Source organism: Coptis chinensis, chromosome 5 (genome assembly GCF_015680905.1).
Source record: "Coptis chinensis isolate HL-2020 chromosome 5, ASM1568090v1, whole genome shotgun sequence".
NCBI classification, from domain to species: Eukaryota; Viridiplantae; Streptophyta; class Magnoliopsida; order Ranunculales; family Ranunculaceae; genus Coptis; species Coptis chinensis.
The window spans coordinates 49717853-49862031 of record NC_141460.1 but is presented as its reverse complement, the minus strand read 5'-3'; the positions used below and the strand labels follow the sequence as shown (position 1 = coordinate 49862031).

At 36.2% G+C, this 144179-nt stretch overlaps 3 protein-coding genes, 8 long non-coding RNA genes and 4 pseudogenes across 24 annotated transcripts; 9 read left to right on the top strand and 6 right to left on the bottom strand.

Moving 5' to 3' along the window:
- Nucleotides 1-9373: 9373 nt before the first annotated feature.
- On the bottom strand, nt 9374-10848 carry LOC147497791 (uncharacterized). The gene is made up of 2 exons (XR_015195248.1): nt 10602-10848; nt 9374-9767 (listed from the first exon to the last, which is right to left on the bottom strand). It is a non-coding gene; the product is annotated as an uncharacterized LOC147497791 (long non-coding RNA).
- A 922-nt stretch (nt 10849-11770) lies between these two features.
- LOC147497790 (hydroxyproline O-galactosyltransferase GALT6-like) lies at nt 11771-15846 on the bottom strand. The gene is made up of 7 exons (XM_086560094.1): nt 14855-15846; nt 14460-14695; nt 14080-14370; nt 13842-13970; nt 13576-13749; nt 12434-12541; nt 11771-12326 (listed from the first exon to the last, which is right to left on the bottom strand). Exons 1-7 carry the CDS (start codon nt 15693-15695, stop codon nt 12117-12119), a joined length of 1989 nt encoding a protein of 662 aa, XP_086416220.1. The 5' UTR covers nt 15696-15846; the 3' UTR covers nt 11771-12116.
- A 23932-nt stretch (nt 15847-39778) lies between these two features.
- On the top strand, nt 39779-39871 carry LOC147497789 (small nucleolar RNA R71; annotated as a pseudogene).
- A 16899-nt stretch (nt 39872-56770) lies between these two features.
- Nucleotides 56771-57829, top strand: LOC147497788 (protein FAR1-RELATED SEQUENCE 5 pseudogene; annotated as a pseudogene).
- Nucleotides 57830-59461: 1632 nt separating this feature from the next.
- Nucleotides 59462-59929, top strand: LOC147497787 (uncharacterized). Its single transcript, XM_086563008.1, has one exon. The coding sequence runs from the start codon at nt 59462-59464 to the stop codon at nt 59927-59929; it is 468 nt and encodes a 155-aa protein (XP_086419134.1).
- Nucleotides 59930-64346: 4417 nt separating this feature from the next.
- LOC147497782 (uncharacterized) lies at nt 64347-84404 on the top strand. 5 transcript variants are annotated; one of them, XR_015195245.1, is made up of 5 exons: nt 66705-67785; nt 67876-67975; nt 82287-82339; nt 82960-83124; nt 83742-84404. It is a non-coding gene; the product is annotated as an uncharacterized LOC147497782 (long non-coding RNA). The 5 variants fall into 5 exon arrangements; XR_015195246.1 differs by lacking the exons at nt 66705-67785; nt 67876-67975 and adding an exon at nt 64347-64735; XR_015195244.1 differs by having other exon boundaries at nt 66705-67975; nt 83749-84404.
- On the top strand, nt 74272-74948 carry LOC147497786 (uncharacterized). The gene is made up of 3 exons (XR_015194174.1): nt 74272-74355; nt 74445-74541; nt 74622-74948. It is a non-coding gene; the product is annotated as an uncharacterized LOC147497786 (long non-coding RNA).
- Nucleotides 75613-77506, top strand: LOC147497785 (uncharacterized). The gene is made up of 5 exons (XM_086560808.1): nt 75613-75809; nt 75968-76196; nt 76269-76370; nt 76510-76794; nt 76871-77506. The coding sequence occupies exons 1-5, from the start codon at nt 75613-75615 to the stop codon at nt 77330-77332; spliced, it is 1275 nt and encodes a 424-aa protein (XP_086416934.1). The 3' UTR covers nt 77333-77506.
- On the top strand, nt 77940-79439 carry LOC147497784 (uncharacterized). Of its 4 annotated transcripts, none has more exons than XR_015195239.1 (4): nt 77940-78028; nt 78102-78168; nt 78899-78979; nt 79069-79439. It is a non-coding gene; the product is annotated as an uncharacterized LOC147497784 (long non-coding RNA). The 4 variants fall into 4 exon arrangements; XR_015195238.1 differs by having other exon boundaries at nt 78894-78979; XR_015195236.1 differs by having other exon boundaries at nt 77945-78168.
- LOC147497783 (uncharacterized) lies at nt 79464-80354 on the top strand. Its single transcript, XR_015195235.1, has 3 exons — nt 79464-79479; nt 79709-79970; nt 80188-80354. It is a non-coding gene; the product is annotated as an uncharacterized LOC147497783 (long non-coding RNA).
- Nucleotides 84405-84408: 4 nt separating the features above from the next.
- On the top strand, nt 84409-86392 carry LOC147497781 (uncharacterized). 3 transcript variants are annotated; one of them, XR_015195242.1, is made up of 4 exons: nt 84409-84485; nt 84615-84818; nt 85913-86014; nt 86149-86392. It is a non-coding gene; the product is annotated as an uncharacterized LOC147497781 (long non-coding RNA). The 3 variants fall into 3 exon arrangements; XR_015195240.1 differs by lacking the exon at nt 84409-84485 and having other exon boundaries at nt 84496-84818; XR_015195241.1 differs by lacking the exon at nt 84409-84485 and having other exon boundaries at nt 84496-84818; nt 86110-86392.
- Nucleotides 86393-99477: 13085 nt separating this feature from the next.
- Nucleotides 99478-101188, bottom strand: LOC147497780 (uncharacterized). Its single transcript, XR_015194147.1, has 3 exons — nt 101081-101188; nt 100907-101003; nt 99478-99542 (listed from the first exon to the last, which is right to left on the bottom strand). It is a non-coding gene; the product is annotated as an uncharacterized LOC147497780 (long non-coding RNA).
- Nucleotides 101189-102484: 1296 nt separating this feature from the next.
- LOC147497779 (adenylate kinase 4-like) lies at nt 102485-104951 on the bottom strand (annotated as a pseudogene).
- A 4017-nt stretch (nt 104952-108968) lies between these two features.
- On the bottom strand, nt 108969-136585 carry LOC147497777 (uncharacterized; annotated as a pseudogene). Its single transcript, XR_015196881.1, has 16 exons — nt 136442-136585; nt 135802-135929; nt 132846-132947; nt 132674-132780; nt 132366-132438; nt 131697-132274; nt 131003-131581; nt 114044-114122; nt 113839-113958; nt 113315-113341; nt 111994-112254; nt 111646-111895; nt 110494-110740; nt 110120-110266; nt 109549-109916; nt 108969-109459 (listed from the first exon to the last, which is right to left on the bottom strand). The product of XR_015196881.1 is annotated as an uncharacterized LOC147497777 (transcript).
- Nucleotides 121467-123511, bottom strand: LOC147497778 (uncharacterized). 4 transcript variants are annotated; one of them, XR_015194145.1, is made up of 6 exons: nt 123455-123486; nt 122970-123044; nt 122823-122898; nt 122028-122135; nt 121744-121909; nt 121467-121619 (listed from the first exon to the last, which is right to left on the bottom strand). It is a non-coding gene; the product is annotated as an uncharacterized LOC147497778 (long non-coding RNA). The 4 variants fall into 4 exon arrangements; XR_015194142.1 differs by lacking the exon at nt 122028-122135; XR_015194144.1 differs by lacking the exons at nt 122028-122135; nt 122970-123044 and having other exon boundaries at nt 123455-123479.
- Nucleotides 136586-144179: the final 7594 nt, after the last annotated feature.

Here is a 144179-nt window from a genome sequence, read left to right as displayed (position 1 = left end):
ATCCGTGTAACCAATACGATACAGGATCTCATTCTTTGAATCTCTGAATTCAAAATCCCAAGCTTCTCTTCCAGTTAACATCTCCAGAACAACAAGTCCAAAAGCCGAAAAATCTTATTTAGGCTCGTACTCAGCATAATGAATCAACTCAGGTGTCATGTACACTAGAGTTCCCCTCAAACTACCCTGCTACTTCTTTTTCCCAACCCTTTTGCCAGCCCAAAATCTGCAAGCTTGGGCACAACACCATCAGAAGTCAGAAGTCTGCACAAGAAGTACATTATCCAACTTTAAATCACAGTGGACATAATTACTCGCGTGAACGTGTTTTAGCCATTTAATAATCCCCTTACTAAAACCTTTGACTTCAACTTTAGGTAATCCAACCCGAGAACAATGTCGTACTCAATCCCCTAATGACCCTAGCGATGCATACTAGAGAAATAAATTATAAAATTGCCTCCCCTTCTCAATACTGACATCATCACCATAGTACCCAATTACATTGGGACTTCCTTGAAGATCTTCGAAGAATAAAGTTCTCTTTCTGAAGGGATCTTGATGATCCTAGTTCAGCAGACATCACTACCATCATGTGATTGCTTTGATTGTTGGTTGCCACATATACGGTACCAAAACTGCCACTGCCTAACTTCTCTCCCCTCCTCAATTCTCCTCTCCAATCCATCTTTCCTCTCAACAATTCAACAAATCCCAACGTCTTCTCTGTTTCAATGATAAGAATTAGATGAAAGAAAACAAACCGACCTTCTATATTAGTTACTTGGCAATCACTCCTTTCTAATTTCAATCTCGCGTGTTTGCTAATCTACTTTTAAATTTCCAACGGGTACACTTGTAAGTTGAAACAATATACACCACGTGTCCATGTGGACCACCACCAAACCAGAGCCCAAAGCCGAATAAAGACCCAAGCCCAAGCTAGAAAAAACAGAAAAAAATTTTGCACCTTCTAAAATATCACTTCATCGCTGTACATTTCAAAATCAAAACCCGACTACTGAAAAGTCTGGAGTTATATCCGAAATTGTTAAACTTTTTATTCTGCATATTCCGATAATTATGTTGGAAAATAGTATGCATTTCGTTAAAATGTCTGACGAAATTGATGATAGTAGAATATTGCAAGTGGGATATTTGAGAATATGTTTGGGCCGCTTTTTTTTTCGATCATCATTTTGTTTGGGCCGACTCTTTTAAAAACTTGTTCAACAATCATAACTATACATACAATTTTTTTTAACAAATCGTGATTCCTGTTTTCGTCGTTAACCCGTTTTAATTTTCTAACAAATTGTTTTAATCAAGTCTTAAACACCTGTTTTAATTTGGGTAATTTTGACTTAACCCCCCACAAATGAGTAGCGGTTTGACTAAACCCCCCATTTTTAAAATCATTTGAGTTTGCCCCCCACTCCGTCAATTTTGTGTGTAACAAACGTTGGTATTTTAGCTATTGACCATTTTACCCTTATGAAATATTGCCCCCCACATTAACACGTTAAACCTAGCTTTGCGAAAACCCCCCAAACGTTGCCATTATTTAATCCCACTGCCGTGAAGCTGTTTGGGAAGACCATCCCATCCCCACAATCTCCACTTGTGCTGGCCGAGGTATTTGATACTTGTGCCTTGTTGTTCATTTACATTTGAACTCACTTCACTTTTTCTTTTACTTGCACAAATAATACTACTTTACCTGGAAATAGCTCAATTTAATCTTACCTGGATTGACCTCATTGTCATATTTGATTTGCTGCTAATGTAGTTCTTTATTTCTTTCAGCATACACATGGAGGAAAAGAAAATCCGGAAGCTAGTGATAAATCTTCTGTTCTTGATAATGCTAAACAAGATCCAAGTCAAGAGATCCAAGGAATGGTAGACCAGCTCAAGACCCGATTATGCGACGGCCAAGTGAAGCTTCTCAAGAAACCGCACAAGATTGTCCCATGTCCTCGTTACAAAGATAGACACAAAGTTACGCTATTACAACAATTACAATGTTAACCAACCTAGGCATTTCTGCAAAAATGTCAAAGATATTGGATTTCTTTGGGGAACAATGAGAAATGTTCCAATTGGTGCTGGTAGGCGGAAGAATAAGCACATGGCATCGCAATGTCGCCACATAATGATGTCGCTGATGGAATCCCAACCACACAGATTGACACCCCGACTCATTTCATCACCGTGTCAACTCTTGTGACGGAAATTCTACTGCTTTTTAAGGACCTCTAGTGTGGGATGGAACTGTCTTTAAAGTTTGGCTCCGATGCACCTCTCTGTGAATCAATGGCATCTATCTTGAATCTTGGGGATCATAAGAGAAAAGTTGAGACGACATCGTTGTAGTTTCGAGGAAATGGAGAGGAGCCTTCATCATGCGTCTTCTTCCGTGGTCGGCGTCTTCTTGTAAAATTGAATTGCCTGAAGATCCAGCTCAAGTGGGGCAATGGGGTATGCGAGGCTGTTCTGATGTGCCTAATGGCAGGAAACCCAACATAAGGGCAAAATGGCCATTATGTAAAATACGAGAGAGAGAGAGTACAAGAATTAAATAATGGCAACGTTTGGGGGGTTTTCGCAAAGCTAGGTTTAACGTGTTAATGTGGGGGGCAATATTTTATAAGGGTAAAATGGTCAATAGCTAAAATACCAACGTCTGTTATACACAAAATTGACGGAGTGGGGGGCAAACTCAAATGATTTTAAAAATGGAGGGTTTAGTCAAACCGCTACTCATTTGTGGGGGGTTAAGTCAAAATTACCCTTTTAATTTCTCAACAAATTGTTTTAATTAAGTTTTAAAAACCCATTTTTTAATTGGGGGAGGGATCTCATTTTAATTCAGAAGTATGATTCCCATTTTTAGTAGGAGACAAATACCCATTTTAATTAGAAGTGTTAGATTTTTATTCTTATTTTTTTCAATATGAGAGAAATTTCCATTATAATAGGAGTAGGATTTCCGTTTTAATTGGAAGTACTAGAATTTCTCTTTTCACTAGGAGAGAAATTCTCGTTTTAATAGGAGTTGATGACGTAGAATTTTAAGAAAGCTAGAAAAATACCCATTGTGGGAGCTTTAATATTAACTAGAAAAGTTGACCCATGCGTCTTTAAAAAAACTTGCTCAATAATCATAACTATACATATAGAAATTTTCTTGTTTTCGTCGCTAATCCGTTTTAATCAAGTCTTAAAAACCCATTTTAATTTCTCAACAAATTGTTTTAATTATGTTTTAAAAACTCATTTTTTAATTGGGGAAGGGATCCCATTTTAATTTAGAAGTGTGATTCTCGTTTTTAATAGGAGAAGGATTCCCATTTTAATTAAAAATGCTAGATTTTTCTTTTTCAATATGAAAGAAATTCTCATTATAATAGGAAAAAGATTTCCGTTTTAATTAGAAGTGCTAGAATTTCTTTTTTCAATAGGAGAGGAATTCCCGTTTTAATAGGAGTTGATGACGTTTTTAATAGGAGAAAAATCCCCGTTTTAATTAAAAGTGCTAGAATTTCTCTTTTCAATGGGAGAGAAATTTTCATTTTAATAGGAGTTGATGACGTGGAATTTTAAGAGAGCTAGAAAAATACCTCTTGTAGGAGCTTTAATATTAACTAGTTTTTGGGCCCGGGATCTTTTAGATTTTTAACATTATAAAAATGCCTTCAACCATTTCTATTACAAAAAATACCTTGATATAAAAGTTGTTATATTACTACTTCATATCGTTTCTCTATTATGTTGAGCAGCGGCGTTACTCTTCGACCGGTGGTTGAAAACTAATAATGTAGCCCCAGAACATAGTTCCATTTCATTAAAAGTAAATCATCAAACTTATAGTAACACCTCTGAGTTGGCTTGATAAAAAATTTGTTGCCTAAGAACTAAAAAGCAGCTTGCTATCATCACTCCAATTTGTCTTTCTTCAACGTTGATCTACTGCCAAAATTGAAAATTCTCATAAGCTTCACGCTCCTTGTATTGAACGTAACTAATTTAATATATATCAAATCACTGTTTCACATCTTTTCACATGGTAACTAAGGTCCGTTTGTTCAATATAAGAAGAATGAATACTTGATAACGAAGATAGGAAAACCACTCAGAGATACTTTTAATGGTTAATCTTCTACACACACTTACAACTATTGAAAAGATCATTAATATGTAAATAACACACCAATAAAAAAGTAGGACTTCTCCATTATATGGTAAATCAGTATCACAGATTGATCACACTATGTCGCAACTTCGCTTTGTAGATTGGCAAGAGATTTCAAAGCCTGACATGGGCATTAGATTTTTTCGGTAACTTCTTTGATAGCATCATCGCCCTTGTACATGTACTGCGTGTGTATAGCTTCCCCAATCACACCGAAATTGGTAGTTGTCTTTATAATAGCTTTAGGGAGATTCAACAGAAGTGTCGTTACCGATGATGTCTAGCGTTAGTGTTAGTAACTGCCCACGTCTTCTCACACACATACCACTGCCTCTAATTACACCACAACACACACTTGATGATATCCTACCCTTGGAAAATACTGTTATATATAATACAACATATAATTAGCAAATCATATTATAGGAAATATGTCTTTTAACGCTGAATCCAATAAGCAGTAAAAGCATCTATCTTAGACAAAATAAATAAAATCTCCAAACAACTTCAACACTACACCCTATGAGCACTAACATCATCTCTCTTAGTTAAACAGATGATAGCTAAATAAATAATGACCAAACAACTCCTCAAGGGGAAGCCATCATGAGTTACTATTGATTTTCCAAATCTGTCATCATATCAGAGAACTTAAAGAAGACACTTGCATATATACTGGAGTTGCAAAAAAAAAGTGTACATTCAAAGCATGGTATGTAAAAGCTCTTGGTTGATGTGTATAGTCCAGTCAGGTTTATCAGAGAGTGATGCTAACCTCTTAGCTACCAACGTACAGGTGAACCTTATTCATCCACTAGTTACGTATCTTGGAGTTCCCCTTATTGCAGCAAGATTGGGGATTAAAGGCTGCCAACCACTCATTCAGAGAGTCACTTCAAGAATTCCTGATTGGAAAACTAGATTTCTATCACATGCTAAGAGAGTTCAACTTGTTCAATCTGTTCTCCTATCTTTCCATGTATATTGGGCATGAGCATTTATACTTTCCAAAAGTATCCTTGATACTATCTCTAATATTTGTGCCCGATTCATTTGGAGTGGAACTGAATTGAAAGGGAAGATGCATCAAGCCAGCTGAGATAAGATGTGTCTCTCTAAGGAAGCAGGTGGCCTGAACCTTAAAAATTTGCACAGATGGAACAAAGCAGCATATTATGGACTTGTGTTCAGCATTGCGGCTAAAGAACGAAGCATTTGGGTACAATGGGTATATGATCAACACCTTTAAGGTAAACATTTCTAGTCCATGGCATGTCATAGAGATTGCTCTTGGGTATGGAGGCAAGTTCTCGCTATCAGACCTATTGCAGCTCAATTCATAAGGAGCAGAATAGCTAATGACTCTAGCACTTTTATCTGGCATGATTTATGGTGCTCAGTAGTACCTTTAAACCAAAATCTACAAGCCAAAGATGCTTGGACAGGTATACTCACATCAAATGCCAAAGTGAGTGATTTGATCACCAATGGCAGTTGGAATGCCCACATTCAGCTTCTTCAAGATTCAGATTTGAAACAACAGATTCATAGTGTTATACACTCGAATCTACTTGAAGACACAGTTATATGGACTCCATCTCATACAAGGCAGTACACTTCCAACTCTGCCTATGCAGCCCTTACTAGGGTATCTCCTACAGTCCGATGGGCATCTTTGGTATGGGGGAGATGGGTACACCTGAGACATGCCTTCTGCACTTGGCAACTGTTCTCGGGGAGTTTACAAACTCATGACAGGTTAGTATATAGAAAGGTCCTACACCACTCAAAATGTTGTTTTTGCCACCACTCAAAAGAAAATTCTAAACACCTAATTTTTAGAATGCCCTTTCTCTAGGGAAGTGATGGATGGGATCAAGATGCTCCTAAGTCTCTACACTACCACTACGAATGCCAATAGAATGGTCAAGCATTTTTAGATTGTGTGAGAGAAAGAAAGACATTGCTGACATCTATCGAGCTTTCATCTGTGCCACGGTTCATGAGATTTGGGCAGAAAGGAACAGGAAAGTATTCCAAACTATTCAACATCTTCAAGCCAAGGATTTGGTTGATGTAATTGTCAGGGAGACTAGAACATATTTGCAGGCAGAAATCAAGGATATTGTAAACACAAGGGAGACTCAACAACTTCTGCAAACACTTCGCCTACAAGTTAAACTGAATGAGAGCATGGTAATCCCTTGTTATTGGATTAAACCTGATGAGGGCATTGCGAAATTGGATGCAGATGGTGCGGTGAACAACAGAGGTGCTGGGTTTGGGGGAATTATTCATGACAGTAATGGTGACATGATTGCGGCATACATAGGGAGTAGCCTGCATAACTCTATCCTATTCCAAGAACTAACTTCCATTCACCAAGGCTTGTCCACTTGTCTTCGTATTGGTATCTCGAAAGTCTTAGTGGCATCAGATTACCTGAGAGCGATTCATGCTATCACTAAGATTGAAGAACCCCCATGGCAGATGTGGATATAATAGTTTCCATCCAGAGAATGTGCATGAATTTTGAGTTTATTAAGTTTAGGCATGTGTTTAGAAAACCTAATAGGGCAGTAGATCGATCTTTTGGCATCATTAGCTGACCCGAGAGAGCATCTTGTAACTGACAATTGTATTACTTTTTATCCCCCATTGATTGCCCTGTTACAAAACATTGTAAGGGAGGATAATGACGAAAAGATGTATCTGAGAAATCATTTTAATGCAGGTTAAGGGTCAGGCCAAAACCCTAGCTTACTGTTCAAAAAAAAAAAGTCTAGCAGAAACCATAAGGGTTTTTAATCATCTAGCTAGGCTAAGATGTCAAGAATGCCTTCTTGTTCTAAAATGAGTGTGAAGGTTCGAGATATTCGCATGGTATACAACTGAGTATAAAGCTGTATAAAGATAGAAGGTTCTATAAAGATTATCTGAAAAACATTTGGATCGGATTGGTGTGCGACTTTTGGGTACTCATGAAGATGGTAGAATCTTAAACTTGGGAGGTTGCCAACCTGGAGTTGTGTACCATGCTTTTGATGTTGGGTCCTATTACTGACGGACTCCATATTGTGTTGGGCACCCCCAAAAAAAATAATTATTACAAGTGTGTCATTGGTCCCAAAAAAATGAATTCGAAAACCTCAAGCTTAAACGACCCGACTAGGTCGTTTATTGTGCAAACCCAACGATGTGGCCACACCGTTTGGATTGAGTCCCCAACGATGTAGCCACACCGTTTGGGATTTGAACTTTGAAAAAATATAAAATTCTATTTTTTGGCGTTTGAGACTTAGTCCAAACGGTGTCGCCACACCGGTCAAGAGGCCAAAAAACAGAACTTTATATTTTTTCAAAGTTCAAATCTCAAACGGTGGCCACATCGTTGGGGACTCAGTCCAAACGGTGTGGCCACATCGTTGGGTTTGCATAATGAACGACCTAGCCGGGTCGTTTAAGCTTGAGGTTTTCAAATTCAATTTTTTAGGACCAATGGCACACTTGTAATTTTTTTTTTTTTTTTTTTTAGACCAATGACACACTTGTAATAATTGTTTTTTAGTTGGAGTCTGCCCAACACAATATGGGGTCTGTCAATAACAAATACCTTGATGTTTGATGTCAAATTGAACAAATGAGGCTTTTCATATATGCCGAACAAATCAGAGTGTTTTTCATATTGCTTACAATAAAAGCAATAAAAATATCGAAGTGTTTTTCATATTTTTTAAAGTGAACAGTTGGGGCTTTTCATATATGCCGAACAAATTGAAGTGTTTTTCATATTCGTTAAGTTTGAGAGAGTTGTACTTCCATTCTCAAATCCAAAAATTCTTTACCTGTGGCTCATTAGTATATTAGGATTTTTGGGTATAGTATTCAAATTGAAATTATACTCTTTTTCGGAAAGTGGAAATACAATCAAACTCTTTAAAGAGGTCTCACTTAAGCATTGTAGAAAGCATAGTAAAAAGCCACTTAAGCGAGAGAAAAGACTATCTCTCATATTAAAGTGTCAGCTAGAAGAGAGAGAAATGCATATAGCAAGGCAGAAATGGATTGCTTTAGACATTTTAATTTAAGTGAAACCACATCCACAGCTCGAGTTAGCGCTATCATAGCAGATTAATAACAATCATTCCTTCGAGAGTCACAGGCAGTTGATTATCTAAAGAGTTTTTTAGTGTTCCGTCCCCAACAACTTTGCCAATTAGTATTCCGTCCCTATTTCTTCCATTATTAGTGTTCCGCCTCCAATTTCAAAGCATGACCAAGTCAGCAGTTGTTGACTCGACTCCGTCCAGTCAGTGCATGTGCAGTTACAAATGAACCCCTCCACAGATAAAATGACCAAAAAACCCATTGACTCTCCCAAGCCAAAATGGATCAAATTTACACATGTCACCATCCTATGCATTTAATCCAATGCCAACAAATATGTTTCCAATATGACCTCTACTACCCCTACCCATGTAAAGTTACGAAACTGCCCTTACTATTGTTTACTTGATTGTGCCATGTGTCATGTTCTTACTAACCCAAATCAACGGCCCAATTCTGTTATATAAGGAATATTAGTATATTACTCGCCAGTGGAGTTCTTCTCATGTTGTTTCTGAAATTCCAGCTTGAGTATGCTCGAGGTAGTCACCGTAAAGCAATAAAGCTCCTGAAGAACTCAAGCATGTTGGCCTCAGTTCCTTCTAGCCTGTGGTGGCGCTACTGTTGTTGTAGCTGCCTCCGGTGGTGCGTGGTGGTGGTGTCGCAGCACCTGCTCCTACGGAATCAAAGAAAGAAGAGAAAGTCGAAGAGGCAGAGGTGTCTGATGATGACATGGACTTCGATCTCTTTGATATGATTGAGGGGTTTGTGACTGCACTTCCTTTTCTTGAACCATGTGGTTGGAACAATGGGTTTTCTACATTTTGGGTGTTTGGTCACAATGATTTGAGTTTTCTCTTCTTAGCAAGAAAAGAATAAATACCCATTGCTTGAAATCTCTTTTTCTTCTTGATGACTCAAGTCTTGAAAATGAGATGTATTATAATTAGAAGAGAGATTTTGATGGAGAAGAAAACAAGCAGAGGGATCCTTAAAAACGTGAATTGGTGAGAGAACATGCCAATTGCAAGTTCTGCTCGAGAACCCATTGCTCCACATTTAATATACATATCAAGAATTGAAGTTTCCAGAAAACCAATTCCAAAATCAAATTTCCTCACAAGACTATGTAATTGCAATCCTGACTCAACACTTCCACACGCCTTCAAAACACAAGATAAAGAAAAAGGATCAAGCTCACAACTAAAATCCCACATCATTAAAAACAAACACATTTAAAGTCTATCCCCACTTTTTCCATTCTAAAAATAACCCGACATCATAGAATTCCAAGTCACACAATCTCTCGCACCCATTTCATCAAACAGTCTAGCTTTCTTCATTCTCACAGAATCAGCTAGCCCACTTATCATAGTATTCCAATTAAACACATTCGGCACTTCAATTTCCTCTGATTGAGTTTATATCAACTAGTATACTGTAAAGCAGTGTGGAGTGAACGGAGCTGTAGAGAGAGAGAGAGTTTGGCGAAGAAAAAAAATAGAGAGATTAATAACAACAGACAGAAACCGACCAAACAACATTTTGAGCCACATAACCTCCTCTCTTTGCTCCCCTCATTAGTGTAATCATCCTATTTATATTTGGACAGGTGTTTGGTTGGAGATGTGTTGTTTATGACATGTTTCTGACCGTTGATGAGGTTTGCCAGGATAATGACACGTGGTAATGGGGACATGAGTAAAGATAGTTTGGTCATTTTAAGAAGGCAAGGGTAATAGGTGTCATTTAGGAAAAATAATTATGTTGATCTGATGATGCCACGTGGTATTGAATTTGGTCTTAAAAGTCAATGGGTTTTTTGGTTATTTTACCTGTGTAGGGGCACATTTGTAACTGTACATGCACTGATTGGATGGAGTCGAGTCAACAACTGCTGCTTGGTCATGTGTGAAATTGGGGACAGAATACTAATAATGGAAGAAATGGAGAGGGAATACTAATTGGCAAAGTTGTTGGGGGACGGAATACTAAAAAAACTCTTATCTAAAACTAATAACCTTCCACCAGCAAATTCTAATTTCAATTAAGGAATTCTATATGTTTCAGCCAATTAAACCATGAAACATATTATGCACAACTATAGACTTGAAAAGGTTATGTAAAATAAACAAATTTGGACTATTAGAGGTTCTAAAATATTAGGATCAGATCATCTAAATATCATTGGCAATTCCGGGCTGAAGTTCACTTACAATGAATGAGTGAAACACAAACGCCATAATAAGATATCGACATCAACACGCTTAGTAAAAAGAAAATAAACAGGTGATCTTACCTTAATTTCATATACATTTTCTCTAATTCCATTCATATGGCGAACTCTTTCTCGGTGGTTCTTCAATATAATCGATTTTGCTCAATAATAACTCCGTTGAGAGATAGTCTTAATGAAGAACAGAGAAAAAAAATTATTCCACCAGTACCTAGTGAATCCCTTGAGAAGTTTTTACGAAGTGCCGAAGGAAAGAAATTGGTATTTTTGGTAAGAGTTTTTTTTCGATGAAATTGTTCTAAAAAAGTATGATCTATGTGGCATAACAAATTCTATTAAGTAGTCCACGTGGCAGAACAAAATAATGGGAAATTGCCACATAGAAAATCCAAGTCCACCTCAGATGTACTTAGCTTTAATATAGTGAGAGGTGACAGTAGATGTGTAATTGTTAGAAGCTTTTTTGTCCAAGTTAATTTCCAAAACTCAAGTGAATTAATCATGAGATGGTATCCTCTTCCCAGAATCCCACTGCACCCACTGCAAAAAGTAGGTCAAGATGGTCTGTTCTTGATTATTATGCGTCTCCTCATATTACAAACAAAAAACCTATGCAAGTGTGTTTTCAGCGAAGGGAAATGTACTTACAAGTTGAGAAGCATCTTTGATTTTACGCCTATAGTTGAGCATTGAAATTCCACGAGTCATCAACCCCACCTTCCCATCTCTGTCTCCATAGAGATTCCATTATACTACTATGTTCAGATTCCATGGAGAATTGCCCCAACATTCTTCCCTGTGGTCCATGACGAAGACAACGTTTATGAATGTATTTATTTTTCCTAAGACTTTTCAGTGCAAGCATAAATAGCTGATAATGTTGATATAGGTGACTTTCCAATTTCCACACGGTTGTCTAGGCTTAGGTACCTTGTCACTCGCCCAATTAAAGCAAAAACTTCATAATGCTCATTCAAACTCCATACCCTACAACATTCAGAACCACCCAATTTATCTTCTAATAATTAGATTTGAAAACATCCTTTTCAGATGTCCTAATTAAAAGACCAGAATCAGTCAAACATAAACTCCAAAAACGTCTTTGTAGCCACAAAATGGGAATTTTCATTAAAGGACTCCTTCCAAAATTATATCAGTAGCAAAACTTAATATGTAGCCAAATTCATGTGTATCAATGACTGGAGTATCCATATTCCTGAGGAAGAAATGACTGAATCTAAATGATATTTCATTTCCATCAGCCTTTTTCTATAAATTACAGGAGTCAGCTGTTGAGAATCTTCTTTACAAATATAAGCCGTAACAAGCCTCCATCTTTTTCGGCCTATGAAAAGGAAAATAATAGAAAAAAGAAAAAATTAAAGAATTTGAAAGGGGAAAAGCAACAACCATGGAACTACCACATAGTTCCTGTACGAAGAATTTACACTACAAGATGCTACCAACTGCAAAACTTGTTTCCCCGTCTCCGTTCTTTCCCAAATTCGACATCAAATGTCACCTCATGTTGCAGCATGCTTCCCCATATCTGTTGTAACCCAAATTCGACATCAAATGTCATCTCATATTGCAGCATTGAGGATCTTCGTGTTGTTTCAATTTATTCCACAAGCAGATCATCTGCCTAGGGGATTGATAATGAGCAGTGTAGTAATTTTCAATGCACCCAAATTGGCAATACTTCAAGTCGTGTACATATTCCACCGGCCTTGTGCTGTTAAACTTCTCCACCCACATCCCCATGCTTACGTCTTCCATCTTGAAGAGCTGCACATGTAATTTGTTTGTCAGAAAAATTAGACCAGATTCATATGATGCAATAAGAACCTAGATGAATACTGAGTAAAACCATTTTTTCCCCATAATAAACTTACTCTTAAATTGTGTTTCTCAAAGTCAGAGACAATGAAATTAGCTATGTCAGATGATACTACATAACCCGGTCCATTTGCATAAGGAGGATAAACTTCTTCCGGCCATTCCTGTAAAATCCAAATCAAAACATAATTGTTTCAGAAACAAAAACTTCATAAGAACACCTTTTAAGGATCTCTGAAGAACAAAACAAACAAAGCATAATTGAGAAATCAAGAGTGATTTGTCGGCAAAAATACACCCTGGGATGGGCCTTGAAGTGTACCTAGAGTACCAACACTCTTAGCTGCAGACTTCCCTTTACCACCAGAATTACACAACGTGTGTGTGGGTGTGTCATATAAAAGTAAACCTACACCAAGTGTGTGAGTGTGTGTAACAGTGGACCAACACAACGAATTCAGAGTGCATTTTCTGTGAGGGCAATCTTCGTCGTGGGAATGTACATAGCCAGTTGTTCTAAGGGAATGTACATTGGGAGTGATTCTAAAAGAGAGTAAATAGGAAGTGGTTCTAAGGAAGTGACATTAAACCGCCAGATCTCAAACCACAATACATATTACTATTTCTACAGTATGAAGATTAACATTTAACAATCCAAAACCATGTGCACCATAGTAAAATTAGTAAGGCAGTCCCAAGGGACTAAGAAAATAAAAATAAAGAGATCTGTGAAGATAAATAAACAGCATAATGAGAATCCCGTAACCGAAACTAGAAAAATGAAAGCAAACATTTAGGTGGAACAAGAAAGTGATTCTAAGCGGAAGCAAATGACGTAGGTTGTTCTTCAATAATTTCCAATAGTATATTGATTAAAGTTCGTTTTCAGCATGATAATAAGAGATTAAGAGGCTTCCAAGCCAAGTCCAGGAATCAATTTTGCACTTGAAATGCAGAAATTATGTACTCAAGCAAAATGATGACTGAAGCTAGAATGCAGGGGAGTATGACCAGAATCAGGAATTCGCCAACAGTCATGTTATACAATAAAAGTTGCTGATAGAAGAAAAACTACCCCATAGATTCACTCAAAACAGTCAAAAGTACTAATAGCTACAAATTAGACATCAATTTTAGTGAGATGTGCTCAGAGAAGTAAAGTGATATGAGGCATTTGCAGAAGAATGCAAGTCTGTACCTCATATGTAACAGCCCATTTACCATGTCGCAAGGGCCTATGGTAGTAATTTATGTTCCCCAAGTACAAACTTCTGTCATTGGGAACCTCCCTTGCTTCCTTTATCACAGCATCCACCCTAACAAATGTGTCATCATCACACTTCATTATGTATTTTGCAGCCACAGTGTGAACCTGTCGTGAACAGAAAGACAAAAGATCAATAACTGCTACAATGTTGTGGAGGAATACGGTCCATTAATTTTGAAACCCATTTTGACACTCACCCCATACTCACAAATGGAAACAGTCTTCAGAACCACAAGGTCATAGCTATCCATGAAAGGTACAATGACGATATCACCAAAAAACTCTGCTTCTTTTTTAAGCTCCACATTTACTTCCTTCCTTCCATTCTAAACAAAAAAAATCCAAATAACTGTAAGTACATCCTTATCGTGATTGTAAAAGACTGTAGAGAAAAAAACACATAAATATATACAGTTAACAAAAGTTAACTCTTACCAGGGCAACAAAGAACCGAGCAACCACATTACCAGATTTGATTAGTTCAGATTGCATCCATGATTTCCTTACCGCCATCCTCTCAGTAAAATGATTACCAGCAGAAAGGACACCAATAAAAAGTTCAACTGGTCCACTAGGAAGGGGTGGAGCCTGCCACATGCTCACCATCTCAAGCTGCTTCTGTGGTTCAAAACTTGGATGTGATGTGGGTAAGGAAGCAGCTAAAACGGAATGAACTTCAACGTCGCCATTCAGAAACAGACCAGTTGCATCCTCAAGAACAAATCCCTGTATACATTATTATCAGACAATCTTGAGAAATTATACAGTTTTGATAGAATTAAGTACGTTGCTTATGACGTCAAATGAAAACTTACAGTGCGATAAGGGAAAGAGGTAATATGCCTCCCATCTACATTCAAATGATAGCCTTCCAACCCGGCACTAAGGGTAAGAACAAACAATTTGTTCTCCACAAAAGGAAATGGCCAGTCAATCGTAACTTTTTTCGTTCTGGCACCAATCAACCTATTTAACCACCATGTCGTCTTTGATTCCTCCGAATGATTGTCATCGTCACGAATCCACTTCTCACACTTTACCAGCCCATCAACTGCAAATATCACAGACAATCGATCAAAGATAGCCACAAACTAGCAGCAATTAAAGTTGTCGCAATATAAAACTCCATGAATTCAAACAAAAAATTCAATTGCAGGCCTAATTCATTCACGTAATACATACATCAAAATATTATAAAAATAAAGCATACCAGTTTCTTCTTCGGCCTTAGATCTCCACCCATCACACCGAAGTCCAGATCCCCACTGCATCCGATAACAAGTATTCTGCTCAATAACAGGCTTTCCACTCCAATCACCTTTCAACCTAGGATTAAAATGCAATATCCTAGGTGGGTCTTCCTTATCAACAGTTTTCAACCCCTGTAATTCCATCATAAACTGCGAAACCATAACAGATTCAGACTCATCTCTCACAAGAGCTATTTTCGGATCATGTTCCTCATGTGGCGAAAACGGTTTCCCCACTACAGTAATATGTGATCCTAATGTCAATCCACATGGTATCACCATAACCTTCCCACTCTTCCTAAACTCCTCCCCAGACAACGAAATCGAATGCGGGCAAGTCTCTATTCGATTAACAACCTCTTTTATCACCTCAATTTTCACTTTCCCCGATTCCAACTCTTCCCAAACCCTCTTCCCACTCTCCCAAGCATCCTTTGCTGATTTTTCTAAAAAACCATCTTCCCCACCACTAGTATTAAAACTAAAAACTAGCCCAGATATCAATACTCGGCTTTTCGGAGTTTTTTGCTGTGAAGGTTGAAATGATTTCTGTGTAACTCTAAATGGAACTTTATTAGGTCTAATTGGTGCATCTTTTTCTTCTAATTCTTCTTCACTTTCAAGCTTAATAGATTTAAATACACCATTAACACTATTACCACCATTAGACACAGTGAGAAAACTAGAACTCAACAGAACTGGAAATTCTATACTCATTAACAAAATATAAAGAATACCTATTGTTACTAACAACTGAATTGATCTTTTTTTAGTTAAAAGATCAAATTTTGCTTTCTTCATTTGTGTTAATTTCAAAAACCTCTGAGATTGAAGTAAAACTCTAACCCTAATTGAAACAGAAAATGCCCTTTTATGTAATTTGGGTGTTTCAGTTTCAGATGAGAGAAAGACTGAAGCCTGAAAGAAAGGGGAGTATATTTCAAAATTAAAATAGAATATTTGTAAAGGCTTTAAAATGGTAGAATATTGTATTTTCTTTTTCTTTTTTTTTAATTAAAAGAAGGTTCTTGGTAAAGTGAAATTAAAGTTTCATGCTTTTGGGGGAACAAATATTTTATGATTGTATTATTAACAGGTCAATCATGAAATGTTCATGTGTGGAATAATATTAAGTAATCTAGATTGTGTGGTGATTAGGTGCTTTGAGAATTATTTATAGATTGTATACTTGTATAGTGAGATGGTTTTTGAAAATCTAGAAAGATTTTAGGCTCTATTTTTATGACAAGTTAACCCAAGGTATTTAATTTGGCGTGTAAGTGTGTTAATTTGTGTGGGCACGCTAGTATTTTCGGTAAAATGTGGTTTGAACTTTGAACTTCGAAAAAGAGATTTCATATTTTTATAGACTTGTGCAAATTATTATATAGTGTAATTCAAAAGACTTTTAATTTGAAAGTCGTAAACTCGTTTTTGGGAGGATAGTTTTTGGAATCAAACAGTTTTAGTTGGTCACACGATGTTTGGTTCATCAATTCCTTAAGACCATACTTGGCAACAATACATAATAAGAGCTTTACCTTAAAAAATGCATAATAAAAATGTACTGCTCAGGACAACCAATATACAAAGAGGGAAGCAGGAATTTAAGTTTCAGGATGAAATATTTCAAAAAAAAAAATCTATAATTTAAATAGCGAAAATCTAGTGTGCGCAGGGTGTACCTATACGCAGGCCTCTCAACCACTCATATAGGTAGGGACTCGTGTGTATTGCAAGGCAAAAATACTGTGAACGGCTAGATGTCCTACGCACACTTACAGCAGGGTGCACCCTAAACATCCTCATTTAAATATTGTTCAATTTTTTAAAAACATTGGAAGTGCAAAAATTTTAGTAGTTTATATAATTCTGGACCAACTTTGCTCACCAAACTATGTTGTCCACCGAAAAAGAAACCCCTCTTTGTTCACCAACATGAATACTGCCTAATTAACACTAACGTATACTTGGAAAAAATTCAAATGGAGAGAGGTAAAACACGAGAGAATGAGAGCACAACCCATAGAACACCTTCTAGAGGTGTCACAGATGAAGAAGAGTCAGAGAAACAAGAAAGTGAGTTCGAGAAGCTTTATGGGAAAGGTTCATTGGAAAGACTCATTCAGAGAAAAATGGTCAGGATACACAATGACCTATTAAACCATCGAGAGGAGGAAGAATATGTCAACCTGACTGATGGCATCACACATGACGGAAACATACCTGGAACACGCGGGCTACACAATGAGAAAGGGGAAAATGGAGCAGTAATCCAAGACATGGCAGTGCAAAACCCAAAACTAAGATCCGAAACATTAGGATCTGACAAGAAGAGCGATATAAGGGCAGACACAGCAAAGTCCAATGATGTGGAAATAGAGCAGCAAGTAGCATCTCGAAGTATAGAGATACAAAATAATAACTCATCAGATGTGTGCAAGACGCAAGATGATACCATCAAAGCCAAGTCAGTGGTTATGATCAAGCCGGTGATCGATCGATCTTGAAAGTGGTAATGTGGAACAGGACAATGGTGCCACTAAGAGTACGTGGGCAGATATAATTGGGAAGAAAGATGTAGGAAGTGCAGCTCTAGCATACGTCCCCCCAACCATTGTGAATGGAAAACCAGTCATTCATGTCACCACCTCGCAGTTTTCAGAGTACAATAAAAAATTTGAAAATTTGATTGTTGGATCATTTGTTGGAAAAAGGTTAAGTTATAACTTTGTGAAGGATGTTGTAACTAGAACGTGGAGGATAAAAAATGTTGTCATGAAACCATATGGGGATGTGATGTTCACGTTCAAGTTTGAGAAGGATGAAGAGAGGCAGGTGGTGTTGGACGTAGGATTGTTCCACATTGCCAGCCAGTTGTTTGTGGTTAGGCCGTGGAGAACCTTTGTTGAAGCAGAAATGAGAGAATTAAAGACCATTCCAATTTGGGTGGTGGTCAAAGGATTGCCAATGGAAATGTGGAACAAAGACGGCTTTAGCCAAGTTGGGAGTGCCGTGGGTACTCTTATGTTCACAGATCGACTAACGGAGAATATGACGAGGACGAACTATGCGAGATTGTGCGTAGAGATTGATACAGACTGCTCATATCCAGAAGGAGTGCCGGTGATTCTTGACCAAAGGAGAGTGTATAAAGTGGATTTTGAGTACAACTGGAAACCTCCCAAATGTAAGGAGTGCAAGATTTTTGGGCACTCGGATCAGCGATGCCCTAATAGGGTGAGAGAGGAAGCAGAAAAAACTCAGAAAGTTTGGATTCAGAGAACGAGTGTTGCAACGAAGGAGGAGGAGGAAAGTATACAGAAGGAAAAAACTCAGCAGAAAGAGAGTGGGCCAAACAAATAACAAGAGGAGGTCCAAGAAGTATGCAATGTCGAGGAAGAAGCTGGGTGGGAGTCACCAAGTAAACGTCACAGATGCAAAGCTCGCATGTTACAAGGGAAGGTACAACCTCATGAGCATTATACACAAAGTGAGGAGGGCACAACAGCACAAGGGGAATTCAAGGAAAAAAACATTGGTAGCAACAACCCAAAAACTTCAGAGCAAGATAAGGGCAGTAGGAGGAAGGATATAGAGACACTTCAGCATACTGAAGCAAAGGATTTGGGAGAGCAGAAAGGGAAAGGCAGCGCTAACAAACACTTGGAGCTTAATGCGATAGTAATGCAAGATAGGGATGCAGCTGTAGAGACAGAGAAGGAAGGGCAAAACAAAGGAAAAAACAGAAATGAAATGAGCACAGCTGGGCAGAATAGAGACAGAGGTGAAACAAGCTTAAGGAAAGAAGGGATAGCCAAGGCTAGTAAGAATACTCAGATTCCGAATTATGGGAAACCTAACATAGTGGTCGCGAAGTACGACCACTCTAATCCTAAAAGAAATATTAGATGATTGGTATAGGATGCTGGAATGTAAGGGGCCTAAACAAAGCTTTTAAGCAGATTGAGGTGAAAGACATGATAAGACGGAAAGAATTAAGTGTGTTTGGAATGATTGAAACGAAAGTGAAGCAAGCAAATATGCAAGATGTCATTAATGGCTGCTGTAATGGATGGATGGTGGAACATAACTATGAGTATAGTGAACTGGGAAGGATATGGCGCTGCTGGAACCCACATAATTGTAACATGACCACTATAGAGAAAGATGAATAGAGTATAACCATGGACGCTGAACTGATGAATGGGAAAACATTTGTAATAACAATGGTTTATGGATCAATTGATAGGAACAAAAGGAGAGAGCTCTGGAGGAGTTTGATTTAGATATCAGGTAATGTACAGAAGCCGTGGATTGTAATTGGGGATTTTAACTTAGTTCTGAATGGGCAAGAAAGAGTAGGAGGAACGGAGACAAGACCGCACCACTTCCAAGATTTGATGCATTGTGTCACAATGGCTGCCCTAGTCGATTTGAAATATTCCGGCAATTTCTTAACATGGAGTAATAAGCAAATAGTAAGGCTATGGAGGAAACTAGACAGAGTCATGGTCAATGTGGAGTGGATAAATGAGTTTGGAGATACAGAAGAGACCTTTAAAAATCCAGGAGCAACATCTGATCATTCATCAATGGTAGTGGAAACGATAAGAACCAAAGGTCAGTGTAAAAAGTCATTTCGATTTTTTAATTATTGGATTGATGAGGAGAGGTTTTTTGAGGTGGTTAAAGAGGCATGGGGGGTTTCAGTGGTAGGAAACCCAATGTACACGTCACAAAGAAGCTGAAGAATGTAAAGAATGCTCTAATCAGCTGGAACAGAGAGAAAGGAAAGGCTTGCACAAGGAAAGTAGAAGCGGAAAGAGAACTAGAAGGAATACAAACTCAGCTACAAAGTCAGCCATTGAACCAGGAACTCATTACACAGGAAAGAGTGATAACAAGAAAGTATGTCAAAGCTGCAATAGAAGAGGAGAATGAATGTAAACAAAAATCAAGGGACCAGGTAGTGACACTTGGAGACAGCAATACAAAGTATTTTTTTAACTCAGTAAAAGTGAGAACGATGACAAACAAGATTACTTGCCTGAGAGATGGGAATGGAAAGGTTCTGAAAGAAATAGAGAGTATAGGGGAAGAATGCGTGGAGTTTTATACTGACCTATACAGTTCGGACCAGATGGAGGAAATGGATTTCAGTATGTTAGAGGAAATTGAGGTAGAGCAGTTGGATCAAAATACTCAAGAGGAGCTGATAAAGGAGGTCACTAGAGATGAAATTATTGAATGTTTATCAGGTATAGACAGTGACAAAGCACCAGGGAGTGATGGGTTCTCTTCCTTATTCTTCAAGGCTACGTGGAGGATTATAGGAAATGAGTTTGTTAAAGCTGTGAAGAACTTTTTCAGGTCGGGTATGATGCTACAGGAGGTGAATACAACATGTATAACCTTGATTCCGAAGATACCAAAGCCTAGTTCATTGGGGGATTACAGGCCCATAGCATGTTGCAATGTGATATACAAATGCATTACAAAGATCATGACACGCAGGATGAAAGTTTTCATGGCTCAAGTAATATCTCTCAATCAGTCAGCATTCATTTCGGGCAGAAGTATTCATGATAATATACTGTTTTCACACGAGCTGCTACACAATTACCACCGGAATCATGGGCCACCTAGATGTGCAGCTAAGATTGATCTAAGGAAGCCTTAACTTATGATACTGTAAGATGGGAGGATGTCAAGTTTGCTTTAATGAGAATTGGAGCCCCCTTACAGTTTGTACAGTGGATTCAGAAAATGTATAGAAACTCCGAGATACAGCATTATGATAAATGGAGCTCCTTTCGGGTATTTCAAGGGAAAGAGAGGAATCAGGCAAGGGGACCCAATGTCACCATATTTATTTGTTCTAGTCATGGAGTTTTTCACTCAAATGCTTAGACGGAAAGTGGAGGAAGGAGAATATAGGCTCCACTATAAATGCAAGAATCCACTTATCACACATCTATCTTTCGCAGATGATTTAATTGCATTCATGAATGGAGACTTGGAAACAGTACGAGCGCTGAAGGAAACTCTGAGCAAGCTGAAAAAGTGTTCGGGATTGCAAGTTAACCTATAGAAGAGCAATATGTTCTACTCGGGTATGGATGCGACAAGATGTACACAAGTCAAGAGCATTATTCAGTTCCAAAGAGGAGAGTTGCCGGTAAGATATCTGGGACTACCTTTAATAACAACGAGGTTAAAGAATACTGATTGTGTGGCCTTGATAGAAAAGGTAAGGACCAAGATACAAGCATGGAAAAGATGCGCACTGTCGTATGCGGGGAGACTTCAATTGTTAAAGGCAATACTGAATAACATGAGCATCTACTGGATGTCCTCTTTTGTGTTGCCACAGCAAACAATAGATACAATAAATCAAATGTGCAAAAACTTCTTGTGGTCGGGGCCGGAATGTGCTACATCCCCTGCACTTATTAGTTAGGAAAGTTTGTGTTTCCCTTTATGAAGAAGGTGGTCTTGGGATTCAAACCTCAAAGATCTCCAATATGGCAAAGCAAATCTAAATCATATTTGGAACCTAGTGAGTGGGAAGGAGACGCTATGGGTAAAATGGGTTAAAATTTGAATTTGATAAAGGCGAAACTTTTGGCGCTTAGCGATACCCAATGATTGTTCATGGGTATGGCGTCATATCTTGAAGAACGGAAGGATCTAAACACATTGCTCAACATCAGATTGGAGATGGAAGGGATACCAAGTTTTGGTTGGATCCATGGCATCCGATGGGCATCTTGAAAAGAGTTTTTCCATTATCTCTTCTTTATGATTCAACTTGTAATCTAAATGCATCGATCGCAAACTTGATAGAAAAATGGCGTTGGAATATACCATGGAACATTCGAGTCCATATGCCGGACATTATTAGCGAAAATGGAAGAAGGGGGTTAAGGTGGGCGCGGGAGAGGATAGAGTAATCTGGAATGCATCGATAAGGGGAGTACACACTCGAGAGACACATATGAGAGTGTAAGAGACACAAAGAGACCGAATACATGGCATAACATCATCCGGTTTCCCAACGAATTCGAGGCATTCGTTTTGACTTGGCTAACTCGAAATGAAGGATTAAAGACTCTAGACAAGATGAAGGAGTGGAATATAGTACAAGACGATACTTGTGTTATCTATGGGAGGGGAAAGAGAGAGCGATTGAGACACCTTTTCTTTGATTGTAGTTACTCAAAGTTTATATGGCAATATGTACTCAAATTTGCAGGTTATCAAAGGGCGAGAGCTGCTTCATGGCAGCTAGAAATTGCATGGGTACAAAAGGTGGCGAAGGGAAAAGGCTATAAGCAAGATGCAGTTCGGTTAATGTTTACTGGCTTCATATACAAAGTGTGGCAGGAGCGAAATCAAAGAATTTTTCAGCAAAAAGAAAATGTGGCAGAGCATGTGGGGAAGGAGATCATAAGGGACATTAAGATCAAACTACAGTCACTCAAAGCTGAAATGGAGGAGGGGCCCGAACGGAACAACTTCATGGAGAGATGGGACATTCAAGTGAAAGCGAAGCAAAGGAAGGTGAAGCGCTGCTGTTGGGAGAGAGCTGGAGAAGGCATATACAACCTGAATACGGATGGCACACTACAAGGAAGTCAAGGAGGATGGGGCAAAGATGTTTGGGATGTGAATGGGGTTGTGGTTGCAGCAAAGACATGGCAAAGCGCACTATGATTCAATAAACTTGATTGAATTGCAAGGGCTTGAACAAGGGCAGAGACTTGGATTGCAAAAAGGATATCAAAGAATGAGGGCGCAAACAGACTCGACTTGTGTAACAGTGTACATGAAGGATAAAGCGCAGTACCCATGGAGGGCACATCACATGATAAAAGAGATACATGACATGATAGAACGGCTAGAAGAATTTTCAATTATGCATGTATTTAGAGAAACAAATAAACTAGCAGATATACTAGCATCTACCTTACCTACTGTTAGTTATATAGAATATAATCTTAGTTCTTTTTCAGAGGATGTAAAAAAGATTATATATGATGATGCCACGGGCAAAGAATATGTAAAAATGTAACTGAGCTATGATTTTATTATGAATAAAATAGGGGTAAGGGACCTCTCAAAAACCCTGCTTGCCGTTAAAAAAAAAAAAAAAAAAAAAAAGTTTAAAAACCAACTCATACATGTGATGAACAAAATATATTACTCTTTTTTATGCTCATTTATACAAATTATTTAATCTTGATCCAGAACATTCTCTCTGCTCACAAGATTACTATAGGCCAAGATAATTCATAATTGCTGGAAATTCTTTCTAATATATAATGTAACAAACTAACCAAGTTTTTTTTTTGTTCACCTTATTCGATATTCCAAAATTGATAATAATTGAAATTAAAACAGGAATGTAACAGACAATTACTAAATTTCCAACTTCAAGTGATATTTTGGATATGGAGTGATGCGTGCTGAGTAGAAAGCATGTAAAATCGTATCGATTACAAATTAATTAGTTCCTGCTAACTTTATCAAATCTGTGCATTAGCTAGAATAATTCATGCCCTTATGGAGTTACTGCACAATTTTTTGGCACGAGGAAAAGCGCGCCTCAATTATTTTCTTTGGTATTGTGGAATGCGGGCAAAGGATTTTAGGTGATTTTGTTCTAATATGAAATCCTTCTCAACTGCACGTTTTGTTCCATAACACAAAGGTCGCTCTCTCTACTACTATAGTTTCCTTGCATGCTTTCATTCGACAAAAATATGCTGGAAGTGGGCCAAAATTTTGCAAGCAAAACTCAACTGTCAACTCCAACAAACCGTTGGCACTAGGTCCATTCAAATATTTGAAAATTCTCTTTGTTTTTATGTAGTAAAGTTTTCTTCTGATTAATTTTGTTTTATTTTAGGATAGAGGCCTCTTTATTTTATGTGGGTTTCGTCCTTTTTAGGGTGTCGGTCTCGTTACTCTCGTGTTTATGTGCCAAGTGGAATGATCAGCTATCTCTAAGGCTGAGTCCAATGGTCAGCCACCCTTCATCCCCATTCCTCAATAGCACAGTGGTATGAGGATAGAGAGTAGGTTTTGGCGAAGCAATGGTTTAAACCATCCTACGCCAGTTCAACTGGCGCGGTTTGAAAATTAAAAAAAAATTCAAAAAAAAAAAACATTCAACTTCAACCAAAAATGTAGAACCGATACGTGAGCAGAAAAATGAAAACCCACATTTTTTAACAAAGCGCCCTGGCCCTTTAACCTAACCGAACCTCTTCCCCATTTAGAAATAGTGGGGGTAACCTAAGAATTATTTGTTCATAATTACGTTGAGGGACACTTTGTCCAGTTCAAATAAATTGCATTTTGCATTCCACGCCTTCAAGCCAATCCCGCGGTTTCGAAGTTTTTACAAACCACACCGATTCAATTCAAGCGGTTTTGGAATTACTCTATAATAGAGAGTAATTTGGAGATGAGGGGCAAAAACCACCGCCACACCCTCCACTTTTGAAGGGATGGGGGGCCATTGCACCCAGCCTAAGCGTCGTGGCCACGTTTCTATATAAGAAATAGTTTGATTTTAGAGATGGCATTTATAAAAGTTAACTTGCATGGGTATGACGTAAAGTGGCGGAATTCAATAGTTTGGACCCAAACACGAAGCAATGTTGATTTTTCTAATAATGTGGGTAGGGTGAAGGGGGATTTAGTCAGGCAATGAATAATTGAGCCTTAAAAGAATGTGACAAAGTTGAGACACAAATATGAGAAGCACCCTCTAAGAATATATATCGGTATATATCGGTTTGGTTAGAGTGCCACTCTAATACTGCTATTCTTATCTCACACTTCTTCTCAACCGTCCGATCTCACCTCAAGATTTGATGATCTAATTCACTCAAAAAATCCGATATTTTAAAATTTCGCGTTATTTCAAAATCCAAAAAACAAAATAAACCAAAAACGCAAATTGGGTGAACTCTCTCTCTCTTGGCTTCTTCTTCTCCACTCCCAACCAAGCTTCTGGATTTTCGTTTAATTAGTTTGGGTTTTGTTTAATGTCGTATTCTTCAATAATATTTGATAAATCTTCATCAGTAACAACTGAATTAAAATCATTGCATTTGTTTTGATAAATTTTTGATAAATATTTGATAAATTTTCGTTTTTAGGATTACTTGATAAAATTATTGCATCTGTTTTGATAAATATTTGATAAATTTTCGTTTTTAGGACAACTTAAACAAAGTGTGAGTTCTTTTGAAAGGAAAAGTTTGCTGAAACAAAGTGTGCTCCTAAACTATTTTCTCAATAATAGACTTCCAAGCAAGCAACTCAACAAATACTAAGAATGATCAAAAGTCTTACTGCTTCTTGCTAAAATGTTTTTTTTAATGCTACTTCCACTTCCTCCTTAACCTGGAAGACCACGCAGTGAACGAATGAGCTAGCAGCAATAGTGTTCCTTGTGTTCATTCTCCAGACCCAAAGCTAAAATGTAGAAACTGATACGTGCAGGTACTTACCACAATGTTGTGCGAAGCCTTAATTTCCTGCAAGATTAAGAATACAATCCAAAAAAACTGACAGAAAAAACTCTGCCAAAATATCAACTGTAACTAAGACCAAAAAACTCTGACATAACTCAGTCAACTGTACATTTCTTGTCTGCACTAAATTAGCTAGACAGATCACTTACGTAGATAGGAAATTACTATAAAAAAAAAATGTAGGTAGCTAATTTTCTCGTTCCTTGCGTTATCAAGTGTACACCCTTACAGAACTCAAAACTTTGACAGAACTCTTAGCTTGCATTAGTATTCTTAATAACATACCACGAAAATGCAATCAATAATCAATCCTTGACACACACCAGCTACATTCATCGTAAGTGTCGAAGTCTTCCCAACAAGTAAAAACACCGCAAGATTTAATACATGGTGAATACTAATGATTTTATCAAGTAGTCCTAAAAACGAAAATTTATCAAAACAGATACAATGATTTTAATTCAATTGTTACTGATGAAGATTTATCAAATATTATTGAAGAATACAACATTAAACAAAACCCAAACTAATTAAACGAAAATCAAACCTTAATCCAGAAGCTTGGTTGGGCGTGGAGAAGAAGAAGCGAGAGAGAGAGAATTCACCCAATTTCGCGTTTTTGGTTTATTTCGTTTTTTGGATTTTGAAATAACACGAAATTTTGAAATATCGGATTTTTTGAATGAATTAGATCATCAGATCTTGAAGTGAGATCGGACGGTTGAGGAGAAGTGTGAGATAAGAGTGACATTATTAGAGTGGCATTCTAGCTAATATATATATATATATATATATATATATATATATATATATATATATATATATATATATATATATATATATTCTGAGGGTGCTTCTCAAATATATATTACACGCGGAGTTGACTAGAAATTAAACCTCTTCCTTCCCGTGTACTTTTAATTTAAGTGTAGAATAAAATTCAATTCATTTTAACAAATTAAAAAGAAGAGAATAATCCCAATTCAACACAAAAAGTTTGGTTCGATGGAGGCACTCAAATTATTGCGAGCCAGGACCTTCAACATAACTATCATGTTTCTACAAAGAAATTGAGATCTTATATTCGGAGAGGAACAAAAATATGATGTAATTGTTGAGCCCCAAGGCGAGTAGGGCGCATCAATTAGGGTTGGCAATGGGTCGGGTAAGAACCAATACCCGAGCCAATAAAAGCGGGTCTGGGACAAATAGTTAGCATATTGGACCGGTTATGGGTCTTGAAAATTAGAACCGAACTCTTATTGGATTGGTTCTGAATTAAGTATGTACCGAACCGTTATGAGTCTGATCCGATTAAAATTTTTAGTCTTATTCTTCCTAAATTTCCTCCACCATATATTTATATTACCTTATGCAACATATATTGCAATATTTAAAGTTCCAAAATAAGATATGCAAAATATATATGTAATATTATGATATTTTTTTACATAATAAAAAGATGGTTTCTATCTAAAGGAAAATCCTCCCTTACAAATTTGGATTTCAAATCATTCATTATGCCTTTTGGATTTGTGTACTGATAAGTGCTCAAAAAGTGCTATTTAACCCTCGATTATGCCTCTTGTTTAGCTATCTTAGTGGACTAATAGTGTTTATAAGTTGTGTTTTAAGATTCTACAGGTGAAAAAGAGAGTTTGTAGAATATTAGAGAAAAATGGGTAAAACAAAGCAATTGAGCATTAAGGATCACATGGGAGGCCCGTGGACAATCATGGAGAAGGCCAAGGAATTGAGCTGTTAAAGATCACGACTTGGACCTATTTGAAAGTCTATTTGGAAGCCCAAGGCCAAAGGATTCATTGTTTGGACCAAAGCCCGCAAAAGAGGATAGAAGGATAGAAAAAAAGAGAAAAATCGGCTTATACGCCCGGGACGATGTATCGAGCGTCCAGACGATTAGATTGAAGTGTCTGGGGCGATAAATCGAAAGTCGGATGCATTGATTAAGTCCGGGAAGCATGAATAATCGCCCGACGCATGAATCGACTTAATTGTAGCCAATTCCTTCTCCGGTTTGAAGAGCGAAGTCGGACTCTGGAAGAAGTTTATTTGTATTAGGAAACAAATGACGGTTTGGAATGCTTCTAGAGCTCATTGTAACCCCTATAAATAGAGGACCTAAGTGCCTCATGTAATTGGCCAATTCACTTATATTCTTGTCTCCAGAACTTGAAAGCAGAGAGATTAATAATAAAAAAGATCGGTTTTAACTAGTGAGTCTTAATAAATTAGTCTTTCTAGTCTTATGTTCTTCAACCTTCTTTTTTCGTTCTTCGTGTTCTTCCTTCTATATGGAAGGCTAATCTTCTCCTTCAAGGGAGGAGATGAAGTCGTGCTTAAGGTTTAATGATTCTTCCGGTTTATGGTGTTCTTCAATCGGGTTAGTTCTTTATGTTTTTAGTTATTAGTTCCATTGCCCACACACCGGGGATGGAAGTATAGATTAAGGTTTTTATTTATTACAATTGAATATCATGCTAGTTTAGGGTTTTATTTATTGCAATTGAATATTTGCTAGTAACATGCTTTTATTTATTGCAATTGAATATAATGCTAGAATAGAGTTTTATTTATTGTAATTGAATATTATACTATTATTCTCTACTTTTTCTAATTGTGTAGTGTTTTTAGAGTAAGGGAAGTATTCCTTGTGTTTGCCTTAGATGGTGATTCATTGAATAGCTGCCCAAGCTCACATAAAAGGAAAGAAGATACTAGTAACATGAACATAGGAACAACCTTAAGTAGAAGTTAATTGTTTAACGATGTTTCACCCAAAAGGCATCGGCACTGACCTCGATTGCCCGATTGTAGTCTACTTGGAGAACAACATGAAGCAAAAAGTCATTGAATCAAAAGCATTGGTGGATTTGAATCTTTTGAATCTATCTCTCATATTCTCTCCTTATTTCCAATTCTTAGCTTTAGTATAAGTTTAGTTAGTTTAGTTTAGTTTAGCATTAGAATCTACAATATCTATAATCATAGTTTTTAATCTCTCAAACCCCTTTTCCAAATTCGTCCTTCACATAACATACACTTAAAAGTGGAACGATACCCTACTCATCCTTTACTTATTGAGGGATAATTAGGTTTTGATACGCTTCTATTTGTTCAACGACCATCATACTTCTACATCATCCATACACATCTACACACACAAAAAGAGGCAGTGTCAAATTGCGCCGCTGCCGTTTTAAGTTGTTTATGTTTAACATTTTCTTTCAAGATTAGAAGTTTGGATCTTGAAGTAATTTTAGCCGCATCATCCATCCTTTTAAGAAAGAAAGAAGCTTGAAGGACATCTTGAAGACAAGATCTACCATCCTGGTTAGTTGAATCTTCATTCTTTTTATTTCATTATTAGCATAGTTGCATCATAGTTTAGTTTTATTGCTTTCTAGTATAATTGCATTTAGGATCTTTTCAACAATTGAAGTTGTAAGCCAACACAGCGAAATATCAAACTCTAGTGTTTCTTGTCTGAATCTTGACAAACGGACTATCGTCTGTGGGACGTGGTACTTAAGCAATCCAAGTGATTCACCATAACCCTAGAAGAGACAGCTTTAGACAACGGGCGAGATACTAGCTACAAAGCCCAACCAAGTTGAAGGAAAGTAGTTTTGCATATTAGTATAATTTAGAATAGTTGCATATTAGTTTAATTGCATTCAAGCATAATAGGATAGTTTTCATCATCTTTGCATAGCAAGAATACTAGACATGATTGATATAATGGCCGCGACGCATGATGGAGGTGTTTTGGACACCAATAATCCCGGGCTATCCCTCCCATGCAAGCCTGATAGAGGAAGAAGCCGAGTGATTTCTATTCACCAATCATTGGAGACCCACCCAAGAAGATCTTGTTTTCGTAAAACGTAAGCTAACCAGTTTGAGCTTAGAGCATCGGTAATCTCTATGCTTCCAAAGTTCAATCGGTTCGATAATGTTCACCTTTATGTTCACATGAACAAATTTCTATCGATCCTCGAACTTTCAAGAACCGTAATATCGGGATGAGAGTATCAAAATCATTCTGCTCCCACTCTCACTCGAAGGGTAAAAGCATCCGAATGGTTAATTGCATAGCCGATCAATTCAATAGACAACCGGGAGAAGTTGAGAACAAAGTTTATGAACAAGTTCTACCCACCCCGTAGGCGGATGCCATGCAGCAAGCCATCAACAATTTCAAAGGGAAGGTGACTGAAGAATATCATCAAAGCTGGGAGAAATTCAATAATCTGCTAGTCTCATGTCCACATCATGGATACGATAAGAGCACACTTGCTCATTTTTTCTATCGAGGACTCTTGATGATGAACAAGCAGATGATACAGTCAATGCACAAAGGCAAGTTTACATCGATGGATGGAGAGGAAGCTTACAACTTTCTCGAGAATTTAGCTGAAGAAACACAATAGTGGACTATGATATTTGTAAAATGAATAGTCTACCTACGAAATGAACGATGAATTCAATCCGTAAGTAAACTAAAACTGATCTTTTATCTCTTTTATCAAAGCTTCTACTCTCGATCGCGAATTGCACTAAGTGGAGTAGGAAGTTAGCTCCACTCCTAGTTCCCTAGCATGGATGTTCTCTAATCTAATTAGTCACCTCTTAAGTCAATGAGAGCTTTAACGGGCGGGAATTATACTCACGATGCAATATGAAATTGATTATTTGAATTTAAACTACTTAATGCTACGGAATACGATTGGTTGAATCTAGATAAAGAAATCGAGGGAATTGAATCCACCTCGAATCCAACTTAACAACCTAAGCGTAGAATGTTGTATCTCAATTCTCACGCTTCTTCTGGGAGAAATTTCGAGTTCTAATCCCTAGTGTTCATGGCATTCCTACCGGATACTAACTAGCATGTGAGGTCGCCCACCCATTCTCATGGCTTAAACACGACCTTCTAGAGTGGAATAGATTCTACAACCAATTCTATACTAACCATCGAGTTTTCATCAAGGCTTCATCAACCCCTCTAATGGAGGTTTTAGCCTTGAGTCATTCTAATCATTTCCATTTAGATTAAAACTAAACATAATATAAAGCATTGAAATTTCTTGAATTAAACAATAATGAAATCTAATTTAATGACTAAAATGAAATAAACACAAGAATTGAAATTAGATCTAGAAATGGAAATGACAAAAATCGAAATTAACTAATAGCTATTTCTTTATTAATACTAATGAAGAACTATGATTCTAATAGTTTAATCTAAACAAGAATTGGATTTGAAATTAAACTTAATTAAAACAATCAAATCTAGATCTAGAAGCTATTCTAATGGCTACTTTCTATTCTAAGCTATGTACCCTAATTCTCTACTAAAAAATCTACCATTAACAATGAGCTAAGCTTTTGTTTTTATACATTCAGATCCAAAAATCGTGCATGGGCTTGGAGCCATGTTTTGGGCCAGAGAATCAGGCCCAAAACCCAATTCTTTCAGTCCAAAAAGGCCTCTTCAGCTAGATTCGGCTTCAACGGACTTTTCGTCCACTTCTGCTCCTCTGATTGGGTCAAGGCTTGGACCATTGCAAAGCTCTTTCCGAGCCGGTCGTTTTGACATGAGGTAGGCCCAATTCTGAGGTCTGAGTCCAAAGATATGGCATTCGAAGTTCTCGACTTTTGCTCCTTTATCTCGCTAAAGTGGCACATTTCTCACATAATGGACTTTGAAGCCCGAAATGCATAAAACACGTAATCGATATTAACTCTTACTTATTATTCACATAATTGGTCTAACAAAGATATGATTATTAAGGGGTTAAAACTACGTTTTGGGCTCTTATCAAACCACCCCCAACAAAGATTTTGCTTGTCCTCAAGCAAAGATGAGAAATTAGAATAAGTGACCAAAATGGAGTTCTAACTACTCGCGTTTATTTGAGTCGCGATTGCATTGACCATATGCAACAAGGCCTTAAACCACTAGGAATTCCCTAGTGGACGAAGTTATAGCCTCGTGAGAGTTTTCCAAATGAAGGTACTCACAAACTTCATCTATACTACAACGACTAAGAAAATAAAACTATTGTTTCCTTATTCATGCTCAACTATCTATACATCTCTATCAATTGAATAAGAATAACCAAGTCAGAAACCTAAGTTAATATATGCATAATAATCTATCATCTACAATAAACATATACACAAATGATAGTAGTACTATAAAAATGTTTAGCGGGTTTGTTTAGAACTTCGGAATAAGCGTCCTTAAGTAGGTTCTCACAATAATAGTCAAGAAACAACACTCTGATTTTTCCACTCAAGTTTTAAGCTTTACTCCGATTAATGCAGTGGGCACACTTTACCTTACAATCTCAATGACACACGAAGTTCGGAGTCGATCAAACACATCCGCCACTTTACTATCACACTAACCTATTCCTAATTGGCTAGAGGTCTTTATTAGGTGTTACGGGATTAGGAGATGGTTTAAGAAGGAAGGAAATGGATATTCAAAAGGACAAGTCCGAGATAATGAGTCTTCATATTACGTAACTAGAGAACCCTTGTTATTTACTTTTTTTTTACACTTTGTTTCCATCCTTAGCCATATTTTTCTTTTTCTTTTCTTTGGCTTTTGACTCCCTTTTATTCTATTTTTGGAGTTTTTATTTTATTTCTATTTTTATTTTTCTTTTCTTTGGATGGAAACTTCTTTTCTTTATTTTCCTCAAGAAGAACTAACTAATTTTTGTTTACATGTGTTTTCTCTTCTTCTTTCTTCATCATTCTATTCTCCGGACTTATTCTAAATTGGGTAGGTTGATTTTTTTTTATTTTGTTTTGTTTTTGTAACAGGGGTAAAGGAATTGTGGTTTATGGAAGGGCTAATGAAAGGCTCGATTAATTACTAAAAAAATATACTTAGGTCAGAATTTCTAGCTATATCGATCCAAAAAGGGCCTAAATTCGCTTAGGACATGGTTTAGTGATCAAGCAAGTGGACGTGTGATTTCTCTATCCGATTTTACTTCTCCCTTTGTGTCATTTCTCAAATATTTCGCTTCATATAAGGCTTTAGGCTATATTCTCACAGGATTTGTAGAATAAGTACTCTAGCCTAGATTTCTCAAAAACTTATGCTAACAATCATAGATACTCATGTAATATATTTATAGATAGATGTAAAGATTATTACCTATATATTAACCTAAGTTTCTAACAATTATTCCGATGCAAATGCCTACGGAGACTTCTAGATTGTTAAGAGCATGGAGAAAGAAACAATACCAATATTCCTAAGTGTATAGCATAACTTATTTATTTATATTTTGAATTTTTGAAATTTTAACTAGAAAACAAATGCATATTATACATATTTATATCCTAGCAGATGTCTTAATTACACGTGTTTCTATGCCCCCCCCCAAAACAAGAAGCATGCTTTGTCCTCAAAGCATTTAAATAAAGAGGGTAGGAAAAATACCATTGAAACGCGTGAAAATTCAGAAACATCTACAAAACAAGGTTAGAACGTACTAATATAGGAAATAAAAACTGACGCAACTCTATAAGAGTTCCACCCATTATGGGGTTAACGGAATTAAATTTCTTGGGACATAAGCGCACACTAATGTAAACTAAAACTTACCTCCACTCCGGCTTGTTATTAGTCATCTTCGTCATCCTCTACTTCTATAAAGAAAAGAGGCTCCTTCGCCGATCTGCCATGCTATGATAATTTGCCGGGCTTCACGCCATTTATCATCTATGGTTGCTAACCTATTAAGTGCCACTTGGTCTGATGGGGGTGTAGGGTGCAACATGGTGAGGTTGTATCCGCCACCCTTGCCAAGTCATTGCAACGGAAAGATCGAATAATACTATTGGTGGGTCGCGACCGTCTATCCTAATCCAATCCGGAAAACGTGTACAAAAACAGGAAAGAAACATAGCATAATATTGAAAATTAGAACAGGCATAAGAAGGTACTTATGCCTCATGGTATGGGCTCGTGCTAAACTAGACATCAAAGTTAAGGAAGGTCATAGAACCGGGCGGCCCCGTGGGCTAAAGCAAGAAAAACGCCGCAAGTGGCGCCATTCACGGAAGAAAAACACCATTCCCTAAAATGTTTAGCATAATCCAAAACATAACAGTTCCTATGTTCATGGACCCAGCTACCAAGAACAACGTTATAGTCCCCTTGGTCCTCAATCTGAAAATGCCCGCCCCATAAGCCTCGTGCAAAACTCATAAGTGTAGACATGCATATTATCGACCCAATAGCACCATGGGTCTTGTATCTCAGCCGGGCATAGCAAGTCCAAGAACAAATGCTAGCAAGAACACGGTAATTTCCATTGGTTCATCGTCAATGTTGATGGAGAACACTTGTTCTCCATCCGGTCTCAAAGAAAATGCAGTTATTATAAAAATAAGATGCAAGTCTTTGGAGAATAAAGTTCACCCGGTCTTACCATAAGAGGTTCCCGACCAGCCAACGATGTGATCACCTCATGAAACCAAGCACCGTAAAGTAGTGCTTTGGAACAAATCTTCAAAGACTGTTCCGGTATTATTATAGGAGATGTCATCTCAAAACTACGCCTGGAACAAATTTGCAAAACAAACGGGCACAACTCGCTGAAAACCGGAATTTTTCTGGTCCAAGGAAGTCGGTGGCGCTTTAACTAGGGCGCGAGTCAGTCACGCTTCTTTGTATTTTGAATTCCAGTGTTTGAGCGCCGAAGTCGCTGCGCTTGACTTGAGGGGCGGGCGCTCGAGCAAAATTTTCTGTCGAAGAAGTGTAGAGTGTAAGGGCGAAGCTCGAAGGTCTTTTTGCCAAAATGGAGACGAAAACGTGGGAATCGCGGGTGTGAAGGGTGCGTGATGGAAGTTAGATGTAGTGTGAGTTGTGAGTGTAGAATGTATGAAGTTTATATAGGTTTTAAGTTGCTAAAAAGCGGATCGAAAGTTGCCAAAAAGTATTTACGGCGGTTTCTCGGAAATCCTAAAATTTCCAAACCCAAAACGGAAACAACTCATTTTCTTGATTCTAATTCAAACCCAAGATCTTTTAGGTTGATTTTATGATTGAATGTACCTATTTAATCTAGATTTCATCCTACAATGATTCTCAATCATAGATATGCCTAAACGGCCATAATTTCACCTTACTCCGCAATAAATTCTAGCACTAGGGTTATATAAAAATAAAGCTTGAATTGATAAAACCACCCCCAAACAAGTTGGGAAGGTGGGATCAATATGAAACAACCACACATACTGAAAATAACCCCTTATATTAAAATTTTCATTCGGAGTACCTTTCACTACAAAATTCAAATTACGAAAATAAAAGTTACTTTACAATAAAAACAACAAAAATAAATAAAACAACAACCACTATCAATCCTCACACTCTCTAAACACCTGCCATCAGCGGTGGCGAGGGGCACACTCTCTAGTGGTGGCTCTTGGGCTCCCCGGGTCAGCAGTGATCGTCGTCGCCGTCGGCGCCATGCCTCGTATGGTTGTGTCCTCGTATGCCCGAGTCGTATGAGGTGGGAAGCGTCTGAAAAGCATATCCACTCTAAACCGGGCGCTGGCTTCCATCTCAGCCCTCGCTGTTCCCATCTCTCATCCTCTCTAGGTGCGGATCTCGAAGTTGTGATGAATAGTCGCTCGTCGAGTCGGGAGGTCTGCACAGATAGTGTTTAGTGAACGATGTCCCTATGAAGCACAACCATGCGTTACGATCGGACATCAACACCTCACGGAAGGCATCCGTGATCAAAGCAAGTCACGCCCTCCTCATCCTCCTCCAAATCATCCTCATCCTCTTCCTCTATCTCATCCTCGTTTTCCTATCCATGGGCAATATCCAATCGTTGTTGGACACACTCTATAGATACGCGGGTTCTGGTGTAGGGGTAATGTAAATCTATCGACCGAGTTGCTTTCATCTTCATGATTTTGGTAATTAACACGGGAAGAGGTGCCAAAGACTTTCCGACCCCCTAATCATGCTCGGCAAAAACTCCAAGATATCTGTAAATCGTGCTACGCTCTGGAGTACCCATAAGATGTGGAGGCAGGGGCAGACCGATGTCAATCACGACCTTGTCCTTCCCTAGGACATTCCGACCAATCCACTGAAAGCCGGTGGTTGGTCCCGAGGGATGTCCGGCGAACACAATGGGAGTTTGTATTGTAGCTCCCATTGATGACAGATCCGCCCATCAAAGGCTCTACCACAAACCGGGGCTCTGTAAAAGTGGCATCTAGATGGATTCTAGGTGGAATGCCTAGAATCTCAGCCAACAGATCCGAAGAGGTCAACTCCTTCCTCTTCTTCCTTACCAACACAAAATCCTACCCCCCAACTCCCCGGTGTTGTAGAACCGTCGGACCAAGTCTTCGTGGTAGAAGGCTTCGGGTCGAAAGTACCATAAACTACTCCAGTCTCTACTAGCCATTTCGTCACCGTAAAAAGCGGTAAATTTTATTTTTCAGCGAAGTGGTCGGCGATGAAAACTTGCTCCGGTAAAATTCGGCGTTGTTGAGCCATTTGAAGTTTGAATACGGTTTGGGGTTTGTAGAAGGTGTAGGAGTAATGAGGAAAGACCTTACTGATAAAAAACGATGGTGGTGGTGATGTAGTGGCGGCGCAGCACCAAATTTTGATTTTTTCGGTGGTTTTTGGTGGTTTGAATTGGTGGTGTTTGTGGTGGGTGGAGTTTGGAGTCGATTTGGGTTGGGATTTGATTTTGGGCGTGGGTTTATTGTATTTTCTTTTTAATTTTTATTTTGTTTTAGGTTTTGGTTTAAGCTTGGGCGTTAATGGCGGAATGGAGGAAGAAGAAACGCATCGCTCGCGGAGTTAAGTTAAAAGAGCGGCCTTGTCCGGTGGGCGCGGGTTGGGCCCAAGCCCAAAATCGAAATTTTTTTTTTTTTTCGATTTTTTTGGAACTTCAAATCAAAATTGCCGCTTCGTTACCGGTCCGATTTTTGCGAATGAGATATGGAAATGATCAGGAGAGAATTTCCTATCCAATGATCCATAAAACACTCTATTCCGAATTCAGATGACATACGAGATAGTGGAAAACGCCTCGAAGTGCGTGCATGACGTAAGTTATGGCGACGAATGAACTCTAAATTAATAGATTATGTCAATCCGAATCGTAATACAATAAAACGGCCTAAGCAACTCTAATGGGACATAAAACATTTTAGTATGCGAAACCACGACACCCCACCCCAAACAAATTTTTACAACGAAGCTTAGAAAATTTGTTTTTAGCAATGGGTCTTTTAAAGTCAGATTCCCGAGACTTCATAGATTACTATGTGTATTTTTTTTTTATTTTTATTATTTTTATTTATTTATTTTTATTTATTTTATTTTTAGAAGGAAAAATAATAAGCAATAAAGACATAATTCACACCATAGAGAAACATGACTAAAAAAATCCGAAAAAATGCAAGAGTGGAAAACGTGAACTATGTGAACCGTGGACTTAGGATCCGGTACTTACAGCCACAAACTCCATAGGGAGGGCCGGTTACCTTAATGGTGCACTCACCAATATATTAAAGTGAAAGGAAGTGCACCAAACACAGAAATTGAGTCGTTTATAGTCGGATACTTTCGAGACTTTATCTAAAACATATGTATGAACATGCAGTTGATCATATATCAACAACGAAAACAGTTGTGGATCATTCCATAAATAAATATCACAGAAAACATATCCAAACACAATCAAGCACCAAGATTTCCTACGACGCGACCTAGTGGAATCCAAACGAGTCGGATAACCCTATTGTGTAACCTATCATGCACCTTCTTTTTAATTTTTGAATGCATGGGTGTTTTAGTAAATAAGTGTGGAAAAGTGAATGGTTGTGGAGAATATGGTGGATATGGATAAGTTGTAGAAAGACAGCACATGTACCTGATGAGGATGTGGTTTTAGCACCGAACTCATTCATTGTGTGTGTAGGGTCCGTCTCAATTCTGAAAATGAAGGTGTCAAATAGTTTGTCCTTCTGGAGAGTATCTGTTTTGCTAGGAGGATTTAAAAAATTATGAAGCCTACGGGAGAAACAAAAGGATTGAGTGCAAACTCGAGATTCCTTTGAAAGGGTGGAAGGAGGGGAATCGAGGTGGATGTTGTGCAAGGTAGATCTTGATAGGGTGAATCGTCACCTACTCGAAGAAACTCATTGAATTCCTCATCTAGATTGGTCATATCCACATTACTATGGTAGTCCTCTACATCTTTGAGAAAGTCATCTATCCCGTCCTCATCAATAATATGTGTATCGACTAGTGTAGGAATGAAAATGTTGGAGTCTGACTTTCCAAAGGAAAGAATTTTGGGAATATGATTATCAGGGAACGTGTTGTTGAAATAATCTCGACCGAAGCTCTCGATCATGCTAACCTCTCCATCCATAGGCGAATCGGGTAATCGTGTGTCCTTGTTTTAAAAACATTGACTTCAATAGCAAGATGGCCAAAAGACATGGACATTGAACCATCACGCGCAATTAATGAGCGCATTGGCGGTTGCCGGGAAAAGGGCGCCCTAAAATGATCGGACAGAGTCGTTAGCGACTTTCGTATCGAGGACTACAAAATCAGCCGGATAGTAGAAATCCTGAACTTTTACCGGCCGACGTTTTCGACTACACCCTTAGGATACTTAATAGACCGATCGACTAATTGCAACGTCATTTTAGTGGGTTGCATCTTGTCTAGACCTATTTGTCTATACAAATAAAATGGGAGTAAGTTAACACTAGCCCCCGTGTCTAATAACGCCGTCGTCAGATAGAAATCTCCTAAGGTGCATTATACGATGGGGCGACGAGGGTCCTTGTACTTAACAATTCCATTATGTTCAGATAAGGTTGGGAATTGTTACGTTAAAAAGCGTCTTTTGGTATATTTGTCTTACGCCTAGTAGTACACAATTCCTTAAGAAACTTAGCATGATGTGGTAGCTTTTAATAGCTTCGAGGAAGGGAAGGTTTATAGTTAGATTCTTAAAACGTCCCTAATCTCCTCATAATTTGTATCCCTAGTTAACATGGCTAATTTTTGTGGAAACGGTGGTTTTACGTATATTTAGCAATGGTATCACTGGATGTTTAACCGTGGCTTTTCGTTTCTTAGGTTGTGTTGTAATTGGTACCTCTACGGTGGTAGGCTCTTCAGTTTCTATTTCGTATCTAGTAAAATAGTAGGTGTAGGGTTATCTTGGTGGGGTAACTATAGGCATAGTTACCTTGTTATCAACCACTCTGCGAGAGCGGGTGGTGATGGCATTTATCTCACCTACATTTTCATATTCATTACTAGTATTATCCGTTACCTCAAAGGCTGTGTTTGTTGTTTTAGGATTAGGTATTGCGTGACCTGGCAACACACCTTTGGTTTGGGCTTTATCTTGAGCCAACTGTTGGGTTAAATTATTAACGGATTGTAGAAGCTGTTGGTTAGATTGAGCCATGGTTTGGAAAAGTTTTGGCTCACTTGTATGAAGGTGTCAAAGGCGATCCGTTGTGTGGGTGTAGTAGTCACGGGTGGTGTGGATGGAATTATTTCCGTGAATTATTTATGGGTGGATTTTGATAATTATTATTGACCGGAACGATACCTCTATTAGCATTATAATTATTATAATTACCTTGACCTTGTGCTTGACCTTGTCGAGGTTGCACTTGGTTGTTATAATTATTAAAATTACCCTGACCCTGTCCTTGTCGTGGTGGAGCTTGGTTAAAGCTGTGCGTGGGCCTAACATATTGATTATTGTACCCTTGAGGTGTGACGTGTTGGTTATTTCGCCAACCGAAGTTGGGATTTTGTCTCCAAGGGGCGTTAGGTTCACTATTAATGGAACAAGCCTGTTCATAGGCTATAGGGGCCGATTGAGAGGGAGCCGGGATGCTTTCGGGACTCCAAATGAAACTACATGTATTAGAATTTATATTCATGGCCGGGGATTGGCTTTTGTTGTACGAAATGGCCTCTACCTTTTTGTGAGGGATTCATTAGAGTTTTAAGCTCGGGGATCTGTTTTTAACCTCAAACATACTTGGTAGCCTTAACTGAAGAAGAAGAACTAAGCGGAGCTGGAGTAATCGTCACTACCCCCAATTATTATTTAAAAATTTAGTTTGGTCCTCTAAAAATTTATAAGCCTCCGAGGCTCCTTTGCTTAAGAAACTACCCCCATTCATTATGTCAAGGACTTCTTTATGGTGGTGTAGAAGTCCTTTGAAAAGGCACGAACTAACGTGTCTTTTGCTAAGTTATGATGTGGACACTCTATAAGGAGATCGGTGAAACGATTCCAAGCCTCAAAATGATTCATGAGGATTTTGTCGAAAAGAAATGAATCTTGGAAAGCATCTCATCCATCTTTAGGGGTGGGTAAAAATGTTCCATAAACAAAATTGAACAAGTTTAGCCCATGAGTCCACGAAATTAGGCGCTGGGCGTTAACCAAGACGCCTTTATCGGCTAAGGTGAAAGGGAATACCCTTAATTTAATTTGTTCCGCACCAACCGTAGGATGGTGGAATGTTGTTAGGACTTGTTCAATCCTACGCGTGTCTGATAAGGTTTTTCATGGTCTAAACCATGAAAAGCGGGTAACAAATTAAAATATTTGGAGGGATTCTCAAATCCCCGTTGGTCTGCTAGAACGATGCAAGATTTGGGGCTATCGCTCAAGGCTTTGTAGAAGTCCGAGAGAGGAGTCTCTCTTTCTTCCCCATTATATCGGTGGTGTGTGTGAAATAGTAGTTAGAGGTGTAGTGGGTGGTATACTAGATAGATTTGATTGTTGATGTTGTTGTGTATTTACGTTAAGTGTTTTTGTTCGACCAGACCTTAATCTCATGCAAGACTAAGTCGAGCTTAACTAAACATGCAACACTCCAAACAATTCGATATACTAGTATAAACCTCTAACGAGAGATCGCGAGGTGTGGAAGAAAGGAATACCGATTAGCGTCCTTGCTTCGCTTTATGAATAGCGTCTTGTTTACGCTTGTTCAGTGTATATAGCAGGTTAGAACACTGAAAAATATGAAAGATCAAAGTTCGAATCAAAATTGTCGAAATCCGAAAAATTTAACCGCACACGGCCAAGGCCCGAAGTAATTTTCAAATTACAGTGTTTTTAGCGCTGGTCGCTCCCACATGGGGCGGGTCAATTTGAGATGTCCATCCTATATAGAGGTCAATTCAAGGAAGGAGCTGCCATCAAGGTAATTTTTACCCGGAATTTTTCAACTTTGAAATGGACAACCACAGTATGAATCAAACAAGGGTGGGTGGGTGAAATGGGATTTAAAAATGACTAATTCTATTATGAAAACAATGCTAAAGTGCAACTAAGATGGCAGCGGCGCCATTTGATATTTGTAAAATGAATAGTCTACCTACGAAATGAACGATGAATTCAATCCGTAAGTAAACTAAAACTGATCTTTTATCTCTTTTATCAAAGCTTCTACTCTCGATGCGAATTGCACTAAGTGGAGTAGGAAGTTCGTTCCACTCCTAGTTCCCTAGCATGGATGTTCTCTAATCTAATTAGTCAGTCTTAAGTCAATGAGAGCTTTACGAAGGGGAATTATACTACGATGCAATATGAAATTGATTATTTGAATTTAAACTACGAATGCTACGGGAATACGATTGGTTGAATCTAGATAAAGAAATCAGAGGGGAATTGAATCCACCTCGAATCCAACTTAACAACCTAGCGTAGAATGTTGTATCTCAATTCTCACGTTCTTACGGCGAGAATTTCGAGTTCTAATCCCTAGTGTTCATGGCATTCCTACCGGATACTAACTAGCATGTGAGGTCGTCCACCCATTCTCATGGCGAAACACGACCTTCTAGAGTGGAATAGATTCTACAACCAATTCTATACTAACCATCGAAGTTTTCATCAAGGCTTCATCAACCCCTCTAATGGAGGTTTTAGCCTTGAGTCATTACTAATCATTTCCATTTAGATTAAAACTAAACATAATATAAAGCATTGAAATTTACTGAATTAAACAATAATGAAATCTAATTTAATGACTAAAATGAAATAAACACAAGAATTGAAATTAGATCTAGAAATGGAAATGACAAAAATCGAAATTAACTAATAGCTATTTCTTTATTAATACTAATGAAGAACTATGATTCTAATAGTTTAATCTAAACAAGAATTGGATTTGAAATTAAACTTAATTAAAACAATCAAATCTAGATCTAGAAGCTATTCTAATGGCTACTTTCTATTCTAAGCTATGTACCCTAATTCTCTACTAAAAAATCTACCATTAACAATGAGCTAAGCTTTTGTTTTTATACATTCAGATCCAAAAATCGTGCATGGGCTTGGAGCCATGTTTTGGGCCAGAGAATCAGGCCCAAAACCCAATTCTTTCAGTCCAAAAAGGCCTCTTCAGCTAGATTCGGCTTCAACAGACTTTTCGTCCACTTCTGCTCCTCTGATTGGGTCAAGGCTTGGACCATTGCAAAGCTCTTTCCAAGCCGGTCGTTTTGACATGAGGTATGCCCAATTCCGAGGTCTGAGTCCAAAGATATGGCATTCGAAGTTCTCACGACTTTTGCTCCTTTATCTCGCTAAAGTGGCATATTTACGCACATAATGGACTTTGAAGCCCGAAATGCATAAAACACGTGTCGGTATTAACTCTTACTTATTATTCACATAATTGGTCTAACAGTATGATTATTAAGGGGTTAAAACTACAGTTTTGGGCTCTTATCAGACTACTAGCAACGAGGATGTCGCTAGCATGGAGGGGGAGCCAACAAAGCAATTTGGCTACAAAGCACATGAACAATCAGATCAAGAACTGAAGTCTACATTGGCCAGCCTGGCCACCAGCATTGAAACTCTGAGTAAGAAATTTAATCAGTTCTCTATGAATCCCTCCAAGTTCAACAAGTCTCAAGCTAAATCTCTCCCAGTCATGCAAGCTAGCCAATACTGCGAAGTCTGTTCGGACACTTCTCATGCAACTCTAGAATGTCCTAGTTACTATCAACATGCATCAGTTGGAGAGTACAATATAAATTCATTTCAGAGGCCCAACCAAGGTGGTAATAACTTTCAAGGTAATTATTGGAGACAGAACGCTGGACCCCCTGATTCTCAAGATCAAAGTTATATTCCACAGACAAGTCAAGTTTCACAGTTGGTCCCTTAACAACAATTATACTCTCAACAAAATTCCAATACAAGTGGAGAGTTATTGCCCGATCCTAGGAGAAATTATGCCGCTTTTCCCCGCCAACCTAGAGAATGCAATTACTTTGCTATCACAGAAAAATCGAGAAGTTTGAAAGTGTTCTAGAGCTTATTGCACGCCTCTGATTTCAATCTCCGGCAATCTCGGGCAAGTCAATGTTCTAGAATGGAGTCTCTAGAGGCTAAGGTCGACCAACTCACTACTGCTTTGTCTGTAAAGACACAAGCCACTCAACCTAGCTTATTGGAACCAATATCCAAGAGTGAAGATGTATGCCATATTGGGACAACTTCTAGTATTGATCACCTCCATGATCATGTCAGCTCAGTTACTACTCTCAGATCAGGATTGAAGATAGACAACAAGGTTGACTTACCTTCTCATGATGACATTGCTACAGAGCAATCGATCAAGATTTCAAATAAAGTTCAAAAGGAAGTGGGGGAAATCCTTTCCACTCCCATTCGTCAAGATGACCAAGACAAGATATGCAAGAATGCCAAAGAGAAAGAAGAGCAAACACATGCTGATGTGTTTGTACCGAAGGCACCTTTTCCTATGTTTTTTGCTCAAAGCAAAAAGGACAAGCAATTTTTAGAGATGAAGGAAGCATTTGAGAAAGATAACATCAATATCCCCTTTCTCAAAGCGATCAAGCAGTTGCCATCATATGCCAAATTCTTGAAGGATGCATGCAACATAAAGAGAAGTACTCATGTTCCAAAGCGAGCGTTTCTAGCTGGACAAACAACATCTATTATCCATCGACCAGCTCCAAATAAGCTCAAAGATCCGGGAAGTCCTACAATATCATGCGGGATAGGAGAAAAATTCACGGGTAATGCTCTCTTAGACCTTGGTGCTAGTGTTAATCTCTTGCCATATCATGTGTTCCAAGCGTTGGGCCTGGAGAACCTAAAGCCTACACAAGTCAAATTGAAGTTATCGACCCCGCTCTACCAAGATTCCCGTGAGGCATAGTTGAGGATGTTCTTGTTCAAGTAGCCGATTTCTACTATCCAGTGGATTTCATTGTGATAGACACCCAGGAAGCCTTTGATAAAATTCCAATTATTCTAGGCCGACCTTTCCTCGCTACCGCAAAAGCTTTGATAAATTGTTACAACGCTGAAATGAAGATCAACTTTGGTAAGATGTCCATGGACATAAATATCTTTCACCTGTTGTATAAGGATTGTGATGAAGCCGAAGGTGGAGAGGTGTACTTCCTTGATAGTATGATACAAGAATTCGTCCCATTCGAAGATACAATTGAAAGTGCTCAATCTACAGAAAACTGTGATGAACCTGAGAACCCCACCACAGAGGCATTGCTAGCCATGTTCTTGGAATCTCTACAGAAAATTCAGAATTTAAGTGAGCAGAATGGAAAATTGACAGAGAGAGTATCATATCTTGAGAAGATAAACTATACATTTTAGGATGAAGAACAGACTTCTGCCCAGAAAAATCAGTTACTAGAAAATCAGCTTAAAGAAATTTTGGAAAAACAACAGAATCTAGAAACTGAAATGAGTCTTCTAAAGCAGAAAGTGAACCATATTGATAAGGAGAATTGCACTGTTGAAGCTTCTTCTACACCATCATTGTCTGAACAAGAGATGTAAACCAGTCTACCGCCCACCTTGAGCGCAGTCAGCCAGACATCCATTATCATTACTGTGGTGGTAAAGGACACATCAGATACTATTATCCTGATAGAAAGAAAGATTTTCATCAATCTTCTACACAGAGGAACCACAAGGCCTATCACACAATCGTCAGACCTAAAATAATTCAAGGTAGAGAAGCAACTTCACCAACAATCTTTCCAGCATATCAAGGAGTATTTTGATGACCCACAAGGTGAGACCTCCTCGTCCTCCAAACATTCGTCAGATTTGGGTGAGAAAATCTGATCTCTTCACTCCAAATTGATAATGCATGATATAAAGTCTTGAGAATCTGACTTTAAAAGACTCACATTACGTCTTGGGGATCTGACGTAAAAAGACCTAAAAATTTGTTTCTTGAACTAATTCTGATATTCTGCATCAATGGTAATATCCTACCTTTTTCTCATCCATTTCATTTACTTCTTTATACATTGAGGTCAATGCATGCATAAGTAGGGGGAGGGTGTACTTGAGAAGTACTTAAGAAATGAATTTCGAAAATTAGTTTTCAAAAACAAAAATATTTTTGTTTCTATATCAGTTGCATGAGAAAAATGAATTTTAATGATGAGTCTGGGATATATATTCTATACTGCTTAGTGTTGAGTTTGATAGATAGTTGATATTATTGATTTCATTACCACTTAGACTATTTATTATGCTCGGACATAGTTCTTGTTGATAGAATTCTTTATTAAGGCACCACCATAATACTTGATCAGTTTTGTATACTTTTGATAGAAGAGAGATTTAAACCCCTAGTAAATTGGAAGTAGAATATTTAGACTTAGCCCGTGAGACTTGAGCTTTATACCCATTCTTTGGAGAGTTCTTACGAAAAATCCGAGTCTTAGTGACTCAACATCTTTCAATTCTTTATGTCGTTGTAATATAGTCTCATTATTTTGTTGATTTGGTTAATCACGAAGTGACATCAACTGGGGAGATAGCCATTAGGTCTTGTAGTCTATTCGAAACAGAGTATCATACTGATAAGCCAAGTAGTGAACCCATTCAGCCTTTATCCCACCTAGTAGGACCATCATGTTAAACCCTTTTACGCCTTTACAATAAGCCATTTTTCTTTCATAAAACCCCTACCCTTTTACCCAACTCCGGACAAAGGAGTATAGCCAAAATCTTTATCATCCATACCCATATGTTTTTGAGAATACGAGGGGCACAAGGAGGAAGAAAGACCACAAAAGGAAGATTACAAGGAAATATCGAGAGATACAATGAAGACCATCATTCTTGTTCAAAGTGAAAGAAGCTAGTGGAAAACAAGCATATCCAATTACTAATCAAGGATATACCTTTGAAGTCTTAAAAAAAAAAAAAAAAAAAAAGTTGAACAGAATGGATGGAAAAGCTAAGACAAAGGAAGAATTTTCTCTGCAATACAGAATTTGAAGAAATCTTCCAAAAGAAAGAAGCAAAACCCTTAGTGTTTTTCGTAAACAACCTTAGAATCCTTTTTACCTTTCCTTCATAAACCAATACCCAAGCCAAGTTACAACCCATGACTTATCACTACAAGATGGTACCTAAGTCTAGAATAGGTGAGAGGATGCTAAAGTGAAGGACCCGACACTTCATATGTGATTGACATTCTTTCCATGAGACTACTTTTATTCAGAAGTCTGTTTTTCAAGGTAGTCTGTGGGATGTTCGTATGCATTATTCTTTTCCCCACATACATGAGGTAAAATAGTAGACCATCTTCTGAGAGATTCTTTTCTGAGAGTATGACTGGTGAGAATTGAAAGTCGAGATTATCTACCTATGGTAAATTAGGGATTCCGTTTCTTGGATAGGAGAGTATAGAAAATTGACTAAGTACACACATAAGCCTTGATTGAGAATTTTTGTCAATTTTTACTATCTCTCATCATAATCTATGAGTCTTTGCAGCAATGTAGTTAGCAATGGAGATTGTCTATTGGAGTAAGCACTAAGTGGGTAAGGAATTTCTCTCTATGAAAAATACTATCATTCTTGAACATGCTATTGATTGATTTTGTGGGTATATCACCTGAAAACCCTCACGAGACTATAACTCGTCCTTTTTGGGGAACTTAAAGGTTTAAAGCCTTGTTGCATATGGTAAATGCAATCGCGATGCCTGCGAAAATGAGTTAGGATTTTATTTTTGTTATTAGGATGTGATTTTGATCACTTATCTATTTTTTTTATCTTATTTGCTAAGAGAGCAAAAGCAAAAGTTAGGAGTTGTGATAAGTGCTCAAAAGTGCTATTTAACCCTCGATTATGCCTCTTGTTTAGCCATCTTAGTGGACTAATAGTGTTTATAAGTTGTGTTTTAAGATTCTACAGGTAAAAAAGAGAGTTTTGTAGAATATTAGAGAAAATGGGGTAAAACGAAGCAATTCAGAGCATTAAGGATCACATGGGAGGCCCGTGGACAATCATGGAGAAGGCCAAGGAATTGGAGCTGTTAAAGATGCGACTTGGACCTATTTTAAAGTGTATTTGGAAGCCCAAGGACAAAGGATTCGTTGTTTGGACCAAAGCCCGCAAAAGAGGATAGAAGGATGGAGCAGAAGAGAGAAAATCGGCTTATGCGTCTGGGACGCATGTATCGAGCGTCCAGACGCATTGAGTGCGTTAGGGACGCATAAATCGAGCGTCCAGACGCATTGATTAAGTTTGGGACGCATGAATAATACGTCCAGACACATGAATCGACACTGTAGCCAATTCCTTCTCAGTTTTGAAGACGAAGTCGGACTCTGAAGAAGTCTATTTGTATTAGGAAACAAATGATGGTTTGGAATGCTTCTAGAGCTCATTGTAACCCCTATAAATAGAGGACCTAAGTGCCTCATGTAATTTGGCCAATTCACTTATATTCTTGTCTCCGAACTTAAAGGCAGAGAGATTAATAATAAAAGATCGATTTTAACTAGTCGAGTCTTAATAAATTAGTCTTTCTAGTCTTATGTTCTTCAACTCTTCTTCTTCTTCGTTCTTAGTGTTCTTCCTTCTATATGGAAGGCTAATCTTCTCCTTCAAGGGAGGAGATGAAGCCGGTGCTTAAGGTTTAATGATTCTTCCGGTTTATGGTGTTCTTCAATCAGTTAGTTCTTTATGTTTTTAGTTATTAGTTCCATTTCCCACACCGGGATGGAAGTATATATTAAGGTTTTTATTTATTACAATTGAATATCATGCTAGTTTAGGGTTTTATTTATTGCAATTGAATATTTGCTAGTAACATGCTTTTATTTATTGCAATTGAATATAATACTAGAATAGAGTTTTATTTATTGTAATTGAATATTATACTATTATTCTCTACTTTTCTTCTAATTGTGTAGTGTTTTAGAGTAGGGAAGTATTCCTTGTGTTTGCCTTAGATGGTGATTCATTGAATAGCTACCCAAGCTCACATAAAAGGAAAGAAGATACTAGTAACATGAACATAGGAACAACCTTAAGTAGAGTTAATTGTTTAACGATGTTTCACCCAAAAAGGCATCGACACTCGCTCGATTGCCCGATTGTAGTCTACTTGGAGAACAACATGAAGCAAAAAGTCATTGAATCAAAAGCATTGGTGGATTTGAATCTTTTGAATCTATCTCTCTCATATTCTCTCCTTATTTCCAATTCTTAGTTTTAGTATAAGTTTAGTTAGTTTAGTTTAGTTTAGCATTAGAATCTACAATATCTATAATCATAGTTTTTAATCCCTCAAACCCCCTTTCCAGTCCTGTCCTTCATATAAATATACACTTAAAAGTGGAACGATACCCTACTTATCCTTTACTTATTGAGGGATAATTAGGTTTTGATACACTTCTTTTTGTTCAACGACCATCATCTATCTACATCATCCATATACCACATCTACACACACAAAAAGAGGCTGGTCATGTACCTTGTTTTTGTGTTTAGCAAAAAAAAAATTATTTAGTATTTATATAACGAAAATTAGGATCCAATTATAAAAAAACTCGGTTCACTGGGTTGAAATTGAGCTTATTGGTTTGGAACAGATCGGATCCGGAATCAAAAAAAAGTTTTCAGTTTGGTTTTGGTTCTCTAACTCAAATATCCATTCGGGTCGGGTCGGGTTCTTGGTCTGTATTGTTGAAAAGCGGATCGGTTTTGGATTTGCATATATCCGGACCGATCCAACCCATTGTCAATCCTAACGTCAATGCAATGCAACAAAAACGATCAGGGTAGGCCCTGAACTTTAAGGGGCCCAAGGCGAGTTTCTTAAAATGGGCCTATATTATTGAGAAAAAAATAAGGCTTTGACACAAAGGGTCATGGTCCAATATTTGAGTGGACTGGATTACACATAATTTGATCGGACTGAACAACCTTTATATGTGGCCTAATGGGTATAAGATTATACTTGGGGACCCAAATTTTGACAAACAAGCTAGTTGGGGGCCTTAGGTGGGCTGCCTAGTTGGCTACCCCTCAGAGCCGGCCCTGAAAACGATAAACAAACAAGTGTGGTGGAAATGTACAACCAATAATAGCGGCGTATGAAATCGACAAGCAACCAAACTCCTAACCAAAAGTACATAGTAAATAAATTAAACCAAAGTAATCAACCAATAAGAAAAATATAAAAAGAGACCCAAAATTTTAATATGGTTCAGCAATGCCTACGTCCAACAACAAAAAGAGATTCAATTGCTAATAGAGGGAACAAATTACAAACACTCACCAATACTCAAGAGTCCCTATATGGAATTCCCAAATTATATTCTCTCTCACTAATTTCTCTTCACAACAATTTTGGCTCTCCTCTCCTCTCTTGCTTGCAATTTCCAAATCAAATAGACCTCAAGTTCACAATGGGTTTCCCTAGGAAACTCTTTCCAAAACTACGTGGAGGCTCACAACAAATTAATTCTGACCTAATACAAATAGGAAACTAGTCATCCAAACCATGAGGGTGCTTTCCAAATTAGTTGGTTTCCTAATTAATACATTTATTAATTGCACCACCGCACATTTCAACAATTCTCCACCTCCATGAAGATTTATGCAACAAATTTGAGCCGACCATCCCACAACAACCCAATCCACCAATGAAAGAACCACAAACAACAACCATCAATGTCCTGAAGGACCAACAAAGTTGCACCATATAGTGGCTGCCTACGTACCCTACCAAGGGATCAAGCCATCATAGTTCTTCCATCTTCGATCAACAACAATGCCCATCAATGCCCCGAAGGGCGTGAGTCTCTAAAGGATAACCAACTAATTTCAACAATATGGAGTTCATACTCCCAAATACCATGCATCCTTCTCAGCAACAACAAGTGGCTTCGTAGCTACAGTGTACTCATGAGCTTGAGTATTTTCAACAATAACCGTGGCTTCTTTTCTTTCATTAATTAGCTGCGTACTCATCCAAATTTTTGCCACAAAGAGCGGCATTAGTCTCCACATTTTGAGATATCTCTTCGACATCCTTTCCAAAGCCTCGATCTATCATCCTGGTTTCCACCAACCAAACAAAGTTACAAAACAAGCTCTAGTTGCACCAACCACACTTCAAGTTAGGAAGTCCAAATTGTTTTGTCTTGTGCCCTTTCATTACCATACATGTAGTCAAGCAAGCCTATTAAAAATAGGTAAAGAAATTCATAAAAAAGTGTAAAGAAAATCATAAAAATCGGTTGATTTGCCAGATAGTTCCTATTTATATGGGATTTATTCTTTTTTCGGTTAATTAATAATTACATATCACATAAACTAACCGATATATGTACTAAAATTGTTTCCAAAATTATCTATATATATATAAAAAGAGCATTGCTACGCTAACCTACTTTTTCGACTTACTATAACGACTCACTATGGAGATTAAGGCCTAGATGGGAACTGCACAAAGAGCAACTAAACTCATGCCTCATCTCTAATACTTGGAAAGAGGCTAATTTTGTTGCAGATCAATCAAGTGGCTAAACATGCTACAACATTAGATTCTTTATATCATGTAGTGGTGTATGTTGGTAGACCGAATCGGTTAATTAAAATGTTGGGAATCCCTTTATTCGAAACATTTTAGATTTTGTTAGTGAAAGATAGGGAACTATTTAATCCCAACACCCACATGTAACAACACATATTGCTAAAAAAAATGTGCTTATAGGAAACATGCATACACAAATAGCAATGTGTTTGGATGGCAGAATCAAGATTCATGGGTCTACCTTTAAATGTTTTTAGAACGAGGAGACATGCATGTATTACCATGTTTTTTTAATAGTGTCATGATTTAGGGGCTTAAGAGGAAAGAAACTCGATTCGTAAAAAATACAATGCAAAGATTCACTTAGTTATGTCGATCACTTTACATGTTTATAATACTTTGGTTTTTTTAGTAGGATAAAGTGCTTGATATTTTGATCGAATAGAAGTTGGGTTAGATGTTATTTCATAAACACTAACTTACATACAAAGATGAAAATTGCTTTTACTAACAAATAAACATATAGTAGTAGCCATCTATGATTTTGGGGTTTTCACAACCTAAAATCATCTAATGTCTTCATGAACAATGACAACGTCCTCCTTAATTCCACACAATGACAACATCCTCCTCATGTACAATAGCTATATTTCAGCAATCAATGAGAACATCCATATGTTACAAGATCCAGCTCATGCCAAACATTCATAATTAATTGTTAGTCCATATCTCATGTAGCCATTATAGAGTGTTACCGTTCTCATGAATGACAATGTGATCGCTGCAACAACTCATAGCTCAAATATATGATGTGAGGAGAGCCTGAACTACATTAATGGTTTACTTTTGTCTAACGCCCCACCACTCACCACAGGTTTATACTGTCCCCACTTACACCATGACCTAAATGTCATGCATGTCCAAAGTTTGCCCATACATGGTGGTGAGGTTTTAACTCAAATGACATCGATATCAAATAAAAGAGACGCAATCCAATATATTCAAGATTTAAGACGACTTCCTATCAGATGGGAGACCAGGCTGACCCATGGTACTGCAATCCCACCAACTTTAGGAGAGTCGTCATCAACTTTGTTACCACTTGTAAAGCCCCACCACTCACCACATATCGATATTGTTCTCACTTACGTCACCCCAAAGAGCCATGTCCAATCCAAAGCATGCTCATATATATGGGTGTGAGGTTTTAACTCAAAGGACCTAGACATTAAGACATTAGTAATTGAGAAGAAATCCAATATATCCAGGATCCTACAAGATGATTTCTTATCAAATATGGTAAGTATTATGTTATTCCCTCATACAACCGGACACATAGGGATCTTCACACCAACAAATTGAAGAGCAGCCATTTCCAACTTAACCCTAAAACTATTATATTGTCTGCATTTTTCAGATGCTTACCATTAAATCAAATTCTTAGTTTTAAGAATGAAGTTGATCTTGATGTAATATTAATTAGTTTCATATTTCTATCAACTGAAATCAACGTTTACAATATAGTAGTTTAAGTTAGGCAATTGTCATTAGAGTTTGTAAGCATTAGATTCAGTCATGTTAGCAGAAGGTTGTCTTGTGAATGAATATTTAATACCTCAGCAAGTCCAATGGGGCATGGTCTTTCATATCTCGATGTGGCAACGGGACTTTCTGGACTCCACTATCTAACGAAAAAGGCCATATAGCACCCCAAAAACCAAAAAACCATTCCAATGGGGTTGCTAGAAGGGTCCTACATTTGGCTAGTGTGATATACCCAGCTAAATTTGTGGTATTGTCTAGTAGCTACTAAAAATAAGTTCTGGGAGACGGACGGCATAAAGTGCGTTAAATTGTAACAGACGTCTATCACTATTCACAGCACTATTCATGATTACTGTTCACTTTTACTTTTTATTTTTAAGTAAGTGGAGGGATCCATATACAACATATTTTTTATACAACAACCTTTTATAAGTTAAACTAAGGGCTAATATTTTGTGGGTGTGATCTTAATTACCACTATGGAGATCATATCCCGAAAATTTCATATCAATCCAAAATCTCTAACCCTTTCAAAACTTGATTTGAAACTATGATTTATTTTAATGATCAAGATTTAAAATTTTGCAACCCACTTTTGGCATCTTTAGAAATTTCCAAATGAGCCCATTTTTGTAAGGATGTTTTCCATAGTAAGAAGATGACATCAACAAAAAATCAAGTCATAAGTAAATTTGTAAGGTATGGTAAGATGGAGGTCATTGTATAAAAAGTGTTGTATATTGATCCTGACCCTTTAAGTAAATAGTGACAGACGACAGACTTTCTATCGTCTGTCCACCAATTCCACGAAATACTAAAAAAAGCCTATTGGACTGGTTTTTCATGTTAGGCATGCCAAATTTGGCTAGCAAGCTAAAAAGTCAAAAAATCCTATGTGGCACCATTTTAGCAGCTCTCCATTGGACTTGCTATAATATTAGTTTTAAGATCATTATGATTCCCTTTGAATATATATATATATATATATATATATTAGCTCGGCTCTTAAAATGACCTTAAATAATGACCAAATCTAAAACAACCCATAACTTCACATACAAAATAATTTAAAACCTAATTTTTTGTTCATATGATCTACTAATCATAAAGAACATCTCTACAAAAATTCAACTTGTTTGACAATTTTTAACATTGGCAAAAGATGATTGCAAAAAGTAGACATTTCTAGACCGTTAGATATTTTTTCAAAAGTGGACAACAATTTTTATCTAAGTTAGAAGATATCAAACGAGTTGAATTTTTGTAGAGATGTTCTTTATGGTAAGTAGATCATATGCACAAAAGATTAGGTTTTAAATCATTTTGTAGGTGAAATTGTGGGTTATTTTAGATTTGGTCTTTATTTAAGGTCCTTTCAGGAGCCGGGATATATGTGTGTGTGTGTGTGTGTGTGTGTGTTACACCATTTGTTTAGAAGATCGATAGGGAAGAAAAATGAAGAAATTATTACAAGACACTACTATAGTACAAGAACATATTTTAAGGATCATATGTAGTCACCAGGGAATAAGATCACGCTGAAAGACCTAGTCCCTAACATTTTTTTTTATAAGCTAGAAAATAGTTATAGATCATAGTGATATTATGCGATCTTTATCATATGGTAATGACATATTTAATCAACCTTTACTAATCAAACACAAACACGGACTATTTGACAACCTACAACACTATTCATCATGATTAATTAGTCTCATATATATATATATATATATATATATATATATATATATATTTCTTATTAATTCAGAGAATAAGTGGGACACATAGAATTCTACATTTGAACTTTTGAAATCTATTAATTTACAAAAATTTAACAAAATTATTAATTTAGGACATTGGTCCAAGTCGGGACTAGCAAAATCTATTATAAGTGTGATAATTAATTTATCTTGTACAAATTTAAAGAGGTTAAACTCTAAATAAATGACAAAAACTTAATCCAACTTCCTTAATTGTACGTCCTAGAAATGGTCCTGGTTTTGCTCTACCAAAATATGTTGACTAGCTATCCTTAAAGTATCACTATTATAAATAGGTGACATGGAATACCTGTTTCGCAGCATGAACAAACACTCCCTATCCATGAATAGGTGATGTGGAATACCTGGTTTAGTTGTTATGTGTTTGGTTGGTAAGAAAGTTGAATACCATATAGAACCCGATGGTTTGTAAAAACACAAAATCAGGGATATGTGAATCAAAAGGAATAGGAGATAGGGGTAAGGGACCTCTCAAAAACCCTGCTTGCCTTTCAAAAAAAAAAAAAAAAAAAATGAATAGGAGAGATGCAACAATACTTGTTTCCGTAAGGAGGAGAGAGAATCTAAAAAATAAGAAAATCAAAAAGTTTTTCTTTCTTATAGTCTTCAACTGTAAGTCCCCATTCAATCTCATCTTCCATGCTTTTATCCATAATAAGTTGGGAATTTATCTCTCAAGTCCTTTCATATATTTTTTGAGTTTATGACTATTTAGTACCATGTACTTTCATTTTTTTTTCCTAAATGGTACCTGTACTTTGTTTCTTGCCTATTAGTACCACGAACTCTTAATTTGTTTCAATTTAGTACCTCCGTCTCTTTTCCGACCAATTTGTCTATAACCCAATGTCAAGATGACATCATCGCTTCTTAATTACAAATCACAATATGAAGGCTCTGTTATCTATATCACGAGCTAAATGAATAGTTGTTAACCAATGAAGTTATATTTGCTGCAAGCAATGGAAGATGTATAAAGAAAATAATCAGGCACAATAGTACGCTTTACAGACATTCTTCTTCAAGATACAAAGATTGAATATAAGTTTGTGTACTAAACACAAAGATTTATTGTAATGTAAACTTGTAATAAGAGCCATGAGCTTGCAAAGTTTCCTTGCTATTCATCAACAAGAAGATACAAACATGAACTGATTAATTACGAGTAGCAGCAGTAGAAAGGGATTGTTTAAGACTTCTAAATTCTTCAATCCACTGATCTTCAAGAACACGACGAGACCAATCAGGAGTACTAAGCCTAACATAATAGCAGCGATGGTAGGTCCTCGCAAAGATTTTAACACTTCCAGAATAACTTCTACAACTTCTTCAAACACAAACCGCTTTCTTTCCTTATCTTCCAACCTTATACTCCGTTTTTTTGCTTTCACAACATACTTGACCTTATAGTTTGAATCTCTTGAGCAAAACTTGCAACTTTTCACCAAAGTTATGTTGTTTTTCACCGATAAAAGAGGTACTTGGGTTGAGAAGGATTGAAAATATGGAATCATATTCACAGATCTTGCGTCTTTGAGGAAGGGCATTGGTTGGAAAACTGAGCGGTTGCCATGAACTCCATTGATCAAAGGGCAGAGACAATCTTAGGTGGAAAAATCTAATTTGAGTGAGCAGTGTAAGATTTTTAATTAGGAGAATTATTCAACCGAGTGGTAGCACGCACTTTCAGTTGGGTTTGTTAAAATCAATGGCTACTATCCCTCTGTTTGGGATTTGGATTGGTTGTTGATTAGATGAATTAAATAATAGCCCAATGTCAAATTAAGAAGCGCTGATGTCATCTTGACATTGGGTTATTTAGCATTGTTAGACAAATTGGACGGAAAATAGATGGAGATACTAAATTGAAACAAATTAAGAGTTCGTGGTACTAATAGGCGAGGAACAAAGTACATATACCATTTAGGAAAAATAATGAAAGTACGTGGTACTAAATAGTCATAAACTCTATCTTCTTTTATATGAGGTCTTTATCTCCCCTATCTCTCTCAACTTCGCAAAGATTTTAAGATGGACTGAGAATTGAAACTCCAAATGATATGGGTTTTAATTAAATGAGTTTTAGTTTGGGAACAAAAACAAGTTACAGTATTGAAGCTATTGTTGCTATTAGAAGTAAATTGAAACTGAGATTTTTGTTTGAGTCAAACATGCATGGGGCTACTGATTTTTAAAGCTTGAAATTTTTCATCAAAGTTGAGAAATTTGTCGGCATAAAAGCTATTTTATGTAATTGGGTTGTATTCAACAATGAATTGTGCTTGTAATCACTTAATTTTAGAAGTTGTTTATGTTCTTTGTTATTGTTTAAGAAATATATTGGGGATTTGTTTGAATAATATGATTGATTACATTGTCAACCAATCACTGGTCAAGCAATAATACTTGTGATATCATAGATGACAACCAAACAAATTCCAGCTTAATCATTTTTAAGAAGTACAACCACAAAAGAGGCCTGATCTTCTCCGCCCGGGTGTAAAAGTGGCCCTTTTACACCTTAAAAAAATATAGTGACACCTGTTCACCTGTTTAACACCCATAACAAAGAGGTCTAACGGTGTTAGATAGAAGATACCAAAAAAATCAAAACAAAATCGCTACAAATAAGGAAGAATAAGGCAAGATTCTGTATGTGGAAAATGGGGGGGAGGGAAATCTCCACAATCTCGCCCTCTACTTTAACTCTCTATCCGAAAAAAGAAAAAAAAAAAGGTTTTATTCATACTCCCTCCAAAGAAAAGAAAATCTCTTTAACTAACAATGGAAGATTTGTTATATGAGGGATTGGTTTTTCAATATGAGGAAGAGGCATATGCAAGTTATAATTCCTAGGCTTGTAAAATTGGTTTTAGTATTAGGAAGGACAAAATATATTATAGAGCAGATAGAACAGTGAGGACTGAGGAGGCGGTTCTGTGTATGTTTCAAGGAAGGTGTGTGTAAAAAGGATAAGCGGAATGAAAATGTGAAAAATGATCGTAACGAAACAAGAATTGGTTGCAAAGCTCGCATGGCTGTTTCGAATGTAAAAAACGAATGGGTTGTTACTAAGGTGGTACATGAACATAACCACGAGTTGGCAACCCCATCCAAGACGTATCTATTAAGGTCTCAAAGGCGTGTTAAAGAGCCACAAGGAGCAGAAATTAGTAGTTTAGATGCTGCAGGAATTGCGCCTATTGATGGTTATAAATATATGACGCATCAAACTGGAGGACTAGAAAATGTTGGTTTTGCATACATCGATTATAAAAATTATCTCCGTAAGAAGCGTGAGCAAGAACTTGGCAAGCACGGAGATGGGAATGCAATTATAGAATATTTTAAAAGGAAGAAAGCCGAGAATCCATCTTTCTTTTACGATGAGTTGCGTGATGATGAAAATCAACTATCAAATATGTCCTGGATAGATGCAACGTCAGTGATGGATTATAATTACTTTGGAGATGTTGTTGTTTTTTATACGACTTACAAAACAAACAAGTATGGACGACCATTTGCGCCATTTGTTAGTGTCAATCATCATATGCAGTCTATTATATTTGGGGGTGCGCTTTTGATAAATGAAAGTGCCGAGTCTTTTAAATGGTTGTTTGAAACCTTTTTAAAAGCAATGTCAGGAAAATCACCAAAGACTATTCTTACCGACCAGTGTCCAGCAATGGCGAAGGCTATCCCAATTGTTTTTCCCGAAACACAACATCGTCTTTGTTTGTGGCATATATATCTAAATGCCGGAAAGCACCTCCACCATGTATACAGAGTTCCTGGGTTTCTAAACGACTTCAATAAGTGTGTATACAATTGTGAGACAGAGGATATTTTTTTATCAAGATGGGACAAGATGCTGCATGATTATGATCTTTTGGAAAATAAGTGGTTGGTTGAATTGATCAAAATAAAGAAGAAATGGGCATTAGTGTATGGGCGAGACATTTTTTGTGCAGACATGACCACTACTCAGCGTGGAGAAAGTACCAATAGTCTCTTGAAAAATTATGTGAAGAGAAAGTACAGTTTGACTAAGTTTGTTCATCGTTTTGAGTGTCTACTTCAGTCTCGACGATAGGCAGAAATTGAAGCTGATTTCAATTCATCTCATATGTCCCAAAGGTTATTTGTCTCTACACCCATGCTAAAGCAAGCGTCTGATATGTACGCACATGCTGTTTTTGAAATATTTGAAGTTGAGTATAAGGAACATCTTATGTATAACATCAAGGAATGCAGTGTTAATGGTACAACATACATATATGAAGTTACTAGAGAAGGGTATGTAAGAAAGGTCGCAATTGATATGTCTAACTTTCAGACTTAGTGTAGCTGCAAAAAGTTTGAGTCCCTTGGCCTTATTTGTCATCACATATTGAAGGTATTTTATCATAATAATATACATACGATTCCTAATCATTATATACTACAGAGGTGGACTAAAGCAGTGAAAGTCGGAGTTGTAAGAGACAATGGTAGCAAACCAAATTTGTCAAATTGCAATGCAGTTCAATCTTTGCGGTACAATGAGTTATGTCATTTGGCAATGAAGCTTGTGACAAAGGGCACAGTCAATGAAAATGGATATCTAAAAGCTAAAGATGCACTCCAAAAGGGATTGGAAGAAGTTGAGCAGGTTATACCAACGAAAGAAATATATCCAAGACAATGTTCGAAGTCCAAAAGATCTGGTGTTGCCACAAATGTTGAAGAAAATGATGACGAAGTATTGGTTGTTGCATCCGGATCTGAAAAAGGGAGACCAATGAACGGGACTCGACCGAAAGGCGTATTGGAGCTTAAAATGAAAAAGAAACAAACGAACACAACACAAGTGCCTTCAAAAAAGATAAAGAGAAACAAGAAAGGTTTGTCATAATTCACGTACATTTTTATTTTGCCCATGTGATTGCATATATTGTCTCATTTATTTCTCATCTAACATTTGCCTAACATTTTAACTTGTCTCATCTTATTTTTTTTTAAGAACAAGGTGATATAAATATTGCTCAAGGACTACCTGATTTAAATGAAAGCGTTCATCCTGAAGAGAATACTATTGGAACTAAACACAGTCAAGTATGTTTATCTTTATATCATTTTATTTATTGTTGCTGAAATGTTTTATGTGCCAATACTTATATTTTGGTTTTGTAGCAATGTAGTTTATACCAAATTGGAAGGCAATCACAATCAACCAATATGTGGGGACTACCTTATTTAAATGAATGTGTTCATCCTGAAGATAATACTATTGGAACTCAATACAGTCAGGTATGTTTATCCCGATATCATTTTATTTGTTGTTGGGATATCTCTTTTACGTGCCAATATTTAGATTTTTATTTTGTAGCAATGTAGCTTATATCAATCTCTTTACTAATATAGGCTTTCAAATTTGAGGAATATCAATTACCGCCACGTAGAAGGTTGGACTTCAAAGAATAATGAATCAGACATCGGGTTGAGTGGATCGCCTGACCTTTGACTCATTTAGCTTTCAAGAACTCCTTGACGGAAAATTTGATTTGGAAGACTCTCAAATTGTCAGCAATAATGACGACAAGAAAAGAGAAGAGGCCAAAAGAAAATTGAAGAGAAATAGAAAAAAAAAAAAAAATTGGGTCGAGATAATTCTAAAAAAAATGAAGACCTCGAGCATAAGTGGGAAAATATTTTTTCTTGACTTTTAATCCTTTGATCTGGCGATATGATTAAAGATTTGGCTGAGGTAACCCCGGATGGGCATTGTGGTTATAGATCCATAGCTACACTGTTAGGATATACAGATGATTTAGCATGGCGGACAGTAAGGGGTCTTATGCTGAAAGAGTTGATGCAGTATGCAGATTACTATACAGAGTTGTACGGTAATGATGGGTTTGAAAACCACAAAAGAAACTTAGAGTGTACCAAGTCTTTTACAATGAATGAGAAAGAATGGCTTGATCTCCTGGACATGGGTTCCTTAGTTGCAAGTGCTTTTAATGTTGTTTTTGTCACTATAGTGCCACCAAAATTATGTGTTACGTACTTCCCATTGAGGACAGGTCCAGAAGAAATGTTTCGGATAATCGTTGTTTGCCACATAAATGAAGGAACACATTTTGTGCCAGTTGTGCTAAAGGATAATGCTCCTCTACCTCCGGTTTGCCCAGGTTGGCAGTCTGTTAGATAGCCAGAAGCAACAATGTGGGAAACTATTCTAAAAGGAAAGTTAGACAAGTGGGCTGGATCAGTTCTGACCAATATGCAGAAGCTACAATATGTTTATCTAGATTAGTTTTAGTTGTTGGAAAGAAAAAAAAACATAGTGCTTGCTTTATATTTCATTTATGTAGGAATTCTTGATTTGTAGTTAAATGAGAAAACTTGCGTACTTACATTTTGTTTTTATTTGTTGTTTGTTTAAAATTCAGTAAACTTGTAAACTGAGTGTTTTCACTCTAATTCTTGTGTTCTTGAATTATAACAATGGTACTTTGGACAAATATGACTTGCCGATGATGTTATTATACTGCCTTGGGATGCTACTAGCTAATTAGTGTTTTTTAGCTAAAAGTGGAGGGCAGGACAACTCGAGTATCAAATGCAAACGTACTTTTCCACTTACAATATCTATTTGGTGTTCTTTCCAGCTCATAAGTCTGCAGGCCCTAAAATGGACATTGCTTTGGAAGAAGATGGGCAGTAGATGGGTTTCCTTGCTTCAGATGTCGATGAGTATGATGATGCCATCCTCCAACTTTTGAGGTTGCCGATGAGCGAGAGACTTAAGATGGCAAAGAAATACAAGGAAACATGCCAGCCGGTTTTCTGAGCATCTTCCCAATCGTGTCCTCTTCCAAGTGAAGAGTGGGAAAATTGTAAACATATCAGATCAACGTTTACATGAAGAGTAGACTAATCCAACTTGTTGCAATTTTTCTAGAAGAATGCGGTATCGCAGTATTTCAGATTCTCAAATGCTTTGCAATCCCCTACTTTTAGTATTAAGTGCTCTTATTGGTGGACAATAATCTAAGTTTCTTTATAACTACTGCCCCAGTTCGCACCTGAGAGCTTTTTTCAAGTTAATTCTTACATTCTCAGGGTTTTGTAGCGTTTACCATCTGCGATAAACTTTCGTGAGCTTCATTTTTTTTTGTTTTGTTTTCACCGCTTATGACCCCATCGGTGTTCTTCACCGAATCTTGTGAAGATATCATTTTTTTTTCCGATAATGATATGATTATTATCATTATGTTTGCCTTGTTGAAGAGCACTATATGTACTTGTTCATCTAAATACCTACCAGAAGCGAATTTCTTACAATGAACCTCAAGTCTATAACGGTTAGCGCTCATACATAACTAGAATATCTACAAAAAAAGGACTACTAATTAATGATTTGACATTTTGGAATCCTATCATAATGCACGACTCTATGGAGGAAATCATTTCAAGCTATAGCTTAGCTCATTCACTATCTATGCACATAGCTAATGCTACACGAAAAAAATCCGAGTGGTCTGCAATCCCATATAGCTTTCCAATTGCGATCGAAAATTCCAAGAGCAATGCATGTTTTCATCATTAAAAAAATTACAACACAAATAAGAAGGCAGCCACAGCTACAACTGAAAACCAAATTTGGAATTTCAGAAAGGTTTGCATCATTATTTGACTGCATAGTTCCTAATTTGTCCTCGATTGACATATCGAAAGTTCCATAGACATCCCCCGTTAACCGTTATAGGCATGAGCGGCAGTTGTCCAACTGTGCAAAGCACAAGCTCCAAAGAATTAAATTTCCACTTTAATTCAAACCCCTAACTTACTGAACAACTCTCAAAGAATTAAATTTCCACTTTAATTCTGTCAAGGCTCTCCGTCAGACACATCTCAACACCTATTTTTATTTTATTTTATTTATTTGATGAAAAAAACTTTATTGATAAGAACCATATATATAAGCTATAATCAACTGATATAAAAGTGTTTAAACTAGGAAGGACAAAGATAACTTACCTATACCAGAGTCTGACAGAAAGGCTAAGTGAGGGAGATTTTCATAAACCCAAACCAACAGACATAACCCCCTGTAAAGGACCAACTCCTACTTTACAACAATCGCCGAGATTCACTGCGAGGACCCCAAAGCAACACAGAACCACTAACAATTCAACGCGAGCTATCAAGAAGCACAATCCCTAGCTCCACACCTTGGCTAGTTAGACAATCTTTCTACAAATCATTGAAGGATCTTGGTGGACTTGAACCACCATCTCTTGAGATACATTGGAGACATGGTCCAATTCTCAAGCGCTTTTCCATTTAAGCTAAAGATCCATTACACATAGTTGTTAAATACATAATTGTAACGCTACTGCGGCCTTTACTGTATTTTGTCTCATAGAGGAGAATGCCACTCTTTTACTAGTTGCTAATCACGCACTATATCACAAAGTTGCTCCAAGTTTTAGTAGTCAGGACCCTATATGGGTAACAAGATGCATTAGGCCAGTGAAATAACTATGCAAATTTAAGAAATATGGGGCTTCAGTATTACTATCATGGAAATATAGAACTAAGCACAATAGAGAACTTGTAACTGAGATCAACAAATTAATGACCAAAGTATTTCCAGATGAAACATGGGGGAAGTTCACAGCAAAAATACTAGATGTTAGCCAAGACCTCATTCAGGCAAATGTTTGACTTCTAAACGAACTGCAATCAGAGTACCGTGGGTAAACATGAAGAGAATATCATCTAAAACGGTACCTCTTATAAACCAGCATAATAAAGTATCGAACAGAGGTGTTGTTCCTTGATCCCACACCTTCCTTTTCACATCAAATGAGAATTAGCTCTGTTCAGAGCACAAGCACACAAAAAAGAAACCAATAATTAAAAAGGTACAAGGAACCTCAAGATATTAACAGCCAAAAATAAAATCTTGCCATAGTTTTGGGTTGGTTGAATATCGAAGTGAACATGGTAATATTGAATCTGCTAATTTGCCGATCTTTCCCTTTTCCATCCTTTTCCTCTTCTTCCCTATTAAACCATTTTTGCAACAACTATCACAATTGGTATTCTCCAACTTCATTCTGTTTGATGGTGAGAGGGAGAGAAATTGGTCAAAAAAAATATAATTGGGGGATTGCTCGTTAAAGAGAGGTTTTATTTTCTTTGGAGTATGAATAATTTTTTTTTTTTTTTCCGATAGAGAGTAGTTGAGAGAGCGAGAAGTTGAAGAGTTTTTTCCCCATTTTCCTTATTTGTAGCGATTTTGTTTTGATTTTTTTTTGGTATCTTCTATCTAACACCGTTATACCTCTTTGTTATGGGTGTTAAACAGGTGAACAGGTGTTACTATATTTTTGTAAGGTGTAAAAGGGCCACTTTTACACCTGGGCGGAGAAGATCTGGCCTCACCACAAAAATAGGTCTCCTAAACTATGATCTACAATACATATTTTGCTGTGGCCAAACATCACACCGGGCATGTATTTCAGTTGCAAGCCAGGGTTGATACAATTTCCAAATAGCTGGACACACTATTTTAAGATTGGAAGATCATAATTGGATTCCTAAATATGTATCAGAACTAATTAAATAGTGAGGTATATTGCCAAAAAAGGAAAACTCTGCCATATATGAAAATGTAGAATGCAACATTTCAATTCCGAATTTCATTTCATAAGCACATAGACCTAGTACTCTCAAGGGCAGATATGCACACATTCATACAAGATGCGTCGATAACACATCAACCACGAAGAATGCTCATTGAATCAGATCAATAGTGGTAATCATAAGACGGATTCCGATTTACACCATGTTAAGAAATGAGTTAATAATGCATTTAAAATCAATAAAAATGCTTACCTTTACCAATGAAAAAAAACAAAGCTTTTTAAGTAATTGGTTAAATTTGGTAATGAAAATTAATTTATCTTCCTTAAAAGCTCTCTGGTTATCTCACCAAGCCTTGATTCCGTACTCTTTGAGGGCTATATATAGCCGTATCATACACAGGCTCTAACAAGACAAAGATTGATTTTTCTTCATGCTCAAGTTAATTTTTCAATATATGATTTTAAAAATTTTATTTGTCTCTTACAACAAACTACTCTTTCTCCATGTTCAAGTTAATTTTTCAATTTATGATTTTAAAAATTTTATTTGTCATATTTACTCATTTTAGTTACGTTATTATGATCTATCCTCTCGAAAGTTTGTAAAATCCACCATTGTCCACACTTAGGGGATAAGCGTGGAACTTGTAATGGTTCTAGGTTGGGCCCTTGGAAACCACGATTCATTTTAGCTTTCAAACTGTGGTTTGTTTTGATGTTTCTTGAACCTGCGCACCAAGAGTTTCAGACTTTGTCATGGTGTGCTTGCTCTCACAATTGGCTCAAATTAATGTGATAATGTACAATATTATTTAAAGAGGGCTTCTTCAGTGCGCGAGATGTACCAAAACTCTCGGTGCGCGCGATTCCTGACCACACAATTGAAGGGTAGAACCGGAAACCACCGGGACAAAAAGTTATTAATGAACTAATAAAAAATGATTTCCACCTCCCGCGGATTACTGGAGTTCTAAAAAACAAACACAGAGTTCGCCCCATGGGTCGTGCGATCTTTCTCTCCCGCTAAACCAACCAACAACAATTGAAATATTTGTTCTCGAATCCGATAAGTTAGTTTTTGTTCTCGTTCTATTCTGTTTAATCTGGAAAGAAGAAAAGAAAGAAGGAAGAAGAAAGAAGAAAGAGAAAAGAGAGGAGAGAAGGACTCAAGGTCCAGAAGAGTGAAGAGAGAGTTATAGAGAAAAAGAAAAAGAGAAGAGAAGGAAAAATAGAGTGGGGAGAGAGGTGAATCCCACGGGAAAGAATTAAAAGTAATTGAGGGAGAAGATGAAGGCGATTTTGTCCAAGTTTGGAGCTTGGGAACTCTGTCGATTGAAGATTTGGGAAATTGCTATTAGGTGAGTAATCATTTCTTTCCTAAACCCATATTTTATGTGTATGATTGATTATTCCTAGAAATTTAGAAATTTTGAGTGGTTAGAGAGTTGTTGTTCATTGATTAATGTTATGTGAATTCAATTGCATTCGATTTGTATGTATTAAGTGAACTTGGGTGAATTGGAAATTTAAGTGTATTGAAAGCTATGGATTGATTTTGGGAGGAATCCAACCAATTTGATGTTGCATAATTTAGTTCCGTTGTTTGGGGTCATCTTTGTATGGTATTTACACGTGATTGTTCATTCGATTAGGGGTTTATTGTTCTATGAATAGGTTGCCAGTAAAATACTTCAACAAGCTATTTGTATTAATTTAGAGTTTCTAGCTATGGTTATGGGAGAACTTGTACGTTGGCGAGTGGATTGTTATATACGTGTTTTACATATTCTTAGGATTTAGTAGAAAAAGTACTAGGTGGCATGTTCCTCTACTATATTTCGAGGAGGGCTTCTTCGGTGCGCGAGATGTACCAAAACTCTTGGTGTGCACGATTCCTAGCCACACAATTGAAGGGTAGAACCGGAAACCATCGGGACAAAAAGTTATTAAGGAAGGAAAAAGAAAATGATTTCCACGTTGTTTCCCCTTCCCACGGGCTACTTTTTGAGAGAGTTCGCCCCATGGGTCGTGCGAAATCAGCCCAACTCGAAAAAGAAAAAAGAAAATGATTTCAAACAACAATTGAAATTGAAATATTTAACCAACTCGAATCCGGTAAGTTAGTTTTTGTTCTTGTTCTATTTTGTTTAATCGGGAAAGAAGAAAAGAGAGAAGAAAGAAGAAAGAGAAAAAAAATGAGAGAAGGACTAAAGGTCCAGAAGAGTGGAGAGAAAAAGTAAAAGAGAAGAGAAGAGAAGGAAAAATAGAGTGGGGAGAGAGGTGAATTAAAAGTAATTAATTGAGGGAGAAGATGAAGGCGATTTCGTCCAAGTTTGGAGCTCGGGAAGATTTGGGAAATTGTTATTAGGTGAGTAGCCTTTTCTTTCCTAAACCCATTTTTTTTTTGTGTATGGTTGATTATTCTTAGAAATTTAGAAATTTTGAGTGGTTAGAGAGTTGTTGTTCATTGATTAATGTTATGTGAATTCAATTGCATTCGATTTGTATGTATTAAGTGAACTTGGGTGAAATTTTGAGAAAGCTTAATGCTGGACTGATTTCAAGCTCAATTTGGATTTAGTCTTGAACATGAAAAAATAAGATATGTGAGTATGTTTTTCAACCCAATTGGCCTGATCGCATTCCGAGGCCGGTGGAATTAGTTATGGTGTCTAGAAGTTTGGTTGGCAGAAAACAGTGTGCCAGAAATCAGTTTCTGCGCACTGTGTTCAAGCCCAGTTTTCGCATATTTAGAATTAGATTTAGAATTTTTGTAAAATATAAGAAAATAAGTTCTGTGTGTTAGCTTTTCAACACAAAATGCCTCGTTGCTTTTGGATACCTGTGGAAAGAGTTGTGTCATTCGGAAGATAGCGCATGAAAATTCTAGTTTGCTGAAAATTAGGAATTTCACCAAGTTTGAGCTATTTTTACTTCTAGATGGTATGACATTGGGACTTTGAGTTATGTATGAAAAAGTAAGTTTACATATCCTAGTTTCTAAATAATCAAGTGGTGTATTATTTGGATGAATGTAGGGAAAGTTATAACATCGACAAAGTGGCTAGAAATCCGACTATGGTGTCTTTTTATATGTATGAACCCAGTTTGGGAAATATTCACAGTAATGAACAAAGCATTTTCATAAACTTTTCTTGGGGAATATATGAGATTCCGAATATGAATGTTTATATAAAGTAAGAGCTACGTAAGGTTTGATTCCAATCTTGAAAGATTGGATACGTAGGCAGCCTTAGTTGAAGGTGCAGCCGCTATAATATATATATATATATATAGTTTTTGCAATTAATATATGTGTTTGATGGATGTTGTATCCGTTTATGATTTTGTGTTTTACTTACGGGTTAAGAACCTATATGCCTCTACTTAAACGAGAAACTATCCCGTGAGTCTCGGAAAGTAAGAGGAACTACTTGTCTTGATGCATGTAAGGGGTTAAATAGTATTGTTGCATTCTCTTGAACTATTTAAACTAAACAATAATCATCTGGTATCATATTGATATGTGATTGTGAGCACGTTCGGATTTTTTAGAACTTTAATATTTATTGGTGTTGGTGTGTTACCCATGGGAACTTAGGGGTTCTAAAGATGATATAAGAAATTGAAATGGATGAAGCTTGTGTTGTTTATTAATAAGTGGATATTATGGTATATATCCTAAAGAGCTTTGTACTAGTGTTGGTAGTGACTTTTCATTTCCGTTTTATTTTAAAATGATTGATCGACTCCTGGGGTTTTGGATTTACAATTAGTTTGCTTAAGGGCACAGTATAAGTTGTATATTTTTCTTTTGTAAACTTTTATTTAACTTATAAGAAATATTATATGTTTGTGTGTAGTCCCTAGTTCGCCACGACTCCTGGTTTATTTTGATATTGTATTTATATATTGGGTTTGGCATTAATGAGAATGTCGGATAAAATTTCTTGTTAAGTTCAAGGTGTTAGAAAAATTCTTTGGTTGATCACCAAGGTGGATAGGTATTACCCGTTAGCCCAAGAATGGTTGTTTAAATCCTCGACCTCAAGAGTAGGCGAGAGATATGATATATAGCGCGTAAATGCATAAATCCAACCTTCTCAGCGTTTTGTGTGCCTGACTGCCTGAGTTTATATCCCGACTAAGACGGTTGCCTTTTACTGAGAGTGAGGATTGGTTATGCGAGGAGACATAGATGGATATATGTGTCAGTCTGTATAGGTGACTATTGTGGCCGTGGCTAGGGATATTTGTGTGTTATATTATAATGATTTTAGACTATGTAGTTAAGTTTGAATTATTATATATGTTAGCTAGTTTTACTCGTTTAAAATATGTTTTGTAGAATGGTAAGTATACTAACCTTCTTACAGGGGTGGATGATCGTATAATGATTTTGCAAAAGGTAAATTTATTTTATTTGTTAGTTAACTTTGCTAAAAGGACGCCTCACACTGTATAGAGGAACTAACAGTCCTGATGTAAATTATACAAGGTTTTTAGTAGATTTTAGATGCGCAAGAGAAACTAATGCGTTCCGAGGGAAGGAACTAAATTGTCTCGAGGCGTAAAGGTTACTCACCAATTGCTTAACGGTCAGTTACTTTACTGTTCTGGCATTTGTTGAGACGATTAAGTAGCTGGGTTGAGCAATGAGATGTATATTATTATGATTTTCAGGTTTTGACAGGATTTATGTTTATGAAATGTTGAAAATACATAGGAGACTCTGTCGATTTTTTTTTTAGAATGTGATATTTATTTTTTGTTTTAGTATATTAGGTTATAGTTAGTGGGTATTTTAAGTTCCAGCCTGGACTCGTGCGAGTCAAACCCGCTCACGTCCTGGTTTATTAGATTGTTGAATATTCAGATCGAGCTCTTTTATCTGAATATTCAATTGTCTGAAAAAAAATTAGGGCGTGACAATTATATTACTATTCTAGAACCCACCCACCCACATACACACACATATACATCTCAAGGAGCCATTCAGAAAGAGAGCACTGAGTGGCCAATCTATATGACTTGACTACTAGTGAGAGTTTATACTAACAAACTTGGAGTGTGTTGGGAATCAGCCTCACTACACCATAATAGGATATTTGCAACACGCACCTTTTTTGATTTGCAACGCTTATTTACCGTTAGTAAATTGCCAATGCTGGCAATGTTGTAAAACATTGCTTTATTTGAGTGAATTTCCGGAATTAATTGCTAACGCTTAAAAAGCGTTGGAGAAGTGTTACAAACTTAAAAATTTCGCGAACAGAGGAAAATGAAAAAAATCGAAATATAAAACATAACTTTTTTTTTCTCTCTCTCTCTCTCTCACGCCCCATTATTTTCGCACTCCTCAAAACCTAATTTTCAGATTCAGATTCAATCAAAGAAAAGAAGAAGAAGAAGAAGAAGAAGAAGAAAAAACAAGGTAATAATCTTTCATTTTCTTTCTAGTTTTTTTCATTCCTTTCTTGATTTAACCACCGTTTCATTTTCTGTGTACTAGTTTACGTTTTTTTTTACTATTAATAGAAACTCTCATGAAATCATCTCTTCGAGTTCCAATACTAGTCTTCTTGTGTTTATAAACGGTACTAGTTTGTGATGATGAGTTGTTTTTGGGTTGGGTTTTTCTTTCTACTTTTAGTAAAAAGAAAAATGTACCGTGTCCGGTTCTCTTTGATTTGCTTGTTTGTTTCTCATGTACTATTGTTACTTTTCCATGTTTTCAAATGTAAAAGATGGTTCTCTTGTAGCTCTGAAATGAACGACTGTTTTACCCACTTGCAAAACTTGATTTACTGCCATGGATCTATTTTTAATAATATGTATGTTCTGTTTATGTAATATTATCTGTAAATCATGTGTGTGAAGTGTGTTGTTGTTCATACTTGTAACATGGTTGTTATATGTTTGATTTTGTGACCTTTCTTGTAAATTGATGGTCTGTCTTGTAGCTCGCTTCATTATGAACTTGAGTTGTTACCCATTACCATCATTCATATATATACCGTTGGCTGTTTTATCAATAATCATTTGGGAATGTTCGTTTGTTCGCTTTTGAAATTTGTCTAGTACATTGAGAATGTGGAATGTGGTTTGCATAGTGTCCTCTCACCACAATATTTTCGACCGAAGGGTCATCGATGATTGTGCAAAAGCTGCTTAGATATTGAGCGACTCTTGTTGGTAAAAGCAGAAACAATGCAGATAATAGCAAACCCCTAAGTAAGACGTGATCATCTATAAAGGGTAGGGGGCAAAATGGTGTGCTAGTGGTTGTTTTAGTTAGTTTAGTTAGTGTCTTAGAAATGGATGTTTAGCTAGTGGTTGTTTTAGTTAGTGTCCACAGCCCATATTTTGTCTCAAGTTGCAGCTTTACTTGGTATCTAATTCCTCTTCTTTGATCCGGTGGTTGGTGTAAAATTGAACATGGTGGTTTGCTACTAGTTGTGGCCTTCTGGTTTTGATATGATAATTTCTCTCGTGGTGCTCGAATATGTAGATTAGGTTTGATTTGTTGGCATTTATTCTAGTATGTTATTTAGAATACTAGCAGGAAATCTGTATATGCCTTTGACTTGCTAGGCTTCTCTCCCGATGATCGCTTTCTTAACAGTTTACGCTCACTTTTCTAGAATCTGCCAAGAAGAAAGGATTTGATCAGTCGGTGTTAGCATTACATTGCTTTATTTGAATTACAATGTGGTCTGCTCACTTAAATGAATATTATCTTGATATTTCACTCTATATAAGACCCGAGCAAGTATCACACTTGAACCACAGCGATAAGGCTTTTGCGCACACAATTGAGGGCTGGCGTTGTTCTGACTGTTCAGCCTGCAAATTACAGCTCTTGGAAAAATAGGTGAATTAATTCTCCCGCCAGAAAACTGCGGGGGTGGGAAACCAAGGCCCAAACCAACACCCCGACCCGTTTCATATAACCTTGGGCCGATATTGGGCTGTCACATGAAAGAGATTTGGAGTGAGGGGGTCTTCTTTGCGTGTGGAACAAGAAATGAAGTACACATGTAAACAACTATTACGTGGAAAACAATGAGAAATTATTAGTGCAATTTCTCTTCATCGGAAAAAATAATAATAACAATAGCAGTGCAATTTCATATTGAAAGTTTAGTAAAAAGAGAATTCCATTTGACTTCATAATTTAATCTCGTATTCGTTATTTTCTTTTCCATGTAACTACTTTGAAAGTTTGTCAAAGAAAATTCAATTGACTTTGGAATGTATTATTATTATTCCTTTTTTGATGAAGTGGTTTCTCCATAGATTACAAAAATTCTTTAAAGGACTTTTTGTTCCCATAGGCCAAAGAACTGAGTTGTTAAACACACAGTAGAGGAATGCAGTATTTTCCTTTGAGTCCGGCTACAAAGAATCGTTCTACGGGATCAAATTCCAGCAACCATTACTAGTTGTCGTTGGATTGTTTCGTTCTTAATCTCGCACACACAGATCTTGGTGCACACACACGAATCTTGGATCTAAATCAACGAAGACTTGTAACGGTTCTTTGGGATCGTAAATATTGTGTATGATCGAGGGTGTCAATTGTTTGTCTCAATCAATCTCAATGCAAATTTTTTTTTGTGGACTAGCTAAGATAGAAACTATTTTAGACAAAATTAGAAAAGGTTGAGGTGTTGGTTTATCGAGTCCACGTAATAACGTATGCAAAGACCTCACGCAATTGTGTAGTAACAAAGCAGTCCACGTAATAACAACTCTATATAAGAACCGAGCAAGTATCACAATTTGACGTCGACTGAGTATTGATAGCTGCTGTTGTTTGAAGTTTTCTTATGTTCAGTGGTGAAACAATGATGAAGTATATGTGGTTGCTTAGATAAAGATATGTCGACTGAGGGTTCGACGGCGGTGCCTGCCTAAGGTGGTAGTATAGCCCAATGTTACGGCAGATTAAATCAATTTTTCTTTGTTAATATTCTTTGTTAATTCTATTTATAGCTATTCCTTTAATATCATAGACTTAGCTAGAATTCGAGAATACTAGTGCTGCTTGCTACCTAGGCCAGGCTTCTTGTGGACCGACTTTAGAGCTTACTTTTGATGTAGTTGAAGTCGAAGTTTAGGATTCAACGACTTACACAAATGCCGTAGTACTCGTGTCTATATTCAAGGTTTGATTGTGTATTATGTTGTATCAAATCGATAGATTACACAATGTGCTTGTTCAACCCCCCACGTCTAATTTTGCAGAATGTCTCAGCCAATTCAGAAAAGAGTGGATGAATGAATTGGACAGATTTGGAGATGTGTACAAACAAGGGGTGACTGATTTCATTCAATTTGCGATGAACAACCGCTCGACCCGACCCTTGTCCTTGTCCTTGCAGAATGTCGAAATGGAAAAAGCTTTGTGTTTGATACAATCTCTAGACATTTGATTAAGTACGGGATAGATAAGAATTATCGTGTATGGGTTTTACATGGTGAGAACCCATGTACGGATCCAGTGGTGGAGCCCATGATTGAAGAAGAAAACAATGAGGCCGAAGGGCTTGGGATGGGGAATTTTGTTGATGCTTCTTAGGGAGTGCATGAAGTAGTTGCAGGTGATTTGAATGAGGATGAAGAAAATCATATGGAGGATTTTGAACCACCACCTTTTCTTGAACGTCATTTGGGGAAGAGGTACAACGAATATAAGAAAATGGCTGAACAAAAGCTATACCCTTCATGTGAGGCTCCGTTACTACACTTTTCAGCAGTTGTTGACCTTCATAACTTGAAGAAGAAATATGGTTGGTCAAGAACTAGTGTGTCTGCACTTTTGTCCCTTTTGAGGATATGGTTCCCAGAAGGAATCACTTTGCCATCAAAGTACCCTGTAATGAAAGCAATGCTGAAAGATCTAGGAATGAAAGCCACAAGTATCGATGCATGTGAGAACAATTGTATGTTATACTGGAAAGATGATGCTAAGTTAACGGAATGTCGTCAGTGTAAAGCACCCAGATACAAAGTGAAAGAAGGAAAGATGGGTAAGAAAGAAACAAAAGAGCCAAATAAAGTTTTGAGACATTTTCCCTTGATTCCAAGGCTCAAGAGGTTGTACACTATCCCATGGATAGCGAATGAAATGACATGGCACGACCGAGCTACACCTTCTTGGGATCATATGCGACATCCCATCGACTCAATCCAGTGGAAAACATGTAAAAAGAGTTGGCCTGATTTTGCTCAGGAAGAAGGGTAATGTTTGGCTTGGAATTGCAACTGATGGTTTCAATCCTCGTGGAATACAATCCACTAGCTACAGTTGTTGGCCTGTTTACTTGGTACCTTATAATCTCCCCCCTTCTTTATGTATGAAACCAGAGTTCCAAATGATGTGTTTGCGATACAAGGCGGGCGAAGGCACCGGGTCAAGATATCGACGTTTTCTTCAGCCATTGTATGAGGAGTTGGAACAGTTGTGGAAGGAAGGGTGCCGGGCTTATGACATGCATAAAAACAGCATTTTACCTTGAGAGCTATGCTAATGTGGGGTATTCATGATTTTCCTGCTTTTGGAAACTTAGCGGGTCTGTATAACACATGGTTACAAAGCATGTCCGATTTGTTCGTGATAACACTCAATCGATATATCTTGAGCATGCAAAGAAGATTGTTTACACAAACTATCGCCCCTTTCTTCCGTTGGGTCACCCGTTTCGGTCAGGCAAATACTTGGGACTTAAGACTGAAGAGTTGAACATTGCTCCACTAAGGTTAAGTGGAGAAAAAGTTATGCAGCAGGTGAGTCATATCAAGTATAAGCCGGGTAAAATCCCAACTGGTAGCAAAAGAAGCACATCTGATGTGAATTTGGATGATAGTGTAGATGATGAAGATGTTCAAGTTACAGAGGCTTGGTATAAAAGGTCTATTTTTTGGGATATGCCCTATTGGCCCACTCATAAATCCCGACATGTTGTTGATGTGATGCATACCGAGAAAAATGTTGCGGAACATCTACTAAATTACATCCTAGACAAGAAAGACAAGTCAAAGGATACAATGGGTCTTGCCGAGAAGATATGAGGAAGATCTTGAATTCCATTAATTCGTCGTGGATGCAATCGGACCCATCCGGAAAACCAATAAAACCGAAGGCTCCATTTGTCTTAGCTAAAGACGAAAGTTAAATTTCTGCAAAATTTTGAAGGACTTGAAGCTTCCTTCGGTTTCTCATCAAATCGAGCAACATTGTCACTTTAAATCCACCGGTTTTGCTCAGAATGAAATCTCATGACTATCATGTCATTATGTGTTATTTGCTACCTGTATTGCTTCAACATGCTTTTCCTAAACATCGCGGACTGCGAAGAGCTATTCATCAGATAAGCTTATTCTTCAACTTGTTGTGCTCTAAAGTCTTAGTCCGACAACATATCCAAGAGGCCAAGTACATGGTTGCAGAAGCATTGTGCGTGCTTGAAAAATATTTTCCACCATCGTTTTTGATATCGATCCACCTCATGGTGCATTTGGTGATGAAGCTTTCTTTGTGGAACTGTGCATCAAAGGTGGATGTTTCCATTTGAACGGTATGTAAATTACTTTTACCTTAATATCTTCTCTAGCTTTTTCTATAATTGGATTTTAAAAATTGAAAGTGTATACTTAAATTTCTTATTCTAATAGGGCGATGAAAGAGTGTAAAAATATTCCCAGCAATAAACGATATGTTGAAGGGTCCATTGCAGAGTCATATATTGTTTCTGAGTCAGTTAGGTATGCTATGGAGTATATGCCCAATTCGCGGGATGGAAATCATAAATCGAAGCGTGTGGCCTTTCTGGATGAAGATGGCGAGTATAGTGATGAAGGGGCCTTTGCTTTCGATGGTAAGATCGCGGACCTTAAGTGTGAAACAATGGATTCAAATACGTAGATGGGTCTTGTTTCGACTAGACGTCGAAAAGCTTGATGATTACTACAGGTGTGTTTTTTTTGACACATTTGGTTTCTAAACCCACTCTAGTACTCTACATGAAAATACTCATGCGTAATTGCATGAATGATTTGTAGTGAATACCGCTCCTTACAATCTCGTGGTAGAGGAAAAGGGGTTGCAAAGTCAGAAGTGCAGATACAAACAGATTTCATTGTCTGGTTATATAACAAGGTATTGTTTAATTCATCCATTAGTTAAATAGGAAATCTGAAGTTAGTAATATTAGCTTTCTAACTATCGTCTTTTTACAGTTATTGGCTGCAAATGACACCAAGAGTGACTTATGGCGATTAGTTGAAGGACCATTGCACCAAGCTAAAATGTATAGAAAGTACCGCATCAATGGTTTTGTCTTTTCTACTAGGTCGCATGACGAAACAGTTGCCACACAAGATAGTGGTGTTTGCATGGAGGCAATCACTTCGTTTACGTCAAGTAGGAAAGACAAAAATCCAGTCGATGCATCGACGAAGTGGTATGGGGTTATTGAACAAATATTAGAGCTGGACTATACAGACTTTCAACAAGTAGTCTTTTATTGCAATTGGGTGAGGGTGGAGGACAAGACCAATGGCTGCAAGCTCTGTCGGACTCTAATTTGGTGTTGGTCAATCTTAATAAGATGAAAAGTGTTGATCAGTACTTTGATGAGCCGGTCATTCTCGCTTCCGAAGCTAGTCAAGTGTTTTACTCGAAGGACTTGAAAAATCCTAATTGGTCGGTAGTCATCCATTCATCGAGGTGATTGACGTGTGGAGTTGACTCACTAGATGTACTAACTGTTTTCCAATCTACCCTTGAGGACCAACCTAATTTGAAGCCTTTGATGAAGTGCTTAACCTGATTGTAATTGTTTTAGTTTCCAAACTATGATACAATTTTTTGCTTTAAAGTTTCCAGTCTTAATATGTATGCTTATTGTGTATATTATTATTATTATTCATTTTGTTTGTTATGTATCTCTCTGGGGTTTATTAAATTGGTGGTATGTGTGATAAGGTAATGAAATACTTTTGTTTGGATTGAAATGTTTATATACTTTTATTTATTCTTCTTTCTCACCTTTCATGATTATATTTTTCAGTACCAGACTACTAATAGACTATTTTGCAATATATGTTAGGATTTCATTTGAAATGGTATCAGGTCAACCACAGCCTAGTGCATCTCAACCTTACGGTTCTCCCTCATGCATCACGACCTTCTACTTCGGTTTTTCACGGCATCTCAACCTTCAAAGACATGCAAGAATCAGAAAATGTTAGGAAGTTACCTATATTGATTGATATTGATGGTGTTGTCGTTGGTGATAATGCCTCGGATGGAATACTCGCGTCTTTGGTAGTCTTATTCGAGCTCAGATCCCAGCTTAGTTACACCGATTGGAGGCTTGTACATCCCGACTTCAAGGATAAGGTTTGGAATGCCTTAATGGTAAGGTTTACCTCTGATTTTTTTTGCATACTAGACATTTTGAGTTTTAGCTTCATTCACATTACTATATAACTTGTGTTTTACAGCGTGAATTTGAAGTTACAAATGTCGACCAAGCACTAGCTCGTTAACATGCAGAAAAAAACCTTTGTACTAAGTTTAGATATGGAAAATGGGTCTTGAGAAAAGATATATTGAATAAGTTTGAGACCTTGGAAGAACAAATCGCCGCATGCCCAGATGGCATTGATCCAAATCATTGGGAACAGTTTGTACTATATGAGAACACTCCTGAAGTGATGGCAAGAAAAGCGAAGAATGGTGAGAATATAAAACTGAATGATTCTCGACATACACTTGGGGATCATGATGCCAACATGTTGCATAAAATGGTAGGTGTCTTTCCATAAATTTTTAAATTTTGATCACGATATGCTAACAATTATTTACCAATGTACATGTAGAATAAACAAAATCCTGACAAGATACATGGATGGGTAGACAGTTGGAAAGCAGGACATGAACGTCGTAATGGAACTGTTTTGGAGAGTGCTCGAGCCCGTTATGTGAGTTTGCATTTCACTTGAGTTCCAACTATAATTTTGTTAAGTCTTTGTTATTATAGACAATTTTTTCTCGACTGATTTACCTTAAGTTTGTACTAACTTGCTAGTTTTGAACTACTTTCCATGGAAAACACTATAGGAATTGGTGGAGGCTGCTCAAAAGAAAAGAAAAAATGCAACTTCAAGTGGAGAGGGCAGTGCAAGTCATCTTGATTTTGATAATGACGAATTGACCGAAGTTTTAGGAGCGGACAAAAGGAATAGGACTCGTGGAATCAGCTCTAACCTCTCTAAAAAGCAATTAAAACGTACAAGTATTGTGAAGGTGATGTTAGCACAAGCAAGGTCTTCATCAAATTCTGAATTTAAGGGTGAAATGAGTGAGATGAAGTCCTCCATAGCTAGAGTTGAGGGTGTGTTGATGGTGAGTTTGCCTTAAATATAAAACTTATTGCTTTCATCATATATATAAATCTTAGTTTTGTTTTTCATTTTGTCAGGATATGCTTAAGCTTGTAACCAACAATGGAATGTCGAATAGTCAACCGCCGCGTGGGGATACAACACCCGGAACCGATGTTGGTTCCAACTCAGTTCGCCGTTCGTCTCAACAGAATTTAATGAATATGTTTGAACCTGTGAACCCTCCTGCGAACCCTCCTGCAAACCCTCCAGCGAACCCTCCGGCAAACCCTCCTGCTGAAACGTTGAGTGCACCTCTTAAGGTTATCCTATTAGGTAGAGATGGTGTTCCGGTTGCTAGGGGATATGTTATGACTACCACCGCTAATATTTGCCATGGCAGAGTCGTCCTTGGAGGGGAGAAAAAGATCTACATCCAGGAAGTCTTGGTTCCTAATGCTCCTATTTATGATGGACCTCAATTTGGCTGCTCGGACCTTAGTGATTTTGTTGAAGGGGGGCCTTTGATTTGGCTTGAATCAAGGTTGCAGTATGAGTAATCTATTGTGTGGGATATGCAAACTTTTTTCTATTTTGGTTTTTTGAGTATGTTTTTTGTAAGTAATGGTACGAGCCTTTTGCAAGATGTAAGAATGACATAACAAACTTGTGCACTATAGCTTGTTATGATGGTATGATGGCTAGATGGTTTATAAGAATGTTATATTATGAAAGTTTTTGTTTTTTTGCAAGTTGAAGAGATAACAACCCGTTTTTAACTCCGCCCGGTGCAAAAAAGTAATGAAAGTCTTTACCTTTGCCGGTCCCAAGCCCGGATAAAGGAGGAGGGAGAGTGGTGGACGATTCTGCGGTTATGCTACGTTGGTTGGCGTCCATCGGTAGGACAACAACAATTGTTCTTCGTGGTGGAGCTGATCGGTATCCGAACACCAGTAATTGTGTGATCTAAATAAATCTTGTGTGTTAACGATTACTCATTGATGAACATCCTCTGTTTTCATTTCAGTTTATTGAGGAGGCCGGCGAAGTTTGCATGATCGATTATGATAGAAGTTAAGCAATAAAACCTAAAAGATTGCAATTACGTGGACACAATGGTCCGTCCACTTGTTTTACATTATAATATGTGCATAGTTTACGCTCAGAAATTGACTAGCTAATTTGAGCATTCAAATACTTCAAGCACTGATAGTTACATTTTCTTTCTTTTAGGTATTTCATTAAGCATGGATCAGGTTTGTTTATTTTCTTTTTGTAATGCATCCTCGAAATTTTTGCTCACCTATTTTTGCTCATTTTGTTGTAAAGTGGAAGAATCTCCGGAAACATATGGATGCAATTGACAAAGCATTAGCTGAGAACTCTTAAGCAGTTGGTATGTCATTCCTTGAAGCAGCATTTTGTAAGAAGCGTTAGTGTTTATGTTTTTTTACCCTGCATACGAAATGGCGGTTACTCTACTAACCGATTAGTGTAAGCATCCTTTTGAGTATACATTAAGTGTTTGAACTTCGGCAAAAATATGAAATATGTCGTCCCATTGTGATTAGAATGCTTTCTTTTTTTCGATGTATGAGCAGCCTTTTTACTCTTCTGATCATCTTGAGTTCATCGCAAGTATGTCTTTTAGTGATAAGGCCATTATTGTTTTAATGTTGTATGAGACTATGAGCTGCCTTTTTGTATTCTAGGAATTCAACTTTATTGGGCTATAGTAGGTGTTTAATCCCTGTTTTCCCGGAGCGGGGGTTTGAACTATGCATTATTCTCAAGTAGATTACATTCAAATTCACCTTAGCTGCCCCTACCCACCCTATGGTTAGTTTAGTTAAGTGATAGGCTGCTTTTGTTGCACTAATGAGTATAATAAGTGTACTATCAATTTTATTGGATTTAATAAACCGGCTCTCGCTAAAGCGCCCAAACCCTCCTTATGTGGAGGTTTGTTGGAAAACAGAAAATAAAATTTGGAAGTATAGCTTGCTAAACTGTGTAACTTTGAACTGTTACCATGCTCTCCTGTATGATGTATTTTAATGAATGCTAAATCTAGTGACTTTGACTGACTAAAACAAAAATCTCCCGTGGTTTGTTTTGAAGTATAGCAGATAGGAACACATACATTTCTAAAGTTGAAGTACACATTGCGAGTAGCACTTGCATCCGCAACTGTGGCTGAATTGCAAGTATGTTTGAAAATTCGACAAAAAATAGTGTGGGCTATAAGTCTAGTCATGCATTATAAACTGATTTAAGAGTGTCATTATTGTTCCAGGTTCGAGTCAACGACCCAAAAGCAAACCCCCCTCTATTCTCTTCAGGAGTTATAGGTAAAGACAACTCGATTGCGAGGCACGGGATCCATGGGCTATACTGGTTGTTCAATGCAGATGTACCGAGAGCTCAACTTGTGGAAGGAAAGAATACCGTATTTCTAACTCAACCACAAGCACACACTTCTTGGCAGGAAATAATGTACGACTATATTCGCCTAGAAGGGCCACCGAGTTCCGGTTTAAAAAATATTGCAAATGAATATTTTGAATGGATGAAAAGAAAGTGTCTAATGGAATCCGAACAGCATACTCGGTCTGAGCAAAGTTGTTCGCCGTCAAGACCTTCGAAGTTCAAGATGCAAATGAAGATACATCCCACTCACCGCAGATTCTCGACATGGATATGGAAGGTCGGTTACCTTTATCGCAATTAACACTTTCATTTTCTTTCACGATTGCAATCTTTTTGAAAGAATTTATGAAAGATAGCATTATATGGAATTTAGACATCTAGGATTACTTTTTCTTTTCCGTAACTAAGTCAGTCAGTCTCATTTCCTGCATTTACAACGATACTGTAATATGTCCATTATATTTCATGACTCGAAGCATTTCTCTGTGTGGTTGATTTGTCTATAGATGAGAGTCAGCAGCCCAATGAAGACCTTGCGAAAGCAGCCATGGCATATGATAGTGCGGCAATCCTGCTTGGATGTGCAGGTAAGGACAAGCCAAATTTACCACCGACTGAGTTCAGTGCTCAAGAACCGGCATTTCATAAGTTACATACCGTGGAAGAAATTTGAAATTTTGGGTTTTACTTTCACTACTGCCTTTGGCCAAAGTAGCAGTCCTTTAGGAACGACTCCATCTCACTTTGGAGCTCAGACTTCTCTGTTTGGTGAGTCCCTTTCCCGTGCAATACTTGAATTTTTTAGCTTAAATTTTCCAATAAAATTTTCAGACTTCTCTTCAGCGTTAATAATAGTGTATCGTATAATTTTTCTGCTGTCTGTTTCCTATTAACACCCAAAAAGGGAGTAGGGGCATGGTGGAGAGAAATATGTATGCGAGAAATATATATGCTGTTCTTACATTGGTTCTGGGGTCATGTGCAGGTCGCAAAGGTGCACAGAGGTGGACTGCATGATGTAATAACACCGAGATATCACCATCCATTATTTGCCAAAACAAAAGTTTCACCCGGGATGGATGAGAGCCCCACTTCACCTTCACAAAATGGTATTCTGCTAGTATTGTTCTCTGTGCCTAACACAAGATTGTATACCTGTATACCTCTCTCTCTCTCTCTCTCTCGTGAACGTTTTAGGGATTCTAGAGAGTTCCGAGCTAGAGCAACCTTAAACCAAAACAACGATGACGGCATGATGAGGTTTTCTACACTGAACTATACCTGTTGTTTCATCTATAAAGCAGTTGTAAACCTCATCATTTATACCATTTTCATAGCTATGCACCTTTAAAATGTTTACTTAGTTTCTTTCATTTCTAAATACAACAGTGCTATTTCTTTCATTTCTTTTGCCCCAGTTTGAAGTTCAAAAATATCGGTAATTCAAAGAGGAAAAGCTTAGAAACAAGATTCCAAGGTATGGACATTTTATCTTTAAAGCTAGTTCCTCTAACTAAAAACGTTATTGATTTGGGTGAATACTCGATGGTCAAAGGAGCCCAATCAATGATCGTCATTGTATTTGGCTATACGGTTTTATTCAAGTCATCCAATTCCATTGGCCTACCATGTAGCTATGGTACATTACCAGTGAATTCCACTCACTACAATGCATATGTAGTAATGGATATGTACCCACTACCCACTAAGATGCATGTGTATGTGTACAATAAATTGGTCTAGAGAGTCTCATTTTAAAAAAAAAAACAACTCAAAATTCCTACCAATAATTTTTTTTTGGTTTTAATACCCCCTGCATTGTTGTTTTTTTTATCACCAGAGGAACGACTCCATCTCACTTTGGAGCTCGGACTTCTCTGTTTGGTGAGTCCCTTTCCGTCGCAATACTTGAATTTTTCAGCTTAAATTTTCCAATAAATTTAGTGACTTTAGTTAGTGCACACGCCATTGCCGGCATCAGTTTTACACTTTTACTCAATTTTTGTCTCTGCTAGTAATTATTGAAGGATTCACACAAGTACTATTCTCAAGTGTTTTTACTTGTTCAAATTCATTTATAGGTCTTTATTGAAGGATTACTTACTTGCCAATAATGTGTTTTTTTTTTTTTGTGGGGAAGGATGCATTTGTGCTGTGTAGGGTGTTTAGGAAAAGTGGACCGGGGCCGAAGAATGGGGAGCATTATGGTGCGCCTTTGATTGAGGAAGAGTGGGATGATAATAATGTTGTGTTTCCGAAAAGTGAATTTGATCATGATTGCACTTTGGATGGATTTGATGAATATGTTCAAGCACAACAGGTTTGGATTTTGTTTATTTTTGAATGTGTTTCTGTTTTTCTGCATTTTGTTGTCAAGTGGTATGTCTGTATGAGATCTTATTATTTGGGGTTATTTGGTGGTTCAGGGTATATAGCTTTGTGTATACTGTTGTAGTGATGATGTTGTGATGAATTTGATTTGAACTGTAAGTGGAAATAGGCGTTGTGATAGCAGTTTGATCACAAAACTTTATTACTCCTAGGGAACTGATATTAATGTGTTATACCACCAAATTGGTTTAGCTGGTCTCGCTACAAAAATGAGAATTTTTTTTTTATTAGCAACCCATCAGCAACGGTTCATAACCGTTACAAACGAATTTTAAATTATTTTTTTTTAAATTAACTAACAAATTTGCAACGCTTTATAACCGTTACAAACAAATTTTAAATTATTTTTTTAAAAATTAACTAACAACTTTGCAATGGTTAAAAACCGTTGGTAAAAATTTTAACAAATTACCAACGCTTAAAAAGCGTTTGTGAAATTTCTGTTTGCAACGCTTTTTAAGCGTTGGAAATTTCTGTTTGCAATGCTTTGAATTTTTGTTTGCAACGCTTTTTAAGCGTTGGAAATTTTTATTTGCAACAAATATTTCCAACACTTTACCGACGCCATATTTGCAACGCTTAAAAAGCGTTGCAAAAATTATTAGCAACGCTTTTTTACCGTTGCAAATAGCCTGTTATGGTGTAGTGCCTCCAACTACTGGTTACTTTTTTATGTTGTAATTGATTTGGCAGGTTGCAGGTCCTTATGGGATTCCTCCTACACAGCAAAGCGTGATCTTTTCATTGTTTACCAAACTACTCTATATCTTGTAGAAAGAATCAAGTCATTTTATTTGTTTGATCTTTACACTTACCAAGGGTTATGACATAAGCCATAATATATTTAGAAACTATAATCTAGCAAGAAACCACTCAAGCTAGCAGGTGACATTCTCTCTTTTTTTTTTACTCCTTTCACTACAAGAAAATGGACTTTTTCCCACGGTTACCCGGTATTTTTTCCCACGGTCATAAACCTTTGCATATTCTCCCACAAATTTTGACCGTAGCAAATAGGTTTCTCCTTATTCCGTTACTTCAATATTTTTACCCACGGTTTAAATGTTTACTTGGACCATGGGTGTAGCCTCAAAGAGAAACCGTTAGTACGTTTTTTTAGATCTGGACGAATGTTCCATGCGTTTTGACCGTAGGAATAGGGGCTCCAAAATATTTTAACACAGAACAAAATAATTCCAACACACAGAAATTAAGTTCCCCCACTTAGCTTCGCCCCCACCGCCAGTTACTTTTTCTCCTTCCCTCACAGACAATTGTTTAATTTTTTTTAAAAAAGTAAGGATTTTGATGGCTTTCTTTTCTTCTATATATGTTCTTTTTCTCTAATTGTGTTGTTGACGTGCAGATTTGAAGAGGATATTTGGGCTGATTTGAAATTCGTTTTGCAAGCCTTCTTAAATTCTCGAAACCAAACGTTATGAGATCAGTGTTTCATCAGGTTGTAATCTTCTTGTTTCGTGCTTCACAAGATCGTGTTGCTTCGTTTTTCGATTTTCATCATTCTCGTCAGGTAAGAATTTGGTAAAAATTTATCGTTTATACTTTGAAATTCAAAGTGTATTTCTTTTGATTACGTATCTAAAGTCTATTATTTAAATTTCTCATTTTCAATTCGAAATTTCTGGTGATTTTCTACTATTTTGTCCATGTACAATGCGATGCCTTCTGCTGGAGTCCAACCTGACATTGTGACGCTTAACACCTTGATAAATTGCTACTCTTATATGGGTCGGGTGGATTTTGAGTTTGCTGTTTTGGGGAATATTTTAAAATGTGGATTTCAACTCGATGCTTTTACTTTCAGTTCTCTTCTTAAGGGGATTTCGGGTGGATTGTTTGATCCATCTGCATTAACAAATTTAGTTCAGCCTTCGGGGGAAATCAGTTTCACTGAATGAGCTGAAGTGGCTCAGACCAACCTTTGTATTCCATTTTCTTTATTTGTTTTGATTCCTTTAATCTTTGGGTGCAATTTTATGTCATTTGATGGACTTTTTATTGGATTGTCTTTGAGGTGCCCGATCCGCCATTGATCTCACATCTTATGTTGAAACACCTCTTTTAACTCCCATAGTTTGATGGTGATTTTTTAAGCATTGTTCTTATAAAGGTTGCTTGTTATCCGAGTGAGCAGGAAAGGTTTTTGTTGCTGTTAAAGTAGCTGGAAAGAATGTCATGTCGACAACATCAGTTGTGACGACTGGGCTGGTTTCTTACAAGTAGGTTTCAGTTCACTACATTGATATTCCTTTTAAAACTTTATGTATTACAATTGCAGATATGTCCAAAAGGAGCATCTCACCGAATGTAGTAACCTTCAACATTCTAGTTTATGCTCTTTGCAAAGAGGGTAAGACCAACGAAGCACTTCAAGTTTCAGAATTGATGCTTCAAAGAGGTATAATACCTATTGTCGTTACATTTAATGCTTTGATCCATGGCCTATTTTGCATTTATTAATGCATTGGAGTGGTGTGCTTTCTTCTGAACATCGATCTTATTTTGTTGAGTGGTGTGCTTTATTAATGCATTGGAGTTGTCCTCATGGCTTATTGTTTCCATGCTGCCAGTGGATCTAAAATCTGAGTCTCTCACCTATTTAGCAGATAATTATCCAAGTTGATAATTAATTGAATGAAGAGAAAGGAAAAATGGAAGTCATGATAAAGATTGGATATCATGCTCATTTTTGTATAAGGACTGACCTCCTGTAACTATTGTGTTATCGGCTAATGCTTCAACATCTTTAGCAAAGAACCTCTTCGCCTATGGCCTATTTTTCTATGTTCTCATTTTTTAGCCGACTCTCTCAACTCGGTCAGGCATCTGTTACAAGAGTTAAAGCTTCAAGAAGTAGATCACAAACGAAATGTATAGTGGATTGACAACAACATATATCTATATTTCATTTTACCTCGTTATTTACAGTTGTAGTTAGAGTGTTGATTTATTTCCTTTTATCTTGTTTGTTAAACTTCTTGACATGTTGGGGTTTTCAAGCTTGGAAGCCTTGCATGTAAGTTTGGGCGTGCACTCCTCTTGTTTTCTTGCCAAATCTCCTTGCCATTCCCTAAGTTCGATCTATGGATATTGATGTGGAGTTCTCTCTCAAATTCTTGCTGCTGTAATTCTTAAATTTGCTCATCATCTTGTTGGTTTTGGAGTGGGTTTTCTTGAATAGCTCGTTGGTTGCTCAAGGTTGAGGTAGGTGCTCTACTTCTCGTTTATTTCCATCATATTAAGAGCATGCTAAGGATTTACCTTAAGACTTGATTCATGTGTTTCTTGTGTTAGACTTCACCTCATTTTATTGAGTTCTAGTGTATGTATATATAGTGCTGAATTTCATAAACATGTTTAATCCATGTTCTAACTAGTATGGTTTTTCGACGCATATTGAAGTATGGCTCACAAAGCTTGTTGAGATTGCTGTAAATCCATTTTCATTACTTGTAGTAGTTTAGTTATTAATTGTAAATAAGTATTCAACCATAAAACTTGAACTGCAACAAGTTTTAAGATCTAAAATTGCAAAATTTTAGTAAGAGGTTCGGATTTGGTGATTTTTAGGGTAAAAAGAGCTATACACCATTTATTGTCATAACTTTCTCGTTATGACTATTTGTGGAACCATTTTCACCGTTGTCTATGTGATTTCAAAGCAGCATTTTTAGAACTACTTGAAATGCTTAGAGTTGGTAATTTAGTTCTATCAATTGGCCATCCTTTGTTGTTGGTCGGAGTACATCGAGACTTGGTATGTTGGTTCTGAAAATGTTGAGTTTAAGGTAATAGAGAACAGAAGGTAATAGAGAACAGAAGTTGAATTGGTATACTGGTGATTCCTATGGTATATTAGGTTTTATCTTGTTACGCATATCTTTTGTAGGTTATTGGTTCAACTTTCCTAAAATACACAACTAAGACTGTTTTAAAACTTTAAAACACCCTAGCACTAAATATAAGATTTATGGTAGCTATGAACCTGAGTACCTGCTTTCTTTGTCCTACGAGTTGTCACATGTGTGTTTACTAATTATTTCTTTTTTGTAGTGGACACTAGGTTTTGATGGCCATGAATTTATTGCAGATGACTTTTAAGTGCTTAGATTCTTGTGTATAATTTCTTTCCTGAAGTGTATTAAAGTTGTAAAGAGTAACTCTAATTCTAGTTATTTCAGTCATAAATGCAACCTCATCTAGATTTAAGATTGATTAAAGGAATGAGAGCTTCTTGTTTTCGTATAATGTTTTTGATTTTTTTTTAATCTCTTATTCAGTTAGTTTTCACTTAATAGGATGTTTCTTCACGAGTATGCAACAATGGTGATCTCGACAGATTATACGTCACAACCAACTAACTATACTTCAACAATGGTGATCTCAACAGATTTAACAAGGTATCATAAGTGTTTAGTTATACGATTTCTAACCTGTACCTGTCGTACTTTTACGTTTTCTTTATTTTTTTAATTACAATTATTTCTTTCATAAGGTGATCAAACTTTGATTATTCATGGCTGAATGTTCTTAGGACGAGAATGCCAACATAGAGGAGAATGTTCTTGGCCGGTGAAGTTATTGAGATTTTCATTTTTTTTTCTTTTGTAATTTTTTCATTGCAATATATTACAATGTAGAATACAGAACAAGATGGAATAAGTTGGTTTGGAGGTTCTTTATAATATATTGGTATTGATTATAATTTGGATTTTCGATTACTAAAGTAGAATACTATAAGGACATGCACTGAAGGTAAGGGTATAGTCAATTGGACTGACCTAGCAAGCTTAGCATTAACTTGCATGCATGGATGATTAATTTTTATATACGTAGCATGTTTGTTTTCGAGATCTTGGTTAATTCAATATTTGGTTTTGCGAGTTTTCTTTTATATATCTTTCGGGATAATTAATGAGGTGTAGGATGGTTATGGTGATTGGTGGTTATTTGTAGGTGTAAGACCTTTGCTAGGTGATTCGTGGATTGCAGGTGAAAAGATCTAAGAATTGAAATATCAATTATTATTATTATTATTATTTTAAAATGACTCTGCCACGGTCTAAAGCCGTCGCAAAAAAAGCAGATCCCAGGAACCAAAATTGTAGGAAAAACTAACCTTTTGCCACACGCAAAGACCGTCGCTATTGGTAGGTTTTACCCACGGTCATGGTTGTGGGTAGACTATTTCCGACACACAAAAAGGCCACGGTCCTGCGACAGTCCAAAACAGTGGGAAAAGGTTTTTGACTGTGGAGTAAAACCTATTTTCTTGTAGTGTTTGTTTTAGTTGTTTTTTTTTAATGGGTATGTTTAGATTCAGACTTCCAAACTTTGTGTTGCAGACTGTGTGATGATGTGTGACTTGCATATTGGTGTTATGCTATGCGATATGATGGAGATTCGTGTTGTAGACTTGCATAAACAAACTAGTATTGATAAGGCGTTGGTGGGATATATATCAAGTTTTTAGAGATAGTTCAAGGTTTACTTTCTTGGATAAAGTGTTGGTTGTCCTTGATCGATGTTTAAGATAAAACATACATAACCTAGTATATATTTCAAGGGAGTATGATACGGTCGTTCAATTCCACCAAGGTCTTTGTGGTACTTTCATATAATTCTCCATTTCAAGACAACTACTAGTAAAGTGCAAAACTGGTATCCGTGGTAGTCTTAGAAGATAAGGTCGCATAGTCGTAGGAGAAGCTGAGAAAATCTACTCAGGCGTCTTTAGAAATGTAATCTTGCTGCATACATGCATGAATGTTTTTCCAACGCCAAGTTTGATCCATATGCCATTTGGAATGATATATTTTTACTATGCCAGTTGGAATGACATAGTATGGCTTGTTTCAAGACAACAACACTCTAAATTGTTTGTATATGACGCAAAAATATCAATAATGTAGTACATAATTTTGAATGTCATAATCATTTTATGCTTATTGAAGTAACATGACTTTTTCCTGCCAGATGCCATTTGGAATGCAATATACCTTTATTATGACATTTTGAATGACATAAGTACGATTTGTTTCAACCACACATTAACATTTAGTTTGGTGTTTAATGACTCTAAATTACACTATAATAAACATAGAAGATAAACATAATGTATAACAATGTATTGTAATGTATATTATATGTATGTAATTCTCAATATCAAATTTGATTCATATGTGATGTGCCATTTAGAATGACATACTTTTACTATATCATCTAGAATAACATAGGTATTGACTTGTTTCAACACCACATCGTGTTTGGCCTCAAGTGACTATAAATTACTTGTATACGACACAAACATTTGCATAATGTCGTATGTATGTAATTCTCAATGTCATATAGTTGTCAAAGTTGTATACATAAGACTTTTTATAACACCAAATTTAATTTATATGCCATTCAGAATGACATACCTTTACTATTTCAAATGGAATAAATTGCACTATAATAAACATAATGTATAATATTGTATGTAACATGACATATACCATATGTATGTAATTCTCAATTCATAGCGATATGCCATTTGGAATGACATATACTTTTACTATGTCATCTGGAATGATATAAGTATTGACTTGTTTCAATACCACATCATGTTTGGCCTTAAGTGACTCTAAATTGTTTGTGTATAAGGTCATATGTATGTAATTCTCAATGTCATTTTTTTTTCCATATAGTTGTCAAAGTGATATACATAAGACTTTTTCTAATGCCAAATTTAATCTATATGTCATTCAGAATGACATACATTTACTATTTCAAATAGAATAACATAATAAGTATAATGTATAATATCACACTATAAATTGCAATAACTCTAAATTACATTATAATAAGCATAATGTATAATATTGTATGTAACGTGACATATATCATATGTATATAATTCTTAATGTTAAGTTTGATTCATATGCCATTTGGAATGATATATACTTTTGTTATGTCATCTGGAACAACATAAGAACTGACTTGTTTCAACTTTCAACACCACATCGTGTTTGGCCTCAAGTGAATCTAAATTACTTGTATACGACACAAACATTTGAATAATGTTGTATGTATGTAATTCTCAATATCATATAGTTGTCAAAGTAACATACATAAAACTTTTTCTAACCAATTTAATCTATATGTCATTCAGAATGACATACCTTTACTATTTCAAATGTAATAAATTACATTATAATAAGCATAATGTATAATATTGTATGTAACATAACATATACCATATGTATGTAATTCTCAATGTCAAGTTTGATTCATATGCGATATGCCATTTGGAATTACATATACTTTTACTATGTCATCTGGAATGATATAAGTGTTGACTTATTTCAACACCACATCATGTTTGGCCTTAATTGACTATAAATTGTTTGTGTATGACAGAAAATTTTACATAATGTCATATGTATGTAATTCTCAATGTCATATTTTTTTTTCATATAGTTGTCAAAGTGACATACATAAGACTTTTTCTAACGCCAAATTTAATCTATATGTCATTCAGAATGACATACATTTACTATTTCAAATTGAATAACACAATAAGCATAATGTATAATTACACTATAAATTGCAATGACTCTAAATTACACTATAATAAGCATAATATATAATATTGTATGTAACGTGACATATATCATATGTACGTAATTCTCAATGTCAAGTTTGATTCATATACCATTTGGAATGATATATACTTTTACTATGTCATCTAGAACAACATAAGTACTGACTTGTTTCAACTTTCAACACCACATCGTGTTTGGCCTCAAGTGACTCTAAATTGCTTGTATACGACACAAACATTTGCATAAAGTCGAATGTATGTAATTCTCAATGTCATATAGTTGTCAAAGTTGCATACATAAAACTTTTTATAACGCCAAATTTAATCTATATGTCAATCAGAATGACATACCTTTACTATTTCAAATGGAATAAATTGCACTATAATAAGCATAATGTATAATATTGTATGTAACATGACATATACCATATGTATGTAATTCTCAATCTCAAGTTTGATTCTTATACGATATGCCATTTGGAATGACATATACTTTTACTATGTCATCTGGAATGATATAAGTATTGACTTGTTTCAACACCACATCATGTTTGGCCTTAAGTGACTCTAAATTGTTTGTGTATAACAGAAAATTTTACATAATGTCATAATTCTCAATGTCGTATTATTTTTTTCATATAGTTGTCAAAGTGACATACATAAGACTTTTTCTAACGCTAAATTTAATCTATATGCCATCCAGAATGACATACATTTACTATTTCAAATGGAATAACATAATAAGCATAATGTATAATATTGTATGTAACGTGACATATATCATATGTATGTAATTCTCAATGTCAAGTTTGATTCATATGCCATTTGGAATGATATATACTTTTACTATGTCATCTGGAACAACATAAGTACTGACTTGTTTCAACACCACAACATGTTTGGCCTCAAGTGACTCTAAATTGCTTGTATACGAGACAAACATTTGCATAATGTCGTATGTATGTAATTCTCAATAACATATAGTTGTCAAAATGACATACATAAGACTTTTTCTAACGCCAAATTTAATCTATATGTCATTCAGAATGACATACATTTACTATTTTAAATGGAATAAATTACACTATAATAAACATAATGTATAATATTGTATGTAACATGACATATACCATATGTATGTAATTTTCAATGTCAAGTTTGATTCATATGCGATATGTCATTTGGAATGACATATACTTTTACTATGTCATCTAGAATGATATAAGTATTTACTTGTTTCAACACCACATCATGTTTGGCTTTAAGTGACTCTAAATTTGTATATGACAGAAAATTTTACATAATGTCATATGTATGTAATTCTCAATGTCATATTTTTTGTTCATATAGTTGTCAAAGTGACATACATAAGACTTTTTCTAACGCCAAATTTAATCTACATGCCATTCAGAATGACATACATTTACTATTTTAAATGAAATAACGTAATAAGCATAATGTATAATATTACACTATAATAAACATAATGTATAATATTGTATGTAACGTGATATATCATATGTATGTAATTCTCAATATCAAGTTTGATTCATATGCCATTTGGAATGATATATACTTTTACTATATCATCTGGAACAACAAAAGTACTGACTTGTTTCAACACCACATCATGTTTGTCCTCAAGTTACTCTAAATTGCTTATATACGACACAAACATTTGCATAATGTTGTATGTATGTAATTCCCAATGTCATATAGCTGTCAAAGTGACATACACAAAACTTTTTCTAACGCCAAATTTAATCCATATGCTATTCGGGATGACATACCTTTACTATTTCAAATGGAATAACATAAATACAACTTGTTCCAACACTACATGAAATTTGGTCTATTACTATAAATATCTTGCATGACACAAAAATAGGCATAATGTCATATGTGATTTCTCATTATCATATATATGTCTTACGCTTATTAAAATGACATATACAAAATTTTGTTGAGCCATATATATCATTTAGAAATTTAGAATGACATAAGTCTTGTTTCACGCCAAATCAAATTTGCTCTAATATGACTCTACATTGTTTGTGTTACACAAAAGTAGATATAACTACCTCATTCCCATGACACAAGATACTTGTTTCATACATCCTTACCATTTTCAACCCCATAAAAATTCTAGTTAAATTTTAGATAACCACAAAGCAATGTGTAATGTTAAAACACAGCTACTCATTACTTTTAATTTTACATCATTCAGGTGTCACCAATCTCGCCTATTCTATTACTCTTTGGCTTGCCCTCTCATTGTAGTAATAGGCCTTGTTGATGGGAGGAGCATTTTCTAATAGCGCTAAATCAGCTCTAAAATTGCATTTTCCCCATATATGAACTTACAAAGCACTATTTTTCTAGTTGATTGCCTCCATCTAGGTGCATGTTCCTATAGAACTAAATCTCCATCAAATGATGTATCCTAATTATAGTTCCAAGTCTTCTTTACCGCTTAATTATGGTGTAGAAAATTTCAGTGATTTAGTAGGCTTGGAAGATATTGGAACCTACTAGAAAACCTCTTAGGTCATTGAGTACCTAAAAAACCACCAATACATCACCAAGAAAAAAAAAATAAAAAAATAAACTTCCAAAGATTATAAAACATAAATAATGAACCGAGTGTGTTACCATTATTATCATAATTAAAGGTATTTCACATATTTATACAAATATATACCTGAACAAAAAGTGATGTATCATTAATTTTGAGTATGAAACCATCAAAGAGGATAAAAATGCCTAGGAAATATACCAATAAAAAATCTACCACAAAATACAACATCAAAAAGAACCAATAAGAAAATTTGATATGAAAAACAGTGAATCCAATCCTATTATAAAATATATGAGGTGTTACTTCACTGATATTATAGAAATCCATGTGAACACACTTGCTCATGAAATAAAATCAATGGATTTTGATCCCCGCCATACGACTTTCTTTAACAACACACATTTCACAATATTGTGTGGCAAGCATGATAGAATAGATATTGTTACGCCAATATACTGAACACCATGCAACGTGAAGCTCCATCTCTTTCTGTAGCTCTTCCCTCATTCTTAGGAACTATTGCAGTATGGGTTATAATAGGAAATACAAATTACTACTCATGTGTTTTTTCAATAAACATAAAATGCTAAAAATATAAAAAAGAAAAAAGAAAAGTAATTGGTAGAAAAATAGTTATGGATCCTTATAGAGTTGATTTTCTTAAGTTGTAAGTGGAGTAGATCTCTCTATTCAAGGATATTCAAATAATATTTAGGTGCAAAACATACAATTTTGAATATCACTTTTCTGTTAGTTAGCAAGTGAGTATTTGTCCAAAGGATGAATATGTTCTATTCATTTTGCTCTTAAGCTCATAGCATTAATGCATATAAACAAATAGATATCTCTAAATATAAAAAAAAATGTTGTCTCTAGTAGTGTAGTATACTCCTCTAGCTAGTGACTACAAAGTTAATAACATAGTCAGATTTTTGAAAAGTTTGGTGTTTGGAGGGGTGTTGGTGCACTCAACCTATTTTTGCCACACCCTATAATGTCACGCTCCAAATTTCATAATGATTGAATACCAAAGACACGTGGCATATACAGTCATTACAAAACTCGAGACGTGATACAGACTAACCAAACAAAACCCAAACTATACAAAAACAGAAAAATTCTACAAATATTTTGGCAAAGTCTCCTATGTATTTTCAACATTTTCATAAACTTAAATCCTGTCATAACCTTGAAATCATAACAATATATATATCTCATTGCTTAACCGAGCTATTAAGCATCTCAACAAATACCAAAATAGCTAAGTAACCCTTACACCTAAGAGACAATTTAGTTCCTTCCCTCGGAAGGCATTAGTTTCTCTAACGCGTTTAAAATCTACTAAAAACATGGTATAATTTACATCAGGATTGTTAGTTCCTCTATACATTGTGAGGCGTCCTTTTATCAAAATTAACCAACAAATGAAATAAATTTACCTTGTTCAAAAATCTTTATATGGTGATCCGCCCCTACAGAAAAGTTAGTATGCTTACCATCCTGCAAAACATATTTTTAAACGAATAAAAAATTGCTAGCATTTAAAATATTTCAAATTTAACCACATAGGATTCATTATAACATTCCACAACAATATCAGACCACGATAGTCACATCTACACTGTTGTGACTGACACATATATCCATATGTCTCCTCGCATAACCAGCACCAACTCTCAATAACAAGCAACCATCTCAGTCGGGATATCAACTCAGGCTCACAAAATGCTAAGAGAGTTGGATATATGCGTTCGCGTGCTACATATCATATCTCTCGCCTACTCTTGAGGTCGAAGATTAAAATAACCACTCTTGAGTTAACGGGCTATACCTGTCCACCTTGGTGATCAGTCAAGGAATTTTTCTAACACCTTGAACTTAACAAGAAATTTTCAACAGGCATTCTCATTAATGCCAAGCCCAATAAAAATATATTAAATAAAATCGAGAGTCATGGTGGACTAGGGACTACAAACAAGCATACAAATTATTATCTTTAGGCATATAAAAGTTTACAAAAGAAAAATATTCAACTTATACCATGGCATTAAGCAAACCACCACTAGGAAATTCTCAAGGAACCAAAACAATATCACAGCTGAAAATAAAATGAAACCAAAGTACACTAAGGCAATTACAAGCCTCTTCAGAGTATACCTTACAATACACATTTATCAATACACAATCCAAGCTTCATCAAACTTTTTTAGGTATATCATTCAATACCCATTTATAAATAATAATACAAGCTTAATCTATTTAAATTCTTATACCCTCTTCAGAACCCCTAAGTTCCCGTAGTAGCACCACTACACCACCACCAATAAATATTAGATTTCCACAAAATCCGAACATGACCACCATCACATATAAATACAATACCACAAGACCACTGTTTAGTTTAAACAGTTCAAAGGAAAACAACAATACTATTTAACCCTTACGTACATCAAGATGAATAGTTCCTCTTACTTTCCGAGACTCACGAGATAGTTTCTCGTTTAAGTAAAGGCATATAGTTTCTTGACTCGTATGTAAAACACAAGATCATATACGGATACTACATCCATCGCATGCATATGTCAGTCACAAAAACAAAAACATAATATATATTATAGCAGTTGTATCTTCAACTAAGGTTGCCTACGTATCCAATCTTTTAAGATTAGAATCAAGCCTTACATAGCTCTTACTTTATATAAACATTCATATTCCGAACCTCATATATTCCCTAAGGCATATCTAACACTAGCACAGTAAAAATATTTCCAAGTTCAATCAACATTCGTTATGAATTAATTGTCATATTTCAACAAGAGAACTTATCTAGAGCTCTCTTCAGAACTCTAGGGTACAAAATAGTCTCCACGACATCCAAGCATAAAATTCCTCAAGCAATAAAGCGAATCCGAAAGCAATATGTATAAATCTCATTATATTTACAAATAATAAAACCAGCAGCTTAGATCATCTAAAAATAGTTACAACAAGTTCCAAATACTCCGACAATAATATATATAAAATTTCAACCTTAATGATGCACAATGAACCTATAAGTCAAACTTGCTCAAAAATGAATTTTACTATACTTTTGGGTCACAAAAAACCATCTTAAGAACCATGTCGTTCAAAATAAAAACCACTATCTAAAAGTAGGTTACAAACAGCGTACAAAACACCCAGGAATGATTTAAGAAGCTCTTAGTTCATTTCGATAAATAGTCCTCAAAATAGGTTCGGGCACTTAGAAAAAGGACATTGTACGTTTTCTAGCCAACTTGTCAAAGCAAAAACTTATCCTACATTTATCCAAATGATACACCACTTGATTATTTAGAAACCAGGATATGTACACTTACTTTTTCATATAGAACTCGAAGTTCCAATCTCATTCCTATCTAGGAATAAATATAGCTCACACTTGGTAAAAAATCCTAATTTCAGCAAACTAAAATTCTGACGCAATATCTTCCGAAAAGCACAACTCTTTCCACAGGTATCCAAAAGCAACAAGGCTTTTTGCGTTGAAAAGCTAACATACAGAACTTACTTTATTATATTTAACAAAAAATCTCAATCTCGTTCTAAATATATGAAAACTGGACTCGAACTCAGTGCGCAGAAACTGATTTCTGACGCACTATTTTCTGCCATCCAAACTTCTAGACATCATAACTAATTCCATAGGCCTCAAAATGAGATGAGGCCAATTGGGATGGAAATCAGACTCACAAACTTACTTTTTCATGTTTTCTCGAACACCTAACTCTCATCCCAACTATATAAAAATTGGACTATAATATAGTGCACAGAAACTGTTCCTGAAGCGCAAATTTCTAACGCACAGACTTATGGAGCTCATATCTTTCTCTACACACACCCAAATGATCTTATTTTTGGATATGTGTTTCTTCTACATGTCTTATATCTACCATAAAAATTTCAAGTCGTTTGAATACGGGAAAGTCAGTCAACTAGCTATTTTATATCAGCATGGCAGATTGAGAATAAAATAAATAGTTCACTTCCTAAAACCATAGTATACATGAAATACCAAAAATATTCAAAATCAAAGTATAACCTAAGGATTTCAACAATAAATTTGGTATATTTATCTTAAATCAATCAAAAGGAAGATAGAATAAATAAGAGAGTAGAAATAACTCACTAAAGCATGCATTGGCTACCAAACATTGACACCCAAAGAAATTTTTTAGAACTCCACATGATTCCTTCAATTCTTATTTCTTCTTACCTAATTTGTCTTCAATTTCTTCCTACAATTGAATCCCTCCTACGTCTAATTATGTAAAAGTGTTTCTTTCTTTCCATTTCTTCTCATTATCTCTCTTAAGGTTTTAACACCATGAAAGAGGAAGCTTTCCGCTCACTTTTTGTCTCATCTCTCAGTTTATTCAAAACAAAAAAAATCAAAATTTGCAAAACAGCCCCTTCCAAAATAATATTTGTAGAAAAGTCCTTATCAGGTTAGAATTTCTAGAAAAGACCCCTAAAATCAGTTATTAGAAGAAAGTCTAAACAGGATGGGGTGTTACATATAACAACGCTATACTTGCTCATAATAGCTTCAATCAAACTTTCTTGGCATGATGGGGAAAAAGGTCAATAACATAAAACTGAAAACTAAGAGAATTTTCTTTTGTCTATAATTACTTCTCTCTCTTCTTCTTAGGCAGCAAATTGAAACAAAATTGAATACATTAGGATTAGCATTGAACACCTAGGGTATATCATGAGTGAATAAGAAAGTATATAAACTGTTGGATCGCTAATACTTCCCCTCACTTTCGCCTCTTTTTCCCTGGGTCTCTCTCTCTAGATTTGCCGAAAAGTCCCCTTTCTCTCTCACTGTTCTTTTTATACCCCTGGCCTTCTATCGTAGTCGTCCACCTGTTCCCTCATCCCACACGCCCTCTTCTTCCACGTGTAGGGCTTCTACCGCGTACCTGCGAGTCCGCGGACCGATCTTATGCTCGTGAGTTCTCCGCATATCTTACCTTGGGCCCATTCTTCTGCTAATCCTCTACACCCCGGCTTCCACTACCACAATCTATATTAGGCCAATATTACCCCCAATCCTTTATATCACAGACCCTACCACCACAGATGCCCCTTCTCGACTCCGCGGCCCTATATAGGCCCAGGGTCAAGAATTCTCCTCATTTCTTTGCCTCCGCACCCAGCCTCCCTTTTCTGACTATTCATCGGTATGTGTGTGCTGCAGAGAGTACTCATCACGCGCGTCTTTTCATTACCTTTTCGTATTCTGAGCCTCCACATGTCACATCCGTTGGACCACCTGCCGACTCTTCGGTTTCTTCACCCTAGTGATTTTACCGTTTTATCCTTCCCCTACTTAAAGTCCCGCTCATTTCTTCTTCCTTACTCTCTTCGGCTCGAGCTCGCTCGTTTAACTATATGAGCCGAGCTCGAGCTCAAATTAAAACTCGTGTAACAAATGAGCTTGATGAAGCTCGACTCGTTTAGCTCAAATAGCATATTTGTAGTGTAAAATAACTGAGCGGATCAGGCTTAGCTTGGGCTTAGCTCGTTTAAGCTCGGCTCGAGCTCGCTTGTTTAACTATATGAGCCGAGCTCGAGCTCAATTTAAAGCTCGTATAATTAACAAGCCTAGCTTGAGGATGGTAAAGCTCGGCTCATTTAGCTCGAATTCCACCCTTATTAAAAGGAACACCTCCTGGAGAAGGTTGTGCAGCCCAATGAATTACACCCTGCATTGATGTCAAATAAATGTCTATGTTAACACCATCATAAGTTTGAATATCAACTTAACTCTTTTATCAAGAAACTAAACTCTGACTTTGAATTCTAGAATGGATCGTACTCTACTCGGATCTCAAGAACAGTCTCCTTATCATCGCCATAAATAACTTAAGTGCATCTACATCTTATAGGGAAAGCAAACATTTATACAGGAAAGAAACATTGAATACTAAAAGGTATTTCTTAATTAAGTCTGTGAGACTGTGACCCCGAATACAAGACATCTTATATCTATGTGACCACTATAATTCATATTCAAATCCTATAAATTTATTGGTTTGCTACTGGAAAGTTGTGTTTTATAGTGATTTATAACACTTCTTCAAAGGTAGGACATATATGTGCTTCTAAGGAATTGGATTATCATAATAAACAACACTAGCACATGCATATGTTAACTTCCATGAATGTAGATATGCAATATAAAGTATACTATCAACAACTACATACATCCACTGCAAGTGCTAAAAAATATATATCAAATGAAGAAAAAACATCAAACAAAAATGTAAAAGAGTAAGGTGGTACTAGCACACATCTTAAACAAGTTTTGATAACATTATCACAGTCAGTGATGGATCCAGGGGGAGCGGGGGGACCCTAGAATTTGAAACAAATTATCAATATATAATAGAAGCAATTAAACTAGTGTAAGAAATATTTGAATCAATAAGCTAGGGACTAAAGGTTTTCCCCTAAATTTTTTTGATTGATAACAAAGCCTTGACAAATCAGGGGAGGGGCCCCAGATTTTGAAAAAAAAATATATTTCTATATGGTGGAAGTTGTAAACTAGTGTAAGAAATGTTTGAATCGATAAGGATTTGCCCCCAACCTTTTTCACTTCACAATAAAGCTTGACCAACCAACAAAAATTTTAAGAATTAAGCTTGCAAAATGTATCAAGTGATTACAAAATATATCATAGTACTAGGTGTAGTAAAATTTCCATGCATAGTGGTAAAAGAAAAGCAATAAACCAGGGGGGTGAGTGGACATTTACATGGAACTAAGAATCCCTTCTAGGTTGCCACCCTATAAATAAAGCCTACTTATTATTTGACATTCAACCCAATTCAGTTGGACAGGAATTCTGCCAAGCAAATTGTTATTTCTCAACATGTTGAACAAGTTTAAGGAGAACTAAGCATAATAATGTATTATCATAAAAACAATATTCTAAACTTGCAGATGAAAAATAATGCAGATACTTACATTGTATCAAAGTTTTGTTGTTGCCCTAGTTCAACTGGTATCTTGCCAGAAAGTTTGTTAAACGACATCACTGCAAGAGTCCAACATGAATAATTTCAGTGCAAATTGATGTGTGGGCTGGTTGAAGTTTACTAACATATAGATCATACTTTCTTATAATTTAAATGTCATAATCGAATAATATAGAGATCTTGTTCAAATTAAACAAAAGATGACTTTTGGACTTACATAACTAGGCATAGAGATCTTCTTTGAGTTGAGTTTATACAATTTCTAAGCCCCAACATAACTTGGTGGAACTATTGCAAGAACCATTGCATTACTTTCTTCTAGTTCAGCAGCTACAAGAATGATTTTACTCAAACCCTGCAGAAGATGTACATAATTGTATTTAATAGGTGTTTTTCCACAACTTAATAATGAAACAGATAAAATTTATTAGCAAATCTCATGTTTCTTTAGTAGAAGCTTTGACAGTATTACCTCTTCTACGGGTTTCTCACTCTCTAGAGGAGAAGGTTGTTCTTGATTTTGTGGGTGTGGCTTCTCTCCATGTTGTGGATCATTTTATTGTAATGGGATAAGGCTCACTAAGCCCCTCTCCTCCCCATGTTTCATCTTTAAAATTATAATATGGCAACCCTCATTGGAAAATAAGAGGGAAAAAAGGTCCTTTCAAACCCCCCCTCTACACACTCACTACTGGGAAAAAAGACATGAAAACAATCCTTTCACAATGCCCCACCTGCAATTGGTAGATTGAAATATGGGTCATATTTAATTAAATTATTAAATGTGTTACCATTATAATCATATGTTAAAAACGAAAGTCAAAATGGTTATAATGATAAACCTATATAACTTGCACAGCCAGAAACGAATTATCCCTTGAATGTCATTAAGTAAATTGTTTACGACGTAACTTAGGTTCAATTCCATAAAAAATGATATTACACATAATGCACATAAAAAATAGACTCGCAATACTAACTTTTGTATGTAGGAAATCCAAGTCTAAATCTAACTCCTATGTCAAAATTTGCTCTTACAAAGAACATCGTAATAGTTCCAATTCAATCATTTCTACAAGCTTCTTTCCAAACTGTTGTCTTCCCCAAGCTTGTTACTAGTTGGTATGGTATCAAAACCCAAAAGTTTACACATGAATAAGAAACCTCATTGGTAATATATTAGAACCTTTAATTGTCCATTACAAAGTCCTTTATGAATCAAGTCATCTAACATCTTACCATAGCCAGCACCAAGTTCATATAAAGTATTGTTGGTTCACACAACTCCATAAATAATATTGAACCACATAGACTATATATCTAGATATAAAAGAATCCACAAATATAATATTGAAGGCGGTCAATAGATCATATATACAAACCACTGGATTGATCCCAAGTGATTTATTTGGAAAAAGTAAAAAAAAAAAAATAGTTTCGAATACAACCCAACATCGCCAAATAATCCTAAGATTTCTCCCTGATAAATGTAGGAAACCAGACTCGGACAAATTATTAACCTTGTGTGGCCTAACATCTTAGGCTTAGAATCTTTAAGTCTCATCTTGACCTCATTCATTTTTCAATTATGATAATCACAATTACAACACCTTCGCCTCTCCTCTCATCTCTTTCCTATTTCATATCTCACCAATGCTCAAAAACACGATGGAGCTGGTGGTAGTGATGAATTGCAGTTTAAAATTGGATCTAGTGAAGCCTAACAGAATAACCAAACATGCAGTACCTAAAAGGCCTTGCCTGAGACTGATTTAACTTGGTGATTAAAATCAATCTGGACCGTTCTTTATTTTTTCCTAAACGTTATTCAAAACAAGATGAAAAGAAGCAGCATGCTTCTGAATTAAAAAAAAAAAAATGAGGTCGTGAGAAAGGGATCATGTCAAATGCCATGCACAATTGCACACTATCTAATAGTTCAGTTCAGTGTTAAATTAGTACAATCTTTTACAACGTGATAGGACATTAAAGATAGACCGATAGTCATCCACAATAAAAAAAACTGCAAGTACATAGCTTGTAGATGTCACCTAGAGTCAGTTTTTAAGAACTTAAATCTCTAATGAGTAATTTATACCTAATCAGAAGTGGAGTTGGTAAAGACTCGCATTTGTAACCTTTGACCAATTCCTTGCCTAATGAGCAATGCATTCACTTGTGATTGTCTGCAATACCTGAATGGGACCTTAATCAGTTAAGTTTATTTCTCGATTGGAACAAAATAAATATGTAAATGTCTTTCTATTCATACCATTTTTTTGTCTAACTTCATCTGAAAGGGATGATCCAATACACGACCTCGTATGTGTTGCCACTTAAAAATCAGTGCATGAAGGAGTATTAATTAATAAGATCATCCATTAGCAACCTATAAGAAAAATAGCGTGATCTATGTCCGAGAAGCTATACAAACAACCTCAGAATTATGTGTACCAACACAAATGATATAATAAGCACACATGAAAATCACGAATGTGCAGCAAATAAACACATTAGTCTAAAGAACAAATAAAATAACTTATTGTGGAAGTGCCAAATGGAATTTTAGGAACAATTTAAGATCACAACCTATTATGCTCTCATTCAGTCTCATCTTGTATGGACATAGTCTGATTATATAGTTACATTGGCTCAAATACTAGATATTCTTCTTAAGCATTTTTTCTCCTTGTTCCGAACAAAAGAATTTGAATATACAAATAAGTTCAACAACCATTAAATTAGCCGAGGCGTTTTAGTATGTATATTCTATAATTTATTCACAAACCTTATAATCTGTTGGTAGCAACTACTAAAAGTGCAAGCACCATCGAATTGTTATCAAAACCAAAATAACCAATTAATACGATCTACTATTCACCATTCAGTCAAAGTGCTTACGATGATGACAAGTGAAGCACTACAATTAGTACAAGGGGAAATACTTTGTGTACCACGATTAATAATTTAATGGTGACAAGTGAAGCAACAACAGATAAGAGTTTGACAAAAGAAAAAAAAAACTTGAATAAATAAAAAGAACATTGGTTTTGGTCATGTGTTAAGATAAACTTACATAACCATCACTACCTAGAGTGTCACCAAATGAACTACTTTTAGAAATGAAGAAGTCGGCACACAACAAGCTTACCATATGCCAATCAAGCAATCTGGTCACCCATCAAACGCATGTCACAAGCATAATTAGATATAACACCATTCTCGATCAGTCTTAATTTTCTAGGTAGTTTATGTATATTGGCTTTACATAACTCCAGCAAACCCTTTCCATATAGTGAACGATAACAGAGAAATTCCCATAGCAAGGAGTATGGCAATAATAAAATAATTTAAAATGATTTTCCACCTAACGTTAAAGACCTATAGAGCTTAAACATCCCGAATGAAATTCCCTCGAGATTAAACCAATGCTATGTGCTAACCCCTTTGGGAAAAGAATGCATTTGATGATAAAAACAATATGAGGAAAGCATATGTTTGAGACTCAAAATGGTACCATGTGTCCCAACTCCCAAATGATGGTAAAGTAAACAATGCCACTCTGCCAACCCTAAAAGATACATTAGCAAACACTCTAAAGTTCATGTGTGATGAATTATCAAACCCTAGATCAATAGGTGGTAACAACACTCTTGACACTCCCTAATACGTCATTCCACCCCAACATCAATATTACTAATAATATTAAATAAACATCTTTTTATGCAAGTCACAAAAAAATAATAATAAAAATACGAGTATCTTAAAAAGCCAAAATTGAAAAATCAAAATAGCTTACGTCATCAGCACCTGAAACTTTGGGACATGCATATTTGTGTGATAGGTTCGGCCACTGGAAGGGTGGACCCAACTGCTAGTGATTCTCTCCTCTAAGAAGGAATCAAAAATGACAAAGTTAAGAACCTTGTCAACTTTGGTTCTCGTCAAGCTACACAAAAGGAAGATACAAACAAGAGAAAATTTCAATAAAATGATATTCAAACCAAGAAAGAAAATATGGGGTGCAAAAGAATAAATTTCTAACGATAAATGAAAATATCGTAAACCTTTTCTACTTGAACCACAATTCTCGGTAACCCATCAAGAATGAACCTTTCTGACATGATGCCCTCTTCATCGATTATTCCAACAACCAAGTCATCAGTTACAAGCTCCCCCTATATATAAACAAACTCCACAATCAGGAACGACAACAAATATAAACTTGTCTCATGACCAAAGAACACTTTGTAAAGTGCATACCTTCTCCATGGCTTCTTTCGCCTTAATTCCACAACAGCTCTGAGCATATCACTTGTAGCCAAGTGGCACAAACAACAGTCATCCTTGATAATAGGAGACTGGGTTCCTTTTCCGATTCGGGTGGACCTGCCACTCAACTAATTTTTTCATTAATAGCTAGGTTTATTTATCATAGGTATTTAAATAAATCTTTACAGTCAAAATTATAGTCAAATCAATCAATTAGGAGTATAATATAAATAAAAAAAATCAGACATTATATCTACTGATGGTACGTTCTCCAAATCCACTGCGGTATTTTATTTTCTGTCTCTCTCTGTGAAGAAGGGATTGGAAAAATGAGGAGTTTTTTTTGGGTTGGTGTAATTATAGGTGCAGCCTACCTGCAGACGTTGGTTTCAAAGCTTGGAACTTAAATCTTTAGTCATTTAGTGGTGAGGTGGAGAGAGAAGAGAGTAAACTTTATGGACGGTCTCTAAATATTTTCAGTGGAAAATTGAAATTTGGGCGGCATGCTTAAATTTTTCACCGAGATACACAGGCGGGAAGAAAATAGTTCTACATGGTTTTCAGACCCAGAACCGGTTTTTGAACCCCGATCCCGGTTCAAACCACTAGTTCAACTAAAACTCGTCTGGTTCTTTGTTAAGAAAAGTATTAGACTATGTATTTAAGGTTAACAAAGATTAAAGAAAAGTAATTAATATTTGGGTTGAGTCAACTCGGTTGGATTGAATAAAAATCATCGAGTTGAACTGATTTTTTCTTTTTTTAACTGAGTTTAATGGTTTCTAATTTGAATTGGACCCTTCAAATTGGAGTTGAAACCGGTCTATGTTGAACCAATTCAACATAAAAAAGTAAACTGGGAGCTTTGACTCTGGTTGAGACTTGAACCAGTTGAGTCGTAAAACCATGGGCACAAGCACATATACTGGAACAAAGGCTACTAACCCTACACGTGATTTGGTTCGATTAAGCTTGACGAAGAAAATTTTGAGTTAGCAAAAGATAGGTTCAATCATATTGTTAACTGGGTGTGCTGAGTTGAGAGACTTGATAGCCATATCACAATTGATGTAGATTTCAACATTTCTGCCAACTTAGTCTATTTGAAAACAATATTACTTAACTTCTAGCTGGATGATTAAACATGAGAAAACTTTAGGTTTGCATCAGAATACATGATGTTAAAGCTTAATATGTATAACTAATGACCTTGCGTTGATTTTTGCATGGATGCCTTATTTGAATTTTGATTCCCCGGGCATAAAGTATGTAAAACGCAAGAATTAGCTAAGCCAAGCAATATCTCTAGAGATTACCACAAACGTCAAGTCAAATGTAATAAATCACATTACGCATGTACACGAACCTGGTGGTTGCTATCCTCAACCAAGAATTACACCTAAGCAATCACCTATAAATAGGATAACCATAACTACTTAGATTGATTTGATCGTTATCTATCAAATCATGAGTAGGCAACTTCAATTCTATTATGGAGTGAAATATTGTTGTCATTATACGTGTCGTATTGCCAACTATCTTGTGACTAGCTAGGGGATGAATTTGTAACATTTATAAATACATGTACTTAAAATTTTCGTACCTGAGTGTTTAAAAAATTACTTGGGGCATTCACTTGTTAAATTCAGTTTCATGCAAGGTTTACAATTGGACGAGATTTTTACGAGGAATGAATAATCAGTGAAAGTAAAGAGTTCTTACTGAATGAGATAACCCTAGTTGAAAAGTACCTCGATACAAATTATATTAAAACGAATATTACAACATGACACTTCATTCATTTCAAAATTTCGACATAGCCTCCTTTATATTTTTAACGTTTTTAAGAATGTGAGACCTGCATAATGCATTTTCAACCAAATCCAATCATTTTCCAATCAATCCAACAAAAGCAAGGAAACAATTAGAGTTTACAATACATTACATAAAATAAGATAACATCGCTCTCCCAGAAGACGTTATTACATATACAAACAACACTAAATGCTACACGTAGGGTGCAACATGTTCCAATCTTAATGTACACGGCACGAATAACATATTATGTCAAATCACATATCAAAATCCATTCATAAAACATGATTCAAATAGATACATTTTATTTATTCTTCATTTAAATAATATACAAACGGATTCCCGCGTATTTAACTAATTAACATGTGAAGGTAAAATATCTGCATTAAGCAACTTCATCATTTCTGTATCATCTTACTTAAGGTAGTCCCGGAATTGACATATTAATAAAGAGATGTTAGTGCAATAAAAGATGTAGAAAAGCTTCAGGCTCAAAACTTTAAAAGACATTCATACTAATATTACAGAATATTTGCAAATGCCAATTTTAAATCCAAAAGTGTAGCAAATATATGAAAGCTTAAAATTCTTGATGAGCCCAGGGCCTTCTTAAACACACTAATAAAATTCAAGTTCGATCATACAAACACCAGAACAAAAATAAAAGACAAAACCAGTTATTTCACTAGCAACAAACTCAACCATACTAACACGCAGTTCTGATTTTAACCACTCACATACCGCAGCTTAAATAGTGAGACCAGAGAAGGTCGAGAATGGTAACAAATAAATACTTGAGAACTAAATTCAAAACCCATGAACAGTGTATATTTTAGGTTGTACATGTATATAAAATGTGTCACCGCTTTAATGCTTAGCATTAGTCTTAATACACTACACCATAACAGGCTATTACTAACGGCAAAAAACCATTGTGAATAATTTTCACAATGCTTAAAAAGCGTTGCAAATATGGCAGGGGTAAAGTGTTGAAAATGTTTGCAACGGTTAAAAGACGTTGCAAACCAAATTTTCTAACGGTTATTAACTATTGCAGAGTGACAATTACTACTGTTTAAAAGCATTGCAAACCATATTTTCCAACGGTTATTAACCGTTGTAGAGTGACAATTACTAACGGTTAAAAAACGTTGCGTAGTTTGATTTGCAACGATTATTGATGGATGTTTTAATATTTATTTTTTGCTTTGCAATGGTTTATAATCGATAATGTGTTGATATGGTCAAAAAATTTTTTAATTTTTTTCCTGCCCTAAACCTCCAGCACCTCCTGTTTTCATATAGAAACAAATAAAATTACCAATGTTTTTTCATACCATTTGACAAGTAAAATAAACACAAGTAAACGCCTCTGAAAATATTATATTCATTGAACCATATATATAGCTTCAAAAGAGTTTTGAGGGTTACAAATTCAGATTTACTAAGGATTACAAATTTCTATAATGATTTTCCAAACAATCCCGAACGGGCGGCAAAAGTAGTTCCAGTTTCCAAAAAGTTAAAATATGATCATAAATCGGTAAAAATTGTTCAACTGTTTAATTTATGAATAACTAAGACTATATTGAGATTAAATAAGAAAAAGAAACAAGACTTGCCATAAACTATACCCACCGAGAGAAAGAGCGTAATAAAAATCTTTCCCATCGGTTGTCTCTCTAGCAAAGACGTAATGTCTCTTTTGCCTTGAGCCAATCATCATTCTTAAGCTCCAAAGCACCAATCATCATTCTTATATATTCAACATTTGGAAGCCCAACTCCTAACCAAAAATGACCTAACACTATATGACAACAATATACAAAAAAAGAAAATATAATATAAAAATAAATAAAAATAAAGAAGTAATAATATGTGAGCAAATGAAACTTGAACAAAGGTTCGGGGCACAAATCTTACAAATGGAGATTTTAAAATCCATAACCCTATTTCTGAACATGGGAGGAGCTTTGTAGTGACATGATTCATAAACATCCCTTTGTGCAACACAATAAATCTAGTCTACCAAAATGAAAAAGAGTGTTATTGTGTGCCAAAACATAGTTTGTACTCATAAACTTTGGAGCATCCAACTTAAAACAATTGCCTCTACGAAAGCAGAGCAAAGACCAGCCCCGAACTATATACTATTATGCACGGCCTTCAATGTCCCATGTGGGACTATATTAAACATCTCAATATGCCTCATATGTAGCGTTACTTAGGCCTAACATGTGGACAAACATACTTAGGTGACATGGAGTAATTAGGCCAAATACAAATAGCCCGCTCGGTAGTCCGGTACCATCTTAAACTTTAGAGCGTCCAACTCAAAACCAATTTCTACTGAGTAAAGCATCTAAGGGAGGCCGGAGTTATATACTATTGTGTAAGGCTTTCAATGTTCTCGAAGGGGATTTTTACTTTGCTTGACCAAGTAATGGGAATTTCAGATGCTCCACTAAGTCTTAAGGAAAAATGTGGGAACCACACAACTAATTAGGCTGATTTTTTGTGCATATTATCTCTCCGCCATGGAGATCATCTTCATGAAAAATCAGCTCATTTGAAAAGGTTCAACCTTATCAATAGAGTTTGAAAATGTAAAACATTGAACTCAAAGACAACTTTTGGCGCCGGTTAGAAATGTCTAAATGAGATGATTTGTGGTTAGAATGAAATCCACTAAGAATAAAACATACCCACACAAAAGGTCAGGCGCCAATTCGTCTTCAAGCCCACCTTGTTTCAAAGGACTTGGTGGAGTATCTCAAATTCCTATTAGAATGATGATCACGTCAGATGAAGATCATGGACTCCAAAAATCATATCGTTGGTAAATCTCTAACCTTGTTAAAAGGATTGAGAGTTATTCTCCAAATAACGGATGGCCCAAATATTTAGCAACTTGAATAAATATCCTCCTGTGAATATGATAAGTTCAAAAGTGTCACAAAGACTTAACTTTTGGGATGATAGTCTCTATGACATCAAATCAACGGCAGCAGAAATATAGAAACGGGAGGAGGAGGACAGTGACTTATGGAAGAAGGAAAAGATGAAGAGGTATAAATATAAGTATCTTAAGACAATCTAATTGTCTAACAGAAAGTGGCCATGTTTCCTAATCTAAAAAGGAATTAATTATTCAAGTAAACAAGTTCCATTTCCTTAAACTATTTTATAGTAACTAGTCCTATCTTTTTTTTTTGGAGTAAGGCCAATATTTTTCAGAAAACTGAAAGCCGGTTATTATTAAAGACACTTCACTTTATAATTAATCAAAATAAACTTATAAATACAAAAGGACTGGAAATACCTTTCAAAGCTTTCACATATTCCTCCAAACCAGTAGACCAGAAGCTCCTTGCGGATCTTGAATGGTAGTTTTTCCGAGGATGGTGCTTTAGTAGTATTAACACATGCCTGAGAGAAACATGTTAAATTTGGGTAGTATTAACACATGCCTGTAAAGGATAAATTTGAGTAAATATAATTTCTGGGGACAGTGAGATAGGTAAATCAGGATGCTTTCTTACATTTGTGAAAGGAAGATATATTTATAAGTACCAAACCCGAACTAAGAGGGAAAAAAATTAAGGAAGTCGAGGTGGCCTACATGGCCAACATATAATAAGCAAAAAAGGCAGAAAACACCCACATGCGCTAAAGTCGAAAAACTCACTCTCACCCTAAGAAAGTATCTCATATAAAACAAAGTAATCGAACGGAGTACCGCCAAGTTCCTCTACCACAATACAAAGATAAGAACTTTTGCTCTTAATACTTGAACTAAGAAAAAACAGACTCAACAAATAACATGCCTCTTAACTCCATCGCAATCGATTGCCTCTGGAAGAGACTGACGTCGTACCACCATGTGCTAAATGGTCTTTCACTGAACCCGCTCCAACTACATTATGTTAGAGGGAGAACTGAAATACCATCAAACAATCCAAGAGGACAGACATTAGCAACGCCACTCCCCATACCATAATGGTCTTCTAAGAATTTTTTTTTATTCGAAGCTTGATTAGAACAATAATTAAACAAGGATCTTCCATTTCGCCTTATATATGATGTGGCATGTCTCCCATCGAGAACGTATCCTCGGAAGGAAACATCTCTCGAGTGGTCATCCATTGTGCCACTCTCGGTTCTTTCGGTGAGTGATCAACTTCGTGTAATGATGTGTCAAATCGGCAGTACTCATCATCACTATTGCTAGTATCACTATCTGATGATGCCAATGAATAAGATTCCACTGAGAGCTGCATAAATTCTTCCTCTAAGTTGTAGGGCGGTGTAGTATATCCTCCTGGTAATGCGGGGAGACACGGGGTAAGAGGAAGATAAGTGGTGCGACTCCATCATCTCGTCAATAGCTGTCACCAGCGTTGGACTAACCTCCACATTTTTCATACCTCTTTGGGCTGTCAAAGAATCAAGAAGAAGGGGTTCCTTTGCCAAAGGAAGACAATTAAATCCTTCTTGCGAGCAAACTTCTACTTGCACCTGTTTAAAATTAACTTCCCTATTTTCTACATGTGGTCCGAATCTCCTTTACACTCAGTTGTTGAGGACTTTAAAGCCACCTCACCAACTAAGTCGGTTGTTATGGTCATGAGAACCTATAGAAATATCTTCAACAGAATTGGCGAATCCAGAACATCTGTGCGGTTCTCCTCTCCTGAAGCTTGAACGGTGTCCACGACATCTTTTGAACTTTCCCCAAGTTGCCTATGGCCTCTTCTACTTCTTGTATAATTTTCTTTTTCAAGGGGCCAGTGAAACCTGAATGTTTGCTACTCACTAAACTTTTTAGAAGTCCGGTCCATCCAATCCTTAAACTCCCCGCAGCCAAAGAACATAATACTCTTTCTTCATGAACTCCACTCTATTCATTAGGCCAACTATACTGCTTCACTATCGAAACGACATTTTCCTCCCCTCGCTTCGATTTCACTTTCGATGAGCCCGAATCTTGCTCAACAGCCTCGAAAAGAATAGACCTCCTCCTTGGGACAATTTTTTCTGTCATAAAGAGAAAGTTGTTAGATAGCTCGGATATTAGTGTGGATGACATGAGAGGGGAAAAACAAGTCGCCAACATATGACCCCATATAATTGTTCACATGTTGAGAAACATGGCTTTCATGTGCTAACCCTTTGTTATTCAATGAGTCAAATTAACCCAATTTCAATTAGAATAGTCACTAACCCCTCGTCTCTGGTGGTGAGAGTTCCCTCATCTTCATCATTGTCTATAGCAGGGCAATAAAAACCAAATCCAAAGCAGGTCTTTTCAGCTTGCTTGCAATAACAATTTGCCTCTTCCAAGATTTTCTAGTTGTGATTCCTCTTTCACCTAATTTCAGCTAAGTCATTCAATCACGGAAAGGAATAAGTTACATTAGGAGCATGAGATTTGATTAAATCAAACGACCCATGCTTCAAATATTACACCCCCTAAATCCGTCAAAAATAAGTACAAAATGACTATCTGGGTTACCCATATTTGACAATGGTTAAGCAAAAGTGAGAAGTGACTAAGTGAATGATCTGATGCCCCAAAGCAGAGAGATTAGCATGTACTTAATTTTTCAGGATGAGCAAACAAGCTAAAAACTTGCGCCCTGTACCATGGGGCACAACAAATGGGGTTTCCTTCCAACCACAAACTTTGAAGAAATGGGAGGCTAGCGAGGATCTCCAACTCTGACACATTGGAAATAACATTGTAAGAAAGATCAAGCCCTTCAATCGACTTCAAAGTCTCAATCCCATTCAAACTAGTCAGAGCATTGTTCCGCAAAACCAGTTTAACTATTGAGCATGCAACCTGCATGATCCAACCATTTCCTAGTTGTAAATTCCAGATAATGGATGAATTGAATTTTTCTTTTACAGCAAAAGCAAAAAGATAGGGGCAAAACTGCAAACTTATATATAATGTCTTTGCTCCTTGCTCTTTATTTGGTGTTCAAGTTGACAAACTATTCTCATCTTCTCTAAATAGCTCCATACTATTTAAGTAAGATTACACAACAGTTCTTGCCCAATGCAAAAACTATTGAAAAATGTAAAGAAGAACTAGTGTTCGACGTTCAGAAGTTTATTAAATTGAATCCTATTCACTCCTTACTGAAAATGAAACACAATTAAGTTGCTTTCTAACCAAAAACTGTTGTTGGACAGTTTCATGAGGCGTCCATGTAAAAACTTTCTCCACCCATCTTCACTCTAGGTCACCAATGTGATATTTTATGTTTCAAAATATTATCCCTGAGTGTAGCAAAGTTTTGCGTCGGTGTGGCTGGGGATTTAAAAAATTCACTTGAGTGCCTCATTGTCTATCCTTTCTAATCTCTCCCCCCCCTAAATGCATTACACTTGCGAGGGTTAATATTAGTCTACATAAGTCGCTAGACAAAATTAGTATGCAACTTATATTGAATCTCTCAGAATCTCATTGCTCTAAAGATGGGAAAATAAATCACACTAGAGTATAAGATCCTACTATCCATCAGAAGTTTGATCATGGCGTATGTATGGCGTATGTGTGGTCATTAGACAAACTCGAAGTCCGAAGGTTATATGAGATTCCATGCAGGGTTGATACATAAATGTGATTAAAAAAAATGATTTCCAACACTTGAAACAAACTTAACTAGTGAGTTTGTATATGCTGCTCATTGATGATGAATGACAATTAGACTAAAACACTAAAGAGAAGTAGTAACATACCTCACTTAGGGAAGATATAGAGCGCAAGTGATTAAACCCAAGATCCAAGTAACTTAACTTAGTACATTTCTTCAAATTATCCCCTTTGCCAAACCTATTCCTACTCTCGACATTAGGAAGCAATTGCAAAGAATCATCCATGAGTAGCTAGCAATCCATTACAAGGACAGGAAACTAAGAAAAGCCTATTCCAGACGGCAGAGTCCTTAATATCCACTATCCTACTAGCAAACACGTGGCGCAGCACATCCTGAATTATTAAATTATTAATGAGAAACTAATAATAATAATAATAATAATAATAATAATAATAATAAAAGTTTGTATTGAATTATTAAAGAAACTTACAGTGGAATTATGAAGAATGAGTTTCTCCAAAGTATGTCTGAGTTGGAGAAGACCTTTAGCAGGTGAGGTGGAAAGATCACAACCACGGAGTTCCAAAACTTTGAGTCTGCCAAACGGTAATAAAGAAAGCGGAGTTGGATCTCTATCGGGTGGTGGGAGAACTGAAACGACTTTCAACGAAGTCAAGAGTCTCAAAATCCTACGTAATTGTTCCAACACACGATGATCACCGAGATCAGATATATATCCAGCATACACAAATCATAACTTGGGGTTTTAGACGATAGAAAATCGGAGAAGATGAGAAAAACCCAAAAAAAATTCAGAAGGAGTTAGGGTTCTTACAGTGAGAGTGTGTGTGGGCAGAGAGAGAGGGAGGAGACTGGAGAGTGTAGCAGCGGTGAGAGAGAGGGAGGAGACTGGAGAGAAAGTAAAGTTGTGTTTTATATTTCAAGATTTTAATTTGCAACACTTCTCACACAATTTTTAAGCGTTAGCAATTAATTCCAAAAATTCACCTAAATAAATTAACGCTTTATAACATTGCTAACGCTTATATAGCGTTGGCAACTTGCTAACGGTAAATAACCGTTGCAAAGCAAAAAAGGTATGTGTTGCAAATATCCTATTATGGTGTAGTGATAGTCGGTACAAATTGTCCACCCCAAACTTCACCACAAGTATTTTCAAACCTCCCAATATTGAATTCTTGATCAACACAAACACACATCATAAGATACGTTTTAATCATAAAATACCTATGAGGGCATGAGATTTATACATTAGAATTAAAATAACTTTTATTTTCCAGTAAGCAACCTTGTCCAAAGTTTACTTAGGTACATGGTGCTTAAATCAATCAACATATAAGTACTTAATGTGTCCCACATCTATCCAATAAACAAATACTAGTTATATCAAACGACACAAGAATAATGGAGGTTCACGTAAACCTTCAGCTTCTTAAATAAAGCATGACAATTTTCAGTTCCACAACATCAATGGCATCTAAAGCCTGCTATAGTTGTATCAATATAATCCTGCTATAATACAAGAAGCGCATGACAACTTTCAAGTTCCACAACGTCAATAAAGGCATCTAAAGCTTGCTATAGTTGTATCAATATAATCCTGCTATAATACAAGAAGCACGTCTGAAGCCGTAAATCCTTTATACACGTAAAGAAAACATAACACCTAGCTCAAAACAAAAAACAGTGAATTACCTCATGACATTTTAATATGCCAAATTTCCAAAGGATAGCTCTACTTTCATCCTCAAACTTTGCAAGAAAGTCAAGCACCATCCAAGAATAACTAAACTGTATGTAAAGCAAAGAATGATCTGCTAAGAGAAAAACTCAAATAAGAACACAACACTCGAAGTTCTAAGCATGGTTAGAGCAGAAAAACTCAGGCTAACAAATCCAAAGTGATCAGACCCTCGTGCTTTTAATTACCTAAACTGATAAGTAGAGTATGCTAAAGTAAATTTGTGCCTAATTTAAACTCTTAAAACCGAAACCGTACATGGGGTACTCAGTCATATATCATAGTAACGGTGAGGCTCTCAAGTAATTGTTTGCAGGCAGAATTTAAGCACTCAATCCCCTAAGCACTGCATTGAACTTATGAACACATGTGTACACATGGGTGGGACAACCTTAACATGTCCAAACAAAAAAGAACTGTCTCTTGATTCGTTGATGATGAGTGCACCTAGGAAAAACCATATTTGTTGGTTTACATACAAGTGAATAACAGATTTGACATGTAAGCAATGTGTATAATGGAACTTTATCCATCTTGATGGAGAACTGGGTCCAATTACAATGAAAAACTAACCTCGAGTGTAGGACTAGGTGCCATGACAACTGCATTAAGTGGTTGACAGATCCAACTCTTTCAAAGACGTTTACAGATGCTATTGAACACTTAACAAAATATTGGTATTATATACGGTGCCTGAAAATCAAGGAAACATACCTTGTTAGAAAGAAACCAATGTATAAAACTTTGTAATTGATAAAGATTGTGAAACAGTACTTACTACTTGCCTTCTAGTTGTATAGTACTCGACTATTTGTACCCCCCATCAACCCTATTGACCAAAATTCCCAAGCATCCAACTGCTTTAGAATGGAGAAAATTATCAAAAACTGAAAACGCGGTGAAGATACGAAGATATAGAAAGAAAGAAACATAAATTATTATTATCTTATCATCCACCTCAATATATAAGTGATTAACAAGTCCACCAAAGACTATACAACAACTTCATGATGTATATCACCATACAATGCAATGATAGCCAAGGTATTAAATGAGCCTTTGAAGTTTCTCTTGTACTCAATTGGTTCTTGAACTGCAAAAGCTTCCAAAATATTTGTGGCTGATAACACTGAATGTCAAGGTGGTGGCACCTGCAAAATCAGAATACCAAATTAAAGAGAGAGAGAAGAGGAAAACAACTTGACATGTTAAGGGGCAGGGGAGAATGCTTTTAACATATATTCAAATTTAGGACTTTGGTCAAAAAATAAATAAATGTACCTTCAAACTAGATAATACCAAATAGTTAAGGGAATAGCTATCCACAGAACTCAAGACTTCCAAAGAATATGTGTCAGCATTATGCAAGATGCTACTTCCAAAAAGAAAAACTTGTGGTGCTTATCAAATCCATAAAGTATACCTTCCAAGATTTAATTGTTTTATCATTAGTAGAGAAAAGAAACAAGGAACTGTTAGCTGTCTGGCACCATCTTATCTTGTTGATTTTCTCCTCTATTTCCAAGCTCTAGAGGTAGTCGAACTGAATTACAGAAAAGAAAAACATTATTAAATGGGGATCACAAACATTAAAATCCAACAAGCACAATAGTGTGTACTCATACAGATTCTTATGAGGTGTAATTGAGAAGATAATACCTCGGGCTAGTGGCTTTGAAACTCTGTTTTTATAGCGGAACTCGTGGATGCACGCCTCTTGATTGGGTAGACCATCCTAACATACTAATGTAAAAGCCAGTAGCTAGGATAATTTCACATGGTAGATAAAAATATTCACAAGAGCATAAACCATCACAACATGGACTGCACCTAGCAAAGGGCTATGAAGTGTTGGTATGCAAAAACAAAAGATGATTCCCTATCCTTACCTGCAAAAACAAAATGATTTTAGGAATAAAGTCAAGATAGACCTTTAATGCTTACTATTCAAGATATGCTAATATGATTGTCAAAACATATTAAATGTGTAACCTCACTATATGCATGGGACCTAGTCTATTCTTGTCATGAGTGCATACAAGCTCAAAAAAGCAATCTAAAGGCCACTAGAATGAAAGTACCACTAAAACCAGACGCAAAAAGCTTATGCATTCAAACCCAAAATGCTTGGTTTCAAACCAGAGAAGCTAAATACCATCAATTGTACAAAAGTTCCACCTTCAGCAGCTGCAAAGTATCGAGGGGATGACTTTGGCATGGTATCATCATAGAAGTCCCTTTCATCGGATATTTCAATATAAATAAATAAAAGGAAGTCAGTTAGAAAACAAATAGGTAAAAGGGAGACAGGCAGAGAGAGATTACCTATGCTATGCCAAGCTTAGGCATACTACAAACACGCAGGCTTGAATGGATTGCTTTCTCAGATTGCAATTTTTCTGTTTTGTACATATATGGTTTGAGTGAGTTTGACTGAGAACAAACATTTTCATTTTCACGAACAGGCATTGTTTGTAGTGAATATGCTACTATTAACTCCTTAGTTGTTGTCAAAGCTAAAAACCATTTTAGCCAACCTCATGTACAGACAAAAGAGTAATCTCTAGGATTTTAACTTGCATACATAAAGACATTCAAGGACCAAATGATTAAAAAATATACAAAAGCACAAAAAACATACTCACCACTTCACCAGTCATCATATCCTCCATGAGACCAGCATAGCCCTTTCAAAACCACCATGCTTATATAAAGTCATTACACATCTATATTGTTGGGCCTTGCTTAATTCCTACAAAATTATGAAAGAATGAATTCTTTGAAAGGCAGCATAGTTGAGAGAGAGATATTACTTGTATTATCCCGAACTCAAGCATACGAAGACCAATTCTTCACTTTACAAACATCGACGCCCATGTTTCAATTCTTCAAACTCCAAAACAAGCAATCATAGCCTGTCAATCATAGTTGTTTGTTTGGGAATAAGTTTCAAAAATACATCAGGGTGGATCATGCCCTCATTAAAAGCTCAAGGGGTACACATTTTTTAACAACAACCATTTACACATATAAAGAAGAAAGAAATCCAACATTCCTTGAGTACCTTCTTATAATTAGAATTTCACAGCCTTTAATATTTCAATCAATTCAAAGCATAATCTTATAAAACTAAGAGCGTAAGAAAGAACTAGGTTCAAATCATATAGTAGGACGGTTCACAATAAAATAGTAAACTTAGTTCAGGATGAGCAGCGTGTACTAAACTAAGTTTTAACCAATAGTTCACACTAGTGAATCAATTGGTTATGAATGAGGTGAAACAAGCTTAAGGTACAAGAATCAGCAACAAGGCAAGTTCCACAAACAAAAAAAATTCTTTGAGGCTAAGGTTTACTATTTAGAAATATTTCAAGTGATAACATGCTTCCCTAATTAAGCAAATTGGATAGTCAACTACATGAGGTCAACAAATAAAATAATGCAATAAAGCAAAAAAAAAAAAAACTAGAGAATGCACGACATGGGTATCTTACATGATGATCCTAAGTTTATGTGAATGGTGTGATTCCATTTGACTCTTACCAAGAACACATGAATGACAAAGATATAAACCTATATTGCATGGGTACGGGTACGAGTGTCCGATTTGGACACGGGTACAACAATTTGGACACGGCAAGTTGTAAATAGTCAGACATGGGGACACGCCTAATATTTTTAATTTTATATATTTTTTTAAATTATTTGATATTGCCCGGCCATTAGTCTTTTAAAACAATTATTACTTGAATATAAGGCCCATTAACCATTTAAAATAGTTATTACTTGAATATAAAGTCCATTAGCCATTTAAAACAGTTATTACTTGAATATAAGGCCCATTAGCCCATTAGCTTTTTAGAAACCAAGGTGTAAAAGTTTAGATCTTGAATATAATACCCATTCTAGAAAGGCCCAAGTCCACCTTCATTTAAAACTGTCCATTTTGTAATTGTCTTCCTTAACTTTAGGTCTTCTTCTCAAACTAGCACAGCACCATGGTAGAAAGTAGAAAGTAGAAACCCTAGACCTCTCTCTCTCTCTTTCACAACAACCATGCCTCTCCTCATTTCTCATTTCTTCATAAGGTGAATCTCTCTCTCTCTCAAACAACCACGCCTCTCAACGACCAGATATGTTATCCGTTAACAAGACCGCGACCGCGGGACACGACACGCCACCAATATCAAATATACCCATGCAACACAGGTGTAAACCAAAAGACCCCTCTATACCATTCGTTTTTTTTATTATTCGATCACCATTAAAAGTGAACACTTCTCAAATTGAAGTTGACATAAAAGACATTATATAAAATAAACTTCATACAAAACTCCAATAGCAAATTCCATACAATCTTTCAGTATGTCATACAAAGCAAAGCAAAACAAAGCAAGCAATTATCTTGAACACAATTAAATCAGCAAAACTCATCACTGAACCCAACATGATAAATAGATCTCTCATCTATTTCCAGCATCACCTCGCCAACAAATGATCAATCAAACGCATGCCCCATTCTTTGAAGGCATATTTCACATCAAGTATATTGTGCCTCTTCTAGACACCAACACCATTAATAAAGGATAGAAAATTATTTTCCATAACATAGCAACACTCAACCTAGGAAATTACTCCACTTTTTAAGCCTTAAATTGGTCAAGGTGCATCCATAAGGGTTGAACCCTTAAACTAAAAGTAATTGTTGTACCATTCCCTTCTTCAAATTTGCAAGAACACCGAAGTTCGCGAAGCAAGTATCTAATCAAGCTAAAGCTTTTGATAAACTAACCCAAAAGCTAAACCTCTAGATTCTTTTGAGAATAAAAAATCATGGATCTATTCAAAGCTTTTATGATTTCCATCGATATAGATTTGAATAGACTATATTCTATCAAGCATTCAAGCCTAATTCAATCAAATCTCACAATCTCTAGCAAGGAACCATGAAACTTGTACCGAACAAAAAGAAGAACAAAAGGAGGGAGAGAAGACGACTTTACAAAAGAAATCAAAACCCTAGTAGCAAATAGCGGCAAAATGCAGCAATCAAAACCCTATTTTTATTTTTAGCATATGTGATATTTCTCTTTTTTAGATTAGATTACATGAAGCCAAAGAACTAAAAACTCCCTGCTTAACTTTTCTTTTTTCTTTTTCTTTTTTTTTCTTTTTTTTCCTAGCATGATGTTTAGCTTTGTCACACATTACTAAAGCGTCACTAAATATCCAATAAATGTTACAGAATAATTCAAGAATTTGAATATATACTTACTAACGGTTAGAAACATTGATAACGGATAATAAGTGTGAAAAATTACCTAATGAATCAATATATGTTACAAATAAGAAATCCCAAAGGTTGCAAAATCACCCAAATGGTGCAAAGGCAAAATGGACTAAGAATATACCAAATTGAGAAAAAGGCAAAGAGATGTAAAATTGAGATGTATATACTTGATTTGATTATGATCACCACCAGAAGTAGCATTTGATAATGCCCAAGCAGCCTTTTTCTTAATATCAAACTCAGTAGTTTGGAGCAAACGAACTAAGAGGCCAATAATATCTGCGGCAATTACACCCTGTCGTAGAATAACAACATATATTAATGTAAGAATGGATTAAATTAAATAATAAAGGAATATTTTTAAGATAAGTTTTATATTCTATGCGGTTAAAAAGCATGAGCACCCCAAAACCGGAGAGCTTTTGCGGCCTTGTTCACATCACATTTCATTTCTTTCACAACCAAATGAAGGTATAAAAAAGCAATGTTTTCTTCACTTTAAAAATCTGGTAACATTCTAGTGGGTTTTAACCTAAACTTAGCCTAATTCAAAGGATTTTATATGCTAATTATACTGACCAAAATCCTTACAAAGAAAATATAAACTCTTATAAAATTTTTGCAATCTTGAAGTGGCGGCAATGTTTTAAACTCAAATTACATCTTATTTCAAAGGATTTCGGTTGTGGAAGCACACCTACCAAGTCCTTGAACCAACATACAATATCGGGATAAAAAAAAAAATCGATTCACAAGAGCGCACAAAATAGAGTAATAATAGAATAGTGAAAGGAGAATATATTTCCGTACCTATATCTAATCCTTATTTCCCGATAATATTTGAAATGGTCCATCAAGCTTCTTTCTTGATACTTTCTTCATGGATTATTTGTTAACAAGCTCAACAAAAGGAAGCTTTGAAAGTTGATTATAGCCATGTATAACTAATGACCTTGCGTTGATTTTTGCATGGATGCCTTATTTGAATTTTGATTCCCCGGGCATAAAGTATGTAAAACGCAAGAATTAGCTAAGCCAAGCAATATCTCTAGAGATTACCACAAACGTCAAGTCAAATGTAATAAATCACATTACGTACACTGAACTGGTGGTGCTATCCTCAGTCAGTAATTACACCTAAGCAATCACCTATAAATAGGATAACCATAACTACTTAGATTGATTTGATCGTTATCTATCAAATCATGAGTAGGCAACTTCAATTCTATTATGGAGTGAAATATTGTTGTCATTATACGTGTCGTATTGCCAACTATCTTGTGACTAGCTAGGGGATGAATTTGTAACATTTATAAATACATGTACTTAAAATTTTCGTACCTGAGTGTTTAAAAAATTACTTGGGGCATTCACTTGTTAAATTCAGTTTCATGCAAGGTTTACAATTGGGCCGAGATTTTTCACGAGGAATGAATAATCGATGAAAGTAAAGAGTTCTTACTGAATGAGATAACCCTAGTTGAAAAGTACCTCGATACAAATTATATTAAAACGAATATTACAACATGACACTTCATTCATTTCAAAATTTCGACATAGCCTCCTTTATATTTTTAACGTTTTTAAGAATGTGAGACCTGCATAATGCATTTTCAACCAAATCCAACAAAAGCAAGGAAACAATTAGAGTTTACAATACATTACATAAAATAAGATAACATCGCTCCCCGCCCCCCTCAGAAGACGTTATTACATAAACAAACAACACTAAATGCTACACGTTGGGTGCAACATGTTCCAATCTTAATGTACACGGCACGAATAACATATTATGTCAAATCGCATATCAAAATCCATTCATAAAACATGATTCAAATAGATACATTTTATTTATTCTTCATTTAAATAATATACAAACGGATTCCCGCATATTTAACTAATTAACATGTGAAGGTAAAATATCTGCATTAAGCAACTTCATCATTTCTGTATCATCTTACTCAAGGTAGTCTTGGAATTGACATATTAATAAAGAGATGTTAGTGCAATAAAAGATGTAGCAAAGCTTCAGGCTCAAAAACTTTAAAAGACATTCATACTAATATTACAGGAATATTTGCAAATGCCAATTTTAAATCCAAAAGTGTAGCAAATATATGAAAGCTTAAAATTCTTTATGAGCCCAGGGCATTCTTAAAACACTAATAAAATTCAAGTTCGATCATGCAAACACTAGAACAAAAATAAAATACAACACCAGTTATTTCACTAGCAACAAACTCAACCATACTAACACGCAGTTCTGATTTTAACCACTCACATACCGCGGTTTAAATAGTGAGACCAGAAAAGGTCGAGAATGGTAACAAATAAATACTTGAGAACTAAATTCAAAACCCACGAATAGTGTATATTTTAGGTTGTACATGTATATAAAATGTGTCACCGCTTTAATGCTTAGCATTAGTCTTAATACACTACACCATAACAGGCTATTACTAACGGCAAAAAACCATTGCGAATAATTTTCACAACGCTTAAAAAGCGTTACAAATATGGCGTGGGTAAAGTGTTGGAAATGTTTACAACGGTTAAAAAGCGTTGCAAACCAAATTTTCTAACAGTTATTAACTATTGCAGAGTGACAATTACTACTGTTTAAAAGCATTGCAAACCATATTTTCCAACGGTTATTAACCGTTGTAGAGTGACAATTACTAACGGTTAAAAAACGTTGCGTAGTTTGATTTGCAACGATTATTGATGGATGTTTTAATATTTATTTTTTGCTTTGCAATGGTTTATAATCGTTACTAATGTGTTGATATGGTCAAAAAAATTCTTTTAATTTTTTTCCTGCCCTAAACCTGCACCTCCTGTTTTCATATAGAAACAAATAAAATTACCAATGTTTTTTCATACCATTTGACAAGTAAAATAAACACAAGTAAACGTCTGAAAAAAATATTATATTCATTGAACCATATATGTAACTTCAAAAGAGTTTTGAGGGTTACAAATTCAGATTTACTAAGAGTTACAAATTTCTATACGATTTTCCAAACAATCCCGAACGGGCGGCAGCAAAGTAGTTCCAGTTTCCCTGCAAAGTTAAAATATGATCATAAATCGGTAAAAATTGTTCAACTGTTTAATTTATGAATAACTAAGACTATATTGAGATTAAATAAGAAAAAGAAACAGTACTTGCCATAAACTATGCCCACCAGAGAAAGAGCAGAATAAGAATCTTTCCCATCAGTTGCCTCTCTAGCAGCACGTAATGTCTCTTTTGCCTTGAGCCAATCATCATTCTTAAGCTCCAAAGCACCAATCATCATTCTTATATATTCAACATTTGGAAGCCCAACTCCTAACCAAAATGACCTAACACTATATGACAACAATATACAAAAAAAAACAAAATATAATATAAAAATAAATAAAAATAAAGAAGTAATAATATGTGAGCAAATGAAACTTGAACAAAGGTTCGGGGCACAAATCTTACAAATGGAGATTTTAAAATCCATAACCCTATTTCTGAACATGCAGATTTGGGAGGAGCTTGATAGTGATTTCATGATTCATAAACATCCCTTTGTGCAACACAATAAATCTAGTCTACCAAAAATGAAAAAGAGTGTTATTGTGTGCCAAAACATAGTTTGTACTCATAAACTTTGGAGCATCCAACTTAAAACAATTGCCTACGAGCAGAGCAGCACCAGCCCCGGGAACTATATACTATTATGCACGGCCTTCAATGTCCCATGTGGGACTATATTAAACATCTCAATATGCCTCATATGTAGCGTTACTTAGGCCTAACATGTGGACAAACATACTTAGGTGACATGGAGTAATTAGGCCAAATACAACGGTACCGCTCACGGCGATCCGGTACCATCTTGAACTTTAGAGCGTCCAACTCAAAACCAATTTCTACGAGTAAAGCATCTAAGGGAGGCCGGGAGTTATATACTGTTGTGTAAGGCTTTCAATGTTCTGGAAGGGATTTTTTTTACTTTGCTTGACCAAGTAATGGGAATTTCAGATGCTCCACTAAGTCTCAAGGAAAAATGTGGGAACCACACAACTAATTAGGCTGATTTTTGTGCATATTATCTCCCCGCCATGGAGATCATCTTCATGAAAAATCAGCTCATTTGAAAAGGTTCAACCTTATCAATAGAGTTTGAAAAATGTAAAACACTGGAACTCAAAGACAACTTTTGGCGCGGTTAGAAATGTCTAAATGAGATGATTTGTGGTTAGAATGAAATCCACTAAGAATAAAGCATACCCACACAAAAGGTCAGGCGCCAATTCGTCTTCAAGCCCACCTTGTTTCAAAGGACTTGGTGGAGTATCTCAAATTCCTATTAGAATGATGATCACGTCAGATGAAGATCATGGACTCCAAAGATCATATCGTTGGTAAATCTCTAACCTTGTTAAAAGGATTGAGAGTTATTCTCCAAATAACGGATGGCCCAAATATTTAGCAACTTGAATAAATATCCTCCTGTGAATATGATAAGTTCAAAAGTGTCACAAAGACTTAACTTTTGGGATGATAGTCTCTATGACATCAAATCAACGGCAGCCAGAAATATATAGAAACGGGAGGAGGAGGGAAGAAGGAAAAGATGAATGGAAGAAGGAAAAGATGAAGAGGTATAAATATAAGTATCTTAAGACAATCTAATTGTCTAACAGAAAATGGCCATGTTTCCTAATCTAAAAAGGAATTAATTATTCAAGTAAACAAGTTCCATTTCCTTAAACTATTTTATAGTAATCTAATGTGGTCCTATCTTTTTTTTTTGGAGTAAGGCCAATATTTTTCAGAAAACCGAAGCCGGTTATTATTAAAGACACTTCACTTTATAATTAATCAAGATAAACTTATAAATACAAAAGGACTGGAAATACCTTTCAAAGCTTTCACATATTCCTCCAAACCAAAGAGACCCGAAGCTCCTTGCAGATCACGGGAATGGTAGTTTTTAGTAGTATTAACATGCAGGATGGTGCTTTAGTAGTATTAACACATGCCTGAGAGATAAATTTGAGTAAATATAATTTCTGGGGATAGTGAGATAGGTAAATCAGGATGCTTTCTTACATTTGTGAAAGGAAGATATATTTATAAGTACCAAACCAGAACTAAGGGAAAAAAATTAAGGAAGTCGAGGTGGCCTACATGGCCAACATATAAGCAAAACAAGGCAGAAAACACCCACATGCGCTAAAGTCAGGAAAAACTCACTCTCACCCTAAGAAAGTATCTCATATAAAACAAAGTAATCAAACGGAGTACCGTCAAGTTCCTCTACCACAATACAAAGATAAGAACTTTTGCTCTTAATAATTGAACTAAGAAAAAAAGACTCAACGATCAACATGCCTCTTAACTCCATCAAGAATTGCCTTGCCTCGGAAGAGGTGCGACGTGTACCACAGTGCTAAATGGTCTTTCACTGAACCCGCTCCAACTACATTATGTTAGAGGGAGAACTGAAATACCATCAAACAATCCAAGAGGACAGACATTAGCAACGTCACTCCCCATACCATAATGGTCTTCTCTAAGAATTTTTTTTATTCTGGAAGCTTGATTAGAACAATAATTAAACAAGGATCTTCCATTTAGTTATATATATGAGGTGGCATGTCTCCCATCGAGAACGTATCCTCGAAGGAAACATCTCTCGAAAGTGGTCATCCATTGTGCCACTCTCGGGTTCTTTTCGGTGAGTGATCAACTTCGGTAATGATGTGTCAAATCTGCGAGCACTCATCATCACTATTGCTAGTATCACTATCGATGATGCCAATGAATAAGATTCCACCGAGAGCTGCATAAATTCTTCCTCTAAGTTGTAGCGGCGTGTAGTATATCCTCCCGTAATGCGGAGGAGACCACGGGGGGTAGAGGAAGATAAGTGGTGCGACTCCATCATCTCGTCAATATAGCTGTCACCGGCGTTGGACTAACCTCCACATTTTTCATACCTCTTTGGGCTGTCAAAGAATCAAGAAGAAGGGTTCCTTTGCCAAAGGAAGACAATTAAATCCTTCTTGCGAGCAAACTTCTACTTGCACTGTTTTAAAATTAACTTCCCTATTTTCTACATGTGGTCCGAATCTCCTTTACACTTTCGGCTGTTGAGGACTTTAAAGCCACCTCACCAACTAAGTCGAAGTTGTTATGGTCATGAGAACCTATAGAAATATCTTCAACGAAATTGGCGGACTCGAGAACATCTCGTGCGGTTCTCCTCTCCTGAAGCTTGAACGGTGTCCACGACATCTTTTGAACTTTCCCCAAGTTGCCTATGGCCTCTTCTACTTCTTGTATAATTTTTCTTTTCGGGCGGGGCCGATGAAACCCGAATGTTTGCTACTCACTAAACTTTCGGAAGTCCGGTCCATCCAATCCTTAAACTCCTGCAGCCAAAGAACAGAATATACTTTCTTCATGAACTCCACTCTATTCATTAGGCCGGCTACTTACGCTTCACTATCGAAAGCGACATTTTCCTCCCCGCCGGTTTCACTTTTCGCATGAGCACCTAATCTAACGCTTCAATGACCTGAAAGAATAGGCCTCCTCCTTGGGACAATTTTTTCGTCATAAAGAGAAAGTTGTTAGATAGCTCAGATATTAGTGTGGATGACATGAGAGGGGGAAAAACAAGTCGCCAACATATGACCCCATATAATTGTTCACATGTTGAGAAACATGGCTTTCACGTGCTAACCCTTGTTATTCAATGAGTCAAATTAACCCAATTTCAATTAGAATACTCACTAACCCTGTCTCTGGTGAGAGTTCCCTCATCTTCATCATTGTGTATAGCAGGACAATACAAACCAAATCCAGCAGGTCTTTTCAGCTTGCTTGCAAGAACAATTTGCCTCTTCCAAGATTTTCTAGTTGTGATTCCTCTTTCATCTAATTTAAGCTAAGTCATACAATCACGGAAAGGAATAAGTTACATTAGGAGCATGAGATTTGATTAAATCAAACGACCCATGCTTCAAATATTACACCCCCTAAATCCATCAAAAATAAGTACAAAATGACTATCTGGGTTACCCATATTTGACAATGGTTAAGCAAAAGTGAGAAGTGACTAAGTGAATGATCTGATGCCCCAAAGCAGAGAGATTAGCATGTACTTAATTTTTCGGGATGAGCAAACAAGCTAAAAACTTTATACTGCACCATGGGGCACAACAAATGGGGTTTCCTTCCAACCACAAACTTTGAAGAAATGGGAGGCTAGCGAGGATCTCCAACTCTGACACATTGGAAATAACATTGTAAGAAAGATCAAGCCCTTCAATCGACTTCAAAGTCTCAATCCCATTCAAACTAGTCAGAGCATTGTCCCGCAAAACCAGTTTAACTATTGAGCATGCAACCTGCATGATCCAACCATTTCCTAGTTGTAAATTCCAGATAACGGATGAATTGAATTTTTCTTTTACAGCAAAAGCAAAAAGATAGGGGCAAAACTGCAAACTTATATATAATGTCTTTGCTCTTTGCTCCTTGCTCTTTATTTGGTGTTCAAGTTGACAAACTATTCTCATCTTCTCTAAATAGCTCCATACTATTCAAGTAAGATTACACAACAGTTCTTGCCCAATGCAAAAACTATTGAAAAATGTAAAGAAGAACTAGTGTTCCACGTTCAGAAGTTTATTAAATTGAATCCTATTCACTCCTTACTGAAAATGAAACATAGTTAAGTTGCTTTCTAACCAGAAACTGTTGTTGGACATTTTCATGAGGCGTCCATGCAAAAACTTTCTCCACCCATCTTCACTCTAGGTCACCAATGTGATATTTTATGTTTCAAAATATTATCCCTGAGTGTAGCGAAGTTTTGCGTCAGTGTGGCTGGGGATTTAAAAAATTCACTTGAGTGCCTCATTGTCTATCCTCTTTCTAATCTCCCCACCAAAGAAAATAAAACTCGTACCGTACACTTGCGAGGGTTAATATTAGTCTACATAAGTCGCTAGACAAATTTAGTATGCAACTTATATTGAATCTCTCAGAATCTCATTGCTCTAAAGATGGGAAAATAAATCACACTAGAGTATAAGATCCTACTATCCATCAGAAGTTTGATCATGGCGTATGTGTGGTCATTAGACAAACTCGAAGTCCGAAGGTTATATGAGATTCCATGCAGGGCATGCGTTGATACATAAATGTGATTAAAAAAAATGATTTCCAACACTTGAAACAGACTTAACTAGTGAGTTTGTATATGCTGCTCATTGATGATGAATGACAATTAGACTAAAACACTAAAGAGAAGTAGTAACATACCTCACTTAGGGAAGATATATAGCGCAAGTGATTAAACCCAAGATCCAAGTAATTTAACTTAGTACATTTCTTCAAATTATCCACTTTGCCAAACCTATTCCTACTCTCGACATCAGGAAGCAATTGCAAAGAATCATCCATGAGTAGCTAGCAATCCATTACAAGGACAGGAAACTAAGAAAAGCCTATTCCAGACGGCGGAGTCCTTAATATCCACTATCCTACTAACAAACACTTTAAAATTCGCAAATGATCCTGAATTATCCCCGAATTATTAAATTATTAATGAGAAACTAATAATAATAATAATAATAAAGTTTGTATTGAATTATTAAAGAAACTTATAGTGGAATTATGAAGAATGAGTTTCTCCAAAGTATGTCTGAGTTGGAGAAGTCTTTAGTTTATAGTAATCAAATTCTAAGTAAAAATAAAAAATAATAAGCATGGAGTTTTGCTTGAGGTCATAAGATCTAATTGTATAAAGGATCCGAAGTTTTTGATAATTACTTTTTATTATTTCCTCCAGATCCATTTTATTTCTACCTAGATTCATAATTAGTAATCGTAAAGACTCTATAAACAAACATAAAAAGTCAATTCTTATCGGTTATGAAAAAAAAAAAAAAAAATGATGTTCCCTTACCTTATTAAAATGTAGAAAATAAAGAATAGAAATCTTGCTTTTATTTTTCTAGATTCCCGATAACTTCCATTTTTACTAGGAATCCCTGTTGGATAGTATTCTAACGAATCCTTTGATAACTTGTAAGAAACTCTTTTGGTCTTTATTAGAAGATAAGTATAAGAAAACAAGAATAATCATAAATATAAAGGTAAATAGGTACACTTATTTAGTTCTATATTTCTTGTACCTATACCTATTATTATATACTGATAATAGATATACTTATCATAAGATATCTTTAAAACAGGTACAAATATTAAATTGAGGTATCCATTCTATGACAACTTTCAACTTACCCTCTTTTTTTGTGCCTTTAGTGGGTCTAGTATTTCCGGCACTTGCAATGGCTTCTCTATCTCTTCATGTTCAAAAACACAAGATTGTCTAGATTATTCAGGACCTAATCTCATCCATTTTTTTCAAGGCTCGGACTTGGATCATAATACAGATATCCATTTAGTAGAATAGGGTAACGGTGAGGTGTCTTCTTCCTAACACAAAACGAAAAAAGTCATATATGGTAGTAACCATGACATGATATATGGTATGGTGCATTATATCTATTTTATTTTTATTTAAAAGGAATTAGCAAATGTCTAAAATGAAAAGTAAAAGTATCTATATGGATGTAGATATCCATAGTGGGATCATATGAAGATATATATATATATATTATCTAACTGATTCGATGAATTACTCCTAATGGTTCACATGATAATAATAGTGCTAGTTGATGAGAGTTACTTCGGGAATAAAAAAAACTAAAGAAAGTCAAATTAATTTGGGTTATTCTCTCAATTCCAATAAAATGAAACAACTGGATCTAGTATGAACTGGCGATCAATACCCATATGGATAGAACTTATAGCTGGGTCTCAAAAACAAGTAATTTCTGCTAGGCAAGATCCTTTTTAGGCTCACTAGGATTCTTATTGGTTGGAACTTCTAGTTACCTTGGTAGGAATCTTATATCCTTATTTCCTTCTCAGCAAATTCTTTTTTTTTTTTCCACAAGGGATCGTTGATGTCTTTCTATGGGATCGAGGTTTGTTCATTAGCTCCTATTTGTGGTGCACAATTTAGTGGAATGTAGGTAGTGGTTATGATAGATTCGATAGAAAAAAGGGAATAGTGTGCATTTTTTGTTGGGGATTCCCTGGAAGAAACCATCGCATCTTCCTTTGATTCCTTATGAGAGATATTCAGTCGATTAGAATAGAGGTTAAAGAAGGTATTTACCCTCGGCGTGTACTTTATATGGAAATCAGAGGCCAGGGTTTAGCAGGTGAGGTGGAAAGATCACAACCACGGAGTTCCAAAACTTTGAGTCTGTCAAACAGTAATAAAGAAAGCGGAGTTGGATTTCTATCGGGTGGTGGGAGAATTGAAACGACTTTCAACGAAGTCAAGAGTCTCAAAATCCTACGTAATTGTTCCAACACACGATGATCACCGAGATCAGATATATATTTAGCATACACAAATCATAACTTGGGGTTTTAGACGATAGAAAATCGGAGAAGATGAGAAAAACCCAAAAAAAATTCAGAAGGAGTTAGGGTTCTTACAGAGAGTGTGTGTGGGCAGAGAGAGGGGGAGACCGGAGAGTGTAAGCGGTGAGAGAGAGAGGAGAGAAAGTAAAGTTATGTTTTATATTTCAAGATTTTAATTTGCAACACTTCTCACACGATTTTTAAGCGTTAGCAATTAATTCCTAAAATTCACCTAAATAAAGTAACGCTTTATAACATTGCTAACGCTTATATAGCGTTGGCAACTTGCTAATGGTAAATAACCGTTGCAAAGCAAAAAAGGTATGTGTTGCAAATATCCTATTATGGTGTAGTGATAGTCAGTACAAATTGTCCACCCCAAACTTCACCACAAGTATTTTCAAACCTCCCAATATTGAATTCTCAATCAACACAAACACACATCATAAGATACGTTTTAATCATAAAATACCTATGAGGGCATGAGATTTATACATTAGAATTAAAATAACTTTTATTTTCCAGTAAGCAACCTTGTCCAAAGTTTACTTAGGTACATGGTGCTTAAATCAATCAACATATAAGTATTTAATGTGTCCCACATCTATCCAATAAACAGATACTAGTTATATCAAACGACACAAGAATAATGGAGGTTCACATAAACCTTCAGATTCTTAAATAAAGCATGACAATTTTCAGTTCCACAACGTCAAGAAAGGCATCTAAAGCCTGCTATAGTTGTATCAATATAATCCTGCTATAATACAAGAAGCGCATGACAACTTTCAAGTTCCACAACGTCAATAAAGGCATCTAAAGCTTGCTATAGTTGTATCAATATAATCCCGCTATAATACAAGAAGCACGTCTGAAGCCGTAAATCCTTTATACACAGAAGAAAAACATAACACCTAGCTCAAAAACAAAAAATAGTGAATTACCCGCAACATTTTAATATGCCAAATTTCCAGTGACAACTCTACTTTCATCCTCAAACTTTGCAATGTCAGAAGCACCATCCAGTAACTAAACTGTATGTAAAGCAAAGAATGATCTGCTATGAGAAAAACTCAAATAAGAACACAACACTCGAGTTCTAAGCATGGTTAGAGCAAAAAACTCAGGCTAACAAATCCAAAGTGATCAGACCCTCGTGCTTTTAATTACCAGACACTAAACTGATAAGTAGAGTATGCTAAAGTAAATTTGTGCCTAATTTAAACTCTTAAAACCGAAACCGTACATGGGGTACTCAGTCATATATCATAGTAACGGTGAGGCTCTCAAGTAATTGTTTGTAGGCAGAATTTAAGCACTCAATCCCCTGAGCACTGCATTGAACTTATGAACACACGTGTACACATGGGTGGGACAACCTTAACATGTCCAAACAAAAAAAAACTGTCTCTTGATTCGTTGATGATGAGTGCACCTAGGAAAAACTATATTTGTTGGTTTACATACAAGTGAATAACAGATTTGACATGTAAGCAATGTGTATAATGGAACTTTATCCATCTTGATGGAGAACTGGCTCCAATTACAATGAAAAACTAACCTCGAGTGTAGGACTAGGTGCCATGACAACTGCATTAAGTGGTTGACAGATCCAACTCTTTCAAAGACGTTTACAGATGCTATTGAACACTTAACAAAATATTGGTATTATATACGGTGCCTGAAAATCAAGGAAACATACCTTGTTAGAAAGAAACCAATATATAAAACTTTGTAATTGATAAAGATTGTGAAACAGTACTTACTACTTGCCTTCTAGTTGTATAGTACTCGACTACTTGTACCCCCCCCCCATCAACCCTATTGACCAAAATTCTCAAGCATCCAACTGTTTTAGAATGGAGAAAATTATCAAAAACTGAAAACGCGGTGAAGATACGAAGATATAGAAAGAAAGAAACATAAATTATTATTATCTTATCATCCACCTCAATAAGTGATTAACAAGTCCACCAAAGACTATACAACAACTTCATGATGTATACCACCATACAATGCAATGATAGCCAAGGTATTAAATGAGCCTTTGAAGTTTCTCTTGTACTCAATTGGTTCTTGAACTGCAAAGCTTCCAAAATATTTGTGGCTGATAACACTGAATGTCAAGGTGGTGGCACCTGCAAAATCAGAATACCAAATTAAAGAGAGAGAAGAGGAAAACAACTTGACATGTTAAGGGGCAGGGGAGAATGCTTTTAACATATATTCAAATTTAGGACTTTGGTCAAAAAATAAATAAATGTACCTTCAAACCAGATAATACCAAATAGTTAAGGGAATAGCTATCCACAGAACTCAAGACTTCCAAAGAATATGTGTCAGCATTATGCAAGATGTTATTTCCGAAAAGAAAAACTTGTGGTGCTTATCAAATCCATAAAGTATACCTTCCAAGATCTAATTGTTCTATCATTAGTAGATAAAAGAAACAAGGAACTGTTAGCTGTCTAGCACCATCTTATCTTGTTGATTTTCTCCTCTATTTCCAAGCTCTAGAGGTAGTCGAACTGAATTACAGAAAAGAAAAACATTATTAAATGGGGGATCACAACATTAAAATCCAACAAGCACAATAGTGTGTACTCATACAGATTCTTATGAGTGTAATTGAGAATATAATACCTCAGGCTAGTGGCTTTGAAACTCTATTTTATAGCGGAACTCAGGATGCATGCCTACTGATTGGGTAGACCATCCTAACATACTAATGTAAAAGCCAGTAGCTAGGATAATTTCACATGGCAGATAAAAAATATTCACAAGAGCATAAACCATCACAACATGGACTGCAGCTAGCAAAGGGTTATGAAGTGTTCTTATGCAAAAAACAAAGATGATTCCCTATCCTTACCTGCAAAAAACAAAAATGATTTTAGGAATAAAGTCAAGATAGACCTTTAATGCTTACTATTCAGGATATGCTAATATGATTGTCAAAACATATTAAATGTGTAACCTCACTATATGCATGGGACCTAGTTTATTCTTGTCATGAGTGCATACAAGCTCAAAAGCAATCTAAAGGCCACTAGAATGAAAGTACCACTAAAACCAGATGCAAAAAAGCTTATGCATTCAAACCAGAAATGCGCTGGTTTCAAACCAGAGTACCTAAATACCATCAATTGTACAAAAGTTCCGCCTTCAGCTGTTGCAAAGTATCAGGGGATGACTTTGGCATGGTATCATCATAGAAGTCCCTTTCATCGGATATTTCAATATAAATAAATAAAAGGAAGTCAGGTAGTAGAAAACAAATAGGTAAAAGGGAGACAGGCAGAGAGAGATTACCTATGCTATGCCAAGCTTAGGCATACTACAAACACGCAGGCTTGAATGGATTGCTTTCGCAGTTGCATTTTTTCTGTTTTGTACATATATGGTTTAAGTGAGTTTGACTGAGAACAAAATTTTTCTCAGAAACTCATTTCACGAACAGGCTACTATTAACTCCTTAGTTGTTGTCAAAGCTAAAAAGCATTTTAGCCAACCTCATGTACAGACAAAAGAGTTATCTCTAGGATTTTAACTTGGGTACATAAAGACATTCAAGGACCAAATGATTAAAAAATATACAAAAGCACAGAAAACATACTCACCACTTCACCAGTCATCATATCCTCCATGAGACCAGCATAGCCCTTTCAAAACCACTGTGCTTATATAAAGTCATTACACATATATATTGCTGGGCCTTGCTTAATTCCTACAAAATTATGATGAAAAGAATGAATTCTTTGAGAGGCAGCATAGTTGAGAGAGAGATATTACCTGTATTATCCCGAACTCAAGCATACGAAGACCAATTCTTCACTTTACAAACATCGAGGCCCATGTTTCAATTCTTCAAACTCCAAAACAAGCAATCATAGCCTGTCAATCATAGTTGTTTGTTTGGGAATAAGTTTCAAAAATACATCAGGGTTGATCATGCCCTCATTAAAAGCTCAAGGGGGTACACATTTTTAACAACAACCATTTACACATATAAAGAAGAAAGAAATCCAACATTCCTTGAGTACCTTCTTATAATTAGAATTTCACGGCCTTCAATATTTCAATCAATTCAAAGCATAATCTTATAAAACTAAGAGCGTAAGAAAGAACTAGGTTCAAATCATATAGTAGGACGGTTCACAATAAAATAGTAAACTTAGTTCAGGATGAGCAGCGTGTACTAAACTAAGTTTTAACCAATAGTTCACACTAGTGAATCAATTGGTTATGAATGATGTGAAACAAGCTTAAGGTACAAGAATCAACAACAAGGCAAGTTCCACAAACAAAAAAAATTCTTTGAGGCTAAGGTTTACTATTTAGAAATATTTCAAGTGATAACATGCTTCCCTAATTAAGCAAATTGGATAGTCAACTACATGAGGTCAACAAATAAAATAATGCAATAAAGCAAAAAAAATAACTAGAGAATGCACCTGACATGGTATCTTACATGATGATCCTAAGTTTATGTGAATGGTGTGATTCCAATTGACTCTTACCAAGAACACAGGAATGACAAAGGTATAAACCTGTATTGCATGGGTACGGGTACGAGTGTCCGATTTGGACACGGCAAGCTGTAAATAGTCAGACACGGGGACACGCCTAATATTTTTAATTTTATATTTTTTTTTAAATTATTTGATATTGCCCGGCCATTAGTCTTTTAAAACAATTATTACTTGAATATAAGGCCCATTAACCATTTAAAATAGTTATTACTTGAATATAAAGTCCATTAGCAATTTAAAACAGTTATTACTTGAATATAAGGCCTATTAGCCCATTAGCTTTTTAGAAACCAAGGTGTAAAAGTTTAGATCTTGAATATAATATCCATTCTAGAAAGGCCCAAGTCCACTGCTCATTTAAAACTGTCCATTTTGTAATTGTCTTCCTTAACTTTAGGTCTTCTTCTCAAACTAGCACAGCCGCCATGGTAGAAAGTAGAAAGTAGAAACCCTAGACCTCTCTCTCTCCTCTTTCACAACAACCACGCCTCTCCTTATTTCTCATTTCTTCATAAGGTGAATCTCTTTCTCTCTCAGAAATCAACCACGCCTCTCAACGAATCTGTATTGTGTCTGTGTCTGTGTCGACATGACACGACATAACACGGGACACGCCACCAATATCGGCGTACCCATGCAACACACGTGTAAACCAAAAGACCCCTCTATACCATTCATTTTTTTTATTATTCAATCACCATTAAAAGTGAACACTTCTCAAATTGAAGTTGACATAAAAGACATTATATAAAATAAACTTCATACAAAACTCCAATAGCAAATTCCATACGATCTTTCAGTATGTCATACAAAGCAAAGTAAAACAAAGCAAGCAATTATCTTGAACACAATTAAATCAGCAAAACTCATCACTGAACCCAACATGATAAATATATCTCTCATCTATTTCCAGCATCACCTCACCAACAAATGATCAATCAAACGCAGGCCCCATTCTTTGAAGGCATATTTCACATCAAGTATATTGTGCCTCTTCTAGACACTAACACCATTAATAAAGGATAGAAAATTATTTCCCATAACATAGCAACACTCAACCTAGGAAATTACTCCAATTTTTAAGCCTTAAATTGGTCAAGGTGTATCCATAAGGGTTGAACCCTTAAACTAAAAGTAATTGTTGTACCATTCCCTTCTTCAAATTTGAAAGAACACCCTGAGTTCGGCAAGCAAGTATCTAATCAAGCTAAAGCTTTTGATAAACTAACCCAAAAGCTAAACCTCTAGATTCTTTTGAGAATCAAAAATCTTATGGATCTATTCAAAGCTTTGCGATTTCCATCGATATAGATTTGAATAGACTATATTCTATCAAGCATTCAAGCCTAATTCAATCAAATCTCACAATCTCCAGCAGGGAACCATGAAACTTGTACCGAGTACCGAACAAAAAAAGAACAAAAGGAGGGAGAGAAGACGACTTACCGAAATTAAAACCCTAGCAGCAGCAGCGGCAGCAACAACGAAATCAAAACCCTATTTTTATTTTTAGCATATGTGATATTTCTCTTCTTAGATTAGATTAGATGGGCGCCGAAGAACTAAAAAACTCCTGCTTAACTTTTCGTTGTTTTTTTTTTTTTTTTCCTAGCGTGATTTTTAGCTTTGTCACACATTACTAAGCATCACTAAATATCCAATAAATGATACAGAATAATTTAAGAATTTGAATAGATACTTACTAACGGTTAGAAACATTGATAACGGATAATAAGTGTTAGGGCAGGGATCGGGTCGGGTTTGGGTCGGATATGGCTATATCCGAATCCAAATCCGAATAATTTCACAATATCCGAATCCGAATCCGAACCCGATTATATCCGAAATTTAATATCCGAATCCGACCCGAATCCGACTAACCCGATCGGATAACACTAAAAATTCAAAAAAAGCCCAAAAATTATATCTGAATCCGAACCCGACATACCCGAATCCGAATCCGACCCGAATACATAAACGGATACAAAAATCAACCCGAACTCGATATATTTGGTAATCGGGTCAGGTCGGATTCAGGTCTACCCGACCCGATTCCTTGCCCTAATAAGTGTGAAAAATTACCTAATGAACCAATATATGTTACAAATAAGAAATCCCAAAGGTTGCAAAATCACCCAAATGGTGCAGTTGCAAATGGACTAAGAATATACCAGTTGAGAAAAAGGCAGAGAGATGTAAAATTGAGATGTATATACTTGATTTGATTATGATCACCACCAGAAGTAGCATTTGATAATGCCCAAGCAGCCTCTTTCTTAATATCAAACTCAGCAGTTTGGAGCAAACGAACGAAGGGGCCAATAATATCTACAGCAATTACAGTCTGTAGAATAACAACATATATTAACGTAAGAATGGATTAAATTAAATAATAAAGGAATATTTTTAAGATAAGTTTTATATTTTATGCAGTTAAAAGCCCCCCCAGCTGGGAGAGCTTTTGTCGGCCTTGTTCACATCACATTTCATTTCTTTCACAACCAAATGAAGGTATAAAAGCAACAACTGTGTTTCTTCGCTTTAAAAATTCAAGTAACATTCCTAATTAGGTTTTAACCTAAACTTAGCCTAATTCAAGGATTTTATGTGCTAATTATACGACCAAAATCCCTACAAAGAAAATATAATTAAACTCTTATAAAATTTTGCAGTCTTGAAGTGGCAGCAATGTTTTAAACTCAAATTACATCTTATTTCAAAGGATTTCGGTTGTGGAAGCACACCCACTAAGTCCTTGAACCAACATACAATATCAGGATAAAAAAAAAATCCCAATTCACAAGAGCGCACATAATAGAGTAATAATAGAATAGTGAAAGGAGAATATATTCGCACCTATATCTAATCCTTATTTCCCACAATAATATTTGAAATGGTCCAGCAAGCTTCTTTCTTGATACTCTTCTTGTGATTATTTGTTAACAAGCTCAACAGGCAAGGAAGCGCTTGAAAGTTGATTATAGTCTGTAAAAAGTAGAAGAAAATCATCAAAGACAAAACAAAGTAAAGATTCAAAGAAGTTAAAAATAGGGTCTTTTTGTAGTACGTCACACTATATTAGCGCGATTTTGAGTTTAGTCAGACGAAGTTCAAAATTTTGATTTTAGTTACACTCTGTCACTAAGTCTGTCTCAAGCTGTTAGTCAACGTATTTGATTAGGCGATGGATGACTGAGAAAGAAAGAATGTAGTAGATGTTCGAATTTCAATCAACGATATGTAGAAGAAAGCAGATAATTCATCAGTTGATATATTTTTAATAGAACTTAACTGAAATCCAACACTCCCAGCAAGAGCTTAACAAGCCAAGGATTTTGTCATTCGTACCATCAGACAAATAAGATAGTGCCCAACATGCATCTGTCAGTACTTCCTTGTTGCTCAAGAGCAAGGAGTGCAGGCTTTGTCAGCCCAAATGTAATCACAAATAAGTTACACCACAGTAAAATATCTACTAGAATATATGTCACTATGTGGATATCCAACCTGTTCGAATGGAGGCTGTGGCAAAAATTTGATAAAGTCCAAGTGGCATTTCTAAGAATAGAAAGCTTGGCATGCTCATTCAACTGTGCAAGCAATGGGATCAAGGCACCATGGCCAAGAACAAGCGGCATTTGGGAGAATCACCAGCGGCATTTCCTAATTTTCGACCAATAAAAACTCCAATTGCTACAAGTTTACAAGTTGATTATGAGAACTCTCTATTTAATCACCATGTTTCACATTTCAGGTGCATGAGTTGAAGAGAGGGAGAGAAATTTTAGGGAGACGACTAGCCGAGTGAGAGGGAGATAAACTGCTGGAGTCGTGCAATAAGAATAAATACGGCTATTTTTTTTGGGTCCTATTATTGACGGACCCCAATTTGTGTTAAGCGGAGAGTTGAAGTTGGGTCCGCCCATCAGGTTGGCGAAACTCATAAATCATACACCCCAAACTAAATACCCAAAACCGCAAACCGGCAACCCCACAAACACAAACATTCCATTTCAATTTAGCAATTTCTGCTTCAAACCCTCGATTTCGCGCTCGACCAAAACCCACAAACACAAACACTCGATTTTGATTTTGCGATTTATGCTTCAAACCCTCGATTTCGTGCTCGACTAAAAACCCACAAACACAAACTCTCGATCTCAATTCAATTAACAAAGTACGGAATTATCTCTTCTCTTCAAACACTCTTTGTAACTGTTCATCACTACACAGAGAAACTCAGTTGGTGTCTTTGAAACTATACTACTTATATAGCTCTATTTCAGGTAACTGTTCTATCTTTCTATTTTTTTTTTTTTTTTTTTTTTATAATGTTATGTTTGATTCAATTCTTTTGAATTCTAGACACCCATTTTGTTATATGTTTTGAGCTACTTGTTGCTTTCCTTAGTACGCTTTTTGATAAAATGGTTGAGAAAACTATGGTTTCTTGGGCAACTATGATTGGTGCAAAAGAACCCCCGAAATGATTTTAACAAGCCCCGAGATGGTGTCTTTACTGTTGTTATCCTTATTGTATGTTTCTGATTACCTTATTAATCTACTTTGTTTACAATTATGGGTAGTTATGCTATTGGAAGAATGGTAATTATTTGACTATTTAGAATTTAATATGGTTTTAAGTAATCCCTTTTTGCCTTGTACTAGAAGGCAAAAAGGAGGGCTGATCCAATAAATTAGCACCTCCCAGCTGCGAAAGATAAATTTAACAACTAGCATGCCACAAAAATCTACCTAAACAATATTAGATCTAGTGAGGTCGACGGAGCTAGGAAGTAAAGACTAAATAGTGAAAAAGAAGTGGCAAGCAAGTACCTTCTCCCGGAAACTTCGCTATCACCGAAAGAAGTCCAATCCTTTAGTATAGTAAAACCCTTCACTTTCCATGAGCTTCAAACTTCAATATACCACCATCATTTACCGTGTCCCAAACACTAACCTATTATGCCAATCAAACTTATGTTCAACATCATGTGAAACGAGGTTATGCCAATGATGGTTAGTGGTTCCTAAAGGATTGGAACCTTTTGTGAACATATAAAACTTAGAACCATCATTTACCAGGTCCAATCCTTTAGGAACCTATCATTGACGAATCAATCTTCGTTTCATGCTTGGTTTTCTTAAGTCGGAGCAACCTTTATTTTCACAGGTTTGTTTCTTCCATCTTCAACCAAACATTTCACACTCTCTAAAATTTTCACTAAAACTCCTTAAACACACATCTCAGGTAAATTCTCTCCCCCAATTTCGGTTCCAAACCATTTCTGATTGTAGTTGATAATTGTGATGTAGTACTTTTTTTTTTTTTTTTTTTTTGTATTCTGCAAAAGATTTGAACTTTTGATGATTTATTAATGTTCACTGTAATGTGTATTGTATAAAATGGACTAGTTTATGGTTTAATTCAACTGTTTTCTGTTATAGAATTCTTTGTGTTGTTAAATTGGAATAAGGAGAGTTAACTAGCTATCTCATTATATGGCATGGGTTATTTGATGGAATATTGTAATGAATGTATTCAAGCATTCATTCATAAGAGGCTTACTATTTACGCACTATATAATCTTTGGACAATACTATGTGAGTAATTGTAATGTATTACAATACAAACAAACGCATCGCATTGACACGGAAGTGTAGTAGCATATGAGTCCACCTGAATTGGTGGATATTGAGTGAAACCTTATCCAACAAAATAGTTCTTGTAGTTACTTGTGTTACTAGCTAGCACGATAGATTATGTTTATTTAAGACTTCAAAGTCAGTGGGGATGGGACCAAAATGCATGTGTTTTACGTAAGTAGAACTCCTAGCATGGAAGAATAATTGACTAAAGTGGATGGTTTGTGAGAAATGAATAGTTTTATTGAACCACAAGTATTTGTGCTGTTAATGGAATCAAACCTATTGTTTGTGTTCCTTGGTGGTTGATTTACTTTGTTGGTGTTCTGGTTAATAAATTGTTGAAGTGAATTGACATTGAAACTACTTTTTTTTTAAAGTAAATAGATGAACTTTTGACAAAAACAAGAGTGAAGGCTAGTGAAATTGGGATTCTAGTAGTGAATAGCAGCCTATTTAAAGTAGGGGATGTAGACCTTGCCAAGAATCTCCTAAAAGTAGGTTCCCTTTGAATTTTTCTTTTTGTTTAAGAATTCCTCTTAATCGTGAAGCCATCATCATGCATGCATGCATGAGAGGGATATTGTTGTCACAATTGTGCTTCCATGCTTGGTGCGGCTTACCGGCTATATGAAATTATGGAACAAATAAGTATAGTGAATGCCTCCTATTTTTAACTCCTATTTATTTTGTAGCAATGCCTCGAACAAAGAATGTGAATGTGAAGAATGTAGCAAAAAGTGTTTTCACGGGTGCTAAGAAGTTGTTAGGTGGGGGGAGTAGTAGTTCGGTCATTGAGGAGCCCGAGAAAAGAGAGAAAGGGCAACAACTACCTCGGCATCAGTCCAGTAGGGGGATCGGAAAGCGGATGATCCCAGTAATGTAGTAAGTGGTGTAGAGTTAGGAAATCAAAAGAGAAGAAAGCAAACAGTTATGAGTGATGTAGATTTAGATGTAGATGTAGATTTAGATTTAGATTTAGATGAAGATGAAGATGTAGATGTAGATAATGTAAATATGGATCATGGGAAGAGTGTAGCTGTAGGTGATGATGAAGAAGATGATAGTGAAGAAGATGATGAAGAGGGTGTTGATGACGCGGAGGATGAGGAGGACGCGGAGGATGAGGAGGAGGAGGATGATGATGACGAGGAAGTCCCCTGGTTCTCCTGACTGCACCTCTCAGTGAATATTGTGAGAAAGCCCAACAATGACTTGGAGTTCCAGAGAGGTGTTTATGGAGGTGGCCCTCGTGTGTCACATCTGTTATATGACTATGCGGTGCACGTGGCTCGTGATATTTGGGAGGGGCAGGTAATATTATTATATATTGTCTATTAGTATTTAAATTTTGTATTACGAAACCTTGTGCATACATTAATACTAAGTTTTGTTGTTTTTTAGGCGGAGCGGGGGTGTTGAAGTGTCATGGGCACCAACAAGTTGGTACAATGGGATATCGCCGGGAGAGTGTTCGACCGTTCTAATTTTCATGTGGAGCTTCAAAGGACCGGCTTATGTGCTCGTCTTAGGTGTATATAAGCATCGATCCCGTGTTGGTCTCTCGCGTTTGTGGAGAGGTGGCATCCGGAGACAAACACGCTTCATATGCCGTGGGTGAGATGACAATCACGTTGGACGATATTTCCCAACTCTTAGGAGTTCCGATCGAGGCAAAGCAAAGGATCGGGGACACCGATTTGACCACGAACGCATAAAAAGACTCCTCCACCAAGGTCTTGGCATACCCATGGACAAGATAGATCACGGGAGATGAAATCCAATAAGTTCACTTCCAAAGTTAGGATGGATTTCTTGATGAAGCAGTTTGCTGGGAAGGTGACGGATGAAGATTTACGGGATGAAAATGGGGTTGTTGTGAAGAAGGCGTCAACCCAAAAAGAGTTGCGATTTGCTGTGAGAGCTTATTTGTTGTTTTTCTTTGGATGTACTGCCTTCACCGACACGTCTGGAACTGCAGTTCCCGTTTGTTATCTGAGACTGCTTATGAAATTTGCCGAGATCAGAGACTACGCGTGGGGTGCAGCCTTACTGGCTTACTTGTACAGGGGTCTTGGGACTGCCACAAGTGCCAAGGTGAAGGGTGTTTCAGGCTATTTCACTCTCCTACAGGTATTAGTTTTTTTGTTTTTTTCTTTTCAATGTCAATTTTATATATCTATTACAATATTAACTGGGTGTCTATATTAATCTAGGCATGGATTTATGAGTACTTCCCGGTGTTCAGGCCATTCCCAAACGATGACTATCAGTTGAGCATGTCGCGTACTCATAAATACTCAGTTACTCAGTCTTTTTATGCTAGCACAACAGCTGCATTGAAGCATACCCGAGCGATGATTGATAATATGACTTGTACCGATGTAAGCATTTTTGTATATAAATAGTTTTATTTATTAATTGATATTATTAGTATGTGGTTAATGATTAATTTCCTCGATCATATGCTATTTGATAGGTTGAATGGTATCCCTATGCTGAAGTCCGAGCTATACGGCCGGTGGATGAAATAGCATTTTTCGAGGGATTTATATGCTTTCTTGATAATGTCGAGCAGTACAATGTTTCGAGGGTTGTGCGTCAGTTGGGTCATATGCAGTTTGTACCTTCAGATCCCCCAAGACCAAAGACCTCGACGCGAACTACTTCCGGACGCGGGTACGATGTGAAATTTAATGTTGTGTCTTCCTATTGGAGTAAATAGCAGAATCACTTGATACAACTTGAACATCGAGGACCCATTCTGTCTTATCCATGGGAGTGTGTTAGTAGATACATGAGTTGGTACGAAAACAATAGCCATATTCGAATGATAAACCCTGATCATCTTAATCTCTACTCCCTACAGAGTCTTCCATATCATAATCTGGTGAGTTAATACTTTACAACGTTAGTTTTTTTTGTTTTTTATTTTGTTTTGTTTTGTTTTGGTATTTTATAAATGTAAATGTATATACTAATGTAGTTTTTCGTTTTAATTTTGACAAAGACTCCGTCGTTGATGAAATTTCTCGCTTTGCTCAATCAAGGCCTGCAATTGGGTGGGATCAGATTCCGCACGATGCACGGAACGAGTTCATGGAGGCATACAATTTGACCCGGTGCAAGTTCATTGGCGGACGATATCGTTAAGGAGCATTGGATTTAGCAATGTTGAATGAGCATTGGCAGTCTTGTTGGAAGTCTTCTTGGAGTCTGGGGTGGAAATGTGTTATAGAGCTTGAGCTTGAGTCTAGGGTTTATTGTGTTGTTATCACGATTGACTAACCATTTTCTGAAGTTTTAATTCTGTTATTGTTATGTTTACTTATGCTTTTGTAACAAAGATGCTTATAGAGAAAAATCAAGTGATAACATTTTATTGTTCTTTGAAACTTCGAGATTTTTGTGGGATATGTGGAATACTTGTTGAATCTAAGTTTTGTAATCTAAGTTTCATATTCAACTTCGCAGGTTTTGTTAGTCCGTTTACAGAGATTACCAGATATGACATTTCTTGTGTTTAGTCCTCCGCCTTTGTTATTGTCAAATTTTTGGAATATCTTCTTCACTTTCTCCACTCTCATTTCTCTTATGCCATGTATAAAACATTGATCAATTGCCAAAACACTAAACATCCATTTTTGCCAAAACACCTAAACAACAACGCAACATCTAAACTTGGAAAAAAAATTGACTTGTTTTTTTTTTTTCCAAGTTTTAGTTTCAACGACATGGCCACACCGTTTGAGACTAAGTCCAAACGGTGTGGCCACACCGCCCAAATGCCAAAAACAGCAAGTCATATTTTTCCAAGTTTTAGTTTCAAGCGACATGGCCACACCGTTTGAGACTAAGTCCAAAACGGTGTGGCCACACCGTCCCAAATGCCAAAAAACAGAAAATGTTTTTGCCAAGTTCAAATCTCAAATGACATGGCCACACCATTTTTGACTTAGTCTCAAAACGGTGTGGCCATGTCGCTTTTAGACTAATTACAAACGACATGGCTACACCGTTTGAGACTAAGTCCAAACGGTGTGGCCACCGGCCAAATGCCAAAAAAACAGCAAGTCATATTTTTTCCAAGTTTTCGTTTCAAACGACATGGCCTCACCGTTTGAGACTAAGTCCAAACGGTGTGGCTACACCGTCCAAATGCCAAAAAAACAGAGAATTTTTTTTGCCAAAAGTCATTTTTTCCAAAATCAAACAAACATACATACATCCATACAATTAATTCGACAAAAAAATACCATCAAATTTAAGAAAATTGTATCAAAAACAAAATTACAATTCCAACCGCATGAACATTAATTACATAGACTTATTCCTAGTCAACATCTATTATTGGTATTTCGGCCCCATCATTAGTGTGCTCGTCTTCCAATACTAAATTGGGAATGTTCAATGCCGTAAATTGCGCTTGTCATGCTTGTAATGCAGTATCCCAACTATCTACAATTAAGTGTCGAGCTCTACGCCATCTTCGCATCGGTTTTTGAACCGGACAATCATCAACAAGTTCAACATGGACAAAATGACATCCCTGTACGTAAGCGGTACCCAACACTTTCTTTACTCTCTCAAGATTTGCTTGGGTTCTCAATGGCAAAATAAGATGACAGTACATACTTCCTAAATGTACGAGGACGACATTAAATCTCGAAGCAAATAGATATCCAGCAAAGGGCATGCTCATCCACTTATGAGGGGGTGCCCAACCGCATTCATGGGAAATTGTAGGTTTCACGTACCTAATCTCACTGTGAGTGTACAATGTACAGTATAGGGGGAGGTTGTCATTAAGTTCTTGTAACAACTCATTTCTCATCCACGACCACTCTTCCTGACTTCTTCCTAATGCAATGCACATTGCTCTATACCCGCAATTGCAATCACCCACAGGGTTATCCACTTTAACAATATATTTGTGTAGTTCTTTTAG

Excerpts from the sequence above, each read along its gene's own strand:
- LOC147497790 (XM_086560094.1), bottom strand. The coding sequence starts at position 15,695 with ATGAAGAAAGCAAAATTTGATCTTTTAACTAAAAAAAGATCAATTCAG. Across the intron at positions 14,371-14,459 it reads CCTCTTTCCCTTATCGCACT|GGATTTGTTCTTGAGGATGC; the intron begins GTAAGTTTTCAT and ends TAATGTATACAG. Across the intron at positions 13,971-14,079 it reads CTCGGTTCTTTGTTGCCCTG|AATGGAAGGAAGGAAGTAAA; the intron begins GTAAGAGTTAAC and ends TTTTTTGTTTAG.
- LOC147497787 (XM_086563008.1), top strand. The coding sequence starts at position 59,462 with ATGATTAAAGATTTGGCTGAGGTAACCCCGGATGGGCATTGTGGTTAT.
- LOC147497785 (XM_086560808.1), top strand. The coding sequence starts at position 75,613 with ATGCAAGAATCAGAAAATGTTAGGAAGTTACCTATATTGATTGATATT. Across the intron at positions 75,810-75,967 it reads TGGAATGCCTTAATGGTAAG|ATATGGAAAATGGGTCTTGA; the intron begins GTTTACCTCTGA and ends TACTAAGTTTAG. Across the intron at positions 76,197-76,268 it reads CCAACATGTTGCATAAAATG|AATAAACAAAATCCTGACAA; the intron begins GTAGGTGTCTTT and ends ATGTACATGTAG.